Source organism: Monodelphis domestica, chromosome 4 (assembly GCF_027887165.1).
Source record: "Monodelphis domestica isolate mMonDom1 chromosome 4, mMonDom1.pri, whole genome shotgun sequence".
Classification (NCBI taxonomy): domain Eukaryota; kingdom Metazoa; phylum Chordata; class Mammalia; order Didelphimorphia; family Didelphidae; genus Monodelphis; species Monodelphis domestica.
This window is the reverse complement of record NC_077230.1, coordinates 310,957,906-311,091,161: the sequence shown is the minus strand read 5'-3', so window position 1 is coordinate 311,091,161 and position 133,256 is coordinate 310,957,906. Positions and strand designations below refer to the sequence as shown.

Genomic DNA, 133,256 nt, shown 5'->3' with positions numbered 1-133,256 from the left:
TGTTTCCAATTCTTTGTGACCCCATTTGGGGATTTCTTGGCAAAGATATTAGAGTGGTTTGCTATTTCCTTCTCCAGTGTCTTTTTTTCTCATCAGTAAAATTAGAATTATTAATAATCGTATAACCTATCTTTCAGGGTTGTTGTGAAGAACCAATAAGATCGTGTATGTAATGGACTTTGTAGCTTGTAAAGTATTAAATGGATAAGAGATAGGGAACAGACCCGTGTTTTCTTTGCTGTAGAGAGTTCCACCAGTGCAGGTCAGTCTCTACTACTACTACTTAAAATTTCAGAGAATTGGCTAGAGCACTAAGAGGTTGAGTGATTTGCTCAATCACGAAACCAGTAACAAAAGCAAGATTTCAACCCAGATCTTCCTGGATTGTTATGATGGCTCTTACATTAGGTGAATGTGAGCTGTTATTATCCAACATTATCCATTATCTCCCTACCCACAACTCTCTTTTCCAGTTAGTCATATTTCTTTACCATACATCCCATGAGTCATTCCTGTCTTGAAGACTTTTCTTTATGCTTCACTACTCTTGTTTAGCATGACTTAAAGTGGGAAGACTTCAGCAATAATCTAAGCTAACTCATTTTTTGTTTTCATGTCATTTTAAATTATTACATTCAATTGACTCATTGTTAACTAATTCAAAGTATAATGATAAAGAATTGTACTTGGAATCACACAACCTGTGTTCTGGTCTTCACTTAGCCACTAACTACCACCCATGTGACGTTAGATAAGTCACTTTCTCCTTGGATCTCCATTTCCTCATCTGTAAAAGAGGGGGCTTAGACTAAATGACCCGTAAGGTCTCTGGTAGACTTTATATTTATGATCTTGTGATCTGATAAGAGTATGCAAGGGAATCTGTTCAGAGGCTATTGCTAAATGTAGATATTGGATTAAATTCAATGAATTAAGTACTTAGTATGTTCAAGACACAATGCTAAATACCACAAAGATGAAAAACCACAATCGATCCTGACCTGCAGATATTTTAGTGGGGTTTGAAGTTCCCAATTACAAATGTGCCCTGGAAGTTGGGAATGACATAGATGTAATGAAGGCAAAGGCAAGATCCAGACAAAGTGCTCTGAGAAATTTTTTTTTAATGATCACTTCCTGCTCAGAAGAGAATAAGGGGTGTATGTAAGGGGTGTATATTTTAATGGAATTCTAGAAAAGGGCATCAATGATAATTCACTTCTGGATAATTCAGGTTGAAAAATGAACACAAATCAATGTGTTCTTAAACCAGTGAAAAATTTTACAGATTTCCAAAATACTGAATGTATTCCATGACAAGTAGTAAAACATGTAAACAAAATAATGATAAAATATTTTTTAAAAAAGAATCTTAGTAAATCAGTCTAGTACTACAAAAATTCAATATATTCTATGACTTGGACCTACATTATTTCTTTTTTAAATTATTTTTTCTATGATCACATGGTCCTTGTCTCCTTCCCCTCTTCCCTTCCTACCCCTAGAGTTGGCAGTCCTTGGGTTATACATATATTATCATTCAAATCCTATTTGCATATTCTTTTTTTTTTTTTTAACTCTTACCTCCCATCTTGGAGTCAATACTGTGTATTGGCTCCAAGGCAGAAGAGTGGTAAGGGCTAGGCAATGGGGGTCAAGTGACTTGCCCAGAGTCACACAGCTGGGAAGTGTCTGAGTCCAGATTTGAACCCAGAACCTCCCATCTCTGGGCCTGGCTCTCAATCCACTGAGCCACCCAGCTGCCCCCATTATTCATTTTTTAAATAGAGTAATCTTTTAAAATCAAAACCCCAAATCATATACCCATCTAAACAAGTATATGTTTTCTTCTGTATTTCTATTCCCATAGTTCTTTCTCCAGATGTGGACAGCATTCTTTTTTATAAGTCCCTTAGCATTTTCCTGGACCTTTGCATTGCATTTAGTAGCAGAATCAATCACTTTTGATCATTCCACAATGTTTTAGTGCGTATAATGTTCTCCTGTTTCTGGTTATTTCACTCTGCATCAGTTCATGTCAGACCTACATTATTTCTAATGACTTTTGTGAAGATTTCCTGATGCAGAATAGATGAATGAGACCAATTTGTTCCAATAGCCTTGAAGGAAGCTAAAGCAGACACTGTAGAGTGCTTAGAGCTTGGTCATCCACTGCAGTGTGGGTCATCTCCAGTCATCCTGACTTTTGTAAAAATGGAGACTTGAACTCTGGACTCCAAACTCCAGAAGTCCTTGCTCTGGCTCCCAGAATGCTTTGTAATCTCACTGAGCCCCTCACCTGGGCAGGATCAAAAGTTCTATTTAACTGGTTGTAAAAGTCTACGAGATGGTCTTTCCTGTCTCAGCTTGCAAGCAGAGGGGTCTTTCATGATGTAGGTGAGATTGAATGGGCCTCTTGGCCCACCTAGCACGTGCCTTTCTTACTTGTATTTTCTTAAATTCCTTACCTTAAATAAAACTCAAAAAATATGATACTTGCAGAGAAACTAATTTCTACCTTGCCTCAGTTTCCCCAAATTTTAATCATAACACTTTCGTCTTGCCATTGGACTCCAGTGACTCAGAGAAAAGAGAGTGGGGCTTTGTAACCGTGAAAATATGGTTTGCCAAGACTGTGAATTGCCAAAACTGTAAAGGTTTTGGCCAAACTGTAAAGATAATTTTTAGTGTCTTGATTTAAAATATAAAATTAAGTGGTCACCATGGGAAAATTCCAAAATATAAAAATACCCAAGTCAGCTGGGTTTTATGGAGATTTTAATTAATACAAATGAAGGAATTAGGGGAAGAGAGAGAGAAAGAGAAAAGAAAATAGTAGAAAGGGCCTAGGCCTAAGCCTTAAGGGAGAGAGAGTCAGTCTTTATCACTCACCACAAGATTGTCCCAAGCAAGCTCCAGTCCTTCACGGAAATCCTCAACTCCTGAACTGAGTTCAGAGAGCTCCTTTTAAAGAGAATTTTCTCTTATGTCACCTCCCCTAAATTTTCACATCTACCAATCATAGTAGATGCTTTTTCCCAATACTGCCCATTCTTAGTTCTCCTCACTCTGTAGTTCTCATCTTCTCTGGGTAGATTATATCTTCTGAGTATTTCACATCTCTTTGCTAGGCTTGCCTTTTGTAAGTTGCTTGACCTTTTAGTGATTAATTTAACCTTTATAGGTACTTAGCACCCTTTTGTATTAGATCTAAAAATAGAACAACTAGCTTAGGGTTTTTGCTTCACTATAAGTATGAGTTGGGGACTTTTCATTGTTCATTCAGGAATTTGCAACTTTATCTTCCTCTAAGGCACTGTCTGAGCAGGGTGGAGTAATTTTAAAGTTCTCAATACATTCCTGACCAAGTACCTCCATTGTTAAAAATGGGGAATAGCTTAACCAAATCTTCTAAGGTAGAATCTGAGCAATTTTAAGATTCACAGCTTACTGTTCTATGAAACTGCCTAACTTAAATCTGATTCATGCATTAGTCAATCACCCCATGGTGTCATTGGTCATTTTAGATAATGATGAGCAACAATATTTGTAATGACTTATGTCTGATTAATTTCACCATTTTTCTTTCACACTTGTTAAAATAAACCAACCTCCATTCTGTCTTTGTTATTCTTCTTAAATAACATGGCAAAATTCCTACAATAACTCTACATGATAATCTGTGATCCTCCAGATCTTCAGATTCCCATTGGAGGGGTGAGCAGAACCAAAATGATAAACAAAAAAAACCCTCCAAACTACTTCCTTTTTCTCCAGCTACTCTCACTGTTACTAGTATTAATGATATTTTTGCTCCTATTCCTACTATTATTCCTCATTCTTTTTAAAGCCTTCCACAGTTTTTTTTACCTTAAAGTGTCAGATTCCAACTACTTTTTCTTTTTTTTTTTTTAGTAATAATGAGTCTTCAAAATGAGTACAAGTCTTTGTGTTCCCATATACAATCTTTTGGCAACATAATGGGAAGAATTCAGCAAGTGCCCAACTTGTCTTTCTCAAAATAAAAGATATATTGGTTGATTCTGCTAAAGGCATGCCCTAATCTAACTGGGCCAGATTCTCACTCTCTCACAGTATTAGGTAGTATGAAATTTTTGGCCCAATAATGTTTTCAACTATGGTTACCTTTCTTTCCTGCTAATGGATTATGTGAGAAAAAACAATTAAGTTTAAATTTAAAACTCAGAGTCTTAAAACTATAAAAAACATTTTGATCTCCTATGAGGCTTATATATTCACAGCTTTGGCTCACCACACAATCACAGATTCTTAAATACCATCAAACCTTTTTCTTCTTTCGTTGTTTATTTTTTTTTGTCCACTATAAATTGCTCATCTTATTTAATAAAGGATAAGCCTAAAGAAAAATAGGAAATCAATATTATTTTTATTGGAGGGAAATAGTAAAGAAATATCTATCTCAAACCAATTTAATTGCTTCCGCATATAGTCTTTTATATTAAAAGCAACAGAGCTTAGTGGACTGAATGCTATTTAGGAATTAGAAAATCTGGGTCCTGTTCTGGTTCTTCTGTTTACTGGTTATATGACTTTAGGCAAAAATAGTCTCTGTGAACTGCAGTTTATTTATTTAGTAAGGACAATAATAAATGTCCTGCCTGCCTTACACAGTTGTAGTTAGGGTCAAATAGGATAAAGAAGGAGCTTGGTAAAGTAGTCGGCCAGGAGTCTAGAGAAGACCTGAGTTCAAATACCATTTCAGATGATTACTAACTGTGGGGCCCTACCAAGTCATTTAACTTCTCCCTGCTTGAATTTCTATAAAAGAGGAATCATATGCCAATGAAGGATGTTATATATAAATTGTAGAACAATGACTGGTATACAGTAATAATTTTTTTTTATATTGAGATTAAGGAAAAAATGAGATACTTGTAAAGCCCTTTCTGAATCTTAAAGCATTGAATAAATGGTGGATTTGATAATGTTCACAAAAAAAATCTGATAAATTGTACAAATAGAAGGCATTTCAGTATCTAGTAATTTGTTGAATTCTGATAAACTTAAGAAGCTTTCCTATATTTAATAAATAAAATTATCCTTTCATAGAAAAGGAAGAGCAAAAAGAAAACAGCTTCTATTTTCTTTCCTGATGAACCATTTTCATAAGAGAAACAAAAATAGAATTATCACTCATTCTATACTATTAGGATGGAAGAGTCAGCAAGGAAGAAAAATTATTTCTATTGTCTCAGTATTATAAAAACACTGGGAATGTATACCACTTTTCTTTAGAAATATGCTAATAATTTCACCATTTCAGATGATTCAAATATCATTTCAATGACTTATAAGAGTGACACTGTCAGGCTACCTAAGAAGTTATCCCTGACAAGGAGATGGATGGATGGCCTTCATGAACACTTTAGGGGATAAAAAGGTCTGATAGGTTTCATGAATGTCCATGAAGAAGCTTAGAGTTCAGAGAATGGCTAAAGAGAGGAATTCTGTTCTTCACTCAGATTGTTAGCAATGTGAAACATAAATCTGCCTGGTGCCTGGCTAGTCAACAAAGAGGGAGGGGGTGGTACTTTTCAAGTTCAGCCAGTGCTGCAAATCCAAGGGAGAAACTTTTCCTTACTCATTTGGGTAAAAGGTGAAGACTTTAAATTGAATGTATGTTTTCTATCAGTTTATTATCAGTCATTTCCCGCTGGACAACACAGAGTGATGGTGACTTCTATCAAACTGTACCGAATAATTCTCCACTCAGACTCAGTCTTAATTCTCTAAAATTTTTAAAATCAGATTTGGGGAGCGGGGATGGTACAAAAGCCATCATTAGGTTGAGAGAAAGTTCTGATGATTGGATGACAGGAAACCAGACAAAGGTTTTCAATTCTCCCCAGTCAGTGATCATTTTTCTATATAAAACCAGTTTGACCATTTAGTCAAACCTAATTAAAAACAAAGCAAGCCTATTTTAAGGGAAGCAAATTAGGGAATGAGACATAATTTCCACAAATTGATGCATCTGGGGATCCAGGGTTAGAAAGGAAGTCAGAGACCATCTGATTCAACCCCCTCTTTTTACAAATGAGGAGTCAGGTCCCAAGATGGGGGAGGAGATGGGGGAGGAAGTAAGATAGCACTCAGAATCATATAGAAAGTAAATGGCAGAGCTGTCATTCAAATTCAAGTCCTCTGATGTATTTTGTTTCTATAGAAACAATATACAGGCAACCTCCTCTTTCAAGAGCAAAGAGGAATGTCTATCTGTCCTCAATCTCTGTTCTTTCGGTTTTTCTCTGAGTTTAGCCATTGAATGTAAGCACTGTGTGTAGTGATCTAATCTAACAAGAAATGTATGATATAAACCAGAATGGCCTCTTCCAGCATGCCAAAGAATGGGTGACTTTTCCAGATTCCCAGTGGAAGGGACAGCAGTGAATTTTTAGCAAGAGGTTCAAAAGGAGCCTCAGGAACAGAAGAGGCAAGAGTCTGGAGGTGAGAAGAGTTGAAAGAAACAAGAAGGCATTTGAATTTTCTATTTTTTATTTTGGATTTTTTTTCAACCAGCAAATATGCTTTTATTCCATGTTAATAATGCATCCCTTTATAAAGATAAACATTGTCTCATCCTATTAGAGGGGCTAAGTGTTGTGCTTGTTGCTACCTTCTCATTGGATTCCATGCCTAGACCACATTGCGCTTCCTCATCAGAACCATAAAAATGGGTCACCAAGGAAAGGCAAACAAAACAGAACATATGGTTTGATTTTTTTTAAACCTTTACCTTCTGACTTAGAATCAATATTAAGTGTGTGAATCTTAAAAATTCTCAGACCCTACTTCATAACACTTGGTTAAGACCATTCCCCATTTAAACAATGAAGGGACTTAGATCAGGAATGTGAGACCTCTACTCCACCCCTACTTAAGCATACTTTAGGGGAAGATAAAGTTGTAAACTCCTTGCTAAACAATGAAAAGTACTTAACCTATACTTATAGTAAGGCAAAAGTTCTTAAGCTGTGCCTGTTTTTAGATCTAATACAAAAGGGTGCTAAGTACCTATAAAGATCTGGCAACTTGTAAATTTACAAGGAGCAAAGAGGTGAGAACTTACTCAGAGATTTTAGTCTACTCAGGTGTGAATTAAGAATGGTCTGTCCTTTGGAAAATGTCTACTGTGATTGGTAGATGTGAGAACTTAGGGGAGGTGACATAGGAGAAAATTCCCTTTAAAAGGAGGTCAAAAAGAGGTCTCTGGGGATTCAGCTAGGAAAAGCTGAATTGGAGGAGGCAGCTGGCCAAAGCTGCCTTGAAGGGCTTGATAGCTGAACTTGATTCAGCTAGCTGAAGCTGAACTGGTGTCTCTCTGAACACTAGAGTCTTGCTTGGACAAATCTTGTGGTGAGTTGATAAAAGAAACTAATCTCTCTCTTAGGGTTTTCAGCCTAGGCCGGCTCATGCTGGCCTAGGCTGGTCTAGCCCTTTTCTCATTATTTCCTTTTTCTCTCTCTCTCCCTTTCATTAATTCCTCATTTGTATTAATTAAAATCTCTATAAAACCCAGCTGACTTGGATATATTTAATATTTGGGAATTTTTCCCTGGTGACCACTTTATATTTGATTTTAAAACAAGACACTGTCTTGAAACCATATTTTCTGTGGTCACAATTTAAGCCAAACACTCTTTCAACTGCCACAGTTTTATGGCTTCCACTACTTTAATTATTACAAGTGTCAGTTCCAAGACAGAAGAACAGTAAGGACTCAGCAATTTGGGGTTAAGTGACTTGCCTAGGGTCACACAACTAAGAAGTATCTGAGGCCAGATTTGAAATCAGGACTTCATGTCTTGAGACCTGACTCTCTATCCACTGAACCAGCTAGCTACCCTTTGATTTTGTTTTAATGAAAGGTAAGTGTTTATTACAGTATGAGGGATATTTTGTTACTTTGAGAACAGATTTAAACTAGATTTAAAGAACATCCATTTGCTAAAAGTTTTTCCTTATAAACTATGTAATGCAAGCTCAATACATTCTTAATGTTTACAATAAGCTTGCAGCAACTATTAGGGTCTGGGTATTCTCCCACCACCAAGGAAGACCAAAAGACAATGCAATTAGCAGGAGGGCCATTTATTGAACTGATGTGCACCAGCAGCACACACCAAGGGAGCTCTGCCATAGAGTTCCAATTGTAGTCTGGGGATGCTGGAATATATATTCCCTCCAGCATGCATGGCCCACCCAGTCCCTGTCTGGTACATACCATTGTTGGAATGTTTGTCAGCATTTATGGTCCCTAAGCTCTTATCTGGGACCCACTGCTATTGGGACCTTTGACATATTAACTTCCAAGGTTTGGCAGTTTCTGCTCAGGCCCCTAAGTTATCTGGGACCTACTGCTAGGATCTTTGGCATATTAACTTCCAAGGCCCGGCAGTTTTCCTGCTCCCTCACAACTTATGTATGAACAAATAAGTTTTCAATACAGAATGTTTCTAAATTGTCATAATTTTGTGACTTCTAAATGCTTAGTTATTTGATTTAAATAAGAGCATGGAAAAGATATTGAGAAAAGGCCAATTTTAGGAATTTTAAAAATTTAATTTCTTCTACTTTCACCTTATCTCCAATTAGCTGATACACTTAAGTGACAACTATAGAAGCCTAGATGTTTATCAACATGGATGAAGAAGATATTTGTTCCCAGAACTTTATAAGCAGAGCCCAAGTTAATATAGAATTTATTGTCATGTTCAAAGGCCTCAAATTTGTTTCCTAAAACAAGAACATCTACCATGAACTGCTTTTGTAGCAGTGGTAAATTGGTCATATCACCCAATGGAATAACTTGATGTCCATAGATTAAACCCAGTTTGAATTGCCCAACAGTCACAATCTTCTCTTCTGAATAAACCAGATTCTCATCAGTCTCCTCTAACAATGCAAATGTTAGCCAGAGGCTTGAGCTAGTCATAATTTTGGTGCAAAGGTTTCCATTGTAAAGAATGTACTAAAGTTTTCCAGGAACCAGCATTTGGGGGGATGTGCAGGTCTCCCGCTACGAACACCAGTGTTCTGCCACCAGCTCCCATCTCAGCAGTAGCAACTATCCTGCCATGTTCTTCCTCCTATCATATGGATTTCTAATAAATTCATTGCCTACCTCGTAGGGTTCTCATGAAGATCCAAAAATAAAAAGATATATATATATATAAACTTTGTAAAAGCAATGCCTTAGGGTCAACTATTCTTATTGTAATAGTTTATCAAAAGTCAGTTAGTAGACTGCTTGATTACATGGGTCAAGGGGGCATGGCTGGGGATATAGACTCTAAATGATCACCCTAGTGCAAACATCAACATCATGGAAATAGGTTCTGATCAAGGACACAAGTAATACCCAGTGGAATTGTGCATCGGCTGCAGGAAGGATGGGTGGAGGGGAGGGAGGGAAATAATGTGATTCTTGTACCCAAGGAATAATGTTCTAAATTGACTTAATAAATTTTTCAAAAAAAATCAGTAGAAATAAATGTGGATATTCATTGCTTTTGTTCTCACCTGCCCTTTTCATCAGGGGGAGCTTTACCATGCTAACTTAAGGCCTATTGCTTACCTTTAACCTCCTTTAACCTGTCTGCTGAGACAGTTTTATTGGCATGTGGCTACTGCACATAAGTTACAGCTTTTTGGTGAAAGTAGGGTGATAGGTAGACACCAAAGGTGGATGAGCACCTCTGAAAAAGGACTTTCTTTTTTTTCTTTTTTAAAACCTTACCTTCCATCTTAGAATTAATACTAATATTATTAACATAAATAATATTGGTTCCAAGGCAGAAGAGTGGTAAGGGCTAGGCAATGAGGGTTAAGTGACTTGCCCAGGGTCAACTAGGAAGCAGCTGAGACTAGATTTGAACCTAGGACCTCTGTCTCTAGGCCCGACTCTCAATCTACTGAACCTCCCAGTTGTCCCCAAGACTTTCTTTTAAATAGCTAACCTCTTGAATTTTGGTATAAGGTACCTATTCTTGAGTTCCAGTGTTTTGTTCTCCTTTTCTCTTTATGGTAAAGCTTTAGATCCAGTGTTATAAATCTGATGGTAAATATTATTGATTTAAATTGAATCTTAAATTGGGGCTTCTAGAGAGGCAAAAGACTTACTTTATTTAAATTCCAACTTTTCCTCCTGGTTTTGAGTCTTTTCCTTTAGTCGTGAAACAGATATCCATTTAAGCCCAGTTATATATAAAAAATTGTGTTAGAAGCTGTGGGAGAGAGAAGAGAAATTCAAGTCCCAATCCTCTAGAAACTTACCAAATTGTTTGGGGGACACAAGACAAACATGTGTGAAACAAATACACATGTAAGGAAATATATGTGTACCACCTCTCCCCATCCTACAACTCTGAAGACAGAATGTTACATATGATTGAGTGCCTAAAACAGTAATATAACAGTGCTTTAAAAATTCAGAGAAGAATAAGATCAGTAATAGAACAATTAAAGAAAGACTAGGTTTTGATCTCAACTTGAAGGAATGATGATTTGAATAGACAGGAGTTGCAAGAGTACATGCAAGGTCAGGGAACATCATAAACAAAGTTCTAGAGGTGACACATAATTTATATGTCATTTTAATGTTTACAAAGTTGTGTCCTTGAAACATCCCTGAGGCTGGCATGAGAAATTACTGTACATTGTTCTAAGGACAACAAAGCGATTATGGTTTGTTCTTCATCTTTTTGGAGCGGGCCACTGACATCACAGGATAGTGTCTTGACCTGTGCATGAATTAAGTGAGGCGAAATTGTAAAAAGCTTTTGACCTCACTCTCTCTTCTAGAGTTATCAAAGGATAAAAATCAAGACAATTCAGGATGGCCTGGAATATAGTAAAAGACCTCAGTGTCTTCAATGTCTGACCATACTCTAAAATATATGGAGCACCAGCCAACTTCATGCTTCAACCACCTTCATGGCAGTTGGAGCAAACTAATATCATCTACCCATTCTGCTGGGGGATGTCTTTAAATGCTTGGAGTAGACAGTGGCCACACCCTACTAAAACTATTTCAGAAAACAGGCTAAAACAGGTTAAGGGTCACTGCACATGCTACAGTTTCTTGGAACCAAAGGTGAGAGCAAGATGACAGATGGACACCAAAGGTGGATGAGCGTCTCTGACAAGGGCTTGTCAAGTTCTCACACAAGAGATGCTAGTTCTCCTGGAACACTTCATACACCTCTTTACACAGTGAAGAGATAGACCTTACTAGAGTAAAGGGTTCATCTTAGATAAAAAGATTTGTTTGGTGGGATGAAACTAGGTTAGCGAAGAGTTTGAGGGAGTAGAAATGCTTTTCAGCAGGAGATTAAGATGATGAAAGTTTATGTCTGGATAATGTAAAGCTTAAAATTTCTTAGACTTATAAATGTTGGAAATTTCACCATTGGGAAATTTCATACTTGAAAAATTTCCTATTGATAGTGGGTCTTGGCTATTGGAATGTGAACCCCATTGGCATGGGAGGTTCCTCCTCCTCCCTTCTTAAGATTACTTTAGGACAGAAACCTTTTGCTGAACAATGGAAAGGACTTTGACCTATGCTTAAGCATAGAACAGGAATTTCTTTGAGTCATGATTGATTTTAGAATTGATACAATGGAGATACTTGGAATGACAGAACCAAGTCTTGGAAATTGCAATCTCCACCCTACTCAGTCCTAACAGGATTTAGGAAGGGCTGCAGCATAGATCAAAATGTAATTATTCCAATCTCTACCCTACTCAGGGTAACAGGATTTAGGAAGGGCTGTAACAAAAGATCAAGATTTAATTATTTGAGAATATGACCTCCAACAGACATGTGCAAAGCCACAGACCTCTGGGCGGTCCTGGGTTAAGCTAGAGCCACCATTGGCACAGGGAAAATGATGGTCAGTGATTGGTAGATGTGAGAACTGAGGGGAGGGAACTTGGATGGTTTCCTTAAAGATAGAGGGGGCTGAGGACTGAAGGGGGGTTGGAGAGTTTTGGCTCTGAGTGGTTGGAGAGGTTCTCTGAGAAGCTTGCTCTGAAGGAAGCTGGAGGTGGGGGCCTCTGAGACTGTTTCTCCATTTTGGTCACGTGAGTAATAGGGACTGATCTCCTTTCTTTGCCCCAGCTATCTAAGGGCTTGGGCCTTTTGGCCCAGCCTAAACAGAGGGGGTATTTAAGCCCTATTCCCTTCTCTACCCTTTCTCTCTCTCTCTCTCTATCTCTAATTCCTTTCTTCCTCCTGTTTGTAATTAAACTCTATAAAAGGCTGATGGCTGACTTGAGTTTTCATTTAGGAATTACATAGCTGAATTCCTTGGCAACCTTAAATTAATATATATCAGTCTTTTAAAGTGATTTCCTTGTCACATTGTGGCTGACCACACGGGAGTCTAAAGAATTCTCTCAATAAACTTCTGAAATTCCTTGCCTTTTTTCTATACCGTCTCACCACTTAGTCCCTTTTAACAAAAAACTTGGCTTAAAGACACAGCTGCTAGAACACGTGAGTATAAAAAACTTTTTCTCTCTTCTCTTTTCTCCTTAAGTTAAATTGGAATCAGCAGTTTTTCTTTTTCTTCCCTTTAATCTTAAGGGACAGCTGGGTAGCTCAGCAGATTGAGAGCCAGGCCTAGAGACAGAAGGTCCTGGGTTCAAATCGGACCTCGGATACTTCCCAGCTGTGTGACTCTGATAGACAGAAAACAGCTGTTTTAAAATCTCAGCAACAGGACCCTAAAGTCCTGGCTGGAAGAGCTGTTTCTAAATATCCTTTCCCTTAAGGAACAACTTCCTGGATTAGAAAAAAAACCCTGTGGAAAGTTTGTTGCTTTGCCCTGCTCCCCACGTGTTTTGTGAAATTACAAAATATACATATAAAAATGAGTACTACATTCTTTGACAATTATATGGCAGCTGAAGAATTAGGGGCATTGAGGAATGAAGGATACCCCCAAATTTTTATATTAATAGGTACTGTCATTTTTGTACTCCTCAATACTATATTTAGAGATGCTAAAATAAAAAATATTGAGGATAAAATAGAAAATATTGAGGATAAAATAGAAAAAATTGAGGATAAAATGCAAGCCCAATTAGAAGATCTAAAATGTTTCTTACAGGATCAATGGGCAAACAACCACTCTACCAGAAACAGACCTGTTTCTGAACCTTTGAATGAGGAAATTTCCTTCCCTGAAATAGAGATGGAAAACACCTTCCCTATAGCCCAGTTAACAGACTGCTTCTCTCATGTAGTGCAAATCTTGTCTGAATTTAATCCCCAAAGCCCTTCCCCTGCAATCCCAGTTTCTCATGTTCCCTCTCCTACAGAAAACCAAATTCCAACGCAAAGGAGATCTTGTCCTCCTAGAGAAACCTGTCCTTGTCAAACTGACCCACAGGCACAAAATTCAACTAGAGGCCTGTTTCCTCTAAGAGAAGTACCTGAAATAGGACGGAATGGGGATGTGGTGACTTTAAGACATAGGATACCATTTACTCCCCAAGAAATAAATGAATTTACACGAAATATCCCCACATATGAACAAGATCCTTTTCTAGTAACAAAAAAGATGGGAGACATATTTTTTCAGTATAATCCATCTTACAAGGACGTTGAGAACTTACTACAGGCTTTTTTAAGTGAACGTGAAAAAAATAAAATAATTGCTCATGTCAACAAAACCCGGGGGCGTAATGCAGCACATTGGCCATCTCAGGATCCCGAATGGGACTATAACAATCCTGAGGATTATCTACAACTATACCGTTGTAGAGAGGCCATCCTCACGGCAATGAAGGAATGTGCAGACAGTACAGATAAGTGGATGGAACTGGAAAAAATTAAGCAAAAGGAAGAAGAATCACCGTCCAGATTTATGGATAGAATTATCGAGTTTGGGGACAGATACTTAGATTGGGACTTAACTAAAGAGAGTAGTTTAAGACAAGTTAGAAGAATCTTTGTAAATAACTCTTGCAAAGCAATTAAGAATTATTTTAGAACACAATGCCCAAGATGGTCAGATATGGACCTTGAAGAATTGCAAAAAACAGCTATATATGTTTTAAAGGGAAACAAGGAAAAGGAGGAAGAAAATAATGATGACATGGAGGAAATGAAGAAAAAAATGAGATATTTAATAGATTGGATGACTAAATTAGAAAGTGGGCATGATAATAAACGAACGACAATTGCCCCTCTCAAGAAATCCAATTATCAATCCATTACTTGCCACTTCTGTGAGAAGAAGGGCCACAAAATGATGGAATGTAGAACCTTTCTTAAGATGATTGAGAGCGAGGTCTAGAGATGGGAGGTCTTAGGTTCAAATCTGGCCTCAGACACTTCTCAGCTGTGTGACCCTGGGCAAGTCACTTAAGCCCCATTGCCTAGCCCTTACCACTCTTCTGCCTTGGAGTCAATACACAGTATTGACTCCAAGACAGTAGGTAGGGATTAAAAAAAAATAAGTAAAGCCAATGAGTAATTTTTTCTTCCAAGGACAATTCTAAAGGCATAGACCCTTTTTAGATATGAGCATGCCATGCAAGATAGTCCTGTACCGGCCTCACAATTGATCCCAAATTTCTTCAGAGAGACCTTGAGAGTATCCTCGTATTTCTTCTTCTGAAATCCATTTGAGTACTTGCCTTATATGAGTTCTCTGTAAAATGGTCTTTTAGGCAAATGTGCATTTGGCATTCAAACAACATGGCCATCTATTGTAGTTGTGATCTCTTCAGTACAGTTTCAATGCTTGGTAGTTTGATACAAGAAAGGACCTCAGTGTCTGGTACCTCATTTTTTTTTGCCAGGTGATCTTCAGTATCTTCCTAAGACAATTCAAAGAGAAGTGATTCAACTTCCTGGCATGACACTGGTGTACTGTCTAGGTTTCACAGACATACAACAATGAAGATAGCACAACAGGTCTATAGACCTTTAGTTTGGTAGGCAGCTGTGAATTTTAAAATCTCCATCTAGCTTGGTCTGGCACCCAAAATTGTGCACACCCACACTACATGGGCATGTGCTAGTCAATGACAAATCAGAAATAACTAACTGCCCACCTGGGCTGTCCTAAGCCAGGCTTGAGCCACCATTGGCACGTGTGAGGCACAGGAAGTGAGGTAGGAAACAGCCTCTGAAATAGACAGCCTAATACCTGTTCTCTCTCATACTTTCCTCAGGAGTCTCCCAGACACTGAGCTAGTTCTGGCAACGTGTGCATTGCTCTCATCATCTATGTGTATATCCCTGGAAAGTATACTGCCAAGAGAAATCAACATCTACAGCATTCAAAATCTCTCCAATTGCTACAACCTATGGTTCCATTTGTGGATGGTGTGAGAACCTCAGTGTTCATTGTCAGGCCAAAAAAAGCACTAGCTTCAGAGAACTGATCCCATAAGAGATCTATAAAACAGAAGCAGATGGAAGATTGGATTAGAATCCAGAATCCAACAATATGTTGTTTATAAGAGATATTTTTGAAATAAAAAGACACAGTTAAGATAAGGAACTGAAGTAGAATCTGTTATGTTTCAGTTGAAGTAAAAAAAGCCAGGGGTAGCAATCATGCTCTCAGACAAAGAAAAACCAAAATACACCTAATTTTAAAAAGACAATCAGAAAAATTACATTTTGCTAAAAGTTACCATAGACAATGAAATAATATCAATTGTAAATATATATAGGGCAGCTAGGTGAGTCAGTAGATAGAGAGGTAGGCCTGGAGATAGGAGGTTGTAGATTCAAATTTGGTCTGAGACACTTCCTAATTATATGACCCTGGGCAATTTGTTTAACCCCAATTGCCTAAACCTTACTGTTCCTCTGCATCGGAACACTTAGTATTGATTCTAAGATGAAAAGTAAGATTGTTGTTTTTAAATATTGCATATATATGCACCACATTACATAAAATCCAAATTGTTGAAGGAAAAATTAAATGAATTACAGAAGAAAATAGTAAAACTAGTAGGGAACTTCAATTTACTACTCTGAAACCTAGATAAATCTAACCATAAAATAAATAAGACAGAATTTAAGGAGATGAATAAAAATTCAGAAAATATAGATATGAAAGACTTCTGAAGGAAAATGAATGATAATAGAAAGGAGCCTACCATTTCCTCAACTACACATGGCATCTTCACAAAAATTAACCCTACATTAGGGCATAAAAACCTCACGAAAAATACCAAAGAACAGAAATATTTAATACATTTTTTTTAACCCTAATACAAAACAAATTGCATTTAATACAGGGTGTTGGAAATGAAGATTAAAAATCAATTAGAAACTAAATAATCTAACCCTATAGAATGAATAGGTAACAGGACAAATCATAAAAATAATCAATATTTTTATTAAAGATAATGATACCAATGACACAACATACCAAAATTTGTGAGATGTGGACAAGCCAGTACTTAGGGGAAATTTTATATTTGTAAATGCTTACATTAATTGAAAAAGAGAGAAACAGCAGAAGAATAATTTGGACATGCAACTAAAAAGAAGCTAGAAAAAGGACAAATTAAAAATCTCTAATTAAATAACAAAGCACAAATCCTGAATATCAAAGGAGAAATTGATAAAATTGAAACTAAAAACTAATTTATAAATAAAACAGAGAGCTGGTTTTATGAAAACAACAATAAAATAGATAAACCATTGGTTAATTTGATTTTAAAAAGGAAAGAAAAAAATCAGTCACTGGTACCAAAAACATAAAGGATGAATGCATAACCAATGAAGATGAAATTAAAATAATCATTAGAAGCTATTTTGCCCAAATATATGCCAGCAAAACTCTCAATCTAAATAAAACAGATGGATAATTACAAAAATATATGTCACTCAGATTAACAGAAGAGGAAATGGAATACTTTTAAAAATATATATCTTAGAAAAATAAGTTAAACCATTAATGTACTCTCTAAGAAAAACTCTCCAGGACATTTCGATGTAAATACTTTGAAAAAATACTAAAGAAGCAGTTTTTTTCTGTGATTGCAAAGAAGTGGAAACTGAAGGGATGTCTATCAATTGGGGAATGGTTGATCAAGTTGTGGTATATTGTTTGAATGGAATACTATTGTGTCATAAGAAATGACAAACAAGATGATCATGAATAAAACTGCAAAGACAGATGAAATGATGCAAAGTGAAGTGAGCAGAACCAGGAGAATGTTGTACACATTGATTTATGATGATCACCTATAAATGACTTAACTCATCAACAAGGCAAGGATCTATGATAATTCTAAATGACTCATGATGAAAAAGGATATCCACTGCCATAGAAAGAATAGACAGATTTCAAATGCAAATTGAAACATACCATTCTTCTTTTTATTTCTTCCATGAATTTTTCTCTAGTGTAAGCTATATATGTTTTATTTCATAACATTATGAAAATTGAAATATGTATTATATAATAATATATGTACAACCTATATCATATTACTTGCCTTCTTCAGGAAGGAGGAGGAAGGAAGAAACCATGGATTGAAAAAAGTCAGAAAATGAATACTAAAAATTGTATCAACATATAATTTGGGGGAAAAGAAATAAAGAAGGAGTCCTATAAATTTCCTCATATGACCCAGATATGATTATGACACCTAAGCCAAGAGAGTGAAAACAGACAAGAAAACATTAACCAATTTTCCTAATGAATATTGATGCAAAAATTTTAAATAAAATACTAGCAAGGAGACTACATGGATATATCACAAAGATCATGACCAGACTAGATTTATACTAGAGTTACATGGCTGGTTCAATATTAGAAACATTAAAGAATAATTGACTATTTGAATAACAAAAATAAATGTTAAAATGTATAAACATATTTTGTTTGTATATCACCTTCCTTTCCAAATATATCTTTCCTTTCTCTCCAGAAAACCATTTCTTAAAGCCAGAGGTTGAATGAATGAATGAAAACAGGACCATGTTATTGAGGAATTCCTGCTCTGGGCTCCAGGGTGATTGTCTTTCCCTATTTCATGAAAGCTCCAGCTACACTTTATACTATTCATTTCTATCCAATCACTTTGATCATAAGCTTCCCTACCACGATTTTGTTCTATTCTCTTCTTCTAGTTTTAGAACCACAAAGAATGTTAAAATAATTCCTACCATTGTTCTTAGAAGAAATATGTCCATCTGTTTTTCTATGGATTCACTCAACTTCCTTTGTGTTTCCCCCTTTATAATGCTAACTCTCTGAGAGCAAGTGCAAAAACAAGAATTCCTCAAGAGCATGGTCCTTGGCCTTAACAGGGCATACCTTGATCAGTATAATTATAGAGTTCAGTTTCATTTTTTTTATTCTTTCTATTTACATTGATCAAAGTGAATCATTGTCTATGTACTGTTATTCACTTTGATTTAAACCAGATCATCCCAATGTTTTTCCACAATCAAAAAATGAGTTTCAAAGAGTATTTTCAACAATATCAGATGGTGAAGACTGTAGCATGGCATTAGGGAATTGTTCTGAGTTCTAGTCCTTAGGGCAAGTCAATTCCCCATTCAGAGTCTGTTTCCTTACCTACAAGACAAAGAGCTAGACCTAGATGATGTTTAAGATCACTTCCCCTAGTTTAATTCAATGATTTCACATTTGTGGAAATGGTTTCAGGTTAAGATCATAAATGACTTTGAAAGTAAATTTCCGCTGATCAAATGTTTTGTTTATAGAAAATAAATTGTGATAAATTAAAGAGAGAATGAGTAATAGAGTGAGGCATTTGAAATTTGGCCAGGAAAGTAAGATCATTATTATAGGAAGGTGGCACCCAGGTCACACAAAGACTTTTTGTTTTTGTTTTTCCCCCAAAGAAGTGAGTCCTGCCTGTGTGGTAGTGGACTCTGTTGACTACTTCCATATCTTAAGAATCAAACCTTGGATCTTTTATTTTCTAACTATAATTGCTTCCTTATAAATCTCATGATATTCATGGCTTCAAATATAACCTCTATACAAATAAATCCCATATCTATCTATTTGTCTATCTATCTTGATCTCTCACTTGTTTATAGTTCCACATGTTTAAATACCTATTAGATAGTTCTACTTTTTATGCTACTATTACCCTGTCATTGTATTTAAGGTTGAATTCTTAAGCAGATCATATCATTTAGAGATAGAATTTGTTATATTTGCCCCCAGACCAGTTCTTTCCCTGCCTTCCCTATTTCTTTCAATAGTTCTATTATCCTTCCAGTTGCCTTCATTTGAAACCTTAGAATCATTTTCCCTAACTCTTGCCCCTTCTTCCTCTTACCCATGATTGTTAACATACCATCAGTTGGTCAGTCATCCAAGTCTTGTATATTATTCTTTTTGAAATGTCTCTCAAATCTGTTTTTTCTTTTCATTCCTCTAGCTACCACCTTAGTACAGACCCTTTGGTATCTCTTGTCTAGACCTAGACAGTTATCTTTTAATTAATCTCTGTTTGGGGATAAAGGAAGGATAGCTCTTATATTTTCAAATATTCTCATTACCTATCTATTTGAAGGTTTGGCAGGATGTTAGGAGTTGTTAGATTAAATTAAATAATTTTGTATTAAAACATCTTGGAAACTATAAAGTTTTAGGCACATTTAATATGTAACTACTACTATTGCTGATTATTATAGCTCTTAGCACAGCAACAGGACCCCATGTCATACACATGGCAAATATATGAAACTGACCCATTTGGAACCAAAGCTAAGTATATTTCTTTTGTGGTTTCATAGTCTTGAGTATTCACTTCTTAGCTAATTTTTTATTTTGGCCTTAGCAAAGAGTAAAAAGAAGGAGCAGAGAATAGTAGGTAGAATGTTGAATTTAGAATCAAGAAGTCATAGATTCAAATCCTACCCCAACTACTTATGAGTTCATTGATCTTGATCAAGAAATTTCTTTTTTTTGTGACTCAATTTTCTCATCTGAAAAATTAAACAATTGGATTCAATGACCTTTAAACTTCCTCCTACCTCTAAATTAATGATCTTATGAGATATGATCTTTTGAGATCCCTAAGTGTTGAAATTTCCAAGTGGGAATTTTAGCCAATAATTTACAGTCTGGATTTTAATTTCTTCCTGTCTAAAATGAGGCATAGTTGAATCATATGGCCTCTTGAGTTTCATCCAGATCTAAATTATATGATTCTATGATTCCAGGCATGAATCTACCTAGCCAGACCTTCAAAGTAAAGTATTAGGAAATGGCAAAATGGAACTGCTTTGAGCTTCAAATCTATTATTTCTTAAAATTTTCATTCTTTAGTTAATAAGCAGTGAAGTGGTTAAAAAGTAGGAAAATAGAGGAGAAAGGTGAAGCAAAGAAGTCTGGGTAACTTATAAACTGAATAATGGAGGATACTCACTGCTAGTAAAAGAATCATACTAGATTACTCTCAGCAGACTGTGCATGCTGAACCTTCTACCCAGAATGTGGAATTTCTTAGTTCTTTTCTAAGCACCCACCAGATCTCGGTGTATGTACTTTAATACATTCTATTTGTATAAATAATGATTGGAAAGGAATAATGAATAGAGACTAATTTCTAAAAAGGGGTAAGGATCATATCTGTAAGTACAAATATTTACCAGTAAGGAAACAGGGAGTATTCTGAAAAAAGCAGGCTGTAAGCACTCAAAGAGTTTGTAAATCCAGATCCTGCTTGAGGAAGAAAGAATTCTGGGAACGTCAAGAGTTTGTGCCAAGATCATAAGCAGCTACTACCACACAGAGCTCATATTTTCTTAGCTTTAAGTCCTATATGTATGATGCCCATATAAATGAAATTAAAATCCAAATTAATACTTCATATTTAAAAAAAAATTTCTTAACTAAACAGAGTGGTCCCTTTGCTATTTTCAACCTCAAGTTCTTGATTAGTTTTTGTTGTTCAGTTATTTCAGTGTGTCTGCCTCTTCATGAACCCATTTGGGTTTTTCTTGGCAAAGACACTGGAGTTGTCATTTCCTTCTTCAGCTCATTTTACAGTTGAGGAAACTGAGGCAAACAGAGTTAAGTGACTTGCCCCAAGTTCACATAGTTAGTAAGTGTCTGAAACCATATTTGAACTCAGGAAAATGAGTCTTCCTGATTCCAGGCTTGGCATTCCATCCATTGGGCCACCTAGGTGCCCTCTTGGTCAGCTTACATTTATTCGATATTGTAAAATCAAACTTAATTTTTTAAAGTGTCTTATTGATATCTTTTACTTTTCTATCATAATAATTTCTAGATATACAACCCTCTGTTCCCTTATCCTTTAATTCTGTTGTAAAGTATAAGAGAAAAACAGAAAAAAAAGTAGAGCAAAAACAATCAATCCAGTGACCTTAGCTGAAAATGTATATGACATTCTTCCTTAGTAGTTCCTCATATCTTCTTTGAAAGGAGAGAGATACATTTTCTTATCTATTCCTTAGGATGATCATCAGCTTTTTAATTACTTAGAGTCATTTCTTTTAGTGATCTTGTATTTTAAATTATTGTAGTTATAAGACCATAGATATAGAGATGGAAGAAACCTCTAGTTTGACTTTCCGATTTTACAGATTCAAAACCAGAAGCTAAGGAAGGTTAAGTGACTATACCAAGGTCACTTGGGTGGTAACCACCAGAGATGAAATTTAAATTCAGTTTCTCTTAACTCTAGAGTCCAAGCTCTTTCACAGTAACCATGATTCTGGTTCCCTTTATTTCACTCACAAATCTTTTCACATTTCTATTAATTTCCCACATTCATCTTTTCTTATTACATGATAATATTCTATTATTCATATAGTAGAGTTTGTTTGGCCTTCCTTTCCATCTACCTTCTTTGGGTACCTGCTGTTTTGCCCAAAGTTTTGCCAGGTTTGTTGGGTTTTGCCTGAGAAGAAAGTGTTAATTATGAATATTTTGGTATCTTTTGACTCTTTGTTTCTTTTACTTCTTTAAGAAGTAGTTGAACTGATTTTGGCTGAGTACTTAATACTTGAGTAGTGTGAAATTTTAGTAGTTCTTAGGAATAGAGGAATTGGGGACTAAAGTTTGAAAGCAAGAATTTGGTGAGAAGGTTACAGTATTTGGTAATTAGAATAAAATTATTGTTACAGAAACATGTTGAAGTATGTCTCTGATATATCATAGGTACAATTTGATGGACAGTATCTACCAGTGGAAAGAAAATAGAGCCCTATTCCTAGGTCACTAAGGGCCAGCAGACACACTATATCTGAAATATTTAGGTGGATCTGTGATCTCATCAGAGTGGACATTAGGTACCTTCCACATCTTTTTCTAATAGGTATGATTTTTGTTCAGGTTCTTTGTAAAGCCTTCACAAAAGGACCCAACCAGTGCTCTGGAGGTCTTTCCTTCTCATTGAGCTGTCCTTTCAGAATATAAGTCCTTCTGTAAGGCAATTTGGAATTATACCCAAAGGGTTTTAAAAGAATGCACGCCCTTTGATCCAGCAGTACCACTACTAGGTTCATATCCCAAAGAGATAAAAAAAATAGGAAAGGACCTGTTTGTACAAAAATATTTATAGTTGTACTTTTTGAGGTGGCAAAAAATTGGAAAATGAGGTGATATCCCTTAATTGGGGAATAGCTAAACAAATTGTGGTATATGATGGTGATGGAATACTATTATGCTATAAGTAATAATGAACTGATTCAATTCTATGAGAACTGGAAAGACCTACTTGAACTGATGTGGTGTGAAATAAGCAGAACCAGGAGAACATTATACATAGTGATGGAAACATTGTAGGATGATCAAATGTAATTGACTTTGCTACTAATAGCAATGCAATGATCCAGGGCAACCCTGAGGGACTTATGAAAAAGAAAGGTATCCACATACAGAGAAAGAACTGTGGGAGTAGAAATACAGAAGAAAACATATAATTTATCACTTGCTTAGATGGGAATATGATTTGGGGTTTTGGTTTTAAAAAATGAATAATATGGAAATAGGTTTTGAGTGATAATATATGTATAACCTAGTGGAATTGCTTGTCATCTCCAGAAGGGAGGAGTAAAGAGGGGAAGGAGAAGACATGAATCATGTAACCATGGAAAATTTTTTAAAGAAAAAAGAAAAAAATGAATAAAAGAATGTAATCTTTGAGCATGGGAATTGTTTTGTCTTTTATATTTATATCCCTAGTGCTTTGCACTGTCTCTGACACATTCTTAGCATTTGTCAGTGCTTTTACATCCATTCATTTATGCCTTTTTCCATATCTTAAAGGTATCAGTGTAAGATCTCACTATCCATCTCTTCTTTTTATCCTTATCACATGATCAGCCCAACTTCTTTTCTGATCTCACATGCCCTTGTTATTTTAGCTCAAACAATTCCTGACTTTTCCAGAGGTTGAAATAAAGAACTCAAATGAGTAAAATTGAATGTGAATCAGTCTTGCCTAGTTCCTAGAAAATGGGAGACAATTTGAAAGAGGACAATCAAATCCAAAGAATCAGAGATCTACTCTGTTACATTAACCTTGCTTCTAGACAAAGATTATGAACCAGGCTTACTTTTTCCCCACCCATGAACTGAGTTTAAAAGAAACAATTAACTTGTAAGCACCTACAAGTCACATCTCAATTACCTGGGACTAGGTCAGTGATGATGAACCATTTATTTATTTATTTATTTATTTATTTATTTATTTATTTATTTATTTATTTATTTATTTATTTATTTATTTATTTATTTATTTATTTATTTGTTTGTTTGTTTGTTTGTTTGTTTGTTTGTTTGCTTATTTATTTGTTTGTTTATTTATTAATTAAACTCTTACCTTCCATCTTGGAATCAATATTGTATATTGGCTCCAAGGCAGAAGAGTGGTAAGGGCTAGGTAATGGGGGTTAAGGGACTTGCCCAGGGTCACACAGCTGGGAAGTGTCTGAGGTCACATTTGAACCTAGGACCTCCCTCTCTAGGTCTGGCTCTCAATCCACTGAGCTACCCAGCTGCCCCTCCCCCCATGATGAATCTTTTAGAAACTTTTAGACACTGAGTGCCCTGCCCAGACCCTGCAACTGGATTTCATGCCCCACACCCCCAGAGAGCGAGTGCCCCCTCCACCTTATCCTAGACAGGGATGATAGAAAGGGAGGAAGGGAGGGAGTGACCCAGGTGCTCCACTCAGCAGAGGGAATAAGTAATTCCATTGGGCTATTGAGGTGGGGTAAAGGGGGAGAGAGGAAGAACAGCTCCACCTGAGTCCATGTAGCCATATGTCTGGGGTACCAGCAGGACATTCATATTTCTGACCATCAAAAGGCCTGGAAATATGACTATGAAGGCTTTTGGACAATCGAAGGATCTAGGGGAGGAACTTGGATGAGATTTGAAAAGCCAGCATGGAAAGCTTGTTGGTCTCTTGACCCCAGTAGCTCTCTTTGGTCTCTCTCTCAATTTCTCTCTGTCTGTCTCTCTGTCTCTGTCTCTCTGTCTCTGTCTGTCTCTATCTCTGTCTCTGGCTCTCTCTCTTTGTCTCTCTCTCTCCCTCATCTTGCTGGTAATCTCTGGCAAACTGTGATATGGAATGGACCATGCAGGGCTGTTATCTAGGACCTGATTTTACATTGTTAGAAAGACTGGAAACTTTATTTTTCTCTTTACTAATAAATACTTGTATGTTTAGTATAAAATCTTCAAGATAAATTTTTATTCGTAACACTGCTTAATACCACTCTGGTAGTTATGATTTTCATACTGGCACCTTTTAACCTTTTACTATCATTTCTTCTAAACTGGGAACATATTGTAATTCTCCATATCCACAATATATCTTTCCATTGCTCTTTGAGCCACCTTGATCTTGATTCTTTAGATACCATGGTTTTCAATGATGTGCTAAAATATTGTATACTTGAAATGTATTTGCTTTAAAAAAGATATACTTTTGGTACAGCTAAATGGCTTAGTGGATAGAACCAAACCTGGAGATGGGAGGAATTGGGTTCACATCTTTTCTCAGATACTTCCCACTTGTGTGACTCTGGGCAAGTCACTTAATGACAATTGCCTGACCCTTACCCCTTTTCTGCATTAGAACTGGTGCTTAGTATTGACTTCAAGATGGAAAGTAAGGGTTTTTTTTTTTATTTTTAAAAGGTAGGTTTGAGAAACAAGAAACAACTCGAAATCATTGATAGCACCATTCAGTTCCCCAAATAAAAACGGATTTGATAATTTTCTTAGTTCTGACTTCTGTTATTGTCTATCAGAGCCACTCAAGATTGCTATAATGAATTTGTAAGGTCAGCTCTGCATTATAAGAATCTTGGCATGATGGAAAGGATTCTAGATTTGAGTTGAAAGGACCTTGGTTCAAATCTTAGTTTTTGACCCCTTACTAATTTGGTAACATTGAAAGATTAAGCATTCTGGATCTCAGTTTTACCATACATAAAATGATAGCATGTTAGATGTCTTCTTAGGTCTATTCTAGCCTAAATTTACCATCTTATATTTGGAATAGTTTTTCCTCCACATTTACTGTATATGCATATGTATATCTTTATACCATGCTATTTACTAACAGTAACATTTAAAGAGTTCAAATGTGACTACAGATACTTACTAGTTATGTGATCCTAGGCAAGTCACTTAACTCTTTTTGCCTCAGTTTACTCATTCTATAAAATGAGCAGGTAAAGGAATGGCAAACCACCCCAGTATCTTTACTAAGAACCCCCCCCCCCACCATGAGTCACAGAAGATTCTGATACAAATGAAGTGACTGAATAACAGCAATAAAGCATTTGGAAAATTTTGTAATTAATAGGGAATCAGTCTCATATTGTTACCATATTTGAACAATTTGTCAAAAAATTGTCAAAATATTGACAAATTGAGTGTCTTTTAAAAATATATTTGATTTTTTCATGTTGGAAACCCCATTTGAAGAAATTCCCATAACTAATGTAGACAAGCAATTTAGTCTTATATGGTAGTCTTGGAAACTAAGAAATTAATTGCCTTTCTCTATGTTACTTAACGAGGATAATATGAGTTGAGGACTTGAATGGTGGCTTCCTGATAAGTCCACAAATTTTGATTTGACGTCAGGAAAAAAATTCTTAACAATTAGAGCTGTTCAAAAGTGGGATGGGCTACCTCTATAGGTCATATAGTTGTAGGTTCTTGAGCAGAGGCCAGATGACCATATATGTTGTAGAGGAGATTATGATGAGACTAGATAGATGTTGAAGTCTTTTCTGACTTCTGTAATTCTATGATTCTGCTATTTCAACTGGACACAAGAATATTTAATTTGCATTACCAATTCTATTAACTGCAACTACAAAGCAGTGCGGCAAGAACTAGAAGTCAGAGAAGTTTATATTCTTACTCAGACATCATTCTGGATACAATTCTAGATGGCAGTTCGTGAATTTGAAGAGTCAAGTTGCAGAACAATCAGGTTGTATATTAAAACAGCCAGAGTGCATATAAGGTTGTAGCTTTATTAGATTAGCTAGTATTACATATTATATGCTTGTCTAAGTAAATACATTTAAGAAAGAGAAAACTAAATCCACCTAATTATATGACTAGTTTTAACCACTACTATATAACTCAGAATAATTTTGTTTTTTTGCTTGTGCCATGCAAATCAATTGGGGTGAGTTGATGTGGAGTTGGGGAGACTGAGTCCTCTTCCTAGGGCTTTGTTTATTTTGCAAAACCTATAGAGAAACAAATAGTAGTAGGCATGATTCTGAAGATCATCTAAGTACCTAGGTGCCCAATGGCTCCCATGGCTCCCAAGTAAATGTGTTTTTCCAGGATAGAATATTTGCTCACAAATTACTTCCCAATTTTATCTCAGGTTCCGGATAGAAGGAACAAAGACTTCTGAAGATACAAAGGAAAATGAGAAAAAGGTGGGGATGGGGCAGTGGGGGTGTTTTGGACAAGGGATGAGGAGCTCTGGAACTGAACCAGTATTTTCTTGTATTTAGATTGTAGCTGTCTGGTTGTCTTTTGATTAAGAGGAATGAAAAGGAGTTGAAATAGGATTAGGCACGATTGTGGCACAGACAAAAAAAAAGAGCCAGTTGCGGTGATGGTACAGAGAAGAGGTGGCAAAGGAAAGGAGAGGAACTAGGACTGCAAAAAAGTATCTCCAGGCGCACCTCTCCCCCTACCCCGATCCTCTTCTGCTTCCCTAAATTTTTGAACACATACAAAGCAGCCTGGAGATATATATATATATATATATATATATATATATATATATATATATATATATATATATATATATATAATTTTTTTTTCATATATATATATATAATTTTTTTTTCCTGCCAGGCAGTTTCTCGAAGGTCTGTCAGCCTTCATCTTCTGCATCTCCTCAGGTCTCCCTCGCGGGCGCGGGCAGGGAGCGCGCAGAGACTTGGCGGGGGCGGGACACAGCTAGAAAGGATCGCTGGCCACTTTCCAGGTCGGCGCACTAATACGGGCTATGAGGCTTCGAGGCTCCAGCCTGACTGACGCCGGTCTGGGCTGCCTGGGCTGTTGCTGCTGCTGCTGCTGCCGCTGCTGCTGCCGCTGCTGCCGTTGCTGTTGCTGCCGCCGCCGCCGCCGCCGCCGCCGCCGATGCTTCTTCAGCCGCTGCCCTGCCGCTGTCTGTGTCTCTGCCGCCGTCGTCGCTGCCGCCGCTGCCGCCAGGCAGCCAGTCCTCACGCCTAAGGGCAGGCGGAGGGAAGCGCTCCTGAGAGGGGGGCCGGCACCCGGCACCCACCAGAAAGGAGGGGGCAGCGAGAAGCGGGTGGGGGAGGGGGAGTGGCATCACCAGGGACAGGTAAGAGATTCCCGCTGTACAAATATCTAGAAGTTATGCGCAGTGCTCAAGTTTCGAGAGTGTGCGCGCGCGTGTTTGTGTGTGTATGTGTATGTGTTGTGTATATGAGCACGCGTGTTTATAGGTGGGAGAATACACTTAAGTTTTCCTAAAGCTAGGAGCATGCATTTTCGTTCTGCTCTCGAGTCTTTGAGGCGTTTGAGTGTGTTTAGCGGGTGGGAGTGGAAATGCAGGGTGAGGAGAGGTATGGGGCACTCACTATTCCTTTCTGGGGTGCCGCCTTTCAGACAGGGATTTACAAACTTCCCTGCTGCCCCCGATTCCTCCGACCTCCTACTTTTACTCTTCTGCACTGCGCATCTTTCTAACTTCCTCAGATTTGGCAAAAGGCAGTCACTTGGTCCTAACCAGACTTTGGACCTTCAGAGGATGCTTCTTTCGCGGTATAGCTTGCCAGGAAACCGGAGTGCTCTGTGCATAGGAGTGTGGGGCAGTCCAAGGCGGGTGGGAGTCCGTATGGGGCAGATTGCCTGTTGCTGAGACAACGTTAGCTATCTTTCCCGAAGCCCCGGCTTTGGCTGGGATGCTCACTTTGCTTCTCGCGTCTCTTTGGGTACCTAGCTGATGCCTTGCACCTCTGGCAGATTGCTGAGCCAAAGCTGAAGCTAAGGAACCGTTTCCTGTGACTGAGTGTAAAGGAAGGGAAAGGGATAAATGGTGTTGGAGGGAGAGAAACAGACGGAGACTCAGAGACAGAGACAGACGTGTGTGTGTGTGTGTGTGTGTGTGTGTGTGTGTGTGTGTGTGTGTGAAGAAATCTATAGGATTTGAAGGTTCTTATCATGGACTGTCCGTTTTGTGGGCTATTTATTGACCCTACCTTTGAGATACTCAAAGAAGAAAAATTAGGAATGTTTTTCAAATGTGCCTGAGCTAGCCTTTGGATTCCCTTCCCTGGCTGGTATATTTGCCTTTTCCCTTGCCTTTGCTGCTCATTGCCAGGTCTCTGCTTGGGGGTGTGGCGGGGGAGGGGGGAAGGCGGGGAGGAGGGAGGTGAGGAAGGAGAACAGATACATGAGACAAACTGACGCCAGTATTGTGATCGAAAGAAGAAGCGCAAGGGAAAACATTTTTATGGATGGCTAATCGCTGACAAGTCTTCCCGTTATTCCCCTCTTCTCTCCCCCCCCCCCCCCCCTTAAGTGGAAATTCAACATGACAGCTTAGAAATTCTCCTTTGGCTCAAGTTATTTTCTTTACTGAAAATGGGATTCCTGAGAAATAGCCTACAAATGAAATAGATTAAATTTTGGTTTAAAATTACAAGCAAGTCATTGCTTACCCCATAATTCACAAGTTGATGTAAACAGATAGTACTGGGTGAGTTCCATTTATGACCACCTTTTTAGTGGTTTGCTGAATTTCTTGGATTGTTTTGGAAATGTGATTTACTTAGAATAATGGTGGATAACAGTGGAGGTACTTAATAATGACACCTGTGGCAGACTTGTAGCTCTTTCCATGTTAAAATGGTAGTCCTGTCTTCTTTAAGGAGATATCATTGTGCTGTACAAAATCAGATGTTTACATTTTAAAAATAGATATTCCATATTTAAAAAGGGATTAAAAATAAAGCCAAATACATTTTTGGCTCAAAATAGAAAACTTCTCAATGAATGAATTTTCCAATGCTTGAAGAAGTAGGAAACTGTGAACAAGATTTTGAAATATGTTCCAATTGCAGTTGTCCAAGAAGGCCACCGCAGATAAGAAAATGATGAGATAGTTTATAAATAATGGCCATCTAAAATTATTCATAACAAATGCATTTTGGTCCACCACAACAATTTTAAAATATTATAATCAGAGAAATTCAGACCTTTAGAAGGAAAATATCTCATTTTTGTTGGCAAGACAATGTCTGCACTCAGTGGTCATCTGCTGTGAGTAGAGAAGTCTTTTCTTTCTGCCTGGAATTTGCCAGGTGAATGAAAATTAGCACCAATAACCTTTAGAGAACTCCAATGATTCTTGACCTGAATAATCACATATTTTAATTAATTTTATCATACACTTAAAATCATCTAAATTTATATATCTATAGACAGATAGAAAATAATTATAGGTTAATTCTTAAAATGCCATATAATTATCATGTCTTATTTGTCTCTCTTGTGATGTCAATGGAAACTATCTTAGTTTCTTTTCCTTTGACTTTAAGAATTTGACTTAAGAATTTCAAACTAAGAATAGATTAAAGATCCTCAGCTACTAACTTAAAGAAAATTATTTTGGCTAAGATGTTGAGTGAGAGCAATGGTGTTTGAAAAGCAAGATCCCATTAGAACTATAAAGAAACAACAGAATGATAAATCAATTTGTTAAATTCAGTCAAGCAGGTAGTTTGATTCAACTGTAGGAAACATTTATGAAGCACCTTCCAGGTGCAGAGCAATTACTGGGAGAGATATAAAACCTAATCAAATGGTCTGAGTAGGGGAAGGTGCAATGAATTTATATTTGGAGAAAACAGGTTCATTTACTAGCTCTGCCTTTCACTTCTTAACTTGACCCCATCTTACCTTTCAGGGATGGAAGATTTCACTTGTATAAACTGTGATCTTGAGACAGTGATCTCTGCTATTTTTCACACAAGGCACTCATTCCATCACTTACTTGACTCAAATGAATTTCTCCTAGATATCCCTCTTGGCAGAATCATTTCACCTTTCATCCTCACCTCTTGTCTTCCCTGACTTTCTTCCAGTTGTAGCTAAAATTCTCCCTTCTGCAAGAAGCCATTCCCAGCTTTCCTTAAAGTTAGTGACTTCCCTATGAGGCTGTCTCCAATTTATCCTAGATATGTCATTTGTACATGTTTGATTGGGAGTCATCTCCTCCTTTAAAATATAATCTCCTTGAGGGGAGGGATTATTTTTACCTTTCTTTGTACCCCCAGTTGTTAGCACAGTGCCTCAAACAACATAAGTCCTTAATAAACCTTGCTTGACTGACAGACTTTTTTTTTTAACATCTCTAGGTCTTAGATTCCTCATTTATAATATGAGAGGCTTAGATGAGATGATCTGGAAGGGTTTTTCTAGTTCGAAACCTTCTGATTCCTGTTATCATAGAGCATTCAGTTGAATAATGGTACAGCACATACAAATAATTCAATATAGAACATTGCATAATCAGATAAGTGCTTTGGGAGGTCTATGAGAACTCAGGAAAGGCTTTGTGGAAGAAGTAGCATTTCAGCTGAATCTTAAAATGAGTAGGATTTCATTAGGAGGGGATACATAAGCTAGTGAGGGTAAATCAGTTAAAATATTAACAAGAAAACTATTTTCATTTTACCGCTCCTTCTGGCCGATAAAAGTTATATCAGTTGTCAAGCTGTGTGTGTGTGTTTGTATGTTCGTGTTTGGTATTTAGTAGGCAATAACTGTAGCATTGAGGTACATTATTTATATATCTCAAAGTTACTTATATAATTAATGAAAATGCAATTTTATTTTGTTTCCTAGACTGTAGATGATCATAATAATAATATATTCCATCAAAGATTTTTATGCCCCATTATTTGGAGGTGATTGATTTTTTGAAGTGTATGCTAGTGGAGCACAAGCTCTGCCTTGTCTTACCAACCTATAAAGACATCAGGAAAGAGAGAATAATAATATTGGTCATCTGAGGATCAGCATTGCCAATTTCTTAGAGGTTCATCACAAGTTTGGTCACCAGGTGATGAATTGTTTAACCATTGCAAATCCCATGAGGTATTACCTTGCATTACCTCCCTAATAGGGCTGTTGAGAGGAAGGTGATTTTAAAATGTCAGTGATATATTTTTAGTAAAGTTATCATTCATAGGTATTATTATTAATAACCAGTGCCTTTCCAAAAAAGAGGTAGATAGGTTAAATGACTTGACCAGGTTAAAGTTTTTAAAGAGTAAAGATTAGAAAAAAACTGGTAGATAGAAACTTCAACATATACTTTTATATATGCTTTGTTTTTCAAATGATATCTTCTCCAATTCAATAAGGAAAGGGAGAAAGAGGTACCTGGGAAACTTGATGTAACCAACAAACAAATAAATTAATTTTTGTAAAAGTACTGACATTGTCAAAATGTGAGATCCATCAAAATATTGAATAACAAATATGAAACTAGACATTTAAAGAGTATTGGGCATTCTTATGAAAATGGAATGCTGATATCTCAATAACATATATTTGATTTTGGTTAAAAATAATAAAGATTAAGAATTTTATCTATTAGACCATGCTGTTGTCTCTCACAGTATATTATATAGCCAGTGCTCTTTGTTGGTGCAATGAATAACCCAAATGCCACAATCATGGATTCTCTTTTTTTTCTTTTTAGAATATTTTTCCATGGTTATATGATTCATGATCCTTCCCACCCTTTCTTCTCCCTCCCTGAGCTGACAAGCAGTTACACTGAATTATACATGTATCATTGTTCAAAACCTATTTCCATGTTATTCATATTTGCAGTAGAGCAATTTTTTAATATCAAAACCCCAATCATATCCCCATAGAACTACATGATCAATCATATGATTTTCTTCTGTGTTTCTGTTCCCACAGTTCTTTCTCTGGATGTGGACAGTATTCTTTCTCATAAGTTCCTTCATGTTGTCCTGGGTCAATGGCTGCTGGTAGAAAAGTATATTGCATTCGATTGTGCCATAATGCATCAGTCTCTGTGTACAGTGTTCTCCTGGTTCTGCTTCTTTTGCTTGGCATCAATTCCTGGAGGTCTTTCCAGTTCCCATAGAATTCCTTCAGTTCATTGATTCCTTTGAGTACAATAGTATTTCATCACCAGCATATACCACAATTTGTTCAGCCATTCCCCAATCAGAGGGCATTCCCTCATTTTCTAATTTTTTGCCACCACAATGAGCATAGCTATGAATATTCTTGTACAAGTCTTTTCCCTTATTATCTCTTTGGGGTACAAACCCAGCAGTGGTATGGCTGGGTCAAAGGGTAAGTATTCTTTTAAAGCCCTTTGTGCATAGTTCCAAATTGCCATCCAGAATGGTTGGATCAATTCACAACTCTAGGAGCAGTGTATTAGTTTCCCAATTTTGCCACATCCCCTCCAACATTTATCACTTTCTTTTGCTGCCATATTGGCCAGTCTGCTAGGTATAAGGTGGTACCTCAGAGTTGTTTTAATTTGCATTTCTCTAATCAGGAGGGAGTTAGAACACTTTTTCATGTGCTTATTGATAGTTTTGATTTCATCATGTAAAAACTGCCTATTCATGTCCCTTGTCCATTTGTTGACTGGGGAATGGCTTGATTTTTTTGTAAATTTGACTTAGTTCTTTATATATCTTGGGAATTAAACCTTTGTCAGAGTTTTATTATAAAAAATGTTCTCCCAGTTTGTTGCTTTCCTTCTAATTTTGGTTGCATTGGTTTTGTTTGTATAGAACAGTTTTAATTTTATATAATCAAAGTCATTCATTTTACATTTTGCAGTGTTCTCTGTCTCTTGCTTGGTCTTAAATTCCTTCTTCTCCCACAGATCTGACTGGTAATACTTACGTTCACCTAATTTATTTATGATTTCATTCTTTAAGTCATGTACCCATTTTGAGTTTATCTTGGTATATAGGCTGTAAGATGTTGATCTAAACCAGATTTTTCCCATACTGTTTTACAATTTTCCTAGCAGTTTTTGTCAAATAGTGAATTCTTGTTCTAAAAGCTGGGATCTTTCAGTTTATAGAACACTAACCTGCTGAGGTCATTTATCCCTAGTCTATTCCATTGATCCACACTTTTCTCTCTTAGCCAGTGCCATATTGTTTTGATGACCACTGCTTTATAGTACAGTTTAAGATCTGGTACTGTTAGGCCTTGATCCTTCACATTTTTTTCATTATTTCCCTTTATATTCTTGATCTTTTGTTCTTCCAGATGAACTGTTATAATTTTTTTAAATTATATAAAAAGTTTTTTTGGTAGTTTGATAGGTATGATACTGAATAAGTAGATTAATTTGGTTGATTGTCATTTTTATTATGTTAGCTCATCCTACCCATGAGCAATTAATGTTTTTCCAGTTATTTAGATATAGTTTTAATTGTGTGAAATGTGTTTTGTAGTTGTGTTTATATAATTCTGGTGTTTGTCTTGGTTGATAAGTTTCTAAATATTTTATATTGTCTAGACTAGAATGATTCTAAATGGAGTTTCACAATCATGGATTCTTGAAGGCCTTAAGTAAATAATAACTTATCTAAATTAGTCTTGACATTTAAAAAACTTGTAGTAAATGAAGAAATGATCCTAGTTAGATTATAAAATACTAAAACTGTATGAGACCTTTGATATCATGTCAAAACACCTGATCTTACAGTTAAGGAAGGTGATGATCTGAGAGATGAAATAATTTGTTCAAAATCACAAAGCTGGTTTGTGGAAGATCCAGGACTTAAATTCTAAGTTATTTGAACCCCTGTCCAGTGTTTTTCATTTTACACCATGCAGTCTCTTTTTCTAAAGTAAAATAATTTCATTTCTAGATTAGCAAAATGTTTACTGAAAAACACTGAATTTATACTGCATTAGTAAAGTAGATAGAAAGCTTGTGGCTAATTTTTTAATCCCTAGAGAGACAGTCCGAAAAAGGAAGTGTTTTGAATAAAAAATAACATAAATATAGCAAAACTATGAAAACTCTCATCTCTATAAATAATTGTAATCCTAAACTGTCAGATTTATTTTTTTTGGTGACTAGTGAATCAAGTACATTATTAAAACTATCTTACAATGACAGTGAAATTAAGTATTCAACAATTTTGACAGGAAAACTTTTGTGAAAGTTTTAATGGTAATCTTGTGAAGATCTGTGTCATGGGCACTGGCATAAAGAAAAATATACAAGTATTTCCTGGCAATAAACTAATCTTTTAAAATAAATATTCCTGTAAATTATACTGCCTTAGAAACTTCTTGCCAAGCCAAATTGTTAAGATCTCAAGATATTTTGTTAGTATTAGTATTCATAGAAATAAAAATAGAGATGTTAATATTTTCTAGTAGTATGCCTCCAGACTTTCCCTTTTCCAATCCATTTTGTCAGATTAATCTTTCTAAATCACTACTTTGCACCTCTGCTGAAAAAAATTGTTGAAGGCTCTCTGTTGTCTACCAAATAAAGTCTAAACTCCTTATTCTGGCATTCAAAATCCTCCATAATCCATCCGAATTTATCTTCCCAGCCTATTTTCCACTTACTCCCTGTGTATCCTGTGTTCCAGCTAAACTGAACTCATTGCCCCTTCCTGGCACACCTTCTTCCTTGCTGTTTATGCTTACACTGTACATTTAGTTTAGAATGCCCTTCCCTCATCTCTCCCTGCTGAATGCCAGTCATAGACTGGATTTCAAGCTTATCTAGGCCAACTCCTTCATTTTAGAGAGGAGGAAACTAAGGACTACCGAGAGTAAGTTCATACTCAAGATCATACTCAAAGTTAAACTAGTTATTACTGCTAATGAGAGCATCAGGATTTGAACTTGGCTTTTGCCTCCCCAAATTCAGCCCTCTTGCCACTGCTTCATGAATTCCACTCCTTCTTCAGAATGCAGATTATATGTCCCCTCTTCAATGTTACCTTCTTTGTCTAACAGAACCAGACAATCTTTCCTCTTCCTCTGAACTTAGTTACTTGTGTACATATTTATACTCTTTTAATTAGATTATAGGCTCCTTGAAGGCAAGAACTATATTTTAAAGAAAATCTTTGTATCAATCACACAACACTACACCAGAGAGTTTTGTGGTCTCACTTTGGCATGGAAATGACCCTGAACTTTTGAATTCTCTGCTAGCTGAGGGTAAGCTTTGAAAGAGTCAAATTTAAAGCTTATGGATTGTGTAAAAGGTCTGAAGGTCAGGCTCAAGTGCAGAAGCTCATCACCAGGAGGCTGGTTAACAGGTCATTAACTTTTTGGACAAAGTAGCTCTTAAAAGAAGGCTGAGGTTTGTGTGGGTGGAGATGAAATCCACACCAGTGAAATCACAGATAATTCAAAGTATCCAAGTATCTCCTACAACATTTGGCACAGTGCCTTGTACCTAGCTGTGTTAAATACATATTTGTTGAGGGAATTATCCTTTTTTTTCCTGAACAAACGATCCCTTCTCAAGGCAAAATGAATGAGAAATCTACTCTCCCCCAATAACTCAGTCCTAAAGGACCTCAAGAATATGTAATGTCATATTCTGACACTGACTTTGAAGTCACCGTTACTTACTTAATTGCCTGATGAGTGAGAACCTTCAAATTTCTCCAGCATCTAAAGCTCCTACATTTTGGTTTCATAAATATTATTGTGGGGTATCACAATAAAGTAAACTTATATAATGTTCTTACTGCATTAGCATTTTCCAAAATCAGATTAACTAAATATACAATGGAGGCCATTTAGCAAAAACACTCTTTAGTTTCACATGACCAACAATAAAACTTGAACATGATTCCACAGAAAACTGCTAAAATAAAACCTTGAGCCCTCTCCTCTCTGTAAAAAAATGGGTAAATAAAAATTGATACTGTTTTCTGTGTCTATTTACAACTCTGCAAAAAGAGACGGTATTGTGGTATTACTGAAATGCTTCTATTTTTTTTAAAGGTTGTTTCTAAGACTGTTGGCATCATCAGGCCTATTTTTGAAGAATGGAATCTATACTTGATTTGCTCATTAAAGGATTGACATAGCAGCACCTAGAAGGCCCGGTAGATAAGAGCACTGGACTTGGAGTCAGAAAAGCTTGAGTTCAAATCCAACCTCAGACACTTATTAGCTTTCTGATTCTGGGTAGGTCATGCAGTCTATTTCAGTTCCCTCATCTTTAAAATGGGAATAATAATTTCCCATTTCCCAGGGTTATTGCAAGGATGAAATTATATAATATTTTAAAGCATTTTTGCAAAATTTAAGCACTATATAAATTACTTTTTCTTCTTTTCCTTCTCTTACTGTTCCTCCTCCTTTTTCTTCCTCTTCTATTAAGCACAGCAGACACTACACTAGATTCATGTGGTGGTGAAAAGTTGAGATTCAACAGAGACCTTGTTGTTATGAAGTTTTTAGTAGTAGGATCCTAACATATAAACATGGAGAGTTGTAAAACCTAAGTTCATTACAGAGCTGCACTTGAATGGATCATAGACTCATATATTTAGAACTAAAAGGGACTTTAGGGACCACCAAGTTCAAGGTCAAACCCTTCATTTTTAGAGATGAAGAAATTTATCTGCTGATAGATTATATATCTTGCCCCAGATAATAAGTGACAGAGCTATAATTTGAAGCCCTCTGACCCCATAGATCTAGTTTCCTATTTATATAAATTTTTTGTGAGAATAGTCTTATTGAGGGCACCATAGAAGAGAGAAGGAAGGCTTTTGCAAATCATATTTCATGGTAGATGAATCTTTAATATCACACAGCTGATATTGAAATATGAAGAGAATATAATGATCTATTTGCTTATTATTTATTGATCATAATCAGTTTGATAAAGGACAATACCATATTAGCAATGTTCTTCCAAAATATGACTCCCATTCATATTTCAAAAGTATATAGGATTTCTTAAAAAAATATAACTCAGCTCATCTTGTTTAAAAGATTTTGGCCTACCTATCCATATAGGGAAAGCCAAGTGGATAAGAAGAATGTGTCTTATATAGACACAATAAAAAGAATCCGTCATCAGGATCTAAATTTAATAAACATTGCAAATATACAGGTTGGGTCTAGAACTGTGCAGGAAGTGGCAAGTGGACTGAATTGCTTTTGGGAAATCCTTTTAATGATTTGAGCTTTTCCTTGAGACAAATGCTCCATTTGAAAAATATCAATATCCTTATTGATGGTAGGGTATAGCTATGGTCTCTGAAGAACTGAAGTTAAGGATCACCCCAAAACCAATGGAGAGCTACATGATAAGTGTAAGTCTATTTCAAACAAAACATTCTGAAGGAGAAGCAGCATTAAAGGATGTCATTAAAGAACTGTGTGATTTACAAGAAGATGGATTGATTACATGGTAGTTTGAAATTTTAGAAGGATAGTTCAAATGCTGTAGTCATAGCCCTGGCACGTAAGAACTTGGAAAAGGTCCCCAGCACAAGGGACCCTCTGTAATTAAGTTATGGTAGGTCATGGACATATCCACCACCACATAGGATGGACATAGATGGATTAGATGCAGTTAATACACTGAAACAAATATTCTTATTGATAAAATCACAAATCCATTTGAGTAAAGACATGAACTTTAGGCTTTCAGTAATCTTACTAACTGAAGGAAAATCCCATTTTACTATTCTAACTTTTTAACTTGACTCCCTTCCACTAAATAATGTTTTGAATAAAGTACTAGAGAAACATTAGAGAAAAAAAATTTCTATCCCCCAAGGGAGTGAAATATGTTTCAGTGTCTTAATTTTCTTACCCATTAGGTATCTTATTATCTATGGCAATTTAGAAAATGATGACTAATCAACATTTATATTTCAATTGGAAAATCAAACCAAACATATGGCCCAAAGAGAGTTCTGTGTTACAGGAATGTGAGTGCTTCCCAAATGGCTTATAAGTATAAATCCTGTGGATACCAGCTTCTCTGAATCATTTGTTTTCTAGTTTGTTTGAGTAGTATATATAGTCTGTTGGATTTCATTTAGATCAAGAAGACATTGTACTTAACTAATATTCAGTATTGATTAAAAGAAAACAACCCTACCATCTACCTTGGAATATTCCAAGGCAGAAGAGCAGTAAGGGCTAGACAATCAAGGTTAAGTAACTTGCCAAGGATCACACAGCTCGATTCTTAAAATAAACCATGCTTCCCTTAGCTTTTGTAGCCTGAAATTAATTCTATCTATCTATATCCTAAAAGTTTATTTTAATATGTATTTGTGCTTTCATGGACATGCTTTCAGACAAACAGAATTCACTTGCCTCTGGGAATCTATATTTTGGCTCTCCAAAGGTATTCAGAAAAATTCTGATGTTAAATTCCTTCAGTGAAGATCCTCTTTTTTATTCAGCAGACTGTTCCAAGTTAAAACACATTTAAACTGATAACACTCTTGGACGGTAGGTTCACATATCTCTTTTGTGGGGCTGGTGAATCCAATCTTCTATGCTACTGAGAAAGAGAATCTAATCTTCTATGATACAGCCAGTGATTTTTCCTTAAGTTAAGATCTCTACATGTCACCCTGCTACACAATAAATGCTTCTGGCAGCTTATTACCTCAATGATCAACTATAAACTCCTCTATTTAGCTTCTAAAGCTCTTTACAACCTTGTCTCAACCTATGTTTCCAGCCTCTTCATTACTTCTCTTCCTGTATTCTGTAGTCTAGCCAAAAATACCTCTCAATTCCTGAAACATGACATACTATCCTTTATCTTCAAATCTTCATGCCAGTTGCCTCCCCCATGCCTGTAATAAGCTTTCTCCTCAGCTTCACCCCGTATAAACCTTTAAGATTCAGCTGAAGCATCACTTTTCTACATGAAGCCTTTCCTGATAAATGTGTGTATATGTATCTATATAGATATACATGTGTACACACATCAAGCTTTAATAGCTTAAAACTATGCTAACTTTTGGAACACCCTGTATGTACGTATATGTACATATATGTATTCAAATATATACATTTGTAGACATTCATATGTATACTATGTATATTTATTGTTTCCCTCATTAGAATGTAGAATAATTGCTAGTAAGGATACTTTCATTCATCGTATTTGTATCTTCAGCACCTAATACAGTGACTGGAACAAAAGACATTTAATAAGTTGATTGCTTGATTGATGAGGTCATTATTTATAAGTGGAGTTTAGCTTTTACTCTCAAGGGTAAGGGTAAAATGCTGGTCTACTATGGCTTCTGGTATGTTATTAAAGCTTAAAATGAGTGCTAATGACCTGATTGATAGGTAAGTCACTTGAAATCTTTTTTTTTCCTTTTCCTCTTTTGAAGGCTTTCTATTGTAGGATACCAGAACACTTTTGATAAAAGAATTTTTGCACTCTAGTATATCAAAGCAGTTGACTCAAAGCAAACAAACCAGTTTGTAATTTATTTCTGAGGTACAAAACTGCTCTTAGTTCTGATATAAAATGATAATCATCATTTTATCATAAGGTCTCAAGTGATTCTTTCATGTTTTTATCTTTTTCACAGTGTAGAAGCAAATGATATTTTTAAAACATTATTCAGAGAAAATTGATGCATATGGGGGGAAGAGTAAAGGAGAGAAGGGAAGATATAAGCATTTATATGGTGTCTATTATGTGCCATACACTGTGCTAAGTGTTAACCTCACCATTATTACATCATTTAGCATTTAGTAGGAAAAAAATCTGAAACCTGGAAGCTATGGATAAAACATCAAGTTGTTAGAAAATTCTAGCTGCCCATTTTTAGACTTTGAGCTATATGGAAAGAAGTATAAAGGTATGTTTAGCAATGTACATAAACATTTTCTGATGGCCTTATTGTGATTGAGGCTAATTTCTTCTAAGGTTTTCTAGAAGCCTTTGCTTCTTTATTTCCCTAACTGTACAGTGGAGAACTGAATGTAAATCCAATCCAGAAAGACCATCATTCTAGAGCTGGTGGGAACCTCACTCCAGCTTCATCATTTTGCACATAATGAAGAAACTAAGAATTAAAAGAATTTTTTTAAACCCTTATCTTCTGTCTTAAAACTAATGCTGTGTATTGGTTCTAAGACAAGAGTGGTAACGGTCTTAGGCATAAAAGGTCATTAGGTCTAAAAAAAAATCAGTGTTCAATTAAAGAGTATCTAGTTTAAGAGATAATAGTGTGATGTAGTTTACAGTGACATAACATTTCATTGGATAAAATTAAAAGGGTTATTTGATCTTTGTAGATACAGAAATGTGGAGCATTACATAAAACTTCATGACCATTCTTCAGATGTTTTGTTTTATCCCTCATCTCCTCTTTGGAATATTCTGGCAAAGCTTGGGAGTAGATTTTTAAAAGTTGTTAAGGGAGTTAGATTAGGAATTAAGATTTCATAGACCTTTCCTACTGCTTATTTTAACATTTGTTTTGCTCCTAATCCAATGAACATATGTTGGAATGCATGCTTTATAATCAAAACTGTGTCTTGTAAGAATTTTAAAAGAAGTATAAGATGTAGTTCTTATCCCTAAGGTGCTTACATTCTAGATGGGGAAAAAAATCTTAATACATGTTTGAAACAATTAGAGAGCAATTAAGTGTCAATCAATGTCCTGGTAGTCATACCAGATACAATAGGAGTTTAGAAAAGCAGATCAACATGATTATACTAACATAATTCTAAGTTAATTAGACTAAGGTATAGCTATATAAATATTCTCATCCAATAATTTTTTAAAACCCTTACCTTCTTCCTTAGATTCAATACTGTGTATTGAATACTGAATAATTGAATAAAGGCAGAAGAGTGGTAAGGGCTAGGCAATAGGGGTTAAGTGACTTGCCCAGGGTCACACAGCTGGGAAGTGTCTTGAACCCAGGGCCTTCCTTCTCCAGTTCTGACTTTTAATACACTGAGCCATTAGCTGACCATTCACCAAATAATTATTAATTTGTAAATATTGAGCATATCCCTTTTGTGAAGAGTCTACCATTTTCTGAGAAACCAGGAGACTGCCTTTGGAAAACCCATCCCCTCAAAGAATGGATGTAAAAGATTTAGATAAGTAAAGGGAAATAGGGATATAAGTTGAGGCAACAGTCAACAAAGGACACAGTCAGGATTGAGCATTATTTGTAAAAAGAACAAACCATTATTAAGAGCCTGCTATGTGTCAGGCACGGTGCTAGTCTTTGGGTATTCCAAGATAAGCAGAAACATGCTCCCACCTCCAAAGAGTTTGTGTTATTGGGGTAAAACAACATAGTGAAAAATGAAATATGAAATCCGTGCATCATAGATACGAAGTAGTTTCTAACTAATGGGGAGGATTGGAAGAGACTTCCTAACACCTCTTGAGAGTTGAAGGAAGCAGGGATTATATGAGGTGGAGGAGAGCAGGTAGGAAATTCTAAACAAAGACTGGCTTGTGAAAAGACACTGAGTTGGTAGAGGGAGACATCTTTGTAAGGAATGGTTTATTTTGAATGTAGAATATGTGATGTACTTATATGCAATAATCCTGGGAAAGATAAGCTTGAGTCATATTCTGAAAGACTTTAAAAGCTAAGAAGTTTGGCCATTGTCACTTGAACCCCAAGTCTGTACTTTTGGAGTAATAATTTGGCAGCTATATGAAGGATGGCTTGGAGAGGAGAGAGACTGGGAAAGGGAGATTATCACAGTAATCTAGGAGGTGAGGGACAATGAACCCTGAACGAGGGTAGTTGTCTCTATAAGTGAAGGGAAAAGAACTAATGTATTTAAGGGGAAGAGGGAACATTGAGGAAAGCTACCTGGAGTAAGATTGTGTGTTGGAGCTCAGTGGAAAATAAGGTTGAATAGAGTGGGCCTATGTTATGGGGGGTGTTAAAAGCCTTTTAGAATTTGGCTTTGATCTTGAGGTAGCAGTAGATAGAGCACTGGATATGAAGTTAGGAAGATCTAAGTTTAAATGCAGCTTAGACATTTGCTATCTGTGTTTTGCTGGGCAAGCCTCTTAAGCCCTATTTAAATGCCTCAGTTCCTTATCTGTAAAATGGGGACACACAAGAGAAAAAAGTGACTTTTTAGTATCTTTGTCAGGAAAACTCCATAGACTTTGTCCTTGAGGTCATGTAGAGTTGGACACAACTGAAAAACATTACAACAAAAATAGATTTTTAAAACTGGGAACTGATAATGGTAAAAGTAATATTTTTATTTCATTTGACAGAAATGTACAGAATGAATTAGAAGGGAGAAAGAATAAGGGTAAGAGAGACAAGCTAAGAGTGTATTTAAAGTAGTTCAGGAATGAGGTAAAAAAAACCTGAATGAGGATCTTCACAATTTGAATGGAAAAGGTGAAATCTTAAGAGGCAATTGGAAGAAGGAATTGATAAGATTTGGTGACAGATTGGATATAAGGAGGGGGACACAAAGATAGAAAAAGTTCTAGCATAAGAGACTAGAATAATAGTGATGAAGCTAGGAAAAATGGTAAGGGGATGGGTTTGGGAAGAGATGATCTATTCTATTTTGGACATGACCACTTTGAGGTGACATCAGGATATCTAAATAGAATTATTCTATGGTATTTAATTTGTTTCTCTACTAGCTGATGAAAGGCAATTAAAATGACTTGCCTCATAGGTTTTATTCATCAATGATTGTAAAATTATTGTAAAATATTTTACATTCCCTTTGGAATTATGAGGAAATTAAGGAATGAGGAAAATAAGGAATTAAGAGGAAAGTATCTCATACTCTTCCACATAGAAGCAGCTAGATGGTGCAGTGAATAAAGTACTGGAGTCAGGAAGAATAGTGTTTAAACCTATCTGTGTAACCTTAGGCAAGTCATTTAACTGTTGTCTCAGTTTCCTCAACTATAAAATGGGGATAATAATAGCACTTACTTCCTAGGTTTGTTGTAAGGATTAAATGAGAGAATATTTGTAAAGCACTGAGCATAGCACCTGGCCCATAATAGGCAACAAATAAATGCTCATTATACGTATTATTATATAACCTTCTTTATTAAAAGCTCTCCATAGGGGTATAATGGGGCTAATTAGAAGCAGCTGATGAATCAATTATTAAATGTTCAGAAGGAGCCTTTATACTTCAGAAATTGGCAAAGGTTATAATTTAGGGCTTGTTTTATTGTTTTGTTGATTGTTCAAAGTGATGGAGAAAATGCTAATGAAGAATAAACTTTAAAATGTATCCTTGTACATTTCTCCCCCTCCCCCAGCATACTCCTGGCGCATCTAAAAATTCTATAAATAATATCTGTGTTAAGATTCATGGCTAATATAGAAATATGTTTCTCTTGTTTTACATGTATAATTGATATCATATTGCTTGCCTTCTCAAAGGGTGGGAGAAGAATCGAGGGAGGGAGAGAATTTGGAACTCAAAAAATTCATTTAAAAAGAATGTTAAGAATAAACAATTAATTAGTTTTTTAAAAAGCTATGGCCTAATTGTATTTCCTCTTCTGTCCTTACTGTCACTTCCCTTCCTCGATTGCCTTTTTTGTCTTTTTGCTCTCAGCCATTGATACTTTGGATGTGGTAGTCTCTAAACATAGATGTCATATGGGTGGCAAATGTGTGATGTGAAGCTTTCCTCTCTCTCCGCTTGGGGAATTAGAATCTTGGAACAGCAATTAAACTTGGAATGAGTGCATGGGGGCAATTTCACATTTTCCCCAAGGCCTCAGCCTAATGATTAACACCTGGTTTTTCCCAGAGCTAGGCAATTTTAGTAAAAGTTTACATACTTTGTTTATTGTTTTAAATCATTATCAGGTCTGGAGAATCACCAGATATGTATCTAATTCCTGAATTTTTCTTAGTGTATAACTGAGACACTAGTAAATGTCATTTGTTTCATTCATACCATATTCATTTTGACAGAGCTGGAGAAAAAAACACATTACTAGCCTTTGGTTAGTATGTTTCCTTAATAACCTGGGGGGGGGGGGATTGTAATGGAGCATCTAAACAGATGGGACCATATGGCTTAATTTCAGAGTGGCAAAATATTGTGTAATTTTAATAGCAATTTGCAGTTCTGTAAAGATAATATAATTATTAAATTGAAAAATATAGAATTCATATCTGAGGATCAGAGATCTAGAGCTTGGAGGAACCTTTTAGTAATACAATTCATGCCCCCTCCATCATTTTATAGGTCAGAAATGAAAGGTCCAGAGAAGTTTATGACTTACTAAGTACAAGTGCTGGGATTTGAACTTGGGTTCAAGGTGAGTGTTTTTTCAATGCTTTATGTTGCTTTTATGTTGTATCTTTTTATGTAGCTTTTAATATCATTAAAAATCCTACTCTAGAGTCTCATAATAATGCAGAGATGACTGGATTCTTGAAAGTAACATGAAAGGACCAACCCAAATTATATTTCAGTTATTTTGGAAAGGCTTTGAGAATAGGCCTAGTAACCGACTTTTATATCTATCACTTGAGAATTACCTAGCTTAGAGAAGATGGTCACTAGAAGATTGGTCTCCAAATGCTAATTTCTTTGTGGGGGATGGGGAGGACTCCAGTTCCTCATCAACACAGTCTACAAAGACCAGCAAGGGCTAAAATGTTTGTTGGCCAGAGAGTATCCACCCCCAATAAAATCCTTGAAACATTTAAGGATTTCTTTTGCAACACTTAAAGCAGAAAGTCTACTGCAATTTTTAATGTTCTTTTATGTTTTTAAAATCCTACATTGACAAAGAAAGTAATGAACATTAAAGGCAATTGCTTAATACATTTATCTTAAATTATATCCCATCTTCTTCAGAGTTCTGTTTTTTTTCTTTCAGTCTCTTTCCAGTGAGCAACCATAGTGGTCTGACTCTTGCTGATGTCACTGCTGAGTTATTTAATTGGATTGAAAGAGATAAATTTGTTTATTTAAAACTCTGTTCAGATTTTTTTAAAAGGTCACTATGGCACTTTTACATTGCAGAGTACATTTTCTGATATGATCATAAAATTACATTAGTCTAGTCTAAGAGTAATTATTTATACACACTAAAAACTATGGAGACTCTTGAAATTAGAAAGCACAGGCTATTTTTCCTCTCCCTCCAGAGCAAGAATAGAACATTTCACTGTTTTGCATGCCTTTTCATCTTATCTAATCATTCCTATGTATCTGATGATTTCTTTTTCTTGAAATAAAAAAGTTCAGTGTTCAAAATATTAAAAGGGATTTTATAAAGGCAGCCCTTCACTTACATTTTACTTGTGAAGAACGTGTTGCATATGTCAATATTTTCACCTAAGATGCTATTCAGCTTCCTATCTTATCTTTCAACCCATTGCCTGAAAGCTTGATAGTGGAGTCCCTTGACCAAATTCTATTAGAGCTGCCCCAAGTTCTAGAGCCTATTAGTCTATTACATTTCTAAACTGAGTTCAGGGGATCTCTTGGAACCTTAAGGTCTATCAGAAATTCATTGAATTTGGAAAATATATTAGAAATTATCTTGTCTAACTCCATTATGATACAGAAAAGAAAACCAAAGCCCTTGGAAAGGTTAATTGACACCCTCTAAGTTATACATCTATTAAAGAGAAAGGCTCATATTTAACTCTATGCCTGTTTCAGATCCATTATGGGTAAAAAAACAGACCTGTCTAGGAATTTAATCACCATTTATAATATTATGTGTTCCAAGTCCCCTACAATGAGATTTTAAAATATAATCCATATACTTATTAAAATATGAATTAATACTTGTCCTCATTATGGCCTGATAAAATTTTGGGCAGTAATAATTATTATTGATTAACTGAAATTAGCACTCATTAATTCTAGTCATTTATTCTAGGGTAACCTAGATGGGTGATATCATCATAGGAAAAAAACAAGTTCTATCTTGAAGCCTTCTTTGTAATAACTATTCTCTATGTGTCATATTTACCTTCAGCCAGAGATTCTATATGGGAGTATCATAATCTGGCTTATTTTAGTTCTTCCTAAGAACTTTTAATTTATCTCTTATATGCACTTGAATTTAAAGCAATGTTTTTCCTTTTTTCCCAATTATATGTAATAATAATTTTCAGCATTATAAGATCCAAATTGTTTCTCTTCCTACATTCCTTCCCCCCATTGGAGATGGTAAGCAATTTGATTTGGGTTATACATGTATTATCATGCAAAGCATACGTCCATATTAGTCATTGCTATAAGAGAATGCTCATATAAAACCAAAACCTCCAAAACAAAAACATAAACCAATGTGAAAAATATGCTTTGATCTACATCTGACTCAACAGTTCTTTTTCTGGAGGTGGGTAGCATTCTTTGTCATAGTCCTTCAAAATTGTCCTAAATCTTTGTAATGCTGAGAATAGCTAAATCTTCCACAGTTGATCATTGTATACTATTGTTGTTACTGTGTACAGTGTTCTAGTTCTGATTATTTCCCTCTTCATAAGTTCATGTATATCTTTCCAGCTTTTTCTATAATTATCTTGTTCATCATTTCTTAGAGCACAATAGTATTCCATTACCAACATATACCACAATTTTTTCAGCTATTCCTCAATTTATGAACATCCCCTCAACTTCCAATTCTTTCCCACCACAAACAGAGCTTTAAAGCAATTTCTAATTTTCATTTAAAAATATTTTCAGACTATATGCCAACAAAATTATTTTTATTTTTAATTTAATTTTAAAAATTTTCCCATGGTTACATAGTTTTTGTTTTCTGCCTCTTCTCTTCTTTCTCCCCTCCAGAGTTGGCAAGAAATTTCACTGGGTTATACCTATATTATCACTCAAATCTCAGTTCTGTATTATTTATTTTTGTAATATAGTAATCTTTTAAAACCAAAATCCCAAATCATATACCCACATAATAACAAGTGATAAATCATATGTTTTCTTCTGGATTTCTACTCCCACAGTTCTTGCATGTGGATAGCATTCTTTCTTATAAGTCCCTCAGAGTTATCCTAATCATTGCATTGCTTTTAGTAGCAAAGTCTATCACATTTGATCATTCCAAAGTGTTTCAGTTACTGTATATAAATGTTCTCCTGGTTCTACATATTTCACTCCATATCAATTCATGTAGGTCATTCCAGTTCTTATGGAACTTAATCAATTCATCATTCCTTCTAGCACAATAGTATTCCATTACCATCATATACCACAATTTGTTCAGCCATTCCCCTCATTTTCCAATTTTTGCCACCACAAAAAGCCCAGCTATAAATATTTTTTTACAAACAGAACCTTTCCCATTTAAAAAATCTCTTTGGGATACAAACCCAGTTAATAGTATTGCTGGATCGAAGAACATGGAATTTTTTTTAAAACTCTTTCCTTCTGTCTTGGAATTAATACTATGTTTTGGTTCCAAGACAAAAGAGTAGTAAGGCTAGGCAATGGGGGTTAAGTGATTTGCCTAGGGTCACACAGCTGGGAAGTGTCTAAGGCCAGATTTGAACCTAGAACCTCCCATTTCTGTGCCTGACTCTTAATCCCCTGAGCTACCCAGCTGCCCCTGACATGGATTCTTTTAAAGCCCTTTGGGCATAATTCCAAATTGCTTTCCAGAATGGTTGGACCAATTCACAACTGCACCAGCAGGGCATTAATGCCCCAATTTTGCCACACACCCTCCAATATTTATTATTTTCCTTTATTGTCATAGGCCACTCTGCTAGGTGTAAGGTGTTACCTCAGTTTTGATTTGCATTTCTCTAATCAGCAGCAACTGAGAACATTTTTATGATTATTAATAGTTTTTATTTCTTCATCTGAAAACTGCCTGTTCATATCCCTTGACTATTTGTCAACTGGGGAATGATTTGATTTAGTTCTTTGTCAATTTAAGAAATTAGATCTTTGTTAGAGAATTTTTTAATAAAAATTTCCTCCCAGTTTATGGCTTCCCTTCTAATTTTGGTTGCATTGATTCAATACAATTTTTAATAATAATTTTCTGAAAAACAACTACTTGATCATATGAGTTAATGAGGATATATCTGGGGATGTAGACTCTAAACAATCACCCTAGTGCAAATATCAATAATATGGAAATAGGTCTTGATCAATGACACATGAAAAACCCCAGTAGAATTGCGTGTTGGCTATGGGACGGGAGAGGGGAGATGGGAGGTAAAGAACATGAATAATGTAACCATGGAAAGTTTTGCTTAACCAATAAAATTAATTTGAAAAAATAATAATTTTCTGACATTTTGCTATTCATGTTTTCTACCTCCCTTTTCCTCTCCCTTTCCCAAGATGGTAGGTAATATGATATAGGTTATACATGTGGTATCATACAATACACATTTTCATGTTTATTATGTTTTGGAGTGACACATAGCACTTACACTAGAGAAAAATTCCTGGAGGAAATAAAGTGAAGAATGGTGTTTTTCAGTCTGCATTCACATTGTCAGTTCTTTCCAGGTTGGTGGATGGTTTTTTGGTCAGTCCATTGGAGTTGTTCTGGATCCTTGCATTGTTGATAGTGATTAAATCATTAACAGTCGATCATTGTACATTATTGCTATTACTGTGTATAACATTCTCCTGATTCTGCTCACTTCCACTTTGTAACCGTGAAAATGTGGTTTTCCAAGACTGTGAATTGCCCAAACTGTAAAGATAATTTTTAGTGTCTTGATTTAAATCAAAAATAAGTGGTCGCCATGGGAAAATTCCCAAATATGAAAATACCCAAGTTAGCTGGGTTTTATGGAGATTTTAATTAATACAAATGAAGGAATTAAGGAGAGAGAGAGAGAGAGAGAGAGAGAGAGAGAGAGAGAGAGAGAGAGAGAGAGAGAGAGAGAGAGAGAGAGAGAGAGAGAATGAGCCTTAAGGGAGAGCGAGTCAGTCTTTATCACTCACCACAAGATTGTCTCAAGCAAGTTCCTAACCTCCAAACTCAATCTCCAAATACAAACTCCAACTCCCTCAAATTCAATAAGTCCCTTCCTTTTAAAGAAATTTTCTCTTATGTCACCTCCCCTAAATTTTCACATCTACCGATCACAGTAGATGTTTTCCCCAGAACTGTCCATTCTTAGTTCACATCTTCTTTAGTTCTCACCTTCTTTGAGTTGACTAATACTTCACATCTCTTTTGCTAAGCTTGCCTTTTGTAAGTTGCTTGACCTTTTAGTGATTAATTTAACCTTTATAGGTACTTAGCGCCCTTTTGTATTAGATCTAAAAATAGACCTAGCTTAAGGTTCTAGCTTTACTATTAAGTATGAGTTGGGGACTTTTCATTGTTCAATCAGGAATTTGCAATTTTATCTTCCCCAAAGGCACTGGCTGAGTAGGGTGGAGTAATCTTAAAGTTCTCAATACATTCCTGATCAAGTACCTTCATTTGTTACAAAAAGGGAATAGCTTAACCAAATCTTCTGAAGTAGAGTCTGAGCAGTTTTAATATTCACAACTGAAAGCCACATTCTACAAGGTATGTAAAGAATAGAAAAGGGAATGATTATATGTCTTCATGCAGAGACCCCTATAATTTTTCCCTTTGCAGTTTAGATTATAGTCTTCACAAGACTTGCATTATGAATAGGTGAAGTCATGAAAACCTGAGTGGACTATTATTACAGGGGTGTGGATTATTTGATATAAATTGTTTTTTCCCTCAATCCCTGAGCCTTTTCCCCAATTTATTTACTATTGCTACTGCTATCACTTGTAGGTTTGGAAAAAAAGATAATGAGTTCCATTTTGTACATGTTAACTTTGAGGTTCCTAAGGGACATCCAGTTTTAAAATGTATAAATAGGAAGTTGGTTATACAGAACTGGAGCCTAGGGCAGAGCCAAGAAATTTCATTTCCTACTAACTGCTCTGCTTGATTTCAACCCCATCATTATTATGATCCTCAGTATAAGCTCATCACTAGGAAATAGTATCAGGTAGATTGCTTCAGCTTTGGTTATTATACCTTAGAAGTAACCTTGGTTGCCTCTGACCCTCTGATTGGAGGGCTCAAAGGCAAGAGTATAAAACTCCTCCCAAAGCTTCTCTTTAAAGAGGTACTAAGGGTAACAAGGTGACTCTTTGGATTGAGAGCCAGGTCTAGAGAGACAGGAGGCTTTGGCTTGAAATCTGATCTCAGAGACTTCCTAGCTATGTGACCCTGGGCAAATCACTCAACTCCCAGTGCCTAGCCCTTGCTGCTCTTCTGTCTTGGAACTGATACTTAGTATTGATTCCAAGACAGAAGGTAGGGGTTAAAAAATAAAAGAGGGCCTAGAAACCCAGCTAACTCTTCATTTCCCATGGATGCTCTACTTGGTTCAACTCTCTGATCAGCATGCATCATGGCAGATATTCCCTGCCTCTTCCTCTTCTTTTTAGCTTCCTGTTGTGTGTTGTACTTTCCTATTAGATTGTAAGCACTTTAAGGATAGAGACTCTCTTTATGTCTCTACTTCTTAGCAAAGTACCTAGCACATAGTAAATGCTTAATACATTTTGCATTACATTGAATGGCAGCTAGGTAGCACAGTGGATAGAGTGTCAGGTTTGGAGTCAGAAAGACTCTTCTTCCTGAGTTCAAATCTTGTCCCAGACACTGAGTGTGATTCTGGGCAAGTTACTTTAACCTCACTGGTCTCAACTTCCTCATGTATAAAATGAGCTGGAGAAGGAAATGGCAAACCACTTCTGTATACTTGCCAAGAAAACCCTAAATGGGGTCATGAAGAGTCAGACATCACTGAATCATGACTGAACATTGTATTGTATTATTTTAAGTGTCATATCGCTTCTGTGAGTCATTTACATAGAGAGTATAATTATCTCTGGATAAAAAGATCATAATATAGATTATGAATCAGTAGAGAAGTCTGAAGAGAAATCAGAAAAATAAAAGGAGAACTAGGAGAGTACAGCATCATAAATACCCAAAGAAGACAAGCATCTCTAGGAGAATAGAATGCTTAAATAGTGTTTAATGCTACAGGAAGGTCAAGAAGTAAAGCTTCCTCAGAGGGGAGAGAAGCTTTAAGGTAGGAAGATAGAGACAGGATAGAAGTTTTAGATACCATGAGGGGGATGATGGAGTCAAATTAGAGATATGAGGTGGCAGGAATGAGTCTTTATTAATTTTCCATGAGCCACAGCTAAGCTCTGATCAAAGGACCCTTCCGAAGGCTTTTACCAGTCCAGAGATCCACATTTAATACCACACAGGTCAGAGAGATGATAGAGAAAGATTAGAAATGGAGCCTAAGGCCAGGCTCCAGCAAGGACAGCCATTAGCTAGCCTGAAAGAGAGAGAGAGAGAGGTGGAGCTTGCTGGGCTAAATATAATCTTTGATATGCAAATATACAAAGTACATAGGGATGATTCTCATTGGTTAATGACAAGGTATAGGTATGGTTTCTCTTAACCAGGTGAGCACAAAGAAACCTGTGTTCCCGCCTAATCTGGGGGAAGCTGGGGTCAAGGGTCAGAGGCTTTCTCAGCCATGTGCAATACTGAGCATGCTCAAGACTGAGCATGCTCTCTTCTAAGACAATCTGTACATACCAACTGTTTCCCTTGCCCATAGCTAGGGGTGGACTGCTACAAGAAGGATGAGAACGGAGAAAAAGCTATGGAATAGGCAAATAGCAGGTCCTTGAGAATCTAATGAGTCCTGAGATAAGGTTGGAATCCAGATCTCAGTGGACTTAATAGTGAGTGAGAAAGAAAGAAGTTAAGACAAGAGTAAAGATGACTTTTTTTCTAGAAGTTTGTCTGTAAAATGGAGGAGAGAAATCGGTTATAGCTTGAGAGGATGATAGTGTCAAGTGAGATTTCTTCAAAGAAGAGGTGTTTGATATGTTTATAAATAGCAGAGAATAAGCCAAAAAGATAGAGGGAAATTGAAGAGTAGAAGGAAAGGAAGATAATTATGGATGCAATCTCCCTGTGGAATTAGGAGGGCATGGGCTCTAGGATACTAGTAAAGGATGTGACCTCCATGAGCAGAAGGTCCATTTTCTCCATCAGCAAGTAGAGTAAAGGACAGAACAGTAAATGAATTGAAGGAATTTTGTGATATAGATATAGGAGAAGATACACTTGGAAAATAAGGCTTTTTCCTCAATAAAGCACATGGAGGTCTTCTGCTAAGAAAATGGGGAGAAGATCTCCTATAGAAAATTTGAGAAGAAAACAAAAAGTTTGTAATAGTCACTGGGCAGAGTAGGATAAAGTATAATTTAGAAAGGAGTAAAGTCCGATTGCCTTCAAGGAACAGTTGAGACTAGATTATATAAATTTTTATTGAACCTAGTCACCATGTTTGCTTGATTCTTTTTAGTTCCATTCAATATCTCATCAGTAGGCATCAAAGAGGTGGATATTTGGAGTAATCCAGGCCTGGATTTTGATAAGCCATGAGCAGATATAGAATGAAAATGAGTATGCAAGGGATTCAAGAGTGAAGGATAACATAATGTTGAATTAACTGTGAGATCAAGATTGAAAAAGGGAAAAAACAAAACCAGCCAACTCCCATCTCTTAATTTTACAATGCCAGTGATGTAGGATGTCTGGCTGCCTAAGTGAAAACCACCCTCTCTCCTGGTACTACTTTTTATTCTCTCCAAGTCAGACTGAACATCTCACTGTGACCTAAACATAACCATACATATTGTGGACCCCAAAGTTTTGTGTGTTCTATTTATTGCTTTAGCTTATTATTTCTTTTCTTACCTACCTCAATGCAACCCATATTTTAGGACCAACAATTCTAAAGTGAGTATGACCTTTTTTCCTGTGATAGTTATATTAGTTTTCATTTCTGTACTTGCTGGAGAAATGAAACATTACTCCTTAACCATTTCATGCATACTTCTTGGTAGGTATATACTTCAGCATTCCTCTCAGAGCCTGACAGTGTTATAGCCTGAGTCGATATTCAATACAATTTTTTTGCTATTTCTTTCCCAAACACTAATTTATTTTCTAGTTGTTTATTCTTGCACTCTCATTTCATTTATAAAATAAATTTTACCTCTTAAAACTCTTGTTTCATCTTTTTAAAGAATTTAGTTGAATTTTTACCCAAACTTTGTTTTTCTTTAAGACTTTGCTTGAAAACATTTTGTAGTCATTCTTTTCTATGTTTGTGTTTTATCAACATAATAGTCACTTATGGTAAGATTCTTTTTTGTTGTTGTTTGTTTGCTAATTCTTCCAAACTTACTTCCTCTCTTTGGAATTTGTGTTAGAGCCAGGCTCTGCAGGCTTCTGGAGGGAATGGTGGGTCATACTTGGTACAGTTTTGTGTCTTCTTGAGTCTTGATACTGCTTTTTTAGGATTTTGAGTATTGTATTATTCCAGGATCTCAGGGACAGTGTAGGCTGGGGACTTGTAAACTTTCAATATCCCAAAAGAGGTCTGATCCTGGGCAAAATCTGAATGTTGCCCCCTCAATCTAAGCTCTGCAAGTTCATGATATGGGTTTGGGTCTGACCAACACAACTGTGCCCTTGCCCCAGAATGGAACTTCAGTAGACAGCTAATGGACCCAGGGTGGGTCATCTGAAAAGTTATGCAGCTCTTTTTTCAACTGTGGACTTTTCTTTGGTCTAGGTTTCCTAATCTTGTTTTTTTACTGCAGACTTCACACTGGCCTAGGAGCTAGCTGGCTTCAGGATGGACTAGCATCATTCCCAGAGGCAGAGCCACACAGCTACTACCTGCATCTCTACTAGTTCCTCAGTACACAATCTAGAACAAATAACTACTCTCTGTCCTCACCAGATCTATGACCCAGAACTGGGTAGTGAGAAACAAAGCTGCTAGTTGGTACCTACTCTTGCAGCCTGCACAAATTCAGGCTACTTTGTACTGGATCTTGATCTTTTCTAGTCCTAAAGTTCAGCAGCAGGCAAACCCTCATAGTTCCACATAGGCACTTCTTCCTAGATTCCCTCTTTTTGTCCTCAAATCTCTCTGCCTTTCTCCTTATACTGACCTGGCCTAGCAAAATTGACTGATTGTGATTTTTTTCCATGAAATTTTCAACCAGGGCACAGTCTACTACATTTTCTAGATCTTTGTGAAAGAGTTGTCTTGGAGAGCTAAGTAAGCTACCCTACTTTTTATTCTATCACCTTGACTTCTGAGTACTAATTGAGAATTCTTATAATAATAATGATAACTCATTGGATAGTATACATATTGTAATCATCATTGTATAGATGAGGAATCTGTTCAGAAGTAAAATGACTTCTGTAGAATGACAAGCTGGCCAGTAAACAGATCTAAGAGTTTTTAGTTTAGTACTCTTGCCATTAAACCATGTTATATGGCTTACATGATATTATGACAGTAATGTTTAAAATTCTATGGTGTGAAATGAATTTTCTGTTTTTTTAAGAAGTTGTAGACAAAACTTCTCTTGTACTATATGGACAAAACTGTTTATTTGACAAAGTACACAATTCAAATACTTGGCAGATTTATGGACCTCTTCTGTGACAATGAGGTGATTTTGATGTTTAATTTTCCTTACATCTACCTATTTGCGATCCTTGATTCTTTAAATGTAAAACTAAGCCAGTGCTTTCAGCCTGCTTATATTTTTTGACTCTTCTTTATAGGATAAAGGCCAAATTTGTTAGCCTATCATTAAATGTTTTCTACAATGAATATTTTTTTCTGCCTGTAAATGGGAGCAGTAATGTTTGCACCATTCATTTTTACAGGTAAACAAAACCTTTGGAAAGAGAAAAGTTATTATTATTATTGCTATTATTGTGATCATAATTTAATCCCAAATTTCTTTGACAAACATCTTTCACTACTTCCCTTCACAGATCCTCTGTTTTCTTACCAGACTGGTTTACCTACTACTGTTCCTTGAACATTCTTTGTGCATTCCAGGACCTTCATCTTAGATTATACCATTTCCCTGCCTGAAATCTGGAATGCCCTCCCCTTCTCATCTATCTATCCTTTCTACTTCAATTCCAAGTAAAGCTTCCAAAATGACCCAAAACAACATTGATTTTTCCCTTCCCTAAACTTTTATGATATTTGTTTCCATTAAAATTTAGTGACAATATGGAACTTCTTTCTATGTTCTCCAATATATTTTTAATTATTATTAGGATTTTTTAATTATATATTGCTCCTGTTTCTTCAGAGAGGACACAGTGTCTCTGAAGGTAGACAATGTTTATTCTTTATGTCTGTCACACATGGTAATTAGCAACTTTTCCAAGCACTCAAAAAAAAATAAAAAAAGGTTAAATGATTGGTTGCCATGGAAGAAGACTGAGCCAAAAATGTTAGAGTATTAAAGATTTAAGGGAATGAGGCCCTCCAATCCACTCTGTAAAAAAAATAACCAAAACACCAAAAAACAAGAAATAAAAATGCCAAAGGGAAATAATGTGCAAAAAAAGCACACAAGTAAATAAAAATCAGTACCTCATCCAGCCCTTATTTTATGCCAAGTACTGAAGAAACAAAGACAAAAATGAAATGATATCTGATCTAAATGAGCTTTTATTTACCAACATGTGCACATATATGAATACATACACAAAATATGTAGAAGGTAATTATGAGAGGTCAGGTACTATGAAAATTTAGAAATGCTTCATGTAGAATATAGTACTTGAGTTGAACTTAACTTTGTTTTTCTGTGATGGGGTTGGTGGGAGTAGAATTCTGATTTAATAGGAACTTCCAAAGCAGAAATCTTTCTACCATTGCAATTTGGCACCTGCTCTGCAACTTATAGTGAGCTGCCTAGGACACTAAAGAGTGAAATGACTTTCTCAGCTTCATATTGTCCTATGTGTAAGAGGCAAGATATGAACTATGTGTTTCTATCTCTCAAGTCTAGCTTTCTATTAATACACTATGCTGCTTCTGAAAGGAGCTAAGAATTCTAAGAGGTAATGGCGGTTCACAAAGCAAAGAGCCATTTCACAATTAAAATAAATACTCTAGAGGAACCAAACCAACTACAATCTTAGAAGCACTAGGAATGTTTTTAAAAATGCAAGGTATTCTGAGAGATAGCTTCAAATATGTAAATGAAACATTCAAAGAAATTAAGCAAGAATTGAAGAGAATCAAAAAACTTATATTTATAAAAGCTTTAAGGAAAATAAAATCAAATGAGAATGAAAAGACATTTTTTTAAAAAGGGAGAAAAATGAAGAAAATGACTCAAAGGCAGCAGAGAAACAACCAAAAAATTGCAATGCTGGAAAATTGAAATATACATAGTATGGAGTAACTAAAATTATAAGCTCTCTAAATTGCTGAATTATCAAAGCTATTAGAAAATGTGCAGAACCAAGAAACAAACTTGGGAAAGAAATTACTATGCAGCAGTTTCATAATTATTGATATTCCAGAGATCTTAGAAAGAGAAAAGAATCAAAATATTTTAGAATACTGTGAGAGAATAAGTCCAGATTGGCATAGCAGAACACAAACAATACACTGATAACATCAAACTAAAAATTAGAGTAGGAAATTTACAGGATGCCAGAAAAGAAAACCCAAGATTGAATACACCTAGGTAAATCATAATTAAATTCCAACAGTATAATGATTTTTAAAAATACTACTAGTTGCCAGAAACATATTAATTTCTTATGAGGGAATAATAATTAGTGTCAGATGACTTTTCAAGTAAGATAAGAGAGAATCACAGAAAGTAGGATATAATATAGCATTTGCAAAATTAAGGTACATTGACTATGTACCCAGCATTATTTATCAAAGTTCAAGATGTTTTATAAAGACAAAGAATGATTACATGAGAAGAAAACAGATTTCAAAAAGCTTATAGAGATATATCCAATTTCAAGAAGATCTCCAAAAACAAGTCCTCTGGTGGAAATTGTATGCATGTGTGTGTGTGTGTTCCAGACAATATACTTGACATTGAAATATGAGATATTTTTCAGATATACCAGTTGTTAATGAAATGTGAGAACTACCAGAATATTGTATTGGCTAAATAAGAAAGACTTTATAGGATGCTTTAAAGATATGGGAGTATAAGAAAGAAGGAGAGTAATCCCATGGTGAAGTCTATATTATATAAAATCTAATAATTCTGTAGTGAAATTTATAAAAAAAAAACCTTTTAGTTCTAGAAGAACTACTAGCACTACTTTGATTCTTAAAGTTACCTTTCCATGTCTTTGAATAAGTCTAGGAATTCTGTTTTGCCTCTCAGGTAGTTTAAAATTGTAATAAAGTTATCATACTGTTGCCATTAGGATATTTCTAGGACATCTATTTATCTCTTTGCCTCCTACAAGTTAACTCATGTACCAAAAGAGATATCATTTGTCCATACCTGTATTTGTACAATTGGAGTTTTTATCTCTTCCAAGGAGACAGAAAATCTGTTTTGATCCCTTAGCAAAGATTATAAGATGTAGATAGATCCCATAAAACAATGAGTATTCTTTAATTTATAGAGGAGAATGATGATTAGCCTTATGTGAATGCCCAAATCCACCTTTCTTAGTATAGTCAATTGTAATGTTTCTCCCCCAGCCTTACAATCTATCACTTTTTCTCCATGTTTACCAAGTCTCCTTCTTTGTTGGGTGTCAATAAAGAGGGTCCCCCTTTTCACTGGGTCCCTGGCTTTACTGAAGTTGCCAATCTGATCTACTTTAATTACAGTTATGCAAGTCATTGATGATAAACTGATTTTACTCAGAGTTATGTACCTCAGTTTACCTTTATTAGTTTTATTTGCCAGTCATACAATAAGAAATAGATTTTAAAATAATAGAGATTTTAACATCCCATTGTCAAAAATGAAATAAATGAAAAGATAAATAGTGTATTAAGCAATCTTATGTATAAAGACATCTCAATATTTTTTGTTTTGATGGAATTTACACTAAAATATGTCATGTGAAATCAGAAAGAATGTATAGGCAAATATAGAAAATCAGAGATAAGTCATAATGCAGTAAAACTAGTTGCAATTAATGATGCAATGAATAAATCAGAGGCCCATAGTAAAGTAAAAATTACCTTTTGAGTGAAACAGTTATTAAAATAATAGATTACATTAAATGTATTAACTACAAAGATGATAAATACTAAAACCTAAAGGATATAAATTAACAACATATGGGGCAAATTCATAATTCTGAATATTTCAATAAGGGAGAATATTAATTGGAGAGTAATGTAAAACACTGGGAAAAATAACAGAGCAACAACTTAATAGAAAACGAAACTGAGAGATGTGATTAGGATCACAGAAGCAACCTAGTGTAAAAAGAGCTGACCTTCAATCCTGGAAGATATAAGCTCAAGTCCTATCTTTGATAAATAGTGGCTATATGACTGAGCAAGATACATAACTATAAAAGGTTATAAGTAACTCACTAAGACTATGACTATTCAGGTGTAGAGATTATTTTGGTCATATTAATCATATTAATTTATTTGGAACCCCACTCTTGCCAGGTTTCTTCATACTTATCAGTTTTACTCATTCTCAGACTCCTTTGTTGAATCCTCATCTAGATCCCTCCTTCTAACTGTAGGTGTCCCACAGAATTCTGTTCTGGACACTCATCTTCTCTCCCTTTTATATTACTTCACTTGTTGATCTTATCAGCTGCCATGGATTTAATTACCATCGAGAGGTTACTATTTCTCAAATCTACCCAAATTACCCCAACCTCTATAAAATTTTGTCTCCAACTACCTTTCAGATATCTTGAGCTATACATCCAGTAGACATCTTAAAGTCAACATATCCAAAATTGAACTCACTACCCTCCCTAAATTCCTTTTCTCCTTCCTAACTATCCTATTGCTATAAACTTTCAACTGTTATTTTTGTTGCCTGACTATCTCTTACCCCACCCCCTGCCAAAGCCAGTCTGTTGTCAAGGCTTTTCAATTTTACCTTTGCGACAACTCTTGAAAAGGTCCCTTTCTCTTCTCTGACATTGCCACCATTCTGGTACAGACCCTCATCACCCCACATATGGATTATTACAATAGTCTGCTGGTGGGTCTGCCTGCCTCAGGTCCCTCCTTACTACAATCCATCCTCTATTCAATCACTGAAGTGATTTTCCTAAAGGTCAGGTTCAACTGTGCCTCATATACACCCCATTACCCACTCCCTTAACTTAGTCATCTTCACTGGATACTTATTACTTCCAGAGTCAAATACATAATCCTCCGTTTGGTGTTCAAAGCCCTTCATAACAACCAAGCCTTATCTTACCTTTACAGTATTCTAATACCTTATTCTTTACTATGTACTCTTTGATCCAGTGATTCTTGCCTTCTGGCCGTTCCAGGAACAAGATAATCCATCTCTTGGCTCTGGATATTTTATCTGGCTGTTCCCAGTGCGTGAAATACTCTTCCTCATCTCCATCTGTTGGCTTTCCTTGCTTCCTTCAAGGCCCAGCTAAAATCCTATCTTCCAGAAGGAGCCTTTTCCAACCCATCTTAATTCTAGTTCCTTCCTTATATTATCTCTTATTTGTCCCATCTATGGCTTTTTTGTAAATATTTTTTTGCTTATTGAGACAGCTAGATTGTACAGTTCAGTTGAGTTCTGAGTTTCGAGTCAGGAAGACCTGGGATAAAATCCAGCCCCAGACACTTAATAACTATGTGACCCTGGCCAAGTAACTCACTTAACCTATTTGCCTCAGTTTTGTCATCTTAAAATGAGGGTAGTAATAGCACCTACTAATCAGAGATGTGATATAAGATAATATTTGGAAAGTGCTTAGCATGGGGACTGGCATATAGTAGCCACTATATAAGTATTAACTATCACCATTTATTATAATTATTATCATTAATCCTCCCCACTAGATTTTTAGGTTCTTCAGGTCAGGAGCTATCTTTTGCTCTTTTTGTGTCCCCAGTGTGTAGCACAGTACCTATCACATAGTAGATGCTTAATAAATGTTTATTGTTAACTAATACTTTTTTTAGAGCCTATGGACACAGAATCATAATGATCATCTCATTGATTTTTCTATTTTCCTAACATCTAGTGTCTAGATACATAGAATTGCAGATTTGGATTATAGTTGGAGATCATATAGTCAAATTTAAATCTTCATCTGATTATCTTTAGTGAAGTGCCATTTGGAGAGGCAGACCTCAGCAGATAGAAAGTCTTTTAGGACCAACTTCCTGGATTACTGGGAAATATAGTCCAGTATCTCAGAGATATTGTTGTTTTCTTAGACCTAGGAGATTTGGAACCTTTGCATGATTTTTATATTTTGTTGTTCCTCAGCCAGGGAGTTTGGAAGGAAACATCAGTGGAGACTCAAGGAGTTACATGGACAGCAGAGATGGAGAAGAATGTTATCAAATATACCTAGGCTCCATCAAGGTGACTAATGTCTTTTTCTTCTAGAGGTAAACATGAGTTATGATTAGAGTCAGAGATTTTCCTGCTTTTTAGTGAACTTTCCCCTGTCTGAAAAGTGAGGTGGGATGCAACCCTCTCCTTTCAAATTTCTATTTCCTTTTCCATTTCTGTCTGATAGGAGGTTTAAATAGAAGTTCACTGTTTCCTTTTACAGGCTTTTTTGGTTGTTTCCATAGTACTTTAAATCTGCCTTTATCTTTGAATCTTGATCTAAATTGTTTCAGTGTGTTTGTCTTTGAGTTCAGAGAGAGCAAACTGGAAAGCCTTTGGTTATCAGGTTATAAAGGATTGAATTGTTTGGAAAGTTTCCTTCCCAGTTTGGCAACTATGTGCCACCTAGGGGTATGGCGAGCTATTTTTGCCCATTTCCTTACCAGAAGAACTAAGTAAAAGAAGGTAGTTGTCAGCCATGCAGTGATATGTTCAGGTTACACTAGTATTCATTTTTTCCTTATCATGAATTCTAGATTGATATGGACATATTTTTGCCAAGGTCCGTTTTGTTATGTTCTTTGATGATGAGTCTAAAAGCCAGAATAGTGGTTCCTCCATTAATTTGTCTCCTCCTTAAATTTCCAAAAGATGAAGTTGTCAGCAAAACAGTCCAGGAATTTATCAGATGGTTTACTTTTTGTAAAATAATATTTCTGTAGGGGCCAACCTAGTCAAAGTCCTCAGAGAATTGTATGATGGAAAAGATTTTGTATTTAGTATATTGAAATGGGCTTAGGCAGTACCCTAAAAAATGCAAAATAATTTCATATTAGTTTGTTTGAAATCAGTGGCCTGATTTTCTTAAATCCTAATTCCTTTTCTTCCATCCATTTTGTTCTTATTCAGCATGCAGATTTAATTTGGTTATGGTGATTAATGTTAAAAGTATATAAACATTGGGTAGACCTGATGCCTCTAAACTATTTGGTTGGTCCATGTTAGCATTCTTGGTAGCATTATGTTATTCACTTTGAAGCTGACTTGTTTTTCAGTTTGAACTGCCAAATGGTACGTATAATTTTGAAATGTTTCCATCAATAATGTTAATATTATATTTAACTGATGACTTCTCTCATTTTTCCAGTATAATCCTGTCTTTAGTCATGATTACTGTTTATCACTTTTTTATTTTACTTTCCTCAGTTTTATTCTTTATTCTATAGTTATCTTGTAGAAGTTATTCCTAAATTTCAATATCATTTACTTTAAAATTATGCCCTTTTTTTGCTTTCTTCTTTTCAAAAAAAGTGATACACACGTGTATATATACACATATTTGAAATTTAACATGAGCTGTCATAAATGACTTCCAGTGCTGCAAATCATACTACCAAATGCTGGAGACTTTTCTCTAGGGGTCCTTCAGTAATATCCTGGGAATACCATTGTAATACTTGGGCTTTTATAATTTACTTTTAACATTTTGCTTTTCCACATTGTTTTCACACAACTATTTCCTAGACAATATTTATTTTCATCACCTCTTCCATGGAGACCTTTGTTGTTGCCCACCACAATCTAATAATAATAGTAGATTACATCTCTATAGCATTACTGCCAGACACTGTGCTGAGTGCTTTATAATTATATTCTTATTTGATCCTCAAAACAACCCTGGGAGGTAGGTGCTATTATTATCCATGTTTTACAGATATTGCAACTGAGGCCCTTTCCTAGGTTCCATAGCTAGTATTAGAAGGTAATTAGAAGGTAAGCCATTGTGCAGTGAGGTGTAGTGGATGGAATGATGGACTTAGAGTTAGGAAGTCTTAGGTTTACATCCTGATTCATGTGCTTAAGCACTTCTGGGCCTTGACCAAATTATTTAATTGCTCTCAGCCTCAATTTTCTCATCTATAAAATGAGGCCGATAATTAAATAATAATAATAATTTGTAATAATAAAAGAAATACTTTTGCAAACCTTACAATAAAATACTTCAGCTCTTATTAATGTAAAAATTGACATGCTAAAATATGTGTTCAGGGGAACAGATTAAATACTAAATCTTTGGACTTCCCATAAAACTGTATATTATTCTAGAAAATAGAGTTTATTTAGTCATTTAGGGTTTTTTTTCCAGTTTAGATTTTTGAGTGGTCATGGATCTGATTGAGGAAACTCCATAGTATTCTGGAATTTGATAGAATTAGTACTGTGTCATCTGTTAATGGAAACATCTAGAGCAAAGTTGTCAGATATACCATCCTTGGGTTTATATCACAAATACACCTCAACCAGATTAAAATGTAATTGGGAAATATTTTACAAAATAAAGAAAAATGTAATAAAACATAGATTATACTTTATGTGGCCTGCAGGGATTCTTAAGAATGGATCAGTAGCTACTTTTCAATTTGAATGACTATACTAATCTAAAAAGCACCTTAACATCTTAGGGAAACCTGTTTTCCATTAGGGCTTTACAAAGGACATATTCCTTAGCAGTAGCAAACTCTGTGGGGAAAATACGTAGTGTTGTTTGAGGCCTTGTTTGATATTGGCAGTCAAGATTATTGAACAAAGTTAATCTGTGTTTACATCTATCAGGGACCTTGGATGACCGAAATATATGCTTGGGACATACCTTGTTGGAACAGACGCTATAAAATGCTTTTTGCACTGCTGAATCAGAATCTTTAAAAAATCAGCAAACAATGAACACAGTAGGATACTGTATTCTCAGATTCCTTTTGTCAACTATGTTTGACTGAAGGAGTAGATGCTATCCAAAGGTGTGTCTATTCCCTTCTTACATTTTTGAGGAGTATGTGCTATATATGTAGATAATTTAAATAACTTTTAATATGTAGATACATTTAATAATTTTTAATTGACAACTTTTCTACAGATGGCCAAATTGCTACAATTATATAATTGATTGAAAAGTGTACAAAATGAACTATTCTGTAATTCTGATGGTTTTTTGTTATTATTTTCTGATTATTATTTTTTTACTCAATAGAGAAATATTTAGAGCTAAAGATTTTGCAATAAGGTATCCCCCATGTATGTTCTAAGGCACATGATCACCCAGTTACTAGTCCCTCTTTTCCTTATGTTTATATTGTATAATATGTGTATGTGTGCATATAGTAATGTACATAGAATAAATTCTCTGATATGAAGGACAATTTGCTTACTCGTTGTGTCTCCAACCTCCATGATGATGACTGGCATAAAGAAAATGTCAACATATACTCATAGTCATTTTTTAAAAATTATAAAACCAGTGACTGACTTTTTCCCTTCTGCTCATTTGGTACTTTTCCTTTGTTTAGATAACTTGAAAATTTATCCCCAGTGTTTTTCAACATGGTGATGCCTCCAGCATCCATTTCTGTATATATTTAGTCTTGTCTAGTCCCTCTTCCCACTTCATTTTCTTTTCTTTTCTCTTTTCTTCTTTTTAAGCCCTTAGAATCAATACTGTGTATTGGTTCCAAGACAGAAGAGTGGTAAGGGCTAGGCAATGAGGATTAAGTGACTTGCCCAGGGTCACACAGCTGGGAAGTGTCTGAGGCCAGATTTGAACGTAGGACCTCCCATCTCTAGGCCTGGCTCTCAGTTCACTGAGCCACCCAGCTACCCCTCACTTCATTTTCTTAAGTGAGTACTTTCTCATATAGAATATGATAGCTTGGGATAATTTCATCCGGTTTTTCATTGTTTCACATATATATTAATTAGTCTTGACTCACCAATGAATGGGAAGTGTCATGTTTTATAGTCTTTGCATAGTGGATATTCAGATAGTGCTCATTAATTATTTTTATGTGACCATTTTACTCACTTTTTGGCAATTGTGCATAGGAGGTTAGAGTATCTATTTCTGCTTGCTTGTGTTTTCTGTAGAGTTACCAAGTGGGTATTTGTTAGGTTTGAGTTTCTCTACTTCTGCTCTCAGATAACATTGTTAAGATAGCAATAGATACTATGTGACAGATGTCTTCTAAGGATTTGTTTCACATTATGTCTTCAATGGAAACACTGCATTAAATTAATTATATTTTATAAGTCCTTATGATTTTTAATTATGTAGTACCTTCAGAGTTGAAAGGGATGCATACATTTTCATGAGAAATTTGAGTAATTTCTGAACTCTTCTTGATGTCAGTATTTTGCCCTGTCTTATTTGAAATATAATATAGGAATCTTATTAGTGCTCAGCTTTTACTAGTTTTATAACAGTACTTGTTGTTTTATTTGTACTTAGATGACACAAATAATACAAATTTACTGTGTGTTATTTGAATTTCCATAGCGCTTTATAGTTTGCAAAAACATATATGAGCCACCTAGCTGTCCCTGTATTAAATGACTTTTAAGGTCTCTACCATCACTAAATTATGAGGAAAGAACTTAGGTTAAAAAGTTTCTCTGTTAAAATAAAAACTGATCATTGAAGCAGAGGTTAGGCCTCATTCACACATTAATAAAGGAATTTATTTACTGAAATAATTAGATACTAACTAATAACAGTAGCAATCAAGGAACAGTTTAGATTGAGACAGAAAGGGAAAAGATAGAATTGCAATTAAAGGACAAACTTTGGTTTGGTGTAAGATTTTGTTTAAGCAGAGTTGAACATGAAGATGCTCTCTATTTGGTGAAGAGAAGAGAAGGTAAGAGAACAACAAAGACAAACTTTGGATTATAGGATTTTGTGTGGTAGAGACCATAGAAGTTATTTCATTCAGGGGCAGCTAGGTGATTCAGTGGGTAGAGTGTCAGACCTGAAGATGGGATGGTCTTGGATTCATATGTGACCTTAGATACTTTATAACTGTGTGACTTTTGGCAAATCACTTAACTTCAGTTGTCTAACCCCTTCCTGCTCCTTTGTGGTGGAATTCATACTTATTATTGATTCTACAACAGAAGGTATGACTTTTTTTTAAGTCATTTAGTTCAAACCCCCCCCCCCCCATTTTAGATAATTGAGAAATTTGAGGCTCAGAAAGATAAGCTGTTTTTCCAAAGGCAACTCAGGATTATGTAATTTGTTTTACCAAGACAATCATAATTAGGTACAAAGGACCATTAAAAATTATAGTACTTGGAGTTCTTTTTCTTGGTCTTAGCAGACTTAACTCCACCAACCAACTCTAGTTATTATTTTCTAAGGTGAAAGAGTGTGAAAGAGCTGAACCAACGTACTCCAAGACTTGTACAGAAGCTTATTCTATTACAAAACAATACTAGTATTGAGGATATGAGACAGGGTGTGTGTAGTGTTTGTGTCAGGGGTAGTCTGCTCCATGGAAAGCATTTTCAGATAGATTGATTTGACCATGGGCCATCCACCATTCAAGGAAATACCAAAGTGATTGAATTGATTTCTGAGCACTTGAGAAAAATAATTATAATGCCACCTGGATTTGTTAGAGTGAAAATAGCTTCTCCTTCTCCTTGGCTTCATGCCTTGCTTTTAAGAATCATAAATGTTGGAAATAATTTGATTTTGTTGTTCAGTATACATCTTCTTTGAGGAGATGGCCAGTGTACTTTAAAGCAAGGAATAATTTGGATCTTGATAGTTATTATGAAGTTTATAAAATGTCAGGAAATGAATCAAGAATTGGGAAGAGTAGTTTCATCATTTAAAAAATGAGATATACCAATTCACACTGATCAGATTGGCTGATAGGACTTTTGTGGTGACAAAGAATTGGAAATTGAGGGGATGTCCGATCAATTAGGGATGACTGAACAAATTGTAGCATATATTTGTGATTGAATACTATTGTGCTGTAAGAAATAATAAGTAGGATGATTTCAGAAAAAGCTGAAAAGATCTATATGAACTGATACAGAGGGAAATAAGTAGAACCAGAACACTGTATACAGTTAACAGCAGTATTGTACAATGATCAACTATGAAAGACTTTGCTACTCTCAGCAATATAATGATCTGGACAATTCTGAAGGACATGATAAAGAATTCTATCCACCTCCAAAAAAAGAACTGTTGTAGTCAGACACAGATCAATGTATACGATCTTTCGTATTAGTATATTTCAGTTTTATGTTGTGGTTGGGGTTTTGTGTAAGTATTCTCTTACTATAGTGACCAATATGGAAATATGTTTTGTGTAATAATACATGTTATAACCCAGATCAAATTGCTTACTGTCTCCAAGAGGGGAGAGGAAAAGGAGAGAGAGAGACAATTTGGATCTTATAATTTTGAAAAACATATGTTGAAAATTGTTATTACATGTAACTGGGAAAATAAAGCATCCTTGAATAAAATTTTAAAAAATTCTTGAGGCATTTTAAGTGACTTAGACAGAGGTCATAGCTCCATACTATAATGATACATAAGAAAGATGACCATTTTCTGTCATCATCAGGAAAATGACTATTGATCTTATTTAAATAATGGATTTTCTACAACAGTAAAAGATAAAAAGTTACAAATTACTTGCTGTGTATAATGTAGAATGACAGAAGTTGGGGTTTAGTGGAGAAATTAGTATTTCCATGCTCAGTGAGACAGTTGTACCCAATGAAAGGAGTGGCCCATGAAAGCGTATAATTTTTAACAAGCCAAAGGCTTAATGCTAAATACTAAATGAGAAATACGAAAATGAGAGTAGGGAACAGAGGGGAAAGAGGTTGAGAGAGAAAATGTTCTGTGAGCAATTTCCAAAGAAATTTTCTGTGATTTGGGAAGTTATCTTTGACTGCTGCAACTGCTAACATAGATAATATTAGCATGTGTCTTCTCTATGTTGTATACCTTTAGTTTGTAATCCCTAGTTTAGTGAATGTTTTATGAGCACTTAAATATTAATTGAATAAATTTCAATACCTGCTTGAGTGGTGTCCAGTGAGAGAATTTTCCCCAGATTGCACTACTTTGAGCCATAGAATCATGTAATTTTGGATTTGTAGTAATTATAGCATGCATTGCTAGAGTTGCATAATTTTAAAACATGCTTTCCTTATGACAGTGCTATAAAGTAGTGCCAATGTTATTATTCCCATTTTGTGAAAGAGGGAATATTTTAGAGAAATTGAATAAGGCTCAGGTTTTGGATATAAAAATCAAGTATGTCTTTTAACGTTAATTCCATTGATTTTTTTTAACTATACCATGCTTTCTAGGGCCTTAGGCATTGTCTAGTCCAGCTTTTAATAAGGATCTTTTTTAATCTCCAATAAGTAACCATTCAGTGTTTGTGGGGATATATCTAATGATGGAGGACTTGCTAACTGCTAGGGGTATCCATTTTATTTTTGAAGAACTCTTAATTACTAGACAATTCTTAACACTGAACAAAAATCAGTATCCCAGTAACTGCTATCAATTCTTCATTCTATTGCTACCCTCAGGGCCCAAGCAGAGTAAATCCCATTTCCTTTCCACAAGAGGATGAAGTTAAGAAAACCTTCATATTTAACAACATAAGACTTTCTGTCTAGGCTAAGTGCCCCCATTTTCTTCATTTGACTCCCATATGACATGGTCTCTGTTAGATTTAAAATGGTTGAAGGCCTTAAACTGTAACAGTTAAAAGAGTGATGTTGTAAACTGTAGTGAGTTAAAGTGGTGGAAGATATAAATTGTGATAGATATAAGAGAGGGTGAGTAAATTTGACCGTAGAAAATATGTTTCACTACAGTGTCTTGTTTTTAAATCAAATATAAGGTGGTCGCCAGGGAAATATTCCCAATTATTCAAATACCCAAGTTAATTGGGTTTTATAGAGATTTTAATTAATACAAATGTGGAATTAAAGAAAAGAGATAAAGAGAGAAAAAGGAAATAAGTATGAAGGGCCTTAAGCCAACATGGCCTAGACCTGAGTCTTAAGAGAGAGAGATCAGTCAGTCAGTCTTTTAACACTCACCACAAGGTCTGTCTAAGCAAGGATTCTAGTGACACCAGGCCAGCTCCATCTCAGCTGACTTCACCAGAGAGAGTTCCAGCCAGATACTGTTCCAAAGGGCCTCTCTCCAGAGCCTCCAGAGGGACAGAGTCCCCTCAGAGGAGCTCCAGAGAGACCTCCTTAGAGATTGTCCTCCAAGAGCTTCCCTTCTCCAGAGCCTCTCTCAAGAGATTCTTCCCAAGTGATCCTCATCAGAGATCCTCCAAAAGGATTCCTTTTCCTCAAGAGATTCTGTTTCTTATATAGGAGTTTTTTCTCCTATGTCACCTCCCCTAAGTCCTTACATCTACCAATCACTGTAGACATTTCCCAAAGGACTGCCCATCTGAATTCTTGCTAAGTCGACATATCTTCTCAGTAAGTCTGAACCAGAAAAAATGCTGCTGTGTTGACTAATCTCCTCAGTAAGTCTGAACCAGTGAAAACACAGCTGAGTCAACTAATCTCATTAAGAGAAAACTTGCCCGACCCTTTTAGGTACCTAGCATCTCATTGTATCAATTCTAAAAAACAGGCATGGCTCAAAGAACTCCTTGCCTTATTATAAGCATGGGTCCAAGTACTTTCATTGTTTAGCAAGGAGTTTTCTCCCCTAAAGCAGTCTTAAGTACAGGTGGAGTAGAGGTCCTCCCATACATAGCAAGGAGTTTTCTCATCAAAATGGGGAATGTTCCCAGTCCAATGGGGAAATTTTTAACATTCACAAGTCTGAGAAATTTCAAGGTTTACATCTCCTCATTGTCTTGGGAAATATAAAGTAATTTCAGGAAGAGCAGTGCTAGCAATTGGGGAAGATCAGGAAAGGACTAATGAAGAGGTGAAGACCTAGAAGTGATCTTGCCCCTTTCAGGACATGCTTCAGCTTGTTATTTTACTTCTTAAAATAGAGCATCTATAACTGGACACATTGCTCTAGATATGATCTAACCAGTGCTGAATACAGTGGGATTATAACCCACTTTTATTTTGGACTGTGGAAGGTCTTTTAAGCTCATAGAGTACAAGATTTCACTAACCTGGGTGAAACCAAAAAGTGTATATTTGAATCTTGGTTCTCCTACTTTACCACCTGTGTGATTTGGGGCACATTACTTCACCTCTTGGGGATTTCAGTATGCTTATATTCAGCTATATAGATAATCTCTTAGCTCTGAGGACAGAATCTTCTGATCCTGTTAATATGACAAAAGGTCACTTTAACTTTTTTTGTCTGCCATCCTTTGGTGCCTGTTGAGCTGAAAGTTGTTTTGTTTTATTTTAGATCTACTCTCTAGCTAGATCTCCTTCCTTTAGATGGCAGCAGACCTACTCCTTCTTTTACATTGTTAATAACCAAAGTGCAATATTTTATGATTATCCCTTTGGTAAAATCAGTCTCCGGGTCAAATCCCTACACTGATGTCTATATGCAGTTTTTTGAGCAGAAAGTCTCTAAACATGGGGTATCTTTCTAGATGCTTAAATGCAACTAGCTGTAAAAGAAATTATCATATGTTACTCCCTAGCGTACAAGCAAAAATACTACTGGCCACTCATATTTTATCAATTCCCTTGAAAAAATGGGATAGCAAATTCAGAACTGTGACCTCATGTTGCAAGAATAGAAAGGTAACATAGCAGAGAGTTGTGAATAGTGCTGGACTCAGTTTTGAATACCAGCTTAGATTTTTTTTAGTCATATGACCTATGGCAAACCAGTGAACACCTTTGAGTCTGTGTTTTCTTGCAGCAAAATGGAAATAACAATAGCTCCTATCTCAAGGGTTGTGAGGTTAAAATGACATAATCCACATAAAATAATGTTCTGTAAATCTTCACGAACTGTATCAATGTTAATTATTATATTAGTTACTCAAACCTGAAAAGATGTGGCAGTAAGAATCACACCATAGCCCATCTTTGCTTTAGTATTTTGAGAATCTGTGATTTCATCTGTGTGGGTACTTCCACAAGTGCAGATCACAACTATTCTATGCCCAATGTGATGTATTAATGAGGTGCGGTGACCAAAACAATAGTTTTCCAGTGACTAATTGTCCAAATGTAGTCACAAATCTTTTTATTTTGGTGGAATTTTGCATAGCTTAAAATTCTGTGTCCATGTCTTTTAGAACCCAAGGTCACCTACATGCCAAAATGAGACTCTGGAAGAGCAATTTCGTGGAGGGTTGTGACCCTGGGACCACCTTAATGTTTATTTAAATACTTTTTTAGTTTTTAGAATTTCAGGAAGTTTTAATGTCCATATTTTTTCTTATCTCTCCTCCCAGTACTTCTCCTTCTCTATGTGAAGGCTTGAAAGAATTATGTGTATAGGAATTGAACTGTGCCTTATACTCAGCTGAAGAGAAATGGAAGAATTCTGGGGATGTTATATGCTGTGATAATAGTTATGATCACTAGAACTCTTTCCAAGCATAACCCAATTATTCACCAAAGGTATGTGATGAAGAATTAGGGGAGTGGGGATAATAATTCCTCACACACAACATTTCATCTTCCATATATCTATGCCTTCGCAAATGATCTTCATGCCTGAAAGTACTCTTTCCTTACTTTTGCCTCTTAGAATTGCTAGTTACCTTGAACTCAGCTCAAATTCTACTTCTTATAAGCAGCCTTTCCTGATTCTTCATTAGTGCCCCCATGAAAATGTATTGTATTTGCCTTGAATATGTTTTGTAAATATTTGTATTTATACATATGATTCCTGTTGTAAGCTCCTTGAGAGCAGGAATTGTTTTATTTTATCTTTGTATCCTCAGTGCATAGTAGAATTCATGATATACCTTAGGAACTTAGTAAATGCATGTTGGTTGATTAATAGAATAAAAAGCACCCAAGGAATAGTTGCAAGAATTACTTAGAAGTGATTATAATTGTTCACTCTCCTAGGAAGAATCTCAATATGAGGGAGTTTGTCATATTATGTGGTTTGCAGATAATTCCTCAAATCTTGACTCTTAGAGACCTGCATTGTATTGGTTATGCATTAAACTTAGAATCCCAGAATGATAGAAATGGAGAGTACTTTAGGACCTATCTCATTCAATATTATCTTTTACAGGCGAGGAGAATAAGGAACAGATAGATAAATTAACTTGCTCTGAGTCACATATTTAATGGCAAAAGAAAAACCAAGGTAGCTCAACTGTTAAATTTCATGTTTCTTACTGTATACTACACTGTATGTGTGTCTTTGTGTGTGTGTGTGTGTGTGTGTGTGTGTGTGTGTGAGAGAGAGAGAGAGAGAGAGAGAGAGAGAGAGAGAGAGAGAGACAGAGACAGAGACAGAGAGACAGAGAGACAGAGAGAGAGAGAGAGAGAGAGAGAGACAGAGAGAGAGAGAGAGACAGAGAGACAGAGAGAGAGAGAGAGAGAGAGAGATGTCAGACAGTTAGGTGGCTCAGTAAATAGAATGCTAGATTAGGATTTAAACTCAAGGAAGAATTGAGTTCAAATGTAGTCCCAGACTTTTATTAGCTGTAAAACTGCATACATCGCTTAACTTTTGTCTCCTTGAGTTTCCTCATCAATAGAACAGTGATAATAATAGCTCCTATCATCCAGAGTTGTGAAGATAAAAAGAAATATTTCTGAAATACTTTGCAAACAGTAAATGCTAGATTATTATGTACATTCCTACTTTTGTGCTACAACATATGTAAATATCACAAACATATATTAGGGCATATTGTGGCATGTGCACAATACCCATTAATCACAGCTACTTCTACAACAGAAAAAGTAGCTTTTTAACATGGAGGTTTATAGATGGACATCAGGGAGTCTATTATCTTGGAGGGAAGAAATTGTGTTTTGTAGGCTCATATATTTTATTTTAGGCATTGAAAAGCATTCTGAGGAGGGATCACAAACTTTACCAGATTTCAAGGGAGTTCATGACACAAAAACGTTAAGAACTCTTGTTCTGGAGAGTGAGTCCAGCCAGGGCTATTCAGAAAGATAATGTTTATTTGAATCTGAAACAAAACTGCACCATAACTTATCCCTTCAGTGCTAGTACACAGTCTGTGTGAACTTCATGAGCCATTCCCTTAGCCCAATGAAGATAATATGAATATCTTTACTATAATAAAACAAGAAAAAAAGAGACCTAGGACTCCTTATCTTTTCCCTCAAACTCACTCTTCTTCCTTACTTCCCCATTTTTGTCAAGAACACCACCTTAGTTCTAGTCATTCAAGGCTTGCAATATTAGTATGACACCCTCTTTCTTACTTTCCTAGATATCCAATCTGTTGCCAAGTTTAATCTCTTATCATCCACATAACTGCCAATGTAATGTTCTGGAAGCATAGGACTGACTTGTATCACTCCCTTTATCAATAAACTCCAATAGTTTCCTATTATCTCTAGAAACGAATATAGTTAAATTCCTATTTTGGCATTTAAAAACCCATCCCACCCCCACCCAACTCCAAGTTACCTTTCTAGACTTTCATACAATATACTCTAATATTTTTCAATTCAGCCAAACTGGCCTTCTTTTTGTGTCTTAGGCTGTGTCATTCCACAGGCTGTCTCTCCTTGTGCCTGGAATACACTCCTTCCTAATCTCTTCCTCCTAGAATCTCAAATTTCCTTCAAAGCTCTCTTTTATTTGAAATCTTTCCTAATCTCCCCATGCTGCTTGTTTTCATTTTATGGACACCAAAATTACTTTGTATTTATTTTGTGAATATTTTTATACATATATATGTGAGTGTATATATGTTAATGTCTTTTCTCCATCTATGAAATGTAGGCTTGAGGGGAGGTGCTATTTCATTTATGTATTTGTACCCTTCAACTCTAGTTTGGCGTCTAGCACATAATAGGTACTTAATAAAACCCTTAATTAATTTGTCACAAGTGAAGAGAATACTGAAGTCATGATTTATCATTCCTTATCTTTAGCGTCCATTCTTACATGTCTTTCTCACCACCACTTACTTATAGGCTAAACTTTTCCTTATCCCCCTCAATTCTAGTGCCTTTTCTCTGTTGATTATCTCATTTATCATGTGAATATCTTGTTTGTACATAGCGGTTTGCATGTTATCTTCCCCATTAAACTGTGAATTCATTGAGAGCACTGACTGATTTTTTTTTGCTTTTTTTTTGTATCTCCAGAGTTTAGCATTGTGCCTGGTGCATTTTAGGAACTTAAATTATAGTTGACTGAATGACTAACCCCTCTACATACTATAGTGTATGTGCCAGTGCAGTAAGTTTGCATTTGTTTCAGCTTTCTTCCATAGCCTCAGTGCCACAGGAATATAATCCTAGGAGATATTTACTAGCTGAATGGCCCTGGGCAAGTCATTTAGCCTCTGTCTTCCTCCTTTGTATAATGGGGATAATAATAATAACATCCACCTCCTTTTGCTATGAGAATAAAAATGAAACTATATTTAAGTGCTTTTCAAACCTTAAATCACTATATAAACATTATTATTATTGTTTTATAAGCTTTGAAAGGTGCCATCTGTGCCTTCTACCACTGTGCCTTAAGTGCCCCATTCTCCCTACTGTGCTTACATAAGGACTCCTTGGTTGTTCCTACATTCATTTAAACCACCTTGTCATCCTTTGTATGTGGGAGAGCTGAATAGCTAGATAGTTAACTACACAAACATTTTTAAAGACTTAAAAATAAAAAGAAATACCCTTTTCCCACATTTGAGCTGAACTGTTCTTCGTGTGTATAATCTGATATTTAGACTAATAGAGCTTATCTGCTGTCTAAAGGATACACTGGGAACATTTTAAAAAATGACTCATTGACTACAAGTTGTAATTTAATACTGTAGAGCTCACAAAAAGTTGGAACAGTTGTAAAATTCTTAAAAGTTTTTTAAAAAATGTTTTTGTTCTGATGGGCAAAAGGTTTAATAAGATAAGGTTAACAGAAACTAACTTAATTTGTTACACAGTCAAACAATTGTATCCTTCAGCTCCCAGCAAAATTCATAAAATGATAAGATTGGCATGATACATTTTTTAGTTAGTGAAATGCATGTAAACTAGAAATACAAATAGTTCAATTCCAGCAAATGGGCTAGATCATTTCTATCCAGATAGCTTGATATTCCTTCTTTGGCTATAAAGTTTTAAAACTTCAATTAAATCAGAACCCCCAGTCAACAACCATTTATAAAGTGCCTGATACACTATACTAGGTACTGGATATACAAAGACAGAAATGAGGTAGTCTCTACCTTAAAGAAAATTACGGTTTTTTCGGAGGGACAACATGTATGTGTAACAGTGACTACTCTGGTTCCCGGTGTAGAAGGGACAGGTGTCCCTTCCTCAGGATTCTGCAGTATTCTTTTTTTTTTTTAAACCCTTACCTTCCATCTTGGAGTCAAAACTCTGTATTGGCTCCAAGGCAGAAGAGTGGTAAGGGCTAGGAATTGGGGGTCAAGTGCTTGCCCAGGGTCACACAGCTGGGAAGTGTCTGAGGCCAGATTTGAACCCAGGACCTCCCATCTCTAGGCCTGACTCTCAATCCACTCAGCTGCCCAGCTGCCTCCTCTGTAGTACTCTTAAGGGGATTGAGGAGGGTTCAAGTTTCTCCATCGTTGGCTCAAGCCCCAACCTAAGATGTTCCTGTAATTTAGGGGTTCCTTGCAACCTTGCAACCCACTTCCATTAACCACTTGATGAAGTAGCTTTTAGAGAGAATTATTTATTGCAAAATAAATTGCAAAAAAATTATTGCAAAAGTATAGCAAGAATTAATCAGTAAACATTTATTAAGTATCCACTGTGTGCTAATACCCCCTGCATCTAGAGCTGAAGGATAAACAAAACAGACCAAGACCCCAAGGCCTTATTTTCAGGGACACAGAGCCTAAGTAAGTTCTACCTTGCACAAATCTAATAATATTTTCTATATACATATGTGTAGGTATATATATATATATATATATACATATATATATATATATATATGTAAAATTATCAAGAGAGAGACAGAGAAGAGCCATCCCAACTAATGTCTTTTACTTTTCTTCATATTCCCAGTGCTCAGCGCAATGCCTGGTACTTAGTGGGTATTTAACAAATGTTGATTGACTGAATAGTAAATAATGTCATGATTGAAGATTTGTTCCTATGTTGATTTTGTTTGTGCAAAACTTTTCATTTTTATATAATCAGAAATTTCCATTTTATCTCACATGATCCTTTCTTCACTGAATATAATGTAACATTTTTAATGTCTTGGTATTAGCAATTATCATACTGTGATAGTGTGACACAGTGACATCCCCAATTGTGATGCATGAAATTATTTGCTCCTTACTAAATGGCCACAGAATTGTCATGTTTTTAATAGGTGATCTGTTTTGCTGTCATTACTTGTTTAACTCTATAACTATGTGCAGTGAACTCTCCTCCTTGCTAATATAATTTGCTGCTTCTAATCTGTTGTTGGCTAGGAAACCAGATAAATATTGTTATAACTGTTTCTAAATTAAGAATAAATAGTCTCTAAATTGGGCCCCAAGGGATTCTCTGAAGAAATAAAATGAATAAACTTTAGTGAATGAACTTTGTGGCATCTTTAATAGTATGATCAGTACCCTTTAATGCTTCTTTCTGTGTTCTAAATATATGAGTTTTTTTTTGAGAAATGACATCTGGATAAATGAACTACAACTGTAAATTGCATGGTCAGTGTGTGTGTGGTCAATTGAAAGCCATTATATTGGAAGATAAAACATTATGCCCTATTTTAGGCTTAGGAGAGCACTTCCACATGTTCCTTTACTCCTACTGATGGTACTAGGTGAACATATGACAACTGCAGCCATCTGTGTAACTAATCTCCCCTGATGCCTATGGAGATTAATGATTCTATGTACCTGTCTGACTGAACCACAGTTTCTTTCTATACACATGTGCTCTGAGTCAGTATTTGTCCTCCTCTTCTCAGGATACAGTGTTGGAAAGTCCTCCATCGTACCCCTTTCTTTCACCAATGTATATGGAAGAATAAGATACTCTTCTCTGTGTGCCCTGTTTATTTAGCATCCAGCAAACCTCTGTAAAGTACTTAATAACATACAGGGGCCTGTGTTAGATGAAAAATAGCAAAAGCCCTCAAGAAACATAGCCTAATGCTTTAGTTACTAGGAGTGAGGCAAAGTTCACTATCAGTAAAAAGTGGGAGGAAGATAGGGACACTTTCAGAGGCAGCAGAAGTGCAGGGCAAAGGTCCTCAGCTATGCCCCCTGCAATGTTACTAGGTGCCTCCTTGTAGCTCTGGAAACCTAAAGACAATTTGCATAGACCAAGCATAAGCTCAGGAGAATGATGGGATCAGAAAAGAATTTATGTGCTGCTGCACTCCCAACCCCCCCAGTGGAGCTGGGAGTGAAGGCTTTGGGTGAGTTGGGGATCTTTCTGATGAAAAATCAGTGAGTTAAGAAAAAGTCTAGATAGCTGACTGAGTGATCAGTTTGTGTCAGCTTGATATAATGGGATCTGACTAACAAAGAATTGTAATTGTGTTGATTAGTACTTAAGGGGAGTTATCCCAGGTCACTTCCATAGGACAGCAATGACACTTCAGGGGAAAAGAAGTGAACCTTCAGCAGATCACAGCAGCAGCAGCATGGCTGAGAAACTGCTTTAGATGGGATGCCAATACATTAGCTGCTTTAGTGAATGGTTTCTTTAGAGACAGAACAGTGCGTTAGTGTGGTGTTAAAGAGGAGCATAAATGGTTAGGGAGTCTCTGGAATCATGCCAGAAGAGATGTGAGAGGGAGTCAAGAAGCAGCAAGGGGCACAGCAGGATTCCAAGAGATACAGTGAGTGGTGCTCTAGTCATGATGCAATCACATAGGAGAATAAGTGGTTTAAAGAGTGTTCCCTGTAATCACCCTTTGGGAGCCTGGGAGATTTGTTGCTTGATTTTTCTCTTACTTAGCTATTTTGTGGCAATTAAATACTCCTGCCTGATCTCTTGATAGAGTTTGAACCATATTTGCCTACGTTTGCTCTAAATTTGCCAGCCTACTTTTGACAAAGAATGCTTTTCACCTCCAAAGAAAAATTTGTTGGGAGTCAGAATGCAGATCAAAGCATACTGTTCTTCACTTAAATTTGTATTTTTATTTGGGGGGTTTGGTTTTATATTTGTATTCTCTTACAACAATGACCAATATGTGTAATTTTGAGGGAAATATGTTTTGCATAATCATACATGTATGACCTAGATCAAATTGCTTATCATCTCCAGGAGAGGAGAAGGAAGGGAGAGAGGGAGATAATTTGGATCTTATAAGTTTGGAAAACATGTTGAAAATTATTACATGTAATTGGGAAAATAAAATATTCTTTTAAAACCTTGCCAGATTTGACTTGAGATAGTAAAAGTTTACAGAATCACTATGTGGGTGGTAAGGGGAAATTTGCTATGGAAATAATCTCTGTGTCCTCTTCTTTCTCACCTATGTCTGTATTCCTCTCTCATCTGGAATTAAAACAGCTCTGGGCTTACTTCTGGTTTCTTGCTCCCATTAAAGATAGAACATTAATATTCTAGTCTGCATTTTAGGTACAAGTGTTCCAGAAATAATTTTACATTCATTTTAAAATATTCTAAATCCAAGCATTTGTAGATTGAAGAGAAACATTCAAAGCATTTTAGCAGCTGGGTCTCCCTTCCTCCTTAGGCTTTTGGACAAGTCTGTCAATCGGGACAATTTGAGGCAACATAGGAATCCTGAATAAGGAAAAAGTTACATTATGTTAAAATTCAGTTTGGGGCTATGCATAATTGCCTATATTTGACTCCTTCCTACTGGGGAAGTCTGAGACTGATAGATCCCTTGAGTTCAGGTGTTCTAAGATGAAGTAAGGCTAAAACAAATCAGGTGTTCACAGTAAGTCCTTTATCAAAATGGTGAGTCCCTGGGGAGGTGAGAGGTAGGGAGACCAGACTGATTAAGGGGTGATGAACTGGCCTACATCAGAAATGTGGAAGAAGTCAAAGTTTCCATGCTGATCACTTTTGGGAGGAGTTGAGCCTTTGAGTGGTTAGTGAACTTCCAGCCTGGATGAGAAAGGGAGATTCAGGCTCAAAAAACAATCCCAGTGTAGGGTTACTATTCTAGGACAATAGACAATTGGTTATTCTTCACTAAAATGATTCAAACCCTTTACCCATAAGGCTGAAAGGGCTTTCTCTCTGTGGTGAGAAATTATATTGCTGTAATTTAGGTGGGTCATAGCACTAATCATTTCAGGGGGTAGGGAAAGCAATTATCTCAACTAAACCAGAATTAAATTTGTTTATCACTGTTCATCTCTTTTTCCAGGACTTTAGCTTTTGTTTTTAACTATTTATACATTTCCCAAAGGGAAACACCAGAAAGGGATTTTTTTTGAGGGTGAAGCAAATGTTTATTTGATAGTTTAAGTTTTGGATAAAAAGTTTTTTTCATGTTTTCATAGTCCTAAGGTTTTATGCTTCACACAAGTTATTATTGATTGGTAGGAAATATATATCTATATTCTTTTCACATTTTTCCCTCTGCTCTACCTTTTTCATTACTGAAATTAAATGTATTCTTTAAAAAAAATTCCTCCTGTCTTAGAATCTATACTATGTTTCAGTTCCAAGGTAGAAGAGCAGTGAGGGCTAAGCAATGAGGGTTAAATGGTGACTTGCCCATAGTCACAGAGCTAGATGAGTCCAAGGCCAGATTTGAATCCAGGACCTTCTGCCTCCAGACATGCCTCTCTATCCACTGAACCACTTAACCTGCCCCTAAGCATATTCTTTTAAGAGTGCCTTCTCCTATTCAACAAGACTGCTAATTCAGTATTGGAGAGTTCTCCATCCAGATAAATTTTTGTTAAATTAAACCTCTACAAATGTACTAGTGAATGATGCTGGGCCTGGAATCATGAAGACCCAAGTTCAAATTTGGCCTGACATACTTATTAGCTGTGTAACCTGGAAAAGTCAATGTTAGCCTCAGATTCCTTATCTTTAAATGAGCTGGAGAAGAAAATGGCAAATCACTCCAGTACCTTTCCCAAGAAAATCCCCAAATGAGGTCATAAAGAGTTGGATGTAACTGAAATGACTAAATAACAATAATAACATGGTCCAAGAAATCTTCAGATAATGTGGCTTATTGTTAATATTAATGAGAATTTTGAAGGTGACCTCTACTTTTATTTATTCCTAATATTACTTAAAATAGATGATACAAAATGTTTTTTTCCATATAATTTTCTCAGTTACTAGTAATTTCCAATGAAATTTGCCAATTTTTAAAAAAAGTAATCCCACCCTTTCTCTTTAGCTACTTACTGGCTTTTTCTTCTCCTTCCTCTTGTTTCTAACAATATAGGTTTTCTGGCTGACCTGGAGTTAGAGCAGGAGGGTCAGAGAGAAATAACCTTACAACTAGTGTCTAATTGGAAAACAGGTATATAAGGTGCTAAGTTCTTTATAGGTGTGTGAAAATATTTGTATACAATTATAGAATTGTGGACTAACGAGAATTAAAATTCAAAGAGATTTTAGAGATCATTTAGTCTAGCATTCTTGTTTTACAAGGAAAGACAGCTGAGAGTCAGGAAAGTCAAATAACTTACCTAATTAAATAGCAGAGTAGGGAGCTGAACTCCTTTTAACTTCAAATCCAACTGATTCCTTCTCTTTCCCCAAATATGAAGTCATAGGTCAAATTTGAGCTGCATTTCCCTTGTTTTCCATAATAAAAAATTACATGATTCTGTTTATGCTATGATCATTTTAATAGAATTGAAAAGGATAGTAAAGCCCAATAATTGATAATTAGAGAAGAAAGGTTAAATTAAGAGAAAACTTCAACGTCTTATTCTTTTTCAATCTTGTGTTGTAAATATAACCATTTAAGACTGTAGACCACCTATAATTTCATTGAATGAGTACTCCCGTCACTTTTCTATGACTCAGTAGGACTTTGTTCCTTAAAATAGTCTTAATTTTAAACATTGAAAAAAATGTATCAATTTAGTCTATTCGGTAATTAAATTCTATCTATAGAACTTACACATTCTATATCATGTATGCCATACATAAAATATATAGAATATTTACAAAATAGAGTAATTGAAGCCTTTAAATATAGGTTTGTGATTTTATTGATATAGAGAATTCCTAATGAGAAAATTTCTGATACCAATAGTTCTTAAATCCTTTCAGAGGGTCTGAGACATTAATACTATTTTCATAATAATATAGCTTTGTCCCTGATAAGTGCAATAATGAATCCCATATCTCATTATTTGAATTCATACTGCATATTTCCATAGGGCTTGAATCAGTTGCCATCTTCAATAAGTAAGAATTTGAATACATGTGAACATTTGTGGGATGCAATGTTTTCATTAATAGAGACCTACCTAGCAATACATAATTGGTCTTTAAAATACAGTACTCCTTTGTCTTCCAATTACATATCTGATTGGCTTCATATGCTTTAACTAATTCAACATATCAGAACAAATTGAATGTAGGAGCAGATATGAAAATCCAGGTCTTTGTAAGTAAATTATACGTTAGAGATTTACAAAAAATGTGTAAAATCATACCATTCTTCTAATAAAATTTTTGTTTCAGAAAATTATTTTTTCATAAAATTATCTATCTTATATAAAATTATTATTTTAAAGTGTGTCAGTTTTAATTGTAACATTTCTAAATATTGATAGATATAATATACATTAAAAAGTTCTTTGGGATTCTCAATGATTTTTAAGAATATTAAAGGTTTTAAGACCAAAAAAATTTAGAATTGCTAACCCAAAGCACATCCTCAATGTTTTGCCACTTATATCCCTAGTGAGTTGCCTGGTATGTTGAAAGAAAAAGTGACTTATTCACAGTCATACCATCAGTATATTTCAGAAGCTTTACCTCCTCTCTTTCTCTTGGCTTCTCTGGCTTCATTCAAGTCCTAGCTAAAATCCTTTCTTTCACAGGAAGACTTCTCTGATCACCATGAATTCCAGTACCTTCCCTTTGTTGATTATTTATAATTTATCCTGTATACTTGCTTCTTTATACATAGTTGTTATCATCTTGTCTCCCCCATTAGACTGAGTTCTTTGAGAGTGGGGGCTGTCTTTAAACTTTCTTTTGAACTAGGATTCTGTAGGGGGAGAAAAAGGGATTTTTAAAAAAAGGTTGGAATGGATTATTTAAGAATATGGTCACTAGGAATTTAATTAATTCCAAAGAGATTTATTTACAAAATGTGGAAAGAATGAAAGTAAAAAATCAGAAACAGGATAGGGTAAGATATCTAGCCTAAGCACTAAGTATTTTTCTCTGACCCCTGGCTCAAAAATAGGCAGAGCTAGTTAGTCCTTAGCTAGAGAAGCCTCAGCCCTTATAACTGAGGACCTGGGGATGCAGGGAGCCTCTCTCAAGAGGATAGGTCTCTCTTGAGGCTGGTCTCTTCAGAAATACAGGAAAAGAGTCATCTCTTTTCACTTACCACATGTCAGTCCAAAGGGAGAGATTCAAGGACAGTCTCACCAGGAAAGGTCCAGTCAGCAGATTCTTCACTAGTCTCCAACTCGAACTCAGAACTCTGAAGAATGAGAGCAGTCATAAGTCCCAAGCATGAAGAACTTGAGAACTCTTAGAAGATCAGAAACCCCTACAGGAAGTTGTAACTCCCTTTTAAAGACACTTTCGTGTCACTTCCTGTGCCTTCCGCCACTTTTACATCTACCAATTAAAGTTGAAGCTTTGTTTAGGACTGCCCAGGGGGCAGTCAGTTTGATTCTGATTCATTACCCACATGGGTCACAGACCTCTGCCACTCAATGATTAAGTGGGATATTTACACTTTTGGTGATTAAATCTAAAAATGGGAAGGGGAGTTAGCAATTCTTCTACCTCAATGCTTAGCACAGTAGGCACTAAATAAATAATATTTTGATTGACCAATCAAACCACATATTATAGGGTTAGCCACATAATTTAAAGAGATCTAGAATTAATTATAAGAGTTAATAAGTACCTATTAAAATATATTGATAAATGTGTTATTGATAACTACAAATTTTGCCAATTAGCAATGCTTCTATTTGGGACTGTTTTAATTAAAACTAATTGTTTAAACATGTGATTATTGTAATGGTAATTAGTATACAAATAGATACTGATAAAAAGGTTTTGGTAAATGCTTTATAAAATGGTTTGTTTTTGGTAAAATGGAATATATATTACCAATCAGTCTTCATTATACTAGTTCCTGGATAAATAGAGGTCATCTTGTTCTTGGTTATGCTATGGATCCAATTTGATAAGGCTTCAATATATTTTTGAAAACTTATGTTTTATATTTGTGAACAGTTCTTTTTTGGCTCTTAAGGTGAGACAATGTGGTGTATCTCAAAGACTGATGGATTTGTATTTAGAGGGTTTGAGTTTGAATACTGTTTCAGTTGTTTATAACCTATATAACCTTGAGGAAATCATAACCTCTCGACCTCAGTTTCTTCAGCTATAAAATAGATGAAAATGAGAGAGAGCGAGAGCGCTAAGGGCTTTGATAGCTCTTAATTCTGTGATCCTATAATTTATGTAAACCAGAGCAAGTCTTAGAGCTAGTGTGTGTGTGTGTGTGTGTGTGTGTGTGTGTGTGTGTGTGTGTGTGTGGGAAAAGTTGATAGACTTTCTGTGTCACAATCACAAATATAATGCCATTCAAAAGTAGGTAGAACTACTTATTGCTTTTATCAGCAGCCAAGCAGCATACTATTTAGAACAATATTCTGTTAGGATTGGGATTGAGAGCACCAACTCACTCTCTTAAAGGTGCCAATGAAGTAGAAATAACTTTTACCAACTATTCTTCTGTACTGGATTTAAACCAACCATTAGAATTAAAAGGCTCTTATTTACCAAATGTTTATCTGACTCTAGCAAATTACATTTTTGCATGGAATAATGTCTTTATGGCATCTGTTCTAAAGCATGTGGTCAATCTTGCTTGCCTTTCAAGTGGTCTGGTTTATTTAAAAACATGAAAATGCGAGATTGTTTTTGCTCACTTTCTGAGCTTATTGTTAAGGTTGAGATTCCAGGAGAAGAATGAAGTGCTGTATTTTTGCTACATGCTCACAGGAAGCAGACTGTGGACAGACTTTATGATAGAAAAGGGACAGTCATAATAATAATAATAATAATAATAATAATTTTATTTAAATAGCAGTTTAAATAATTGGGCTCAAAAATGCTTATTTTGCCTTCCAAGGACCTAAAGATTCATTGTTTACTAAACAAACGAATTTGGGAGATAATAAGCCACTTGATTCCAAGATACTTAAATGAGTCAGCTTCTGAAATGGTATCAGGATAACATTAATGAGTTGGAAGAGAGGAGAGGTTTTGTTAAGCCAGTAATTTTATAGGAGAGGAAATGTAGTTTGATCTTGAGAAAATTAAATTTGGTTTGGGGTGGGGAATAGGTATACTCATATATTTCTAGGAGCTTTGCACACAGCTTCAATCTTCCTAGAATGAGGTCTGGAAAACAAGACTAATAAAATTGACTGGACTATTTAACCCAATTAAGTCATTATTGAAATTATGCCTCAAGGAAGTAATTAAAAAGAAAATAAGAACTCTTTGTAAAAAAATTTATAGCCACATTTTTCATAATAACCTCAGATAGGAATGGAGCAATAATATAGGGGAATAACCAGACTTTGCCACATTAATGTAATGGTCTATCATGTTGCTGTTATTAATAAGTGTGGGGAATAAAAAGAAATGTGAAAACCCTATTTTAAAATAATGGAAAAGGCAAAAATATCAGAATTCAGAGTTCAATATATACATTAACTCCATCATATTTTTTGATACTTCCATAGATTTATGAGCTCATTGACAGGTAGTATTTCCAGTAGTATAGATTGTAATCTATCTGTAATTTCTTAACCTATGAACCTGTTCTTCATGTCTTTCTGTGAGTCCCTCACAGTGGATACATCCAAAGTGTAAGGATACCTCCTATATGTTTCTTGACATTGCATGGTGTGAGAATTTACTTTTTATAGCCTATTTCAGGGGCTTGGACTAGAAAGAATTCCTGTATATTAGAAATAATTCTTGTGTCTGGGTCTTGGATCACCGGCTCTAACTAGTCTGAGGACTTTTGTGTTTTCTTCGTTCTTAGGAATTCCAAGGAATTATTTCCTTTTAATAAAGTCTTGTTAACAGGCAAAGGAGACGAGTCTTTCCAGGCCTATTTGACTCCCATAACCTATGGGGTAGAGAAGGGGTGAGGATTTGATTGATCACCCCCTAAATCGCGATTTTCCAATTAGAGATGTCTTGAGATTTTCAAAGGAAGAGTTGAATAATGAATTCCTTAAAAAAATTATTTATAGATTTGCCAAAAGGACCTTCTCTGGTCATCAAGGAGGCCACTGACCTATCAATCTGTTGATTATTTGCTAGCCTAATCAATAAATTGATATTCTTACACAAAAACCAATTTCCTGAAATATTTTAATCCTAACAAAGGATACCATTGGAGCTAACCCTCAGTTATTCCTTATAATTACAGCTTGAATAGTCTATCATCTTTTCTCTCCATATATGTTTCTGGTTATATATCCTTTATGTCATGGTTTCTGTGCAGTTCTTTTTTGGGATTTATACTGTAGTCTACTTATGCTGATTACATTCCTCTTCATTGCTCTTGGCTTCACTTCTAAGTTTAATTATTTTGTAGATTGTTATTCTATGGCTTGTAACACTGAAACATTATTGGAAGAATATTGTTAAAAAGATGGTCCTTTTAAAAATAGTCCTTTGTTTTAGGGAGAAGGCTGGAGTTATTCAAAACACTGTCAAAACCAATCCACCCCACTCTCCTATTCATTTTTGAGCTCAGTTCATCGTCTATCTTAAAGTGTCTGTCCAAGATATATGTACAATAGATCAGTTGTATAGATCGTTGATCTATTGTATTATAAACTGAACATTAGATATTTTTATCCATTTGATTTTTCATTGTAAATAATTATTAAAATCTTTGTTTTAGTGATTTTGAATGTTATTTGGGATATATGTTAGTTTGATTATTATATGGTCATTTATGGTGATTGTTTTCCTCATATTAAACCAGCTTTGTATTCCTATTATAAATCCTAACTGATCATAGTGAATAATCCTTGTGATATATTGCATTAGCATAGAGATGGCAATTAAATCCCTGGGAACTGATGAGGTCACCAAATGAAGAAGTATAGAGGGATAGAACTAGAGGGCACGATCTGAAGAAGGATCTAGCAAAGGAGACTGAGAAGGAGTGATCACATAGATAGGAGGAGAACCAGAGAGAATGGCGTCCTAAAAACCCAAGATAGAAGAGAGTAACAAGGAGAAGAGAGCGATCCAGTGTGAAAGGCTGCCGAGAGATCCGTGAGAATAGGGACTCACAAGAGGCTATTGACTTGGTAACCTTTGGAGAGTGCAATTTTGGTGAAAGGGGATGCTTACTACTTGTATCCTCCTTGGCAAGACATTGAATTTCTCAGTGGCCAGTCCCTTTATCCATCTTCCCCTGACTCTCTTAAGACTTTCTGCATTGGTAGAGAGAGCTTATCCCTCTGGGCTGTCCCCCAAACCAGCAACAAAACATAAATTACATGATTATGAGGTGTGCGTATATAATTATATATCTATATTTAGGTACCTATAAGAAGTGTTATAGGACTTCAGAGAAAGAAGAGATGATGTTAGGCTAGAGTATTTAGGGAAGATGTGAGGTTTGAAATAGCCAGCTGTGCTGTCAGGAAATAAGCATTTATGAAGTGCCAGGCATTGTGCTAAATGTCAGGGATATAAAGGGAAAAACTGAGCCCCTGCCTTCCAGGAGCTCACATTCAAATGGGAAAGACAAAACGCAAATAGTTATGTATATACAAGATATAGGACATGGGGATGGGAGGTAATATCAGAAGGAAGGCACTGCCAGTGGGACTGGGAGAGAACAGCAGCAAAGACCTCTTGTAGAAGGTAGGATTTTGTCTGAGTCTTGCAGGAAACCAGGGGACAAAAATGAGGAAAAGTAGGGGGGCAGCTGGGTAGTTCAGTGGATTGAGAGCCAGGCCTAGAGTCGGGAGGTCCTAGGTCCAAATCTGGCCTTAGACACTTCCCAGCTATGTGACCCTGGGCAAGTCACTTAACCCCCCATTGCCTAGCCCTTACCATTCTTCTGCCTTGGAGCCAATACACAGTATTGACTCCAAGATGGAAGGTAAGGTTTTAAAAAAAATGAGGAAAAGTAGCTTTCCAGGTGAGACAGTCATGAAAAGGAATGGAGTCAGGAAATGGAGTGGCCCATGTGGCAAGAAGAGCAAGGAGCCATTCATGTTAGATAGTAAAATGTAAGTATACTGGAAAGGTGGGAATAAGCCAGGTTGTGAAGGATTTTAAAAGCCAGGGGAGGGGCAGGTAGGTGGCTCAGTGCATTAAGAACCAGGTCTGGAGATGTGGGTTTCTGGGTTCAAAGGTAGCCTCAGATACTTCCTGGCTGCATGACCCTGGCTAAGTCACTTAACCCCAAATTGCCTAGCTCATGTTGCTTTTTGGCCTTGGAACCAATCCTTAGTATTGACATACATATAAGACAGACAGTGTTAAAAAAAAAAAGCCAGAGGTTTTATATGCAAAAGAAGAAGGTATTGTAGGTAGGAGAGAAAGTAGCAGCAAACATTTGAAGGCAGGAAGAACATTAACTGTGGAGGACAGTCAAAGAGACTGTCCTTACTAGAGGAGAAGGTAGCTGATGTTGGAGAATTATAGGGTAGGTGGATATGAGGACATGTTGTGGAGGGTCTTCAAGGCTTGGGCAAAGTGGTATGGACTTTGCTGGGCAATAGAAATCCATTGTGATTCAGAGGAAGAACTGTGGGAATAGAAACACAGAAGAAAAACAATTACTTGATCCCATGGATCAATGGGGATATGATTGAGGATGTAGACTAAATGGTCACCCTAGTGCAGATATCAATGGTATGGAAATGCGTCTTGATCAATGACAAATGTAAAACCCAGAGGAATTGCATGTCGGCTATGGGAAGGAGGTCGGGGGAGAGCTGGGAAAGAACATGAATCATGTAACCATGGAAAAATATTCTAAAATTAATAAATTAAAGAATTTTTTAAAAGGAAAGAAATCCACTATGATTTATTGAATATGATGTGACACAACAAATGCAGTTTTGGGTAGCGGTATGCCAAAGAGAGTGGGCTAGTTAGGAGAGATTATAATAATTCAGATACTGAAGTGATAAAGGCTTGTTGCAAGATATTGGAAGCCGAAATGAGACAGGACTGACTTGGAGGCATTTTGAAAGAGAAGTCAGTAGGATTTTGTGATTTAAGATATATAAGAAGAGTCACAGACTTTTATAAGGTTCCTAAAGATACTGCAGCCCAGTGATTCTGAAATTTTTCTTTATCTTGGCAATCTTTTAGCAGTCTGGTGAAGCTATGGACTCCTTTTTTAAAAAATTAATTATTTAGTCAATTTAGAACATTATTCCTTGGGTACAAGAATCACATTATTTCCCTCTCCTCCCCTCCCCCACCATTCCCGCAGCCCATGCAATTTCATTGGGTATTACTTGTGTCCTTGATCAGATTCTATTTCCATGTTTTTGATGTTTGCACTAGGATGTTCATTTAGAATCTACATTCCTAGCCATATCCCTTCGACCCATGTATTCAAGCAGTTGTTTTTCTTCCGTGTTTCTACTCCCACAGTTCTTCCTCTGAATGTGGATAGTGTTCTTTCTCATAGATCCCTCCGGGTTGTTCAGGATCACTGCATTGCCACTAACAGAAGTATGGACTCCTTTTCTGAATGTTTTCAAATGGACAAAATAAGATATATAGGATTACAATGGAAGGAAATTATAATGAAATCGAATTCATGTTAAAACAAACAAGGTCATAGACTCATGGTTAAGCATTTGGGATGTAGCCCAGCCTTCTCCTACAGATGAAGGAGCCAAAGCCAGTGAGGAAAAGGGAGTCCATAGTGACATACCTGGTGAGCGCCAGAGGCACAGCTAGAATCTCATTCTGCTAACTTCCAGCCTATTGATCTTTTTAGTTCATGCTACTTCCTTTAAAAAAAAAAAACTCTTACCTTCTTCTTATGACAAAGAATCCTGTTTACCTCCAGAGAAAGAACTGTTGGAGTTGGAATGCAGATTAAATCATACTATTTTTTGTTTTTATATTGGGGTTTTGATATTATACTCATATTCTCTTACAACAATGAACAGTATGGAAATATGTTTTGTGTGATAATAATAATGTATAATCCAGATACAGTTTCTTACCAGCTCCAGGAGAGTGGAGGGAAGGGAGAGAAGGAAACAATTGGGATCTAATAACTTCAGAAAACATACATGGAAAATGGTTATTGTGTGTAACTGGGAAAATAAAATCTTAAAAAATAACCTTTGTCTTCTAGCTTAGAATCCATATAAGTATCAGTTCCAAGGCAAGAGCAGTAATGGCTAGTCGGTTGAGGTTAAGTGACTTGCCCAGGGTCACACAGCTAGGAAGTATCCAAGGTCAAGTTTGAATTCAGGACCTCCCATCTCCAGACCTGTCTCTCATTCCATTGAGCCACCTATACTGTCTCTTAAGCAGCTAGAAGAATTATAGATAACTTCAATATATCCAGCATAAGATTCTTGAAGGTTATGTTCAAGCATACTCTTACAGCCAACTTGTCTATCACAACTGCTTCTCTTGACTAGAATCTTATTCCTCATTGTCTTTGCCTCCTGGTTTCCTTGTTCCTTCAAGTCACAGCCAAAATTCCATCTTCTTTGAGAAGGATTTCTCATCCTTCTTCATGTTAGTGCTTTAAATTTATCCTGTCTTTATCTTGTTGGTACAGTCGCTTTCACATCCTTTCCCCCTTTAGACTGTGACCTTCTTGAGAACAGAGACTTTTGGTTTGTCTTTGTATCCTCTGTGCTTAATATGATGCCTGGCATCTATCAGGTGCATAGTAAATGCTTATTGCCTTACTGACTGCTCATTCTTTGTTTATGAGGGAAAATCCAGAACATTATTTTCCTCAGGACAAAAAGTGATATCTTCTCAGGAGGTTCATTTCACTCAGACTTTTGTGGATGCTCCCCTCCTCCAAGAGGCTTACCCTTTCTGAGGAAACCACACATTTGCTTATCTTTACCTCCAGTATTCCCTCAACCTGTAAGAAGGCAAACTTTTTAAACTTTTTATTTGAACTTGATCTGGGAAACCCAAAAGCTCAAGTAAAGTGATGTGCCATCTAATGTTGAGTAACTCAGTCAGCTGCTCCCTCCTCTGCCCTGTCTTGCCACAATACTGATTCACCAAATTCAAGAGCATTTATTAAGCCCCCAAGATATAGAAAGGGCTCTCTTAGGCTCTGGCTTTCTCTTTTGGTACCGTGTTCATTTTTTCTTATTCATATGTTGCTTTCTGATTATCTTCTATCTTATCCATTTGTTTGTATTCTGAATTGTGAGTTCCATAAAGCCAGAAACTGTGTTAAATTTCTTTTGGGTCTCTGCAGAGCTGCACACATTTAATGAACCTATAGTAATGCTGACTGATTTACTGACTGACTCACTGGTTAAGAGCCCCCAGGAGAGCAAAAAAAATTACATTTAAAGAATTTAAAACTTTGGCCTGTAATAAATAGGATAAAAGATAATGAATATGTATATTCCTAGTAATTGTATGTTCCTTTTTCTTTTAATTCAAATTGGAGAGGAGACATATGCAGGCAAGGCAAGGTAATATATGCTTATTATCATTAATTATACATATATTATTTTATATATAGTTAAATATAATACATATTAAATATTTATATAGTGCTTACTATGTGCTAACTATACTAAGCACTTTGCAGTTATTATTTCATTTAATTCTCCCAACAACTTTGGGAGGTAGGTGATATTACTACCTATATTTTTAAAATGGGGAAACTGAGACAGAGGCCCAAGGCCATGCAATTAGTTGTGTCTGAGGCTGGATTTGAACTCAGGAAATCCTGACTCCAGTCCTAGGGCTCTAACCACTGTGACACCTAGCTGCCTATATTATTTATTATTATTATTATTTGACACTATGTGCCAAGCATTGTGCTAAATGCCCTAGACACAAATACAAGCAAAAAGGAAGATAGTGCTTACCCTCAAGTAACTTACATTCTTATACGGGAAGTGAACAAACACAAAGGGGCTGAAAAGCAGGACCTGGAGAAGGTACAGTCATGATGTTAAAGTTTGGAAAGTTTGAAGCACATCTGGGAGGAAGCCTCAAGGCACTGAGGGAATTCCAGGGTGAGACTTCCACTGAAGCATTCCAGTTAAATCAGTATTGGGAATGTAAATGAGATGGTTGAACTCTTCTGGACACTTGAAAAGGAGTTTTCCTGAGTATAAGCAGTCAGGACTGAAAATTTTCATCTTTGGTACTAAATTATCCTGAAATCCATAAGGAAGGTATGTCTTATGCACAAATGATAAGGGTTTCTCAATTCTCCTATTTGTCATCTTTGAGATCATCATTTCTAAAAAAAGATATTTTTCTATGGTTACATGATTCATGTTCCTTCCCTTCCCTCCCCCTCCCAGCGCCAATAAGCAATTCCACTGGGTTTTACATGTATCATTGTTCAAAATTTCCATATTATTACTATATGCACCAGGGTGATCATTTAGAGTCTACATCCCCAATCATATCCCCATCGACCCATGTGATCAAGCAGTTGTTTTTCTTCTGTGTTTCTACTCCCACAGTTCTTTCTCTGGATGTGGATAGCCTTCTTTCTCATAAGTCCCTCAGAATTGTCCTGGATCATTGCACTACTACTAATAGAAAAGTCCATTACATTCTATTGTGCCACGGCGTATCAGTCTCTGTGTACAATGTTCTCCTCCTTTCACTCTGCATCAATTCCTGGAGGTCTTTCCAGTTCACATGGAATTCCTCCAGTTCATTATTCCTTTCAGCACAATCATTTTTATTTTTCTTATTATAGTCTCTTTGTTTTTCAGGATCAACTGGCACTTTCAGATTGTTGGGAAAAAGACAACATCCTTCCCAGCTGGAATCTCTCTCATCTGCTCCCAGAAACAAGGAAGCAGCTATACCTGTGGACAGCCCCTGAAATTACTCGAATGACCCTTTCTTCAATCTTTAGTCAGAGAAGGGAAATCTTTTGTTTCTTTCTGAACCTACAATTCTCCATCTGCCTCTTATGCACTCCAGCACCCCTATTAGCTCTCTGTTCTCCTTCACTAGCCCAGCAGTAAAAAGACTGCTTGGCTGGAAACAAGGAGATGAAGAGGAAAAGTGGGCTGAGAAGGCTGTCGACTCTCTGGTGAAGAAACTAAAGAAGAAGAAGGGAGCTATGGAAGAACTAGAGAGGGCTCTGAGCTGCCCAGGCCAACCCAGTAAATGTGTCACCATACCACGATCCCTAGATGGAAGGCTGCAGGTGTCCCACCGAAAGGGTCTACCCCATGTGATATACTGCAGGGTATGGCGCTGGCCAGATTTACAGTCTCACCATGAATTAAAACCACTTGAATGCTGTGAATTTCCATTTGGTTCAAAGCAGAAAGAAGTGTGCATTAACCCATATCACTACCGCCGAGTGGAAACCCCAGGTAATGAATTCCTACATCATTAAAAGAGTTATGATAAGTGCATTTCAGGTGAGTTAAATATTTCAATAGTTCCAGGACTTGCAGAAGATCCAGACTGCCATTTGATTGAAGGAGAGTGAAATGGAAAGCTTTCCCCCATCTGAGTCTGTATGTAGCTGTTAATTGAAAGAATTACTGAGAAGTAGTCTTGGACCTAAAAACTACCAGGGGTAGAGTGGCTTGGGAGAGTGTTGGACTTGAGTCAGGAAGACCTGAGTACACATCCAGCCTCAGACACTTACTATGTGTGTGACCTTGGGCAAGTCATTTTAAAAGGGGGATAATACTACCTTCCTCCCAGGGTTATTGTGAGGATCATATGATATAATGATTATATAGTGCTTAACCTGGCACAGTAAATACTATATAAATGTTAGTTATTATTATTATTATTACTATTATTATTATTATCATCACCATCATCATCATCATCTAGCCTCACACAGTTGTGTGTGACACTTGGCAACTTAACCTCTTTCTGCCTCAGTTTTCTCATCCAAAAAAATAAAAAAAAGTTTGGCTTTATTTCTTGAGCAAAATAGTAGTTCTACAATTTTTAGGTAAATTAAATAGCAAAATATTCCCTTCTCTCCCTCATTTATTCATAAAACAGAAGCTGAGATTTAGTTGAAAAACTAAAAAAAAAATCCTATTGGAGCCTTGTTTTAACACTAACCCGCATGTCAGGTCTATCTTGTATCTCACTCACATATCTCTTTAAGGTAGGTCCATGCCATGGGCCCCAAAGATATTGCCGTAGTGAGTTCCTAGGATAGTTGTAAAATTTTGTAGGATCATAGATTTAGATCAAAAGAAGCCATGAGGGGTAATTTTATTCAACCCCTTCATTTTATAGATGATGAAATTGAAGCCTAGGGAAATTAGTGACTTGTACAAGTATCAAAGTTAATATGAGGCAGAGGTAGAATTTGAACTCAGGGCTTCTAACCCCAGACCCTTTCTCTTTCCATCTATCAGGTTTTATAAATAATTTCTTATTGTCAAGGAGAAGAAAAACCCAATAGAAGAATATTTGTAATCTACTCTTTCATAAAAACTTAGCTTAATATCATTTTCTACACAGGGAAGGAACTTATTGCTTTGACACAGATATTCACAGAGCTAGATAGGAGTTCATACTACCACAGTAGAAGAAATAGTTTCAGAATCAGTTTTATAACAAAGACTTTTAAAAAGCTATGTTTTATTGGCATATTCTCTCATTTCATTCTTTGATTTCCTTCTGAAAAACCAATTATTCTTGGGACTGATTTTAGGACCTGTTTGGAACATGTATCATCTGCATGTAAATGGTTCAAGAACAATGAAAATCAAGATCCTTTGGAAGATCCATAGGTTTTGTGACATTTGTTATCCTAAATTGCTATAAAGTACAGATTTTTTACTTTAAACAATGCCATTCTCATTCTCATTCTCTTCATTTCTTTCTAAAATAGTGATATTGCAAATTAATTGTGGCATCTTTGTACAGCTCATGGGGCAGTAGATAATGTTCTGTGCCTGGAGTCAGGAAGACCAGAGTTCAAATTTGACCTCAGATGCTTGCTAGCTATGTTATTTAGCCTTTAGCTTAACCTCTGCCTGTCTCCCTTTCCTCAACTAAAAAACAGAGACAATAATAACATCCACCTATCTCAGAGAGTTGTGAGAATAGCAATATACTTGTAAACCTTACAGTGCTGTAAAAGTGCTAGCTTTATTATTATCCTTGAACTGCTTAGATAAATCGCTGGAAAATCTACATCCATGTGCAAGGAATAGAGATTATGCCTTAATCAAGGGACAGGAAAGATGGTCTTCTTTTCTCTTTTCCTTTCCCCCAGTAAAGTGCTTGTTTGAAAAAAAGATTTGATGTTTCTAATGGAAACTTTGGACACATTGAGTTGAGATATATAGTTCAGAATCAGATGACTGGGTGCCCTGGTCATACCAAATCTCTGTCCAGTTCTGGGAACAACTTTGACAAGGGGGGGAGGGTTAACCAGAGAGATGTGATCAAGATGGTAAGAAATCATTCTATGTGGTGATTATTGAAGGAACTGGGGATATTTGGTTTGTAGAAAACAAGAGAAGATAAGGAATATAGTTACTGTGTTGAAATAATTGGAGAATTGTTATGGGAATGAGGTATTTGGTTTGCCCTTCATGGTCCAAGATGGTAGAAATGGAAGAATAAATAAAAGTTTCAGAAAGGCAGATTTTAACTTTACAAAAGGATCAAATTTGATCATAACAATTGGAGCTGTCCAAAATACAGTAGGGTATCTCGGGAAGTAATAATAGCTGACATTTTATGGAACTTTAAAATTTCTAATATATAACTACATATATATCCAGTTTTACCTTTAAATGAATTATCTTATTTTGACTTCATATCAACTTTGTGAGGTAGATATCACATGTATTGTCATCAAATTTTATATGTAAAGAACCTGAGGCTCAGAAAGGTTAATTTTAAATTCTGTATCTATCACTATCTGATTCTCCTGTTCCTGGCATGATTCTTATTAAGAATAAATAATAACTTGTCAGGGATATTGTAGATATATTATTATTTGGTTGGAGTTGAAAATTGGAAATAATCAATAGGAAGAAAGCACTTAAAATGTAGGAGGATTGGAAAAGTCTTCATGTAGAAGATGAGCTTTTAGATGGAATTTGGAAGAAGCTGTGAGGCAGAGATGAGGAAAGAGAGCATTCCAAGCATGGGGATATAGGCAGTAAAAGTGCCCAAAGTAGGCATTTTATTTTGATGGGGTCAATGCCATTGGGTGGCAGAGTATGTTGACAGGGGTGGTGGTGGGTGGGAAAGGATTATAAAGTCTAAGAAGACTGGAAAGGTGGGAGAATCAAGTTTGGCTGCCAAACAGGATTTCTATTAATGGGAGGTGATAAGGAGTCCTTGGAGTTTATTGAATGGAGGGATGATGACATGGTCAGAAAGGTTCTTTAGGAAGATGAGTTTGAAAGCTGAGTGGAGGATGGATTGGAATTGAGAGACATGATAGGGAGACTGTGGGAAGGAAATCACTTAAAAGACTGATATATATTAATTTAAGGTCGCCAAGGAATTCAGCTATGTAATTCCTTAATGAAAACTCAAGTCAGCAGTCAACCTTTTATGGAGTTTAATTACAAACAGGAGGAAGAAAGGTATGAGAGAGAGAGAGAGAGAGAGAGAGAGAGAGAGAGAAGAGAGAGAGAGAGAGAGAGAGAGAGAGAGAGAGAGAGAGAGAGAGAGAGAAGAGAGAGAGAGAGAGAGAGAGAGAGAGAGAAGAGAGAGAGAGAGAGAGAGAGAGAGAGAGAGAGAGAGAGAGAGAGAGAGAGAGAGAGAGAGAGAGAGAGAGAGAGAGAGAGAGAGAGAGAGAGAGAGAGAAAGGGGAGAGAAGGGAATAGGGCTTAAATACCCCCTCTGTTTAGGCTGGGCCAAAAGGCCCAAGCCCTTAGATAGCTGAGGCAAAGAAAAGAGATCAGTCCCTATCACTCACGTGACCAAAATGGAGAAACAGTCTCAGGGGCCTCCACCTCCAGCTTCCTTCAGAGAAAGCTTCTCAGAGCACAACCTCTCAGAGCAAAACCTCTCCAACCACCCTAGTCCTCAGACCCCGCTATCTTTAAGGAAACCATCCAAGTTCCCTCCCCTCAGTTCTCACATCTACCAATCACTGTCCATGTCTTCCCTGTGCCAATGGTGGCTCTACCTTAACCCAGGACCGCCCAGAGGTCTGTGGCTTTGCACATGTCTGTTGAAGGTCATATTCTCAAATAATTAAATCTTGATCTATGCTGCAGCCCTTCCTAAATCCTGTTAGGACTGAGTAGGGTGGAAATTGTATTTTCCAAGACCTGGTTCTGTCATTCCAAGTATCTCTATTATATCAATTCTAAAATCAATCATGACTCAAAGAACTTCCTGTTCTATGCTTAAGCATAGGTCAAAGCCCTTTCCATTGTTCAGCAAAAGGTTTTTGTCCTAAAGTAATCTTAGGTAGGGAGGAGAAGGACCCTCCCTAACTAATGTTGGAAATGGGGAAATTTCCAACATTCATAAGTCTAAGAAATTTTAAGGTTTACAAGACTAATCAGCAGGCTATTGTATATTTTCATTTAGATAGTCCATATCACCTTGTCAAATAAAATATTTTGTAACATCATATTATTTTTAACTATTTACTCCAGTAGTCCTGATACCTACTACCTAATCAGTGCTCTAGATGAGCAAAATAAAGTTTAATGAAGGATAGAATGCAAATGTAATTTAAAGATTTGAGAATTTGTTTTCTTGTTGATAGTACTTATTTATTTTATTTTTATATTTTTGTTTTTTGGTTAACAGTATTTAAAACATGCTCAGTTTATACATAGAATAGTGAACCCAGTCAGATTAAATAATAATGATAAGCCAAAACTCTCAGAATAAGGTTTACAAAGTACTTTTTAATCACAAAAATCTTGTGTAAGTAGATGGGTCAAATGTGAAAATTCAAAGGTCCAAATGAAAGTAAGCATTGGAGTGAGGTCCAGGTTCATTCCAGCGAAATCACCTTTGCTAGGCGATTCTGCTTTAAGCAGCTGACCCATTAAGAGAACTCTTGGTGTGGCCCATGTTTATTGTTGAGAGAGGAAATAAAAGGGCAAAGACAAGGCAACTTCTAATGCCATAGGCTGAATTATTTACATATAGTCTGTGTTAGGGCAGAAAAAAATAGATTCAACCTGTGATAATAATTGCACTAGTAAGATTTACTTTATGCTGAGTAAATTATGTCCTTTTCTTCTCTGTTGTAGCTTATAGGGTTGCAAATTTATACTTGCAAACAGAAATATAAAACTTTCCTTAAGGAAGTATGTGAAGAATGATATTTATTAATGTCAACCAATTTTTACTATGCCACATGGAAATTTAGGTTCCAGAATTATTGTTGTTGTCATTTTTGGTGAAAGACTATACTTCCTCTTAGTGAAGAAAGCAAATAGATTTGTTTGCATATCTTCAATAGTACTTTTAAAAAGTCATTGGAAAGGAATCCATGAATATTGTGAGGTCCCTAACAAACAGATTTTTTTTTATTTTTTTCAAAATTAATTAATTTAAAAATATTTTTCCATGTTTACATGATTCGTTTTATTTCCCTCCTCTCCCCAGTCCAAGAGCCAACAAGCAATTCCACTGGGTTGTACAAATGTTGTCACTGGATACCTGTTTCCATGTTATTCATTTTTGCTCTAGAGTGATTTTTTAAAAGCCTAAACCCCAAATCATATACCCATATATAAATGTGATAAGTGATGTCATATATTTACTTTTGCATTTCTCCTCCCATAGTTCTTTCTCTCAATGTGGTTAGCATTCTTTCCCATAAGTCCTTTAGGAATGTCCTGGCTTGTTGCATTGCTACTAGTAGCAAAATCCATTACATTGGATTGTTCCACAATGTTTTACTTTCTGCGTTCATTGTGCTTCTGATTCTGCTCATTTTAATCTGCATCAGTTCATTGAGGTTCTCCCAGTTCATATGGAAATTCTCCAGATCATCAGTCCTTACAGAACAATAGTATTCCATCACCATCATATACCACATTTTACAAACAGGTTTTATGTGAAAAAAGTCATCTTCTCAATTGATCTGTATCTCTATAGATAGATGGAATAAGAAAAAGGACATATTATAGCTTTTATCTGTCACTTCTATAAGAGAAACAGTTTATTTCTGTAGTATAGTTAGAGGTTTTGTAAATAACATTTGTCTAACAACAGAAGAGCCTGCTTTTTTCTTTTTTTGCTCTATCTTGTATTCTCTTTTTAAAGGCTATTATTTGTCATTTGATTTAGTTATTTCCCCCAGTCAGATACAGCCTGGTAAAGGACAAATACTATACTAAATGTCATTATTTTTGATTGGTTATTCTGGGTAGAAATACTTGGAACTGGTGTGAACTCTGAGTTTCAGGAAGACATTTGACTTTGGGAATTTGGATCTCTGCAATTTAACTTCCTGCAGAGAGTAATAGCTAAGAAATCCATCTTTTTTTTTTTTAAACCATAATACTCTTAAGGGAAGATAAGGCCAATTGGCAGATAAACTACATTGTTGCATTTTTTTAAAGTATTTACCTTTACATCTTTGCATCAGAGCTATAGGAATTCTGTTTAGCATCAATAATAACTCTGAAATTCAAAGAGCTAGCAGGGGTCATAAGATTCTTTTTGTCTTTGAAGGGAAAAGATATTATTCTTTAATGATGGAGGAGAATGTTCAGTTCTAACTGCAGTCTCTCTTTCTCGTTGTAGTGCTTCCTCCTGTGCTTGTACCAAGACACAGTGAGTTTAACCCCCAGCTCAGTCTTCTGGCCAAGTTTCGGAATGCATCCCTCCACAGTGAGCCCCTGATGCCACATAATGCTACCTATCCAGAGTCCTTTCAGCAGCCCGCAGGCTCTGCCTACTCATCATCGCCCAGCCACATGTTCTTGCCATCTCCCAGCACTGTAAGCTACCCTCATTCCCCAGGAAGTTCATCTGGGCCAGGGAGTCCATATCAACTCACAGGTAAGAAAACTTGTTAGAGAGATGAGGAAGGAATGGCCAAGAGAACTGTTTTATAGAGAAAATTAAAAGCCATCAGAGCGTATGATTATATGTCTCTAAGGATTTCTAAATCATAGGATCAGATATTTAGAGATGGAAGGGACTGTAGAGGTTCTTCAGTCTAAATGCCTTGTTTTACATATAAAGAAACAAATACCAGAGGAGTCAGTACTTTGCTGGAGGTCATATAGGGTGTAAGTGGGTAGAGGCAGAAGTCAAACCTGTTTTGATTCTAAGTATTCTTCATGAGAATTCTACTAATATGTGATAACATCTTTAGGGATTTAGGGATTTCAGGGCTCAGGAATTTTAACATAAGGTATAGGAAGAGGAAAAAAATTCCCATCAAGAAATCAGGGGCAAAACGGTCAGCATGGAATTCAGGATATAATGGCCTTAGCAATTATCCCTGCTTTTGCTTCCCTTTAAACCAATCAAAGGTCAATTTCTGTGTCTGCAAGTTTCTTGTGTTAATTTGGGATTTTAAGGAGAGGAAATAGAATATAGGTCATCAAATATAGCTAAGAATATAGTTTCTTAGATAACCAACTGGTTCTGTTGGTATAAAACCAAGAAATGAGTCAGTGAGATTTGGGGAAATTGGGAAGACATCTTCCATGTGCACCAGTGCAAAGAGAGCAGGAATGTAGCATAATCAAATGGTATTTTAGTTATTTAAGTAGAAGAAATAACACAACAATTCATATTTTCCACACTAAAGCATATATAAACAAAGCAAAAAAAAAACACGTTTTTAAGCACTTATTATGTGCTAGAAACGGGAGTACAACTGCAAATAGTCCTTGCCCTCACGTAGCTCACATTCTAATCAGGGGAGATAACACATTAAGGGAGCTGAGAAGCAGAACATGGGGAGGAGGCACCTGCCTGGGGCTATGATGGTAAAGTCAGGCAGGAGGGGAAGGAAGCATGACTAGCCTGGGCTTGTCTGCATAATGCAGGTTCCAGAAGAAACTCAAAGAGAAGATCTCAGGCAGCAGGAAAAATTCCAAGGTGAGATAGCAACTGAGTCATGGTAGGGAAAGTCTGGAGGCTCAGAAGCCCAGCTGGGAGAGGAATTGTGTGTCTGGCTAAAGTAATTAAGCGAGGTATTTAACTAGATGCATCTAAAAGAAGTTGAGGTGAAAAATATCATGAACTAACCGACTCTTTAGAGACAAGTGAAAATGGCAGTTAGTACTAAATGCAAGAATATTTTATTGTTTCATTATCCAATAGACATTGTTGCATGGAAATTAGGGTGACTGGAACAGAAGACCCTCTTAAGAGTGGAAGAGAGATTAGATCTGCTCAGCTTGGCCCCCAATGGTAGAACTGGACCAGGGTTGGCTATTACAGAAGAGCAGATTAAAGTTGTAAGGAAAAACCTTCTCCAACAACTGGAGTCGACCAAAAGTAGAACTAGTAGGTTCTCTGTCATTGGAGGACTCCAAGTGGAGGCCAGATAACCACTGAATGGTTACATTGTGGAGGAGTCTCATGCTCTGGTACATATTGGAGAAGATGGGTTTTTTGAGGTCTCTCCCAATTCTGAGATTCTTTGACATTTAGGGGAGTAGTGGGAGATCAGACCCAGAATGTAGATTGGAATCAGATTAAATTGTGATGTTCATGGATTGCCGGACCATCGAGACTTGATTTTTTCAGAAATGAGGAGCCTGTGATAGTTTTTGGGTAGGAGAGTGGTATAATCAAAATGATACTTCAAGGAGCGCCCTAGTGGGTGATGAACACTAGGGATAACTATGTATAGTGGTGTTCAACATGGATTGGAGGTAGGAGAGGGTAGTAATAGAGCTGCCCTTTAGGATATTTTTGTAATAGTCATTATGAAAATAAATTTAGAGTCAGAGGAATTTCACAGATCATCTAGTCCAACTCCTTCATTTCATGGATGAGGAAACGGGCTTGGAGAGGATAAGTGCCTTGCCCAAATTCATACTAGTCATGATGTTGTAGAGATAGTATTTGAACCCAGGTTCTCTTAATTTTAAATCTTGTATGCTCTCCCTTCTACCACACTATCTCTCCAAGCATGAGATAATAAAGATCTGAAGTAGAAATGTTTCACTGGGAAGGAAAGAAGAAAGGAACAAAAATGATTACGTACCCTACTATGTGCCAGGCACTGTGCTAAAAACTTTACCGATATTATCTCATTGATCCTCTGGGATCCCTGGGAGGTAGGTGCTATTATCACTTCCGTTTTACAGTTGAGAAAACTGTCAGACAGAAGTTAAGTGACTTGCCTAAGGCCACAAAGCTATTTATTAAGTGTCTGAGGCTGGGTTTGTACTCTGATCTTCTTGACTCTAGGCTGAGGGTTCTATCCACTAAATGAACTGACTGCCTAGAGAAATGAAGAAATGGGCTCAAGAGATGCTGCAAAATACAAATCAGTAATATCCAGCAACTGAATATGTATCAGGGAACAGGAAGACACGAAATAATTAAAAGGTTTCAAGCTTGGCTCATTGGGAGAATTATAATGTAGATAATAAATAGAAATATGGAAATTAGAAGGAGAAATTACATTCACATGGGAAAAGTTGAATTTAGTTTGAGCACCAATGAGTGTGAAATACAAGAGTGAAACCCCAAAAGGATATGGCTAGTGTTCCTCAGTCTTTTCAGATAAGTCCTACTCTTTGTGATCCCATTTAGTGTTTTCTTGGAAAAGATACTGGTTTGACATTTCCTTCTCCAGCTCATTTTACAGATGAGAAAACTGAGGCAAACAGGGTAGAGTGACTTGAATAGTATTATACAGCTAGTCATCTTTAATAGAAATATGAAAATTAGAAAGAAAAATTAAATTCATTGGAAGAAGATGAATTCAGTTTGAGCCCCTTTGAGTATAAAATTCTAGAGTGAAATCCAAATGTACATGCCTCCTAAACAGTTGGAAATGTAGGAGTGAAGTTCCAGAGGAAAGTCTGCACCAGTTGCAAAGAAGTACAAACTCTACGTACATATAGAGCTGATTGCCAGAATCCTCAGAGTAGGTGAGATAACACAGAAGGAGAGTTTATAATAGAATGTTAAGAGAGAAAAGAAAGAGCCTCAGGATAGACCTGTATCTGATTCAACAAAATTTTTTTTAGTAAGCATCTACTTAAAGGTACTGGGATACAAGACAAAATAAAAAATAGTCCCTACCCCCAAGGAGCTTATGCTTGGAAAACACTCATTTTAGGGTATAACAAGAATATTGGATCTTTTTTCTCAGGAGGAATATAATAATTATATATTAAGGAAATTATATGATGACATAGAAGGTGGGAATAATAAAAATACCTCCCAGGGTTATTGTGAGGATAAAATTAGATATTATTTGTAAAACTCTCTAAATAAATCTAGTATTATTTATATTGGCTTTCTTAGTTCATGGAACAACTACTTAAAGCTGTTTGTACATTGACTTTGAACTCTATCTTTGATTAAATTAATGGACTTGATGTCTTTCTTTACTTTTCCAGTGTCAAATCCTAGTTTTAAGCTAACTGGGAAACCATTTTTCTCTAAATTTCTTGAAAAAGTAATTACCAATTGTTTTTTCAGCTCAAAACAAACATCCTCTTTGGATGATATGGAGCTAATTAGATTTAGAATTATCTAATTTTTAAAGGCAGGAGGAACCTTAGAAATCATCTAGTGTAAAACCCTCTTATTTTATAGATGGCAAACTGAGGCCAGAGAGAGTAAATGACTTGCCCAGGTACAGAGCTATAAGTTCAGAACACATACTTCCTAGCCTTCGAGCTATAGTGGTCTCACCCCTGGATCACCCAGTTAGTCAGTCCCCAAGCATTTATTGTCAGATATGGTAGCTCATGTCTGTAATCCTTGTTGCTGGGAGATAATATGTTGGCAAATGTTTAACAACTAGCTCTCTGGGAAAAAAGTAGGACACACTTTTATAGTTTAATCTGTATTATTAACATTTACTTCATCACTTTCTTAAGTCTAGACAATCAACAAAATAATAAATTAGTTGGAATAAAGGGTCACCAGGCTGCCCAAGATGGGATAGACTGGTCCAAGGTAGAAAAAAAAATAGCAGATTGGAGCTTCCATGCTGATTTATATTGGCATTGTGTGCCTGAGTGAGATAGGAAGATCCAGTTTCAGAAACAGAAACCAAGTATTTATTAGGTACTTATTAAGTGCTAAGCACTCTACCAAGCCCCTGCAGACCCATTCTCCCATTGGTGAATTCCTTCTAAACCTTCATTTTGAAGAAGGGCCCACATCATCCATACTTCTCATTTCCTTGTCATGTATTGTCTTCCCCTAGTAATATAAAATAACTGGGTAGCCAGGTGGGCCAGTGGACAGAATGCTGAACCTGGAGTCAGGAAAATGAGAGTTCAAATCCCGCCTCAGACACTTAGCTGCATGACACTGGTCAAGTCCCTTAACCCTGTTTGCCTCAGTTTCATCCTCTGTAAAATGAACTGGAGAAGGAAATGGCCAACTACCACATTATCTTTGCTAAAAAAAACCAATCCCCAAACATATGGGATTATGAGGAGGCAAACACAATTAAGCAACAAAAACATTAGAATGTCAACTTGCCCTTGAGAGCAGAGACTGTAATTCTTTTTGCTTGTATCTATATCCCCAGCACTTAGCATAGTTTCAGGTACATCATGCTTAATGAATGCGTGTGGACTGAGCTCTGGGGGTACAAAGACCTTCAACAAGCTCTCACCTTGCCCCTTTCTTATTACAACTTTGGGTCTGGATTCTCTTCTGCCAACCCCAGGAATGCTTCCATTCATTTCAATTCAGAAAGTTTTTGCATGTACCTAATGCCACTAAGTGCCATTCTCACAGGACTTTATCTGTGAGCCAAATATAGAGAAGAGATTTCTCTTCTCAATCCATGTGTACCTTTCTGCCTACCTACAGACTCTTTGTGGATAGTAGCCTTTATGTATATTTGTGTAAAGACAACTGACCCTTCAATCTCACTCACAGCTCTTTCATCCACAAGATACAACCAGGTTCCAGAGAGAGGAAGCAAAGTATAAAGAAAAAGTCCATTATTTTGAGTCAGAAGATCCGAGTTCAAGACTACCTCTGATTCTATATAATAATAAATTTCCCCAAAAGCATCTGTAACTTACTTCCTACACAGTCAGTTAGGAAGCAGATTATTACCCTGTTTTGTCACTGAGGAAAAATACATCTTCTTTCCATCAACTCAGATGTGAAAAGACAGTCCTGAAATAATCACCATCCTTTGACAATTCCTGAAGCCAAGGGGAAGTCAACCAACCCTTTCTTTACCAGGAATCCAAGAGTAGCAGGTCTCTTCTCCCTTCTTATTGGCAATGCCAAGCACCATCTCAGCCTTAACTGTTTGCTCTCCTGTAGGGACATTGCCCGTGGGGGTTTAGTTGCAAAGAAGGGGGAAATCACTCTGCTTTTAAAGAATCGGTTGATATGATGATTTTTCCCTTGTTTTTATTGCTTTTTTTCCCTGTAGTTGATACACCACCCCCACCTTATCATGCCACAGAAACACCAGGGAGCCACAATGGACGACCTCTAGATGCCTCAGCTGACAGCCATTTAGTGTTGTCATTGCCTAATGGAGGTAAATTTGTGGATGAAGCACTATAAACACTGATACTTTTTGGTAGTAGGTCTTTATCATCCTCACCTTGCTTTCCCTCTAAAAATGAAGCACTATTATTTGACATTATTTCCATGGGGGCTGCTGTGACTTCGAATTTCAATTTGATAGCCTTTCCAAACCAGAGCAAGGACTGGTTTGGGTTTTGTTTTTTTTTTTTGTCACCTGGACTCTTGGAATAAGTTAATCATTCATTTTAATTGTTGTGCTCATAAGTTTATCATTTTCAATATCTCTACAGTGGTATGGTTAATGTGTTACTGTAAGTGAGGAAAGTCTGTTCTAATTTTTGCCAATAATTATTGAGGATCAAAAACACATTCTTTAAAATGTCCACAGATTTATTTATTCAAGCATCACTTCTCTTTAGGTAGCAAATATTTTCCTGGAAAATTTCATGGAAAGTTTTTTTTTCTATACCTCTTATTATAACCCTTTTCAACTCTGAAACTATTGGATTCCTATGAAACTTAATTATTTTAAATGTTCTAGTGGTGTGGAAGCAGAGTGATATAGCAGAAAGAGCATTTTTAGTCTTGGAGTTAGAAGATTTTGTTTTGAACCCTTCCACTGTTATTTATTAGAGTGAGACCCTGAGCCAGTCACCCTCCTGTTTCCCAGCTCTCAGTTTCTGTATCTGTAAAATAAAGTCCTTGGACTAGATGGTTGCCAAAATCCCTTCCATTATTTTGTGATGATGCTATGATTTTCTAATAACTCACAGATTCAGAGGTGGAAGACAGTTCCGATGTCTTTCACTCTGAAACATGAAATTTTCTTCACAAGTGGTTATCCAGCCTCTGTCCAAAAACCTCAGGTTGTGGTAGGCTTCTGGAGCAACCAATTCTACGTTGGGGCAGTTCTGATTGATAGGAATATTAAATTAAAAAATCTTTCTCCCTGTAGTTTCTAATCATGGGTCCAAATTCTAACTTCCGAAGACAACTTTCAGTGTCTAAAAATAAGTGTTCTCAAGCTTGGATTCACAGCCCCCTGAGGAGTCCATGGATAGATTTCATGGAGTCTGTGAACAGAATGGGAAAAAACCTAATACATACATATAACTATATACACACATATATTTTTTCCTATTCATGTTCACAGACTCCATGAAATATGTATTTATAGTCTTATATGTTTATTTATATAATATATATAACAATATATATAATTTTTATGTTTATATACATGTATGTAGTTTTTTCCCTTACCTTTGGTTTCCTTTGTAAGCCCATGCATGTTATTTTACACACTTAAAAAATTATTCTGAGGAGGGGTCTGTCTATAGGTTTCACTAGATTACCAAAAGGAACCATGACACAAAAAGTTAAGAACCCATGACCTAAAGGAATCCCGTTGAGTCTTGTTGTTAAGTGAAGATTCTTGAAAGGTAATGGGAGTATTTTGGAGAAAAATACCTAACTAGAATGTCAGTTATGGCAAAATATTTGAGTATTCACCCCTCTTCTACTCTGGTAGCCTTATCTGTAAAATGGAGATGACAGTAATATAATGTGTCTGAGATCAAGGGTTGGATCAGATGATCTTTGGGAATCTCAAGATTTTGCTCAAAGCCACTTACCTCATTTTACTTTCAAGCATCTTATTGGCCACAATGGTCAAAGTCGGCTTCATGTGGGAGGATGGGTCAGGCTGTTTGACCTTGAAGGTACCTTCTAGTCCCCCAATTCTATGATTCTCAAAGAAATCACTTTTCTTTGAAGTTGCTACGAGCCATCGATGAGTAAATACTATACATGAGGCAAAAAGGAGAATGGAAACCTATGCTAGTGAGGACAGTTTTTCTTGTACATTCATTCATTCCAGGGTAGATTTTCAGATTGGTTCTTTATCCAAATTGATCTCCCCATTCTGGATTCTTGTTTGGGAAATGGTATGTCCACCATCATTGCTTCCTATAAACATTCACTCATTGTCTTTCAAAGACAAAAATAACACTATGAACCTCTGCTAGGCCACTTGTCTTCAGTTGTATTTCCAACAGAGGAGAGCGATTTGCCCTGGTAAAACGTTTAACCTCTGGAGCTGGGAGTTGATGGGTGGGACGGAACAAAGCTCTCTGGGCCATGGAGAAGATTTAGACGTGAGCCCTCTGGCCGGGACATGAATCAACTGAGCTAGCTAGAGGCAAGTCATCATTTGCCACTAAAACCCCAGAGAAAATGATAGATTTGAGAGAAGAATAAAGCGGCAGCACCTCTCACAAACTTGCTGCCCAAAGGGTTGACTCCCTGGGTCCTGGAATACGAAGCCCAGCTAACGGCCTCATACCACGGGGATGCATAACCCGATTTCTTTTCCTTTAGACTTTCGGCCCGTTTGTTATGAAGAGCCTCAGCACTGGTGTTCCGTTGCCTACTATGAACTCAACAACCGAGTTGGGGAGACTTTTCAGGCTTCTTCTAGAAGTGTACTCATAGATGGATTCACGGATCCTTCAAACAACAGGAACAGGTTCTGTCTTGGACTTCTTTCTAATGTAAACAGAAACTCAACAATAGAAAATACTCGGAGACATATAGGAAAGGGTAAGAACAAACGTTGACGTCCCTATGAGTGTGAACTTGGCAATAGACAGATATCATCTGTAGAGTGTCGGTATAAAATAGTGGAGAACTCAGTAGGGCTTAGAAGCCAAGTGAATGGACTTCTAGGCTTCAGCCTCACCATTTAGGATTGATTTGCCCTTGGACAAGTCACCATTTCTGTCTTGGTGGTTTCACCATGTAGGAAATAGGTTTAATGATACCTTATATCTATGTGATAATTTATCTCCTAGAATTTTTGGGTGACAAATGAGATGCTAGATGTGAACGTGCTGTGTCATTGGAATAAATGCACAAGTACTTGGTCATTATTTGAACTGGTTAAAAGTGATTTTTGAGATAACTTCTGAAGCAAAGGTTTCTCTGGATTATGACCACTTATAGGTAGCTAGGTTTCTTTTTCAGTTATTAACTTGGAAAAACATTGAATATAAGCTAGTTATTGAACAAGTAATTTGGTTTCCTTTTTTTTTTTAAACCCTCACCTTCCATCTTGGAATCAATACTATGTATTGATTTCAAGGAAGAAGAGTGGTAAAGGCTAGGCAGTGGGGGTCAAGTGACTTACCCAGGGTCACACAGCTGGGAAGTATCTGAGGCCAGATTTGAACCCAGGACCTCCTGTCTCTAGGCCTGACTCTCAATCCACTGAGTCACCCAGCTGCCCCCTTTGGTTTTCTTTATTAGATTAATCATTACTGGGCAGAGAACTTTTAATGTGATATGGTTCTTCTTTGAATCTCATAGTTGAGAAGGCTGATTGGCCATCGGGACAAAGCTCATTCTCTAGCCAGGAAAATATCTTCTTTGTCAAATTTTAGGAATGAAGTGGCAAAACTTTGCATAGCATTCTCTTCCAAAATGGCAGCATTTAATGACACTTTAGGCCTCTGCTAAGGCTACAGAGGGAAAACAAAACAAACCTTATGCTGTATAAATCTGTCGAAAGCTGTTACCTCCATACAACAGGAATGTAAGATTAAAAATTAATATCCAAATACTCCAAATATTATTTTTATAAGATTTAATAGTAATAACTTGAAGCAAAGAAAAGAATAGCCTCAGTAAAAAGAAAGCTTCCCAGACTGCACATCCGGGAGAGAGGGTAAAGCTGCCAGAGAAGCCCCAAGGGCAGGGTTTCCAGCCAACTTACTTCCCAAACGTCTGGATGCAAAGTGAGGAAAGATGCTGGGTAAATGTAGTTCAGGTGTATCAGATTTCTATTTGCATAGGAACCAGCTAGGGTAAACTAGTGAGTAATATACATTCTCCCTAGAACTCAAGATCTCAGACAAATTAGAAAAACTAGTAAGTAGTCTTAAAGTCAATCATTCAACAGCATTTATTAAGCACCTACTATGTGCCAGTCATTCTGCACTCGAGATGCAAAGATAGCCAGAAACACCAAAGTCTACTGTCAGGTTACTCCCAGTCTAAAGGGGTGGGGGAGGACATGCAAGGCAATGTGTGCTAATCACTGGGGATCCAAAAAGAGGCAAAAAATAGCCCCTGTCCTCAAGGAGCTTGCAATCTAATGGAGGAGGCAGCATGCAAACAAATGCATATAAAACAAACTATATACAAGATAAACAGAAAATAATTAACAGAGGGAAAGACCCGAAAGTAAGGATTAGAGAAGGATTCTTGTAGAAAGTAGACTTTTACTTGGGATTTAAAGGAAACCAGGGAAGACAGTACAAACAAGATATACATCATACCTGCACACATTTATACATGTATACACATATACATAAAACTATATATTATATATATATATATGTATATATGGCATAGTCTCAGAAGGGAAACACCAAGAATAAAGAGATTTCTTGCAGATTACAGGGCTTGAGATGAAACTTGAAGGAAACTAGGGAAGCTAGGAGGCAGAGATGAGAAGAGGGCTCCATGAAGAGGGGACAGCCAGTGGAAATGCTCAGCCTTGGGAGATGTAAGAGCTGAGAGGAACACATGAGAGGAACAGCAAGGAGGCCAGTATCACTGAAACACATAGTAAATGGAGGAGAGTAGGGTATGAGAAGCCTGGAAAGGTAGGAAGTAGCCAGATTCTGAAGGGCTTTCAAAGCCAAACAGGATTTTACATGTGATCTTGGAGGTAAAGGGAGCCACTAGAATTTATTGAACATGAGGATGTCACAGCTGGACCTGTATTTTAGGAAGATCATTTTGATTGATGAGTGGAAGATGGTTGGGAGTGGGAGAGACTTGAAGCAGGGAAACCATCCAGAAAGGTGTCATGGATCAGGCTTGAGGTGTGGAAGGTCTGCACCAGAGTCCAGGCAGTGTCCAAGGAGAAAAGGGGGCGTATACAAGAGACATTCCCAACATAGAAACAAGACTTGACAACTAATTGGATATTGGTGTGGCGAGAGGAAGGAGTTGAAGATGACATCTAGGTTATGAGCTTGAGTAACTGGACACTCTTCACAGTAATAGGAAAGAGAAGAAAGCTTGAAAGGAAAATTAGTTCAGTTTTAGACATATTGAATTTGAGATGTGTTTAGGACCATTCATTTGACATGTTCAATAGGCTGTTGAAGATGTGAGACTGGAAGTTGAGAGAGAGGTTAGGGCTGGACAAGCTGACATGAGAATCATTGTCATAGAGTTGGAAATTGATATTTTAATTGATATTTATTTAATTGATATTTTATTTTAAGATTCAGTAGTATTGAGGTTACTTCAAAATAATACAGACATTGAAGTCTTTCATATGGCTAAGGCAGAAAAGCTAGAAAATCATTGGCTTTGGAGTTGTTTTTCCAATTGTGATGGTAGATTCACCTGCATTCATTTACTTAATCTTGTGGTCAAGTGTATACATTTTCAAGAAAACTGGCTAGAATTAAGGTTGATGCCTATAACTTTGCAAAGGAACAAAAGTTAACTGCTATTAGAGGATTGAATACATGGCCTTAGACTCATTAGCAAGATTCTCTAACCAGATTTGCCATGATAAGCCACAGAATAACTAGTACTAGTCAAGCATAAGAACCCTCCACTTGATTTTAGAGGCAGCGATGCTGTCTTAGAATTAAAGTATTATAGTCTCACGTAATAGATTTTATATTCTCCCTCTTAACCTAGGCAAGTCACTTAAAACTATCTTTTAGGTTTCTTCTCTCTAAAGTAGTATGAAAGTAGTCATCATAGAAGATGTGTTTGCTGATTGGCTATGAACAAAGTTGTATTAGAGAGAATTGTTGAATAATCTTTTCAGCCAATACTGTCTTTTTCTCTAGAGGAGCTATTAGCATCATTCTGATCTGGTTCTGAGTTGTCAGTAATTAGATTCCTGCAGCTTCACTTTGCAAAAGCCCACATTTGCTATGAGGATTAATGCAATAATATCTGTGATGTTTGTTTTTCAAACATGTGGCTGTTGCAAGAGATATTTTTTGCTGCCGCTCTAAGTATTATTTTTGCAATTATTATCACATTTTTATTGTGGGAAAATTGTTGAAATTCTGGTTAGAAAATGATACTTTAAGAAGTGGTGCCCTTGATAGATTTGCTCTGTGCTTCTGCCATTTATAGGGAAGATACTAAGCTAATGAACCATTGCCTCCTTGTGGTGGACAATATTAGATAACTACAGATTTCCTTAAAGTGATAACAGTTTTCAGATTGCCTTTGCTGTTGAACATGTATGAGTTTCTTTATAATTTAAAAACAATAGCAACAACCAAAACATTTCATCCAGTTCCCTTTTAGCTATAATTTCAATTTACTTTTTTTCAGCTATAATTTCATTTACTTTCTTTCTCAGCTAAACAGATGTAATGCATGATATTTATTCACTAATTCCATTTCTTCATTGTCCTTTTATAGTCTGCACATACCATTCCACTAAAGCAGTCCATTTTGTGGAGGAAAACAGCAAGGCATGACCTTTTTGTTGAATAGACCACAGAAAAAAGAATGAGTTGTACCTCCCCCCTTCTTACTTAACCTTTGACTCAATCAAGGGCTTCAAACTTCAAGTTCTTATTTCAGGATATAAATAGGATTCAAATAAAATCATTTGGCCATTTGGATCCATTGCAGATGAGTTGCCCCTTGCCAAAGATTGTAATTCTGTATCCTGGCATGCTCTTCCTCAGCAGCAGTAACTAAATATCCATTTGTCCATCACTCTTAAGCTGCTGAGTACCGCCCCCCCTTGTCTTCTAAGTGCCCTCTAGGTATAATGGAAAGAAACCATACATAGGACCAAAAAATATTTCCACAGCTTTTGCTACCATAAGTATCATAAACTATGGATATAAGTAAGATATTAATAAAAATATTGTAGATCAGACCCAGATAGACAAGTTTATTTGTTATACATATTAGGTAAAAAAGAATTTTATAACCAGAAGTCATTTAATTGAGTCTTGTAGGTAAATAACAAAACATTTACAAGCCCATACTCCATCTTTTATGAAGATCAAAAAACAATCTTCCCTGATAGATTAAATCTACACATTGCTATTAAAATGAAGCCTCACTATTATAGACTAAAAATACACACCAGTATTAAAATGAAACCCCACTTTTTTTATTCCCCTTGTCATAAATTGGTATGCATTCCCCAGGCATACTGACAAGAAATGCTTCAAATATAAGTAGTTCTTTGATCACCTACCATAAAAAAGGACTTTTTTGATCTTAAGTGCTCTGAATGAATCTGTATCATGCCTGTGGATCCCAATGACAGTTATAAATTATAAGCAATGGTGAATGAAAAGAGAAGATGAAAAATAAAAGTAGTGAAGCATTTGATATAGTAGAATATTATTGACTAAGGAGTAAGGAAAATCAAAGATTTTTTTCTCCCACTTCTGCAGATAAGCTAACTTTGTGACCTTGGTTGAAACATTTAATGTTTTCAGACATCATTTTCTTCATCTTCATCTATAAATTTGAGAGTGTTAGATTCAGTAGTGTTCAAGTAACTAAAGGATTAACTAGAGAAAAGAGATAGAAAGAGGTGGTGGTGGTGGGGAGCCTTGAGTGGTAAGGAATAAAAGAATACATCTAATAATTGCCTGAAATTCTTTTCGACCATTGCAATCAATTCTATTCTTTAAAAATTTATAGACAGGGAAATTAATTAAATTTCTCAATAATATTCCATTATCTAATATTCCTTATAGTAAAAAAAAATCCCCTTTTAAAATTCAGTTTCTCTCTTTAAATACATTTAAAGTAATACTGAATTTCAAAGTTGGAATGGATTCTTTTTTTTTAAACCCTTACCTTTTATCTTAGAATTGATATAAGTATCAGTTTCAAACAAAAGAGTGGTAAGGGCTAGGCAATTGGGGCTAAGTGACTTGCCCAGGGTCACAGAGCTAGGAAGTGTCAGGCTCTTTTTGAACCCAGATCCTTCCAACTCCAGGCCTGGCTCTCAATCCATTGAGCCACTTAGCTGCCCCTGGAATGGACTAAATTTCAAAAAAATTTCCTTTATGGGCAATTTTCAAATTTTCCTAATCTAATTTAGAAAACAAATTTCAGTGTAATACTGATTACTCCAAGATTCTTCCTTGTATATTAATCTCAGGTATCTAAAGTAACTTGATAAAAAGATATATTTGACTTTAGATTTAGGTAAGTTGAATTTTAGTTAAAAGGACATATAGATAAATAAACACATACTTAGCCATATAAAATTTCTTTTTTGTAACTGTAAATTTGTATTACATCTGTATTATAAGTGAGCATAAAGATCATTTTGTAGCCCTTTAATAATATTAATTTGAGAATTTATAAACTAAAATTGATTTTTAAATTACTAGAATATACGAAACTAGCATTTTCATTTAAAATTCTCTAGAGCATGATTTTTTATAACTAGAATAAATGTCACATCCAGTTTTCTTTATTAAGCAAGTATTTGGAAATATGTGAAATTATAACTATACTACTAAATTCTGGGCTTTGAGAAATTATGTGGATTATGGTGAAATTATGGTGAAAATGTGTGTGATTAAATGTGATACTGTCCAAAAGGAAGTCTAAAATTATGAATGAGAGCATATTTTTTGTATTATTCTGAATTTTTTTTTCTTGTCACTATCTTTGTAGGTGTTCACCTGTATTATGTTGGGGGAGAAGTTTATGCCGAATGTGTAAGTGATAGCAGCATTTTTGTACAGAGCCGTAACTGCAACTATCAGCATGGATTTCACCCAGCCACTGTCTGCAAGATCCCCAGTGGCTGTAGCCTGAAGATTTTCAACAATCAACTCTTTGCCCAGCTGCTTGCTCAGTCAGTTAATCATGGCTTTGAAGTCGTCTATGAGCTGACTAAGATGTGCACTATTCGAATGAGTTTTGTTAAGGTAAGGGTTGCTTTCTTTTAGACTTCTAAAATGAGACACAGAAAACACATCTTTCTTGATTGATGTGATAATTTCCTAATTGGATTCCTACTGTGGAAGAAGAAGAAATCCAGGCATAGCCTGTCATGGACCCTAGAGTTGTAGAACATAGATTTTAAATAATTCAGAGGAAAAGATGAACTAAAATTCTATAGGAGAAGTTAGCTGAGGGGAGATAGAAAATTCAAAAGTGAAATTCTGAAGAATTCAACCAGAAAGAAATGCAAATAAGAAGACACTGATGAAAAAGACCAGTGTAGAAGCAAAGAAAATTCAGGAACCAGCTTAGATCTATAGAGGATGGAAGCAAAGTTAGGTAAGGAAGGATGTATACAAGAAAGTGACATTATCCTCTAATGATAACCTAAGAATTAGCTGAGGCTGGAGACAAATGGTAAGAGTAACTAAAAAGAGATTTTCAACTAAATTAGGGAATAAAGAGATCCAAAGAAGAAATAGGACAACTTAGGGTGAGTGGGGGGGCAGCAATAACAAATGATGCAGGAAGGCAGACCTTAGCTCTTATTTTGCTTCTATTTTGGGGGGAAAGGAGTACCAACGAAGGTGATTTTTGGACTGGAAAAAACAGCACAAAATGGTTATGGGGGAGCTGAAATTCAAGATAAGGAGGGAAATGGTAAGAGAACAACTTGATGAGTTTAAATCACCCCAGGCCTAGATAAATGACTCCCCAGTAGAGTGAGACAATTGGGGCATTTGATTATTACTCATCTTTGAAAGATCGTAGAGAATAAGAAGAGGTGACACAGGACTGGAGAAGGGTGAAGAGTGAATATTTTCCTTATTTTCATAAATGAAGAGTAGATTCTATAAACTAGACCTGTGAACTGGACTTCAGACCCTGGCAAAATTTGAGAATGCATTAAAGATATAAATGTATACAAATTAAAGTGTTAATCATTGTGCCAGAATGATTTCATTAAGAATTGGTGATGGCAGATGCATCTTCATTACCTTTTTTGATAAAGTTACTGGGATATTAGATTAGGAACATGCCACAAATAGGATTTACCCAAATTTTATTTAGCAAAGTATTTGATGAAGTCTCTCATGTCATCTTTGTTGACAAGATGGAGAGACCTATAATAGATAATTGCTCAGAGGGAGGGCATGGTGATCTGTCTTCCACCTTGTATAAGAGTATATTTGGCAGTGAGGTGAAGGTATATATAGATGGTGAATTTAGCAAATTTGTAGGAGGCATAACGTTGAGAATGATAAAGACTATCAAAAGCTAGAATAACAAATCAATTCAAAAAAGGATGAAATGATTTTTAGAAAACCAGTTTGTGCCATAAGGTTGGGAAAGTGCAGGTTGACACAATTTTAATGAAAAACATTTGGGGGTATAGTGTGTTGAAGGAACAATATGGGTCAGCAGTGAGGTGGCAATTAAAAATAGTGAATTCAGCCCAAGAGAGGCAATGGATAGAGGGCTAGAGCTGGAGTCAGGAAGATCTGAATTCTAATCCATCCTCGCCATACCATCTGAGCAAGTCACTCAACTTCTGTCTCCCTCATTTTCCTCATCGTAAAATAAGGATAATAGCACCTATACCCTACAGTTGGTGTGAGGATAAAATGAGAATATTTGGGAAGTGTTTTTCCAATCCTAAAGTTCTATACAAAATACTACTATTAGTAATATCCAAAAACATGGGAGGTGATCATCGCACTTTGTTCACACCACATATGGAATATTGTGCTTGGTGGCTGGTTTTCCATTTTAGCTCAAGGGTATCTGGAAGGTGACAAGGATGGCGAAGGCCTAAGGGCTAGGCTGTGTGAGGATTAATCCGTACCAAACACTGGGGATATTTAACTTTCAAAGTAAAGGAAGGTGGTAATATTAGCCGAGTTCAAGTATTTGAAGGGTTGTTATATGAAGAGATGTTAGGTGTTTTCTGTTTAGCCTAAAATGGCAAAATTGGGATGAATGGGTAAAGTTAGAGGGAAATCAGTTAAGGTTTGATGGAAGGAAATGTTTCTTTTCAAAATCAGCCGTGCCCCAAAGTAGAATCAGCTGCTTTGAGAAGTCCTGGGCTCCCTTTCACAAGGAGGCTGGATCATTGCTGGGGGGATGAAGTGGCCTCTGGTATACTTTCAGACTTGGAAATTCCATAATTCTTTGACCCCTGTAAGCTCTCTCTCACTTTCTCCCACTTTCTGTCATACTGTTGAGGTCCAGTTTAGAGCTAGTTTCTCTCTAAAATAGTCTTTTCCTGTTTTAAAAAATAATTTTTCTTTTATCATCTCAATGCCTTTTTCATTTATCTGTTCAAGAGAAATGTGAAAGTAAGCAGCAAGAGTTTCATTTACAGCAGTGCATGGCTTCTCAGTAAGCGTTATTTTTGTTGGTGGCAAAAATAAAGCCCCCTTCTAGTCTCTGTGCACACAAATGCTCTTACGGGTATTTTAAAGTCCAGGACAGCATAGAAACATGCCAAGATTCTTACTTCCTGTAGAGTCAGCAGAGGGCAGCACATTTCTGTTTCAGAGCCATTCGCTTGTGCTCTTTTAACATTATTATTTTAACATATTTTTAATTTTTATTTTATTTTAACATATTTTTAACATATTTATATTATTTTAACATATTTTTTATTCTTTGTTGTCCTTATAATGAACAGATACTATAATATCGTGTGGGTTATACACACTCAACAGTCTCAACACCAGGTCATTCGATGTCTTTCTCAAGATAGGCAACTTTTAAGATTAATGTAATTACATAACTCAGAAAATGAACTGCTCGTGATGGGAAAAACAACATGTTTTATAAACATATTTTAAACTCTCCGACACCCGTGATTAAAACAACAACAAAGCCAGATGGCGGAGTGTCAGATTCTTCATCCTCTCCAGTCGTGGGGATGGGGAGAACGTGATGTTCGTCAGGAATGAGGAGGCCGTTTCAGCTAGTGTTTTAGATCCCCCCCAACCTCCAAAGGAAGTTTTCTTTTACTGCAGGATGTTGATTTCAGGTCACAAAATGGACTTGCTTGAGGTTTCATCTCTTTTCATTTACGTTGCCCACCTGTTGGTATTGATAAATAGGGAATGGCCAGCCGGATGCAGGAGAAACAGGACCTGGGAACCCGCAAGTGGGGAGGCAGACCTTTGAAGAGCTGACTGTCATTGGTACCTCGTCAGGCTAAGATTTAGTTTTCTTAGTATAAGGTGGGTGGCCAGTAGAGGGCCAGTCCTTGAAGTGTGCATAAGCAGGGTGTCCCTAAAGTCCTGGGCACTGTTAGGTTATTCATGTTAGTAAAGCTTAAAGCTATAGGGACAGCCTGTGTTTCCTGCCCAGTCCAGATTTCCCCGTGGTTTCTTGGACTGGGCTCAGGAAGGGACTCCGCAGGTCCCAAGGACGGATTCTCCTTTGGCCATTCTATTAATCCTAGATTTCAAGCTTAGAAGGTCCTCTAAACCAGAAGCGTCCAACTTGCCTGCATCGGCCTGAACTGGAGTAAAATGTAATCGGGGGATGTTTAACGAAGCAACAATATGATACAACATAGATAACATTACAGTAGGGCCTCGTAGCCTTGTTTCAAGACCTACCAAGAATGACTGAAGCTACACACATAAGTGAACACCTGCTGACCCAATATATATAATGTGATTTCCTTACATATGCATATATATATATATATATATATATATATATATATATATATGTCTGGATAAATAATAGATACTGCCAACATTAAATGCAGTAATAATAAAGTACAGTATACGTGATTATACATACTTTGCTCTCTCCCCTTGCTAGTACCTCGAGGACTCTCAAAACTCCCCCGTCCCCACCCAAAAAACCCTCCTCTAAGTGAAAGGTGAAGAAGTGATTCCCGGAGAGACTGCCACCACCCTGGCAGGCTGCTGGTGCAGGCAGACCTCCAGGGCAGAGAGAGGGGGCGGCTGCTTCGCTCCATCTGCCTCCCCCTGTGTCTGTGTTCTTGGGACCCAGTGGTTGACCAGGGGTCACTGAGATCCCAGAAAGTGGAACTGTGGATGGGGGGGGGGGATTACTGTAATTTGTGGTTCTCTAAACCAGGATGTGACCTACAGGCATCTTATTTCTATTTGAGTTTGTACCACTGATCTAAAGCTATTTCCTCAAGTAATTTTTGTTTAATTTACTCAATCGCTTTCTCTTTTGTACTACCTAGCTAGCATAATGCCTGGGATACCATAGGTGCTTAATAAATGCTTACGAATTGATTGCTACCACATGCTACTTTAGTAGATAAGGAAGGGGTTACAAATAAGGGTGAAATATGTTCCTTTGCTCCAGAAGCTCACCGTTCTTAAGATTGTAGCCCTAAAGCTGAAAGGGACCAAAGAGGATGTTTTTACAGTTGAGAAAACTGAAGTCCAGTTGCCTAAGATCACTCAGGGAGTGGGTGGCAGAGTTAAGATCTGAACTCAGATCTTTTGACTTAGTTTAGTGTTTTCCATGGCAACATGTTGCTGGGAGAAGGGGTGCTTGGTGGGAATCTGTCAGCATCTGACTTTAGAACAGAGACCACAAAACGAGATGACAGAGAGAAAAAAAGTGTTCTGTAACTGGCAGCTAATGGTCAAACCAGAAATACTCACCTTTCCACATTCTGGTTTTTCAGGGCTGGGGAGCTGAATATCATCGTCAGGATGTCACCAGCACACCCTGCTGGATTGAGATTCATCTTCATGGACCACTGCAGTGGCTGGACAAAGTTCTCACACAGATGGGTTCACCGCATAACCCCATTTCTTCAGTATCTTAACAGCGATCTCTAAAGTTACCCTTCTAATAGAATAGATGCTATTGCAGGCAGTGGCTTATATCATTTCATATTTGCAGTTAACTGAAGTTTCTAAATATATGTATAAATACAAATGATATACTAGCCATATTTTTTTTCACAGTCTGTTTTGTGCTTTCAAGTTAGAAGGATGCCAATACAATGAAATTAGGAAGTCAGATTTATTGTGTCTGTGCTATGTTAAGAATCAGCTTTTGTCAGAGGAAACAATGAGGGACATTGTGTCAATAGATTTTGTAGGATATTGCTAGAATGAGAAAAGCAGCTGCTATCTCTCATGTCATTACGAGACATTGGGAATGTTCTGGGTCAGTGGAATATGTTAAACTGTTTATACGGAAAATATACAATACCAGCAGCACCAAGCAAATAACATTTTCAAACAAAACAAAAAACCCAAGTCCACATATTTTAAAATTATTCCACTTTTAGTGCTGTTGGCAAGAACAAATCAGGAACATAAAACAAATCTTACAAGATAAGTCAAAGACATCTTTTGTTTCTGAAATAGAACTACCCCTAATATTCTGCTGATATTAGTGGTGCATTTAAAAAAGAATTTAAGTTGTGATGGGAAAAGAGACTGGAACTGTGAGATTTAGAGTTTGTTCTCTTGTAATCCATCATAGTAAAGTTTCTTATCTAGGAAGAGACTCAGAGAAAATGGACGGAAAAAATCAGTTGCTAAGAACATGCTGTGGATTGGGTAGTCATAATAATAATAATAACTCATTTATATATCACTTAGACATTGACAAGGTACTTTTCTCACAATAACACTGTGTGGTAGGTAGCAAAAGGATGCCCATTTTACAGGTGAGGAAAGAAGACTCAGATATAAGTGATTTGCCAAGGCTCACACAATCAATTTTAGATCAGATGGGAGTTTGGCTCTAGAAGCTGTCCTACCCCGAGGAAATAAATCCCTTTTTCCTGTGTTTGTGCCAGGTCTTCTTTCTACGCCTTGCCACTGAGAGTGAAGACCAGTTGTCATGGAAGGAGGGACCACATAACTAGCCCTACAAGAAGGACCACATTTCCATTGCCACAGTACAGCCTCTGGGAGGTTGGTCCTTCTGTCTTGATCCTTCCATGCCTTCCGTCTCTCTCCAGCCATTGACTTTGGCCAGTAGTAGCCATCCAGCTGATACACACTGTGTGCAAAACACTATGAGGATGTTTTGCAAAAGTGACTATCTGTGAAGCAGAAGGGCTCTTCGCATCAACGCTGCTGTGGCTCAGCCCCAAACTTGCTGTAGCCTCTCTTTTTTGCTGTGACCACCAAACACTTCACCCATAAAATGTTAATCACTTCAGTGTGCCCTCGAACCCTTACAAGAGGAGTTGCTGAATAATGGAAGATCTTTTAAAAATTGTACACTGTTCTCACTCTCTAAGTGGAAGAATAAGACATGTTTAAAATTTCATTACACACTATGAAAAAAACCCCACCAACTAAGCACTGCATCATTTAAGAAATATTTTTCACAAATGCTTAATAATTATATTACTTTCAGAGCTAGAAGGAACTTTAGAAGTCTTCTAGTTTAGCTTTCTTATTCTACAGAGATGAAGGGCCAGAAAAGTAAAGTTGCCCAAAGGTCATATAACCTAGGATTTGAACCCAGATCTTCTGACTTTAAGTTCAGTAGTCTTCCCACTCTACTATGCTGCCTCCATTGTATTGTAATTCCCCCTTAGAAAGTGCAATATTGTATGTACCTCTAGTTAAAAATCTTTAGAGATATAAGTTGGTTATGTGTACTGATTCATTGGGGAAACTAGGCATGTAAATCTGGGAGATTTCTACATGCTCATTTCTCAATGGAATCACAGGGGGGATTGGGTAATTAGAATTTGCTCCCCAGGACTCTCTCCCAGCATCCCATTTATGTCTCTATGTTAACATACTAACATAGGGAAGATATAAGTTTTGTGCAGATCCACCCTCGCTCTCTGCTCCTGGGAAGGCGGCTGTGGTGGTTGGGTGAGTGCCAGGCAGGAGAATTTTACTCACATGGCTTTTCTCAGGCTTTTACTTTTGTTCTTGTATTTCTTCTACTTCAAGTGATTGCTAATAAATCTTATAAAATATAATACTTGCAGTTATTGGACATTAATTTAAATTTTATAATTGTTAATATGTTTTAACCAAAGAACACAAAGTCCTGCCATACCATTCAGCTGATAACCCATTGATGTTAGTATGCCTTTGGAACTATCCTTCCATAGTCTTCCCCTTATCTAATAATAATACTAATAATAGACAACATCCTTTATCATGGTCACTATCTCAGTTGTTCCTTACTTTAGCCCTGTGAGCTACTTACAAAGGGTAGACTTATTGTTCCTACCATGAAACTAGTCTATGGAAAAATCAAGATTTCAACCCAAGTATTTCCTGACTCCAACATGCTTTTTCAACTTCATGTTGCTTAGATAGTGTATTTTTGAGGAACAGATTATAGGTAAGCAGATGCATCTATAAAGATAGAATGATAGTTTTGCTGAAAGAAGATACTTTAGTCAAAAGGCTATTTTATTTGAACTGTTTCCAACAATAATGCATAAGTGAATTAAGTGATATTAAATCAAGGGTTCTACCTTTTTGTGGGTCATGGACCCCAAGGGCAGTCTGGTAAGTTTTCAGAATTATATTTAAAAGGCATAAAATAAAACATATAGGATTATAAAGAAATTATGTCGAAAGTTATCCTTGTATTAAAGAAGTTCACAGATATCAATTTAAGAGCCCCTACTTTAAAAATCAAAAGTGTCACATGTCATTATCCAGGTACATATGCAGTATAGTTTATCATTTGATATGGATAATGTTATTCCAGTTTAAAAAACTTTTTTCTCACTATAATTCAATGTCAGGCAGATAGTAGGAATTACTTCCCCTATGTTATAGATAAAGAAATTGAGGTTTGGAGTGATTAAATAATTTCTCTAAGGTCTTACAGCTAGGAAAGTACAGAGTCAAGACTTGAACTGAAGACTTTTATGCCTGAGCTTCAGTATTCTTTCTACTTTACATGTCATTTTTATAAACTTTCACAAAAATCCCCCAAAGATATCTGTGGAACTGGACCTGAGTGAGACAGTAAGGAAAGCTGCAATGGAAAGACCACTATACTTGGAGCCAGTGGATCTAGGTTCAAATCTCAGTTCTGCTTTGCTGGGGAAGAGTTGGAATAGGGGAGCTCTGAAGTCCCTTCCAGTTCTAGATCCTATAAATTCTGCAGCAAAGAACTGAGATTCCCAATTTGTTATCTAAAGTGGTTGAAATGTCATCTAGTCACTTTTGACACTGATCAATGTGGGTGAGAAATATGGAAATTTTAATCATTTTTGCTGCCATAAACCAGTGTTTGCTATTTGGCCCCAAATAAAATTAATAACTCCAAGTTGCTACCAAAATGTAATGACTCTTAAAGGGACACCACTAAAGGCAGATTTTTGTAGATTGTCATTTTAAGCATTTATATGAAGCAGCAATTTAAAGCAAGTTTCAGGTTGCTATGGAAAAACGACACATACCAAGAAAGAATAATGATACTATGACCTGCTCACAGCACTCAGAGTGTTTATCCTCTGGTTCAAGTCAGTTATTTTCCCTTAAAAATGGGGATGAAGTATTTGTTTGAAGTAAATGATATTTTAATAGTTGCCAGTGCTTTGGAACTATTAAAATGCCACTTTTATACACAATTACTTTCAGCTTTTATACTTATTGTAAATCACACACACAAAAATCTGCTAACCAAGAATGTAGAATTCCTTGTGTTTTTAGTGTCTTTAAAGAAACTGGTTGTTCCCATAGCCAAAGGGTAAAAAAAGATGAAAATATTAAATAGTCCTTGTTGAATCTTTCAGTTAGGCCAATTTTCCTGGCATTCCTATTTCACTGGGACTACATCCCTAGTATTTACTATACATATACTAGGTGAACTAGAAACTGTCATGCGAAACATGTCTTTCCTAACAATATTCAAACAGTTAAACTTGATGAGAAGAGGAGGTGATCCTGTCCAATGCTGTGTAAGCTAAAATTAATGCCAAAATCTGAAAAGCTGTTTCCGTTTAGGTATCCTAGAACCTTTGGCTGTAGTAGCTAAGTGTAGCTGGCCTTCTAAGTGCATATATGATCTGTTGATCCGATTGTTTATGAATAAAGACTATTGTACCTCTCTCTCTCTCATCTGATTTCTTTTGTTCCCAATCTCATTGAAATCACACTCTGGCAAGCAAATGGGTAAAATCCAATGTCAACTGAAGATGACACCACTTTTATGATAATAAGGTCAGAATTAGAATAGCTTTTATTTATATAAAAATTCATAGTTTACAAAGAACTAACCACACAAGGACCCTGTGAGGTAGCCAGTTCAAATAATATCTCCATTTTACAGACACGGAAACTGAGGATCACCAGTACGACTACTCGAAAGAACCCAATGGAGGAAGAATGCCTATTGTCCAGATGTTGATGTTAAAATGGAGACAGTTTGGTATTGCTGTAAGCTCTCTATAAGTTTGCGAGTCCATTCTAGTCCATTCTCTTCTTCCTATTCCCAGCTTATTGTCCATCTGCAATGTTTATTCGAGGTCTCTGTACCGACGGGCTAGATCAATGGTCTGCCCATCTATCTGTGTTATAATCTTCTTCCTCCATTGGTTCTTCTGAGAAGTTTGTAAAATTGAGATTTGAACTCTGGACTCCATTCCCCAGGAGTCCTTGCTAGCTCCCAGAATGCCCTCTAATCTCATTGAATTCTCACCTGGGACGAGAGCAAAATTTTATTTAAAGGGTCTTCCCTGTAGGCAGGGTCTCTCTCTCTTTTTTTGGACTTCTGTTTTGGAGCAGACGTGTCTCCTCCGTGATGTGAGGTTATCTTGCCTAGGCCTCTGGCCTAGGCACGTGTTTTTTCTTATTCTGTATTTTCTTTAATCTTTAACCTTTAATAAACCTCAAAAAAAAATATAATACTCCTTGCAGAGAGAAACTAATTTCTACCTGCCTCAGTCTCCCCATAATCCTAAATTTTTAACTGTTACAAGTTGTACATTTTGTTGTAAGGAGAATACAGAATTAGGAGGTTTGATATCATCAAAGCAACATCATTCACAAACAGCAACAAGAACAATGGTTCTTAAACTATTTGGTCTCAGGACTCCTTTAAGCTCTTAAAAAGTATTAAGGATGCCAAGCTTTTGTTTATGTGGATTTGGTCTGTAGTTATTTCCCACAGATGGCCTAAACTAGGTTGAGGGTAACTAACAGGCTTCAAATCCATTGGTGGGTTAGGGGAATGAACATCTACCGCAAGCATGTAAAGATTTCCCTGGTGGAATAGGGAGATATGAACAATTTGTTCCAATGGCTATGAAGGAGGTTGAAGCTGGTGCCGTGGAGTGCAGAGAGCTTGGTCAGACGCCAAAGATGCCAAGGTCACCCACTGCATCCTGAGCCATCACCAGTGGTCTTGACTTTTGCCTTGTCACTCGACTTTGATAACTCTGGAAGAGAGAGTGAGATTGATGACTTCATGCAACTTGGCCTCACTTCTATCCAATTTCCAAGCTAGCCTATTTTAATGGGTAAATAATAGCTGAATATTATTGGAAAAATAATTGTGACCTCTCATACCTCTGAAAGAGTCTTAGAGATCCCCAGGGGTTCACATATTGCATGCTTAAGAATTGCTGAGCAAGGGGCTTCGCCATTTATTGGGAACATCAGATTTTGTCATCCTCCATGACAGTAGTAGGTACCTTCCAATTGAAAATGTTTCTGTTATAAACCACCTGTGATACCAATAATCAAAGGATCATTGAGCAAAGTTAGATCCCGGTACCGATATTATTGTCTTTGTATATCTCTATATTTGTATTTAGTAAATGGAAATAATTTTAATATACCCTTAAACTTATTTTTGCTTTCAAATCCTATAATCTATTACTGGAAATCACAGCAACTTGCTTAGGCACAAAGAGTTAAATAGCTATATTGTATCTAATGTTCTCTTGGTTCTGCTTGTTTTACTTCTTAATTTCATGTAGCTCTTTCCATGTTTTTCCAGAACTCAACCTGCTTGTCATTTCTTTTAATGTAACAAATAAATTAAAAATATCTATGTAATTACACCAATGTTAAGCACATTAATCAGCAATGTAGATATTTACCTTGGTTCATTCTAAATTTTTCAAAGTTGCAGACTCTTTTGGACTGTTCTTTTACTTTCCTTGTATAATATACCATATTATTACCACTCATTGAACTGAGTCAGTTTTAGTTTCCCTTTTTTCTATCCGGCCATCTCTTCAAAGAAAACTTTTGTTTGAAACATATATTCCAAAGATCTCTTCCTTTAGGTGTACCATATTCTAAGCCCCATAATATGTATCCAGATAAAGGAAGAGCTTCTTCAAACTGAAGTATCCTAATGCCACCTATATTCTGTAGATTGGCAATCTTGTAGTTCCATTTCTGAAATTGCTTTCGTGTTCAGGAGACTAATGAATTCTCTCACTAGTCTAATGCCTCTGGATTTTTTTCTTTAATCAGCAGTTACTCAGACAGCTCTCTAGGAGGTCATCTTGCAAAATTATGTAATAAACCAAAGATCTTCATTCTGAAGTTTGTAGCTTCTAAATTATGATGCTTTTCATTTTGATCAGTGAATGCTATTCTTATGGGACTGGGAGGGAAAGGAGAGTTGTTTTACGTGTTGCATGAGGGCACTGGATTTGTTATCAGGATCTAGATTTGAATCCTAGTTTTGTTTTGTTTTTTTACCTTAAGTTGTAAGTAGCTTTGAGTAAATAATTTCTTCTTAGCCCTATGTTTCCTCATCTATAATTGAAAGGATTTGTCTCTAGATGAACACTGAGATGCTTTTCCACTCTAAATTCTGTGATCAAGGATTACTGGGGGGAAACTACATTTCGGCTTCTTTTAAGAAAGCACTTGGGGGGGCAGAGTCAAGATGGTGACTTAGGAGCAGCAATAGTTGAATACCCTTCCTTACCGATCACAAACTGAATGCTCCTAGGTGACTGAAAATCAAACCTAACAACAAAACAGAGCAAAGGAACCATCCTGCTGGACTCAATCCAAACGGTACGCACCCCCAAACGCTGGAATCTAAGAACACTCGGGGTTAAGGGTAAGAAAGAAGGAAGGTCCCAGGACCCATACCCCTCCTCCCCCCAGAGTGCTGAGTCCCTAGCAGCAGTGGGAACCTCTGAGAAGGCAAAGGTGCTGGTCTAGAGGGTGTACCATGTGGGCAGGGCTGTGCCAGGCACAGAGCATCCAAAACAGGTGGCAGGGAAGTAGCCAGAGAGAGATCGAAGAGCTGACAGCCTGGGCGGCTGAGTCCTTCCATTTGGCTCCAGCCATACTGGAGGTTTTTGCCTTTGGGCACATCTAGCCCAAAACAGTTGAACTTAATACTGTCAAGAGTCCTCAGAGCTCAGGGAGGCCAGGACCCCTCCCTCACCCAGAGTGCTCGGCCTCCAGCAAGGACAGGAACTTTTGGGCGGGCAAAGGCACAGGATTAGAGAATGTACTGTGCGGGCAGGGCTGTGCCAGGCTCAGAGCATTGAACACAGATGGTGGGGAAACAGCTGGAGAGAACTGAAGAGAGCCTGAGTGGCTGAGACCTTCCATTTGGCTCCAGTCTTCCAGAAGGTTTTGGCCTCAGAGCACTTGGGGTCCAAGCAGCTGAACTTAATCCCATCAAAAGCCTCAAGAGGACAGGGAAGCTCAAGCTCCTCCCCAAGAGACTGCACAGAGAGATCTGACAAAGCTCCAAGAGGGAAGACTGTGAGAAAGCCGCAAAACCAAAAAAAAAATGAGAGGAGCAAGAGCACAGACAAATACAGGGAACAAAGAAGGGGCAAATATGAGCAAATAGCAGAAAAAGAAGAAAGAAATTACAATAGACACCTTCTAAACAGCCAACAGAACAGAGGGGGAGGGATCAGCAAACGATAAATCAGAAATCCCAGTGAACTGGATACAGGCTGTGGAAAGAACTCAAAACACAAGAGAGGCTGAAGACAATTGGAAAAAGAACTTAAAAACTAAGATAAGTCATCTGGAAACAGAGGCACTTGAACTAAAACGAGAAAATAGTGTCTTGAAAGCCAAAATCAACCAGCTGGAAAATGAGGCAAAGGAGATGAAAGATGAGGCAAAGATGAAAGATGAGACAAAGGAGTTGAATGATGAGGTAAAGAGGATGAAAGATGACCTCCAAAGAAAAATCAGACCAGAAGGAAAAGGATGACCAAAAAGCCAAGGTTGAAATCCAGTCTTTAAGAACCAGAATACAACAACTAGAATTAAGTGAACTCACAAGGCAGCAGGACACTATAAAACAAAACCAAAAGAATGAAAAAATTGAGGAAAATATGAAGCATCTCATCCACAAAACAGAGGATTTAGAAAATCATTCAAGGAGAGACAATTTAAGAATCATTGGCCTACCAGAAGACCATGACAAAAGAAAAAGCCTGGACATCATACTACAGGAAATTATTCAAGAAAACTGCCCTGATATTCTAGAACAATAGGGGAAAGTGGAGATTGAAAGAATCCACAGATCACCTCCTGTACTTAATCCCCAACTGACAACACCCAGGAATGTTATAACCAAATTCAAGAACTATCAGACCAAAGAAAAGATATTACAAGCTGACAAGAAGAAGTCATTCAGATACCACGAAACCACAGTGAGGATAATGTAGGATCTGGTTGCATCCACACTGAAAAACCGAAAGGCGTGGAATATGATATTCCAGAAAGCAAGGGAACTAGGTCTACAACCAAGAATCAATTACCCAGCAAAACTGACTATATTCTTTCAGGGGAAAGTATGGTCATTCAACACAATATAAGAATTCCAAGCATTCATAAAGAAAAGACCAGACCTAAACAGAAAATTTGATGTCCAAGCACAGAACTAAAGAGAATCATCAAAAGGTAATTTAAAAAGAGGGAAAAAAGAAAAACAAAACAAAACAACAACAAAAAACATTTTTAAGAGACTCAATAAGTTAAAATGATAGGTATCCCTGTAAGAAAAGTCACTGGTAACTCTAAAAAACTGTTGTTATCACCTGGGTAGCTAGAAGAGAACAGTGACAAACTGTATAGGATGAAAGGACAAGGCATAAATAGGTATATAGATGTATGCATACAAAAATGTGTGTCTGTGTGTATATATATATATGTATATATATATATATAAGAGAAAAAAAGAGGTTAATACTAAAAGAAATGGGGAAAGAAACAAATGGGGGGGGTAAATTTATATGTCACAAAGAAGCTCATGGCAGGAGGGGGGAGAACATCAATACACTGGAAGGGTAAAGAGGTTGGAGATAGGAAATATTCAACTCTTATGTGCTTTGAACTTTACCCAAAGAGGGAAGAACAATCCAATCCATTGGGGCAGAGAATAGATTTGTGCCCTATAGGGGAGTAGAAGGGTAACAAACAGACTGGTGGGGAGGGAAGCAGTACAAGGAAGGGAGGGGGGTAATATTAGGAAGACTACAGGGAAAATAAGGGGGGAACAAGAAGGGAGAGGGGTAGAAAGAGAGGTAAAATAAGGGTGGGAACTAGGGTGACTAATTAAAAACAAACATTAGTGTAGAAGGAAATAGTGAAAGAAGAAAAGGCAGGACCAGGAGTAGAAATCAAAATGCTGGGAAATATACAGCTAGTAATCATTACTCTGAATGTGAATGGAATGAACTCACCCATAAAACGCAAGTAAATAGCAGAGTGGATTAGAATCCCAAACCCTACCATATATACTGTTTACAAGAAACACACATGAGGAAGGCAGATATGCATAGGGTGAAAGTAAGAGGATGGAGCCAAATATATTGGGCATCAACTGATAAAAAGAAGGCAGGAGTCACAATCATAATATCTGACAAAGCCAAAGTAAAAATAAATCTAATTAAAAGAGATACGGAAGGTTGATATGCTGATAAAAGGCAGTATAGACAATGAGGAAATATCTGTACTCAACATGTATGCACCAAATGGCATAGCATCCAAATTTCTAAAGGAGAAACTAGAGGAGCTCAAAGATGAAATAGATAGAAAAACTATACTAGTGGGAGACCTGAACCTTCCTCTATCCAAACTAGATAAATCAAAGAAAAAAATAAATAAGAAAGAGGTAAGAGAAGTGAATGAAATTTTAGAAAAATTAGAGTTAGCAGACAAGTGGAGAAAAATAAATAGGGACAAAAAGGAATACACCTTCTTTTCTGCAGCACATGGTACATTCACAAAAATTGACCATGTATTAGGGCATAAAAACATTGCAAACAAGTGCAAAAGAGCAGAAATCATAAATGCAACTTTCTCAGATCACAATGCAATGAAAATAATAATTAGTAAGGGTACATGGAGAGGTAAATCAAAAATTAATTGGAAATTAAACAATATGATTCTCCAAAACCAGTTAAAGAACAAATCGTAGAAACAATAACTTAATTGAAGAAAATGACAATAGTGAGACATGCTTTCAAAACCTATGGGATGCAGCCAAAGCAGTACTCAGGGGGAAATTTATATCCTTGAGTTCATATTGGGCATGCAAATTAAAAAACTAGAAAATGAACAAATTAAAAATCCTCAGATGAAGACTAAATTAGAGATCTTAAAAATCAAAGGAGAAATCAATAAAATTGAAAGTCAAAGAACTATTGATTTAATAAATAAGACTAGAAGCTGGTACTTTGAAAAAACAAATAAAATAGACAAAGTACCAGGCAACCTAATTTAAAAAAAGGAAAGAAAAAAACCAAATTGACAGTATCCAAGATGAAAAGGGAAACCTCACCTCTAATGAAGAGGAAATTAAGACAATCATTAAAAACTACTATGCCCAATTATATAGTAACAAATATGGCAATCTAGGTGATATGGATGAATACTTACAAAAATATAAATTGCCTATACTAAATGAGGAAGAAATAAATTACTTAAACAACCCCATATCAGAAAAAGAAATTGAACAAGCCATCAAAGAACCCCCTAAGAAAAAATCCCCAGGTCCAAATGGATTCACAAATGAATTCTATCAAACATTCAAAGAACAACTAATCCCAATATTATACAAACTATTTGACAAAATAAGCCAAGAAGGGGGTACTACCAAATTCTTTTTAAGACACAAACATGGTACTGATCCCAAAGCCAGACAGGTCAAAAACAGAGAAAGAAAACTGTACGCCAATCTCCCTAATGAATATAGATGCAAAAATCTTAAATAGGATACTAGCAAAAAGACTACAGCAAGTCATCACAGGGGTCATCCACTCTGACCAGGTAGGATTCATACCAGGAATGCAAGGATGGGGTTCAATATTAGGAAAACCATTCACATAATTGACCATATTAACAAGCATACCAACAAAAATCACATGATTATAAAAGCCTTTGATAAAATACAACACCCATTCCTATTGAAAAAAATATAATGTATAGGAATAGAAGGGCCTTTCCTAAAAATAATATACAGTATATATCTAAAACCATCAACAAACATCATCTGCAATGGGGATAAACTAGAAGCCTTCCCAATAAGATCAGGAGTAAAACAAGGATGCCCATTATCACCTTTATTATTTAACATTGTACTAGAAACACTAGCAGTAGCAATTGAGAAGAAAAAGAAATTGAAGGTATTAAAATTGGCAATGAGGAGACCAAGCTATCACTCTTTGTTGATGATATGATGATTTACTTAAAGAATCCTAGAGAATCAACCAAAAAGCTAGTCGAAATAATCAATAACTCTAGCAAAGTTGCAGGATACAAAATAAACCCAAATAAGTCATCAGCATTTCTATATATATCTCTAACCCATTTCAGTAGCAAGAATTAGAAAGAGAAATTCCATTTAAAATCACCCTAGACAATATAAAATCCTTAGGAATCTATCTGCCAAGACAAACACAGGAACTATATGAACACAACTACAAAACACTCTCCACACAATTAAAACTAGATCTAAAAAATTGGGAAAACATTGATTGTTCATGGGTGGGACAAGCTAACATCATAAAAATGACCATCCTACCCAAATTTATCTATTTAGTGCTATACCCATTGAACTTCCAAAAAACTTTTTTACTGAATTAGAAAAAACCATAACAAAGTTCATTTGGAAGAACAAAGGATCAAGGATATCCAGGGAAATCATGAAAAAAAAATGCAAAGGAAGGAGGACTTGCAGTCCCAGATCTTAAACTATATTATAAAGCAGTGGTCATCAAAACAATTTGGTACTGGCTAAGAGACAGAAAGGAGGATCAGTGGAATAGACATGGGGTAAGTGACCTCAGCAAGACAGTCTATGACAAACCCCAAGTCCCCAGCTTTTGGGACAAAAATTCATTATTTGATAAAAACTGCTGGGAAAATTGGAAGACAGTATGGGAGAGATTAGGTTTGGATCAACACCTCACACCCTACACTGAGATAAATTCAGAATGGGTGAATGACTTGAACATAAAGAAGGAAACTATAAGTAAATTAGATGAGCACAGAATAGTATACTTCTCAGACCTTCGGGAAGGGAAAGATTTTAAAACCAAGCAAGACTTAGAAAGAGTCACAAAATGTAAAATAAATAATTTTGACTACATCAAATCAAAAAGTTTTTGTACAAACAAAACCACTGTAACTAAAATTAGAAGGGAAGTAACAAATTGGCAAACAATCTTCATAACAAAAATCTCTGACAAAGGTCTAATTACTCAAATTTATAAAGAGCTAAACCAGTTGTAGCAAAATCAAGCCATTCTCCAATTGAAAAATTGGGAAGGGACACGAATAGGCAGTTTTCAGTTAAAGAAATCAAAACTATTAATAAGCACATGAAAGTGTTCTAAATCTCTTATAATCAGAGAGATGCAAATCAAAACAACTCTGAGGTATCACCTCACACCTAGCAGATTGGCTAACATAACAGCAAAGGAAAGTAATGAATGCTGGAGGGAATGTGGCAAAGTAGGGACATTAATTCATTGCTGGTGGAGTTGTGAACTGATCCAACCATTCTGGAGGGCAATTTCGAACTATGCCCAAAGGGAACTAAAGACTGTCTGCCCTTTGATCCAGCCATAATACTGCTGGGTTTGTACCACAAAGAGTTAAGGAAAAAGACTTGTACACGAATATTCATAGCTGCGCTCTTTGTGGTGGCCAAAAACTGGAAAATGAGGGGATGCCCTTCGATTGGGGAATGGCTGAGCAAATTGTGGTATCTGTTGGTGATGGAATACTATTGTGCTCAAAGGAATAATAAAGTGGAGGAATTCCATGTGAACTGGAACAACCTCCAGGAAATGATGCAGAGCAAAAGGAGCAGAACCAGGAAAACATTGTACACAGAGACTGATACACTGTGGTATAATCGAACGTAATGGACTTCTCAATTAGTGGCAATGCAGTAACCCTTAACAATCTGCAGGGATCTAGGAGAAAAAACACTATCCACAAGCAGAGGACAAACTGTGGGAGTAAAAACACCGAGGAAAAGCAACTGCTTGACTACAGGGGTTGAGGGATATGATTGAGGAGAGAAGCTAAGTGAACATTCTAATGCAAATACCAACAACATGGCAATGGGTTTAGAGCAAGGACACATGTGATACCCAGTGGAATCGCACGTCAGCTATGGGAGGAGTGGTGGGAGGGGCGGGGGGAGGAAAAGAAAATTATCTTTGTTTCCAATGAATAATGTTTGAAAATGACCAAATAAAACAATGTTTAAAAGTTAAAAAAAAAAAAGAAAGAAAGCACTTCCCAACAGAGCTGCCCTCAAAGAACTTAAATTCCCCCGGAGGGGGGATTTAATAGCTACACAATATATGAGATACCTCAAAGTGTTGAAGGCGTATCCATATATATTTACATATATGGACATCATAAGGTCAGGATTTTCAAAGAAGATTTGAAGTGCCTCATACATGCCCATTTTTGTTTCTCTCACACCCATTCCTTTGCATGAGATATCCAGGGCATCTGGAAGGCTTCAGAAAAACTGCAGAGACTTCAACCCACATAGACCAGTGAAGATTATTCAGCAGAGCTCACAGCTTGGGAAATAAATTAAAGTCATTACAAAGAGTTTTTAACTTTAAGTCATATTGTTGCCCAAAACGATAGGATGTGATGCAGGCAGACTTACAGGGAGTTAAAAAACTAAATAAATACCTGCGTGCCAGTTAGCTGGCTGGCTCTTAGGCACTGGAACTGGACCTATGATTTGATGATACAAGGACCTCGCTGGATGAGGAAACTCCCTCTACCAATGCTGATGGACACTTTGTCTGAAGAAGTCTTAGTGACTGCCCAGGGTGTTAGGGGAATAAAGTGAACTGCCCAGCCTAGTCTAGACTCGACCTCAGGTTTCTTGGTT

The 133,256-nt window shown here is 36.4% G+C and overlaps 1 protein-coding gene across 6 annotated transcripts; it reads left to right on the top strand.

Moving 5' to 3' along the window:
• Window positions 1-27,539: 27,539 nt before the first annotated feature.
• SMAD9 (SMAD family member 9) lies at window positions 27,540-122,991 on the top strand. 6 transcript variants are annotated; one of them, XM_007495347.3, is made up of 9 exons: window positions 27,552-27,888; window positions 44,817-44,889; window positions 60,927-61,025; window positions 92,084-92,698; window positions 99,051-99,308; window positions 104,863-104,973; window positions 107,340-107,561; window positions 113,670-113,926; window positions 118,612-122,991. In XM_007495347.3, the coding sequence occupies exons 4-9, from the start codon at window positions 92,287-92,289 to the stop codon at window positions 118,753-118,755; spliced, it is 1,404 nt and encodes a 467-aa protein (XP_007495409.1). In that variant the 5' UTR covers window positions 27,552-27,888; window positions 44,817-44,889; window positions 60,927-61,025; window positions 92,084-92,286; the 3' UTR covers window positions 118,756-122,991. The 6 variants fall into 6 exon arrangements, with proteins under 6 accessions (XP_007495411.1, XP_056650759.1, XP_007495410.1 ...); XM_007495348.3 differs by lacking the exon at window positions 60,927-61,025 and having other exon boundaries at window positions 27,545-27,888; XM_016421903.2 differs by lacking the exon at window positions 104,863-104,973.
• Window positions 122,992-133,256: the final 10,265 nt, after the last annotated feature.

Bases quoted from the DNA above. Each gene is read 5' to 3' on its own strand.
- SMAD9 (XM_007495349.3), top strand. From the start codon at position 92,287: ATGCACTCCAGCACCCCTATTAGCTCTCTGTTCTCCTTCACTAGCCCA. The intron at 99,309-104,862 runs GTAAGAAAACTT...TTTTCCCTGTAG, and splicing joins GAGTCCATATCAACTCACAG to TTGATACACCACCCCCACCT. The intron at 107,562-113,669 runs GTAAGAACAAAC...CTATCTTTGTAG, and splicing joins TCGGAGACATATAGGAAAGG to GTGTTCACCTGTATTATGTT.